The sequence below is a fragment of the Clytia hemisphaerica genome, unplaced genomic scaffold (genome assembly GCF_902728285.1).
Source record: "Clytia hemisphaerica strain Z4C2 unplaced genomic scaffold, Clytia hemisphaerica genome assembly, whole genome shotgun sequence".
Classification (NCBI taxonomy): domain Eukaryota; kingdom Metazoa; phylum Cnidaria; class Hydrozoa; order Leptothecata; family Clytiidae; genus Clytia; species Clytia hemisphaerica.
Genome location: NW_027103504.1, coordinates 61,644 through 205,822, shown reverse-complemented (window position 1 = coordinate 205,822; position 144,179 = coordinate 61,644). Strand labels below are relative to the sequence as shown.

General features: G+C 35.9%; 8 protein-coding genes and 3 long non-coding RNA genes across 11 annotated transcripts in view; 8 read left to right on the top strand and 3 right to left on the bottom strand.

The window, feature by feature from the left end:
* The first annotated feature begins 14,524 nt into the window (after positions 1 to 14,524).
* On the top strand, positions 14,525 to 16,771 carry LOC136798843 (uncharacterized). Its single transcript, XM_067055516.1, has 2 exons — positions 14,525 to 14,869; positions 16,283 to 16,771. The coding sequence occupies exons 1-2, from the start codon at positions 14,525 to 14,527 to the stop codon at positions 16,769 to 16,771; spliced, it is 834 nt and encodes a 277-aa protein (XP_066911617.1).
* Positions 16,772 to 82,822: 66,051 nt separating this feature from the next.
* On the top strand, positions 82,823 to 84,070 carry LOC136798842 (ATP-dependent DNA helicase pif1-like). Its single transcript, XM_067055515.1, has 3 exons — positions 82,823 to 83,132; positions 83,336 to 83,646; positions 84,032 to 84,070. The coding sequence occupies exons 1-3, from the start codon at positions 82,823 to 82,825 to the stop codon at positions 84,068 to 84,070; spliced, it is 660 nt and encodes a 219-aa protein (XP_066911616.1).
* A 94-nt stretch (positions 84,071 to 84,164) lies between these two features.
* Positions 84,165 to 84,734, top strand: LOC136798833 (uncharacterized). Its single transcript, XR_010845439.1, has 2 exons — positions 84,165 to 84,448; positions 84,649 to 84,734. It is a non-coding gene; the product is annotated as an uncharacterized lncRNA (long non-coding RNA).
* A 2,373-nt stretch (positions 84,735 to 87,107) lies between these two features.
* LOC136798832 (uncharacterized) lies at positions 87,108 to 88,128 on the top strand. Its single transcript, XR_010845438.1, has 2 exons — positions 87,108 to 87,842; positions 88,043 to 88,128. It is a non-coding gene; the product is annotated as an uncharacterized lncRNA (long non-coding RNA).
* An 8,353-nt stretch (positions 88,129 to 96,481) lies between these two features.
* LOC136798849 (uncharacterized) lies at positions 96,482 to 102,525 on the bottom strand. The gene is made up of 2 exons (XM_067055519.1): positions 96,669 to 102,525; positions 96,482 to 96,539 (listed from the first exon to the last, which is right to left on the bottom strand). Exon 1 carries the CDS (start codon positions 102,500 to 102,502, stop codon positions 97,529 to 97,531), a length of 4,974 nt encoding a protein of 1,657 aa, XP_066911620.1. The 5' UTR covers positions 102,503 to 102,525; the 3' UTR covers positions 96,482 to 96,539; positions 96,669 to 97,528.
* Positions 102,526 to 102,732: 207 nt separating this feature from the next.
* On the bottom strand, positions 102,733 to 104,722 carry LOC136798841 (uncharacterized). Its single transcript, XM_067055514.1, has 3 exons — positions 104,312 to 104,722; positions 102,854 to 104,183; positions 102,733 to 102,738 (listed from the first exon to the last, which is right to left on the bottom strand). The coding sequence occupies exons 2-3, from the start codon at positions 104,084 to 104,086 to the stop codon at positions 102,733 to 102,735; spliced, it is 1,239 nt and encodes a 412-aa protein (XP_066911615.1). The 5' UTR covers positions 104,087 to 104,183; positions 104,312 to 104,722.
* A 6,839-nt stretch (positions 104,723 to 111,561) lies between these two features.
* Positions 111,562 to 114,061, bottom strand: LOC136798847 (uncharacterized). The gene is made up of 3 exons (XR_010845441.1): positions 113,662 to 114,061; positions 112,633 to 112,735; positions 111,562 to 111,695 (listed from the first exon to the last, which is right to left on the bottom strand). It is a non-coding gene; the product is annotated as an uncharacterized lncRNA (long non-coding RNA).
* An 867-nt stretch (positions 114,062 to 114,928) lies between these two features.
* Positions 114,929 to 115,312, top strand: LOC136798840 (uncharacterized). The gene has a single exon (XM_067055512.1). It carries the CDS (start codon positions 114,929 to 114,931, stop codon positions 115,310 to 115,312), a length of 384 nt encoding a protein of 127 aa, XP_066911613.1.
* Positions 115,313 to 115,332: 20 nt separating this feature from the next.
* On the top strand, positions 115,333 to 115,896 carry LOC136798839 (uncharacterized). The gene has a single exon (XM_067055511.1). It carries the CDS (start codon positions 115,333 to 115,335, stop codon positions 115,894 to 115,896), a length of 564 nt encoding a protein of 187 aa, XP_066911612.1.
* A 4,128-nt stretch (positions 115,897 to 120,024) lies between these two features.
* LOC136798838 (protein SON-like) lies at positions 120,025 to 131,288 on the top strand. The gene is made up of 4 exons (XM_067055510.1): positions 120,025 to 120,086; positions 129,477 to 129,797; positions 129,897 to 130,035; positions 131,253 to 131,288. The coding sequence occupies exons 1-4, from the start codon at positions 120,025 to 120,027 to the stop codon at positions 131,286 to 131,288; spliced, it is 558 nt and encodes a 185-aa protein (XP_066911611.1).
* Positions 131,289 to 142,071: 10,783 nt separating this feature from the next.
* Positions 142,072 to 144,179, top strand: part of LOC136798836 (uncharacterized) — a 2,961-nt gene continuing 853 nt past the window's right edge. The window contains exons 1-2 of the mRNA XM_067055509.1: positions 142,072 to 142,591; positions 142,861 to 144,059. Coding sequence (XP_066911610.1) covers positions 142,072 to 142,591; positions 142,861 to 144,059 — 1,719 coding nt within the window. The remainder of the gene's footprint in view (positions 142,592 to 142,860; positions 144,060 to 144,179) is intronic.

Here is a 144,179-nt window from a genome sequence, read left to right as displayed (position 1 = left end):
CGTTATATGGAGTCTTTTTTTAATTTCGCCTAGCGAAAGTATAACGATCACCTTCCGTGGTTCCTGGCTCGTGGTTTGGAAGATTTTTTTGAGAAAGCGAAAGTACATGTGGACAGACTCGTTAAAATATCGTAGCCTAAAATATACGGCAATTTTCTAAATTAGTGTAACCGCGGGCGTGTATTTGTGGCAAACTCTTGCGGGGATAACAAATATCGAATCAACAGGTCAAATCAATCAGCAACGATTATTAGCTCCACAGTTTGTAGGGTACAATCTCTCCATGTAGCTTAAGCTTTATATAACTTACACTTTTCGGCCATCTTTTTATTATCAGTTTTGGCTGGGTGTCCTTTTGGCTGCTGGCTTCTTGGCTGTTTTGATGTTGTTTTTTTGGATGGAGGCTTATATTTCAGATTTGAAAATTTATTTCTACAGTCAAATGTTTAGATGTATATGATGTTTGCACCAAGAAAATATTATGTCTTATAAATATGTGCATGAAATAAATATAGATTTAGATTTTTGGTTTGTGTTGTTTTCTTGGTTCTTGTGCTGGATATACTCCTACACAGTGTTTGTAGTTTGAATTTTCAATTGCAAGGTTAATCAAAGATTCTATCCTTTTATAAAGCAAACAAAATAGCGCACAAGGTATGTTTTATTATTGTTTTGTTAGCAAAGCAAGCTTTTTTGTGTCTACCAGACTAGGTATATATTATTCGTGAACAGGTTTGTTGTTGAACTGTATCGACTGACTAAAATTTGAAAAAGTTAAGTAATCGAACTTCAATTAAATACACCTTTCCCGTAATTCAGATTTTGCCTGAAAACACGTGTGCTCCACCGTTGTGTGGAAAATAAAGTGGATGTAAACAAACACGTTTGCTTTTAAAAGAAATTTTAAGGGTATTATTGATTAAAGTATCATAAATTGTAAAAACATACTGCAGTTTGCAAAAATTATATGCGATAGAAGTTGTGAAAAGGGTAAAAAAACTTTAAGTAAATGCAAGCAAAATCAAGGAGTTAAGGAAAAAATCCGGAAAACCAGAATTATGGGAAAGGTATATATATTCTCACATTTTTTGTGATGATCGCAGTTCGCTCAATTTTAGTAGAACTCATATGTCGTACTGGCTAATATTGTTGATTGTATAACTAATAATCGTACCCAGTATGGATTCCGTGAAAATTTACGCCGAAGAACATTCTAAGTTATAGCTTACGCCAACAAAAATCTAAAATCATATATGGGCGAGTAATTTGACGCTGAAGGCGTTACGATTCTTAGCACGGAAGGTGGAGTTGAGTGGAGAGGGCGCAAAAGTAAAAAATGAGGCAGCGAAAGCGTCTAGAAGCAAGTAAAATGTTTTTGTAATTTTTAATTCTCACGCCAGCCAATTATTTTGTACACTGACTGTTACTTTCTTAGTTATCCACAGCACGCCAGAGGTCTTCGATGTGTACGCTGAATATCTTCGGCGTCAGTTACACGGAATCCATACTGGGCCTTGACAACCCTTGGAAATTTCTGGGCTGATCCGGCGGTGACATACCGTCAAAGAGTTATACATTGCACTTCATACTTTTCAGTCACTTTATTTCCTTTGTTTTACTCACAAAATTCCGGTCATCAGATTGAATCTCATGTTTACAGATTGAAACATGCGATCAATTACAATCTAAACATAACAAAAATTTGTTTTCGTTTTTAAAATGTACATACATATCGCTATTCAGTAAAATACACAGTGCAAAGTATGGCAGAGTTAGTGCAATGTATCACTCTTCGACGGTAGGTTGGATCATGTTCTGGGAGATTTGGGGGTATCCTGAAAATGTTCAGGGAACAAAATCCGGAAGTATTCTTTGGCTTCAGGATTTCCAGGGGTAAAGAGAGGTTCATTTTCTCACCCCCCCCCCAAAATCAGATTGTTCAATTTTAAGACAACCATGGTCTCTGAGACTCTACTGTGTGATAAACAAGGCGACTTTACTTTTTTAACAACATGTTCGGGCCATTGCCGCAGGTCATACCAGGTGAAGACAAATCAATCAAAGTTAATCAAACCATTGAAATTCGATTGAAGAATGCAATTCAACATCAATATAATTTTTATATTATTTCATTGTTATTTCGATATTTCAATTGAATTTTAACATTTTTCTTGTGTGCGAGATATTTAAAAACCTTGGCTACATTTGAAATAATTCTTGAAATTTAATTCAAAAAATTCTTGTTCGTAGAGCTTTTTCATGGCCTAAGTAAATGCACCAAATTTGAAGAAAAAATTATAATAAAAAGGCATTTTTCTATGACTATACTGATTCAAATTACAAATATGTAATCATGTATTGGTCACAGTCTATACAGTCAAGTTTGATGGTTTTCCTGGCGTGTTTTCAATCACTTTTCTTGGTTTTATTGCAAATATCTTATCTTAGATTGGGCTCTTCCAGAAAAAAATTCGTTTATGCGGGGGGGGGGTGGAGGATGAATTGTCCAGGGGGTATTGAAAGAAATGTCCAGGGGCAATTTTTTGGGGTCCACCCGGATGATGTTTGTCCAGGGGTATAACCCGTGTCCACGGGGTCAAAAATTTCCAGGGGTAAATCATGAAAAAATAATATATCCTCCACCCCCCCCCCATGAAAGATTTTTTTCTGGAAGAGCCCATTATCTTAAATTTTAGAGAATATTATCAGCAATATCTTACCGAAATTTTCGACTTTTAGTCGTCTTGTTTAACTCTAAATAACCAAGTGGCGTAATGCGCGTTATCGAGGTGAATTAGAGATAATTACTATCATTGTAGCTAGCTCTATAACCTCTTCCGATCTCGAACAGTCGATTTTGGCCTATGTACAGAGATGACGAGTATCGTCGCGATTTTACTTACATAGTATATTGTCGGTAGAGCTGTTTGTTGCAAGTTTCTTCAACAGAGATTATACTATAACCCATTCGACTACCCATCGATTGTGCAAAATCTCTTTCGATCTTACTGCGGGTGTCATTTTTACTGTAAATAGCCGCATATCCGGTAACAGGAGCGGAAGTCCAATGCTCCGGGAAATCATCAATTGATCCAGAAATCATTCTCCTGTTGGTAAAAAAATCCAAAACGGAAGTGCTTTTCTTTGATTTAAACCAAAGGGGGGGGCTTGTGAATACGATAATTTGTTAAGACATCTATTTTTCAGTCTGGATTTTTCTCGTCTTATGTGCTTGCAATTCAAATGTTTAATTTGAAAAGAATGTTCGTATATTTTAGAAACTTTCCCACGCAGAGGCATTAGAAACTAAGTGGAGGTATTATCAGAATCACTCACAAAAGGCAAAGGATATACAAACAAAAAGAAAAACGGCGCCTGAACCAAACCGTTTAATACGGTCTAGCCTATGAAAGTTTTTTTTGACTTACTCTTTTTTGACAAATGGAGCTGGCCTCCTTCGAACCTCTCTTTTAGTACTTGTTGCCAAGTTCTTTTGGTTCATGGTTATGAATCTTAAACTGTATTGAAACTGGACCGTACTGAAACCCATTTTGCTTTCAGAATTGTTGTTTTTGTATTTGTCATAGTTTGTTTCAATCAGTTCCGAAGTAGCCTATAATATTAAGAAAAACGAAAGAAAAATAAAGTACTATCTTTGTTTTCTTTGTATTGAATTCAAGAAGTTAAGAAGGTGCTCCCATCTAGAGAGTTAAAGAACTAAAAATCCGAAGAAGGGTTTTCTACCTACTTTGGTGATTCTTTTTGACTAATTAAGGAGAAAATAATATCCTTAAATGAGGGATGAGTTGCAGTTTTTACAAGATGCTTAACTGATTGGTTATTATTAAACAATTTAGGGATGACGCGTTCTTTAGAAAAAGTTATAAAATCGTTTGTCTCAACATTTAACAACCAACAGAGTCATCAAAGAACTTGTAAAAACTCCAACTTGACCCTTAAATGAACCTACCATTCCTGGCTCATTATACTCGTGCCATGCTTGATCAAACCAATACCATTTCCATGTGGTTGCCATAGGTTCATTAGTGCTTTTAGAACGTACTGACGATGGTATGGATATTCGCCTGAATGTTGCCTTCAAGCTCTTGTATCTTGATTGAGTGAGGTCAACAAAATTGATACGATAATGGGATGAAATGCTAAATAAATAAATAAATAAATTATTTTTAAAATCTTTATCACTATTAAAAGAATGCAGATTCATAGCCAGACAAATTTAAGTTTAATTTCATATGTTGTCAACCTGTAACTTAAAGTTTGTTGGCCAAAATTAATTTTGTTTTAATAATTCAATTTCCCTTTTTTCCCCTTTTCATGAGTTATATTGGTAGGTTAGTGTTCTGTCCATCTTAGAGGTCGAACTAGTCAAAGGGTTATATGAAAAATTATTTTAGTTGAAAAGAGCTGTCACGCTAATGTCTACCAACTTAATTTATAAAGCTACATGTTTATTTGAAACAATCAATAAAATTTGCGAGGAAAAAAGGAGAAAATTTAGAAGAATAAGATGTGCACACAATTCAGCAGATTTAACGTCTCGATAGTTCTCCTCGATTGTCTCTGCAATATCTTTAGGACATACACTGACTTCTCTTTCCCCTTGAACTTGATAATACCAACAGTATGGAAGGTGGTAGGGTGGATGTATGGCTCCGCAATTTTCACCGTTGGTGCACAAATTTTTCAGGTAGAAGCCACAAATGTTATCACTCTTTGAAGGTGTTGAAAGAGACAAAGCATCTACAAAAATGTAGGGGTAGAAGCCAGAAGAAGGTTTAAATCTTTAATAAAGAATACCCAGGAATACCTCGTATACGTTTTGAAAAAATGCTCAAAAAAATCATAGATGCTATGATTGAAATTGACAAAACATAACCCTAAAATCCCAAACAAATCCCAGAAATCTCAAAACAAAGTCACAAATTTCTAAACGCAATTTGAGAAATAGGTCCCTAGCAAAAAAAAATTTTCGAAGAGATTTACCCAAGTTCTCGCTTTGAGGAAATATTTATTGGGATAGAATAATTCCATTATTGGACAAAGGTATGGGAAATCCTGAAGATTTGTTTTATAAGAAAGTAACCCGTAAGACTTTTGACAAACCTATGTTAGGTGTAGATGATATTTTGCACTGTGACGACACCACAAAGTAACCACGTTTTTCTTCACATTCAAAATATTTCTTCCCTTGCAAAACCCCATTACAACCTACATCAAGTGGCTCTTCCTGAATAAAAAAACTATGTGTATCATCAAACATCACCTTTTTTCGAAAAATAGTCATAAAATCCTACTAAAGTCCTGTAAAACTTGTGATTCTTAACATGTTTATAACTTCTTAATGTAAAATATTTCAAAAAGTGAATGGTGTTGCAATTACACTCTTTTCTATCAATGAGCACAATGTAATATCCATATGCTTGTGACCCACTGGTCACCCCAGTGGAAACATAGAGGTTACCATCTCTAGGGAACTGGGGAACACAGACAGTATGTAATATCAAATTAGATCATAACAAGAAGGTGACTTACAAGCTCAACACCAGCCATTGTGTTGTCCATTTCTTTAATAAAGCCACACCACCGAACAAGACCATGATATTGTTTAGAATGGATTGTCACCTCAACTGGGTATTGACTTTCAAACTGACAGTAGTAGTAACTATGGGACGGAATATCATCAAGCAAAAATCAACCGAATGACAAAGCCATAGTTACACGACTTGACTCAACACACATAGAAACAAAACTGTCACATTACATTACGAATACTATTACAATTTGTACAACCATGAACATATAAACGACTGGACATCCATCTCCTTTGTCTTTTTGAAGATGACACTGCTAGCTTCGTTGCCGCCTCGTTAAAAGCATAAAATGAAACAATAGATTTTGATGATACCACTTGGGAATACCTTGCTAACAACGTCAAAAGTTCGACAAAAGTCTCTGTTGTTCTACTCTTCTCAAGTCTTTTATCTATATCATAACAAAGATAATAGAGGCAAAATCATCGTCAGCTTGTGATAAGTCCGACTAATATTTCTAAAATTTGACTTAAAAGTGTCCAATAATTTTAGAGAGTGTCACATTCTAATTTTGATATTCTTATGACACAGACTCTCAACTTTGGCAAGCTATTTCTTTCAAGTCATAAAAAAAATTATTTGAGTGACAAAAGGGATTCAAAAGTATACACGCAGTTGAAATTCTGCATTTCAGAGTTGAAAAATGTTGACAAAATATATTGCGAACTTGTGAAAAAATTTGAAAATAATTTCTTTGTGCATTAGGAGTAATGTTCAAGCTCTATCAATCCTTTTACCTAAATAATTCAAAGAAATAAAATTATGACGGAATATTGTCGGATTTTTCATACCAATTTTGAAATACAGGCGGCAACGAAGCTCGCTTCAAAGAGCCAATAAAAGATAGATGTCCAGTCGTTTATGTTCATGGTACAACGCTGTCCAGAGTAGCTAGACCCCTCTGTACACTATGTTATACATTGTTAAACTAACCTCAATCCATCATTGAACTCCTTTTGTTGCTCCTGTTGTTGTTCAAGGTACTCATAATAGTTAGGCTAAAAATTGAAATTGACTTGTTACAAGCTGAAAAAAGAACAACTGTTTCTTTCACAAAGCAATGAGCTCTTAAAAAAGTAATAGATATCATATATTTTATTTCTTACTTTTTACTTTCTATGAGGTAACATAGAACCTGGTAGGACCAAATCTCAGTATTAAAGAAGAAACGAAGACAGATCTTACTTCGGGATTTTCACAATATTTAAGAATCTTGTTTTGTACTTGGATGGGAACATCAGTAATATTGATTCCAGAATTAATGAAGTTACTGCATAGTTCATGAAAAATGTTGCTGCTGTCTTTCTGGTTGTTAAATTCAACAACCATCATATTGGGGCACCTAAGGCCCATATTGGAGGCCTGAAGCTTTAATAGTGCTTCATCTTGAAAATTGTCAACTATGTAAAGGTCTTGAAACCGTCCCAAAACTTCCTTTGAAACATACTTCATCAGTGGTCCAAGCGGTTGAAATTTCAGCTAAAATATAATAATCTCTATTAATAAATCATCACACAAGTACAGATTGTCAAAAAAAATTTGGGTGTTTGAAAACCCCCTGAAATCGAACACAGTCTCAGATCAAGGAGGTGACATCCTCAGATTTTAATATAGATAATTTCTTATTGTAATAAACTAACAACGTCAAAGAAGACTTGTGTTTCAAGCAATTTCCATGTTTTATGGAAATTTTTAATTCCTTAGTAAAGTTTGAGCATTAGCAATCTTGAATCAACAATTTTAGAGAATTGCCAATTGAAATGGAAATTTATTTTAACTGTTTAAATAAAAGTAATGTTCTCTGTTTTCTTGATTTAGAATTTTTGGGTAGGTTAAATTTTTCAAATGTTTTATCATAACTTTTGATTAGCTGAAATAATTCTAAAAATGCTTTGTATACCAAAATTTAAATACAATGAAAATGAATCGATTAAAAATTCCCATTCTATATAGCCCATAAATATCTGGAAAGATTTGTATTTATTTTAGCGCACCAGTACATTGTATGGTTAATGGATGCTTGGGTTAAAATTGAAAATGACTGACATTTTAAAACGTTGGCCATAAAATAACTCCATTAAACCCCCTGCTCTCTGGAATGTTATTAAAAATCAATTCAATTCAGGGGGCATGCAGTTACTATACGACACTATGACACTTACTACGGTGGTGGTCTAAATTTTTACATTTTAATAAACAGTTACTACAGATACGTAGTAACTGCAGAAGAAAAGGGGTGATGTCTGTTGAACTTTTGTGTAGTAACTGCAATATAGTGTAGTAACTGCCAAAAAATATTAATTTGGGAAAATTTTAACCAAAATTATATACTAACCTTTCTTCTGTCTAATAGTTTTAAGATTTCCTCCATTGGGATATCAAGAGTTATTTCTGCAATAAATTTATTTAAATCTAAAAATATCATATGCACAATATTTTATACATGTGTCATCAGAAGCCATTTAAAATACAAATGGTTTGGACTGTTCCTAGTAGTTTACAAGGATTAAGGTCCTTTTATTTAGTTTCTTGGGGGTCCGGAATCCCCCCCCCCAAAAAAAAAGAAAAGCAGACCCCCTAAATGAATTTATGATGAAACCCCATCACTCGTGCCCTGGTCCAAAAAATCAAAATTTTGAAAAAATGAATTGAAAAAAAAGACCCAGATATTCACCCAAGGATCAAGTGTGCAAAATTCCAGCCAAATCGGACCATTTTTAAAGTCTCTAGCCTGCCCCAAAGTCTTAGCCTCGTTTTGGAAATAAAACTCATGACCACGCCCTTAAAAAGGAAAATTTTGAAAAAATGAAAAAAATATCCCCAGGGATTCACCCAAGGATCAAGTGTGCAAAATTCCAGCCAAATCGGACCATTTTTAAAGTCTCCAGCCTGCCCCAAAGTTTTAGCCTCGTTTTGGGACTAAAACTCGTGACCACGCCCTTAAAAATGAAAATTTTGAAATCAACATAAAAGGGGTTGCGGAACGACCGTTCCGTTTTCGCAAAGCGAAGAAATTTCGACACTTTCTTTTTTATTAGAATTTTATAAGAACAATACGAGGCTCAAAAATTAAATACACCGGGTTTTGAGCAATTCAAAAACAATTTCAGGCTCAAAGTGCAAAAATGGACAGCCAAACCTTCAAAATTACTGGTTCTTATAAAAAGTAGTGCAAGTGACAAAAAAGAACACACATGTTTCTTGTGCAATGGCTGAATGACCAACAACAAAGATATTACATTAGGCTTTAGGCTGGTAGTTTATCTGAATAAATTGAAAGACTTTTATCCCATCTTTTTGTGAGTTTTTGAAACAATTACTTAGCTCTCTATAAAACTTTTACAAAGACAAATTTATCAACAATTCAAAAATTATATTATACATTTCCCTTCAAAATTTAAAAGAAAATAGTGCGTAGTTTGAAAGATGATCTTGAGCTTTTCAGCCATTAGAACCTAGTATACAATCTCTCAAAATGTGCTACCTCTTTATGATATCATTCACTTCAAATGTAGTATCAATTTTCAGAAAAGGAATCAGCAGCCTAGCAATAATTTCCAGTAACTTATCAAGACTAGTGAGATTTTTTGCGTGATGAAATTTCGTTTTTTTGTGAGTCTATTTTTGCGATATTGTGTGTTCGGGGGGGGGGGGCACTGGGTTTGCGGACTGACGGTATGTGCGGGCCAAAAATTGGCTTTTAAAATTGCACCCTTACAGTGCAGCAAAAATCAGTGAAAATCATACCCTTAGAGTGCATTTTCCCCAAAATTTTCGATCCCTTTCGTGCAAAAAAATTGTCAAAATTCTAGCATTTTTGGTCAAAATATTTAGGTTTTTCAAGAATTTTCTGAAATTTTCTGAAATTTCTACCCTTACAGTGCATCTCTAGTTTTTCCGACCCTTACAGTGCATTTTAAACATGTTGGAAAAGGTACCCTTAGGACCCGCACATACCCGTCGGTCCTTTTGCCCAGCTGCCCCCCCCCCCGGGTCCCAATGTTTCATTTATAAAATCAATTCAAACCAGTCCAAACTAATTTTTTCAAGAACCTTGCCTTGCAGAATAAAATTCAAAAACTTCTATAATTCATATAAGTATATTAAAGTAATGCCAGGTTACTATTTATTAGGTGGTAATAATAACAAGCGTTATCTACAATCTCACGTCAAAGAGTTTATGAAAATATAAGTTGTTTCGCCAGTAAAAAACACTTTTTGGTGAAAGATATCTTGTTTGAAAATATATTCGAGCTAGCATCAAAATTATAACATATAGGTACTTTTATCATTTAAGTTGTCTTTTGGGCTAACGTCATCAATCAGGCTTTTGTTATCACTTTATCGTACAAATATAAATCGGCATTATTCTAATTGATGATGATCAAGCTCCAATGTTAAACAAAAATCTCTCGAGAGTCAGCAAGCGATAATGGAATCAACAATCAATCAAGCCAAATCAAAATGATATTATCGAATAAATATTGAAGAAATCTTCAATGCCGAAAATAGCAACTAGTAATTATCATTTTGATTCTGCTTTCCAGTACAGTCTTCTCTTTTGTCTCGTAAACATTGCACGGAATAACATGGAACTGGCACAATTTATATATTCAGCAGGACCATTTTATTATCCTCCATCAATCACAATCTGTTCATACCGTCATAATACTATGTATATTTTGGTTTTATGCTGCTTCTTTGTTGTGCACGTTCACCCATCAAAACTCTGAAACACTGCTGATTCAGCCAGTCGGCCGATTGGTAGTTAAAAGTCACCCATCACATCAATCAAGTTCCTTCACCTGAACCCTGAAGACAGAAGAGATGAAAATAATTATAGTTAGAGTAAAATGAAATAAACACACGACCCATATGAATAAAAATAAGCCTGTGGAAAGAAAACATGGCCATATGATATCCATGAAACACATGATGGCCGAGAAAAAAACATTTTCTTTTGTTAGATGAAATCCAATTTAATACAAAAAAGTCAACACAAAGAAAAAGTACTAATGTAACATTCCAAAGGTAGTTGAAACTATAAAGGTGAAAAAAATGAAGATTTACCTTTCAATGGGCCATAATCAGTCCACAAGTTAATACATGCACCTCAAAAACCGAAGAGATTCGTTGGTTTTCAGGGCCATCTTTGTTGTTTTGAAAATGAAACGCAGAAAAAAAGACTGGACCCAGACATCTGGAAGAAACGGGAAAAAAGCAAAGGAGATAAAGTTTTGGTACTATTACTATAACAATAGCGTTCAGTTTGAGGTCGTTGTTGTTATTTTCTGCCCGCGCAGTTTGATTATTAGCCCGAGAGTGTCATTTGGGCCCGACGCGAAGCGGAGGGCGCAAATAGCACTAGAGGGCTAATAATCAAACTGCAAGGGCAGAATTAATGATCGAGGAATTGTCGCCCTCATTAACCACATACTTTCCAAATTTCTAATCAACAAAAAATATATATATCAATTCAATAAACCGAAATTTTATCGATGCTCTACTAATTGCTTGACCACTTTCCAAATTTTCAAATCATCAAAATATTCAACAAAATTTGAAAGTTTATTCTTTTCAAATTTTAGACAACTTTTTTTAACAACTCAGCATTTTTTCAAATCGCGCGGATCATTTTGGTTGCGCCGATTTGGCCACTCAAAAGGACGCGCGTCTTTCAAGTTCGTATCTATGGAGCTTATTTTCAATACTGACCTGCTGTTTTAACGCATCTCTAGTTCGACCTTTTTTGTAGGGAATTTCCATTTAACTCACTTTCTGTACGGGAATTTCCCTTTTACTCACTTTCTGTATGTTCGTGCGCGTGCGCGTGTCCTTTTACTCACTTTCTGTATGTTCGTTCGCGTGCGCGTGTCCTTTTACTCACTTTCTGTATGTTCGTTTGCGTGCGCGTGTCCTTTTACTCACTTTCTGTATGTTCGTTCGCGTGCGCGTGTGCGTGATTGCGCCAGAATCCCCCATTATAGATCTCTTAGAGAAAGGATGCTACACTCCCTATTCGGGCGCTTCGCGCCCTCAAAACGGTCGTTCCGCAAAAATGAAAAAAATATCCCCAGGGATTCACCCAAGGATCAAGTGTGCAAAATTTCAGCCAAATCTGACCATTTTTTAAGTCTCCAACCTGCCCCAAAGTTTTTGTGACAGACACAGACAGACAGACAGAAAGTTGGCAAACGATATCATACTCCAGGATGCAAGTGAAATTTTTCAACCCAGACAGACATTCTCAGATTCTAGCTCAACTGAATTTGAGAATAAATTGAACGTATATAATTGAAGTAATCAAAACGCAATTATTTGATTGTGTTCAATTGATTTGGCGCTCAATTGACACCGCCTGATGGCGTAACAAGCAAAAAAATTTCCTTTTTCTTCTGTATTGTTAAATTTTCCACCCAGGACATTTTTATTCCAACCAGTGAAAAACCAGTGAAACTTGGTTAAATTTAACTTCAACCCTTGCCGAGTATAAGCTGGATTTTATGGAAAAAATTATCGATTGTGAGGTGGGGAGGGCCTGGGTTAGCAAGAAGAGATCCCCAAAGGAAGGATAGAGAAGGGAATTTAGCCACAAATGTCGGTCTTAGGGACCAAAATTTTATCGAGATAGAGATTTGGCAACTATCTACAAGTTGGAGAGAATAAAGAATAATATAGTGAAAAATATTTACCATTCCTGGTGGTATACCCTCAAAAATCTGCTTCATCTCCATGCCGCAAACAAAGGTCAACTAAGATTCAACACGTGCCGACTCGTTTCACTCGTTTCCGGGCCGTCCGTAAAGGCTGTTCTCCGCTTGCGCCCCGTTTCCGTATCGTTTCCACCCGTTTCCATATTGTTTCCGTGTCGTTTCCACCCGTTTCCGTGTCGTTTCCACCCGTTTCCACCCGTTTCTCTGACGTTTCACCTTTTAGTTACTACGCTATATAGATGAGGGTAAGAAATGAATTTTCTTGTTATTGTTCAATTATCATCCTCATTTCTAAAATTATTTCAATCAGGAATGCCTTTTCAACGCCCAAATCATTTATATCAGAACGGTATGAATCATTTCATCTACCGATTTTTTTGGAGACTCGCTTTTAGAGACTTTCTCATTACCCGTAAACATTTACCTTTAAATACACTTTTCATATGATGACTGGCTGCTCTTTGCAGAGGACACCTGGTTCCGTATTGAGCGGTCTAGGAGTCGTCTCATTAGAACCGTCTACGCGATGGTTTATACTGCGACCAGCTTGCGAGACACTGACACACAGTTTTTGGATCGAGTGCGTTAAGTCCAGCGTGAACCACTAGGGAACAAGGCCAGCGCACTCTCACCTCATCCACGATGGATTGTGGAATCGATACCTAGCACAGTCACCGACAGGCTTCTTGAGTTTCTGTCTACCCAATTCCCCTAACATGGCATGGGTTGGACTGGGCGAAGGTACATTCACTTGCCAAGTGAATCACAGCACCGAGCGGGAATCGAACCCCGACCTCCTGGACGGCAGTCAAGATTGATAACCACTACACTACTTTTCATATAGATTCCCAAGTACACACAAATTTGGAAGGTCGTGACGATCTTGATGAAAATCTAGTCTGCTACCCAGCACTTGTGGACCCGATTAAAAAAAAAGTCATTGGTGCTATTTGGAAAGATGAGAAATTTTATATCGATCTATCTGTAAAGATATATGTCAAGAAACAACAACGTGTTAATGCAAACAAACTGAAAAAGCTTTCAAAGCAGTAAGTTTCGCACCATCCATTCATTCCTATACTGTAATGCTGGGTGTAAAACCTAAGAAAGGTGGAATTTTGCCCTTATTTGTTAAAGAAACTTGAATACTCTTTACAAAACGATTCACAAAGTTCTTGTGTCCTTGCGAAAAAATAGTTTAACCCTAGAATGCACGAAAGTTCCTGTCGTAAATTTCTTGCATTTTGGGCTCTTGAAAGTTTCTGTTCGTTAAGGTTTATTTGTACATTAAGACAAAATACATTTTATATATTCTTTAGGCAAATTGAAGGCAAGATTAGAACGCGATTGAAAAGTATTGATGACGAATCGCTAATAAAAGAATTGGATCTGATTGTCAAAACAAAAGCAATCAAAGATGAATATATTGCCTTGCATGAGGAGGTTTTCCAAGAAGAAGAAGAAATATGATCTTTCGAAGTTGTTTCTGTTATATTTTACCTAACGATATTGCTGTATATAATTTATTCTTATTCAAAATTTATGCTTATCAACATAAAAGGGGTTGCGGAACGAGCGTTCTGTTTTCGCAAAGCGAAGAAATTCTAAAATGTACAAGAAATCAACGACTCCATTATTAATACAGAATTTAAAAAATAAACTAATAAGACCTTTACATTTTACCTAGAATTTATTACCAGTGAGTCATAATAATAATGTAAAAGAAGAGGATGTTGGAAAATTTTAAAGACAGATAAAAAAAGTCATTTGTACTCGATTTTGTAATACTTTTGTGGTGGCTTCAAAAAAATCTTCCTGGAAAAAGTATAAAGATATCTGCTCAATACAACTTTTCACAAGGTAAAATAACAAAATAAAACTGTAAAGAGTAACATCGTAGCATGGACATGGGCTTAGACTTGTAAACAAGTCTGTTATTTACCGCGCGCAACAAAATTTAGGAGTCGGGTACTGGCTAGGTATAATCGGAAATCACACGGGAATTAGCACGCGAGAGAGAAGGAAAATAACAGACTTGAAGACTCTTGTCAAGCTAATTTTTTCCAAGCAAAAACTCTAAGCTTCGATCCACAGATTTCTGTTGATCGGCCCGACACAAAGTCGCAAGCAGATTATTTTAGTGAAAAATCTCCGGGGGTCATCAGAGTTTCGAATCGAATTTTGACTTCAAAAGCAAAAATGGATACCTTGGAGAGGCTGTTTGGATTATTGAAATTCCACAGGTATCAAGAGGAAGCATTGAAGGCAATTCATAGCAAAAGAGATGTCCTCATCTGTCAGCCTACAGGCAGTGGCAAAAGTTTGGTGTTTCAATCTCATCCATTTTATTTTCACTGCTCAAAAATTGATGCGACACTTCCTCAACATTCATCACTGGCAGAACTAGCAAAGGAAATGAAATTTTTTGTCATTGTGATCAGTCCCCTCAATTCTTTGATGGAAGATCAAGTGAACTCTTTAAATGCCAAAGGTGTGGAAGCTATTGCACTGGACCAATGTTCGAAAGATTCTACGATCCTTGAGGTTTGTCATTATCCCTTGCACCTTGGCCTTGGCTCTGACCTTGACTGATGATATTGTCCTATGTTCATTTATCTGTTTATTGTACTTTGAACTTGTTCAACTTGTAGGACAAGGGATTAGCAGGTAGCCCAGAAACCTTGCAAAATGAAAATCTGTTTTTTTTACGTCACAGCTACTAAGAACCAATCCCATACCTTAATCGATCAAAACATTAGCTCATTGATGGAAAATGTGTATAAGTTTCTGTTCATGCATTTCTGACCCTCCTCTAAAAAGTTGAGTAAATGGCTCTTGATGCCAATGGTGTAATGAAAAGATTGATAAGCCAGGCACAGGCTGAAAGAAATGGGAGGAAGGAAGCATACAGATGATAGATGGTTTATTTAAAAAGGTAAATGCTTTTTTTTAAAGGGATCCATTCATACCCAGACGATCTCAATCGAACGGAATCAACGATCGAACCAGTCGAACCAAATCGAACGCAATCGAATCTCAATCGAATATTATCGCAATTTTCAGATTCTATTAATATTCGATAGCGTTCGATCGTCGATTCATTGACCCCCGGATTGATCATCGCATAGTTTCTACGGGAAATCGAAAGTAATTCATTCGGCTTGTGATGTTTGAGAGCTTGGATGTTGGGACGCTGCAAGAATAAAGCAAATCGAACGCAATCGACCGATTGAAATTCGATTTTCGAACGCAATCGAATCTCAATCGAACGTCAAAATTCTGGGTAATATTAGATTGGTTCGATTGTTGTTCGACTGGTTCGATCGTCGATTCTGTTCGATTGAGATCGTCTGGTCATACTTGAAGTCAACACTTTTCATTTTCCATATATGATATCGAAGATGGTGAAACCAGAACTTTTATATAAAAAAAAAGTGTTGGAGACTTAATTTGTTCCTCTAAAAACTTGGAGATTTCGTGTGAAAGCTATGTGAAAGCTATGTGATTTTTATTTTTGAGGAAATTGTTAAAAACTTCCTAAAAACTTGTAGAAAATGTTTAAATACCTCCCCCCCTCCATAAAATTCTGAACTTTCTTGTAACTATGACAAAGGCTATAGTGATATCTATGAAAGGTAAAATTTTGGGTACAGTATTCCCAGTACTTATCCCTGTACAGGGAGGTTAGTCTTTATACAAAAATTTTCACTTTAAAATTGTTGTGATTTTAAGGTGGCAGAAAAACACTGAGAGCTGGAGATTTGGTTCAAAGCTGTGAGCCTCATAAGAAGATTAGATTTAATTAGATAAAAAAATGAACAAGAGATTACTCGTAAAGATTTTGTGAGCTGATTCCTGATTTTTTACGTCTTTAAATGTTTCACTTTTATCTCAATTCAAATTGTTTTGACTTATTGTCAAAAACTGATAGTTTGATGAAGCTATGACCAAATTCAGTTTAATAAGAAAGGTAAAGGACATGAGGAACAGTTCCAGCACACCACTCAAGTATTGGAGAATGTGGACGAGAAGGCATTGGAAGAGAAAGATTTTGATGTTGCAAAAAACTTCCTGACTGAAGGTAAGAAACTTTTAGAAGAAAGATTGCAACACTTACAAATCGCTGACAGGGAGGGCTGGCTAGTGCCTAAACATTATAAAAGGAATATTTTGGTTTCATCTGGAGACATTCAGGAAAAGCATTTAAAGGACACTCGTAAAACTGCTGAGCAAATAAAGGCCAAAATGGAACAAGAAAACAAGCCTAAAGACAGTAAATACAGAAGGATGGATGAAATAACTTGTTACAACTTGTTACATTTGTTAACTTTTTGTCCTTTTGTTCAAAAACAAAACCCCAATATTCCTTCCACTAAAAGTAGCTCTTCATCGTCTTCATCAAAAAGATCATCTACTTCAACATCAAAAAGTCGAACTGGGAAATAATTTAATTTCATGAATGAATAAATGTATTGAAAGTTGGACAGTTTCTAGAACTACGTGTTCGTTAATTTTCTGGAAAAAACTGCGTTATATTTGATAAAGATACAGTTTGTTTTTCTCATTAATGTGTTTTCAAACACTTTTTCATAGAGCGAATTTGTTTTGCAATTTTTGCTTTGTCATTTAATTCAGAGTTCTGGGAGTTCAAAATCATTCCGTATCAAAACAAAACCCGAAATCACAAAAATCGTTTTTTCTGATGCCAGTAAAACTGGTTATGGAGGATATACAGTTGAAGAATCGGGAAAAATTATCGCAAAGGGAAGCTTCAACGATCTCCACGGGAATAAGGCGGGTTCGTGGAGGTCAAAATTCTTGCAACGTTACAAATCATTTTCAGAAGCTCGTTTTGGGCTCAAACGAAGCGTATAACTAATTAGAATAAGATTCAGTCTAGGCAGATGTTTTTTCATTTTGAAATTTTGTGTAATTCGCAAAAATCCTCAATTTTGCGCTATTTTGATGACGTCATAAAAATTTAAAGTCAAATAACTTTTGATAGAATCATCAAAATAATTTCAAACTTTCACCAGAGATGCATTTCAATGAAAATTTCCAAAAAATCTTCAAAAATTTTCAAAATCTTGATGACGTCAGCATTTTTTAAGGATTTTAGTTTTTTGCCTAAAAAGTGATGACGTCATCAAATTTCCTAAATTTTTTTATTTAATTCTGAAAACATTAATAATATGCATCTTTGGTCAACATTTGAAATTATTTTGATAATTGTATCAAAAGTTATTGGGATTTTAATTTTTATGACGTCATCAAAATAGCGCAAAATTGAGGATTTTTGCGAATTACGCAAAATTTCAAAATGAAAAAACATCTGCCTAGACTGAATCCTATTCTACTTAATCATACGCTTCGTTTGAGCCCAAAATGAGCTTCTGAAAATGATTTGTAACGTTGCAAGCATTTTGACCCCGCCTTAATCCCCTGGAGATTTAGAAAGTAAAACTAGTTCTACCTTTCGAGAATTAACAATGTTTTGGAGTCTCTAACAGAATTCGTTAAAAATGAAACTATAGAATGGTTCACAGCTAATTAAAACTCTTGCAGAATCATCAAATCTGGTAGCGCAAAACAACATCTTCAAAACTTAGCGATCGAGGTATTCAACTTTTGTGTCATAATTAATACAACTATTTTTCCTACTTGGATCCCTAGGGACGAAAACTGTGTTTCAGATAGGATCTCGAAATCCGTCGATACAGACAATTGGTCTATAGACATGGGAAGTTTTAACTATATTCTAAGTCAATTCGGAGTTATTGCAGTGGATAGGTTTGCAGATAACCTCAATGCAAAAGTGCAGCGATTCAATTCAAGAGAATTTTGTCCCAGATCATCCATAGTTAAAGCTTTTTCTTATCACTGGGGAAACAATGAAATTAATTGACTTTGTCCACCAGTACATTTGATTGGAAGAACTATCTCTCATTTAAAAAACTGCCAAGGAAAAGGCATTCTTTTTGTACCTTTATGGCCGTCTGCATACTATTGGCCATTGCTCACTTCAAATGGGAAAGAATTTAAACGTTTTGCACGACGCTTTTTAGTTTTAGATCCTTTTGTCATAAACTATTCCAAAGTTAATTGTACTTTGATTGGTTTCCAAATTTTTATTCTCTTGCACTGTATATTCATTTTACAATATAACATTCTTAAGAAAACTAGTATGCTCTTGCATTCAAAATGCTGTTTTTATATCCTTTTTGATGCTTGCAATTTCAAGTGATCATGTCATTGTTGTATATGAGATCAAATGCATGAAACTATTGTCTAGATGACTATGTATCAATGAACTGAAAAACGTTTTATTTTATTTTTTTTTCACGCAAAAAGTAACTAACAATAACTATTTGACGACGACACAAGCTGTGGTTTCAATGCATTGTTGCAATATCAAATTATGGTATCAATGCTTTGTTGCAATATCAATTATGGTATCAATGCTTTGTTGCAATACCAATTATGGTATCAATGCTTTGTTGCAATACCAATCACGGTATCAATGCTTTGTTGCAATACCAACTATGCTATCGATGTTTTTGTTGCAATTTGAATTATGGTATCGATGCTCTGTTGCAATATCAATTATGGTATCGATGCTTTGTTGCAATATCGATTATGGTATCAATGCTTTGTTGCAATACCACATTATCTTCAGGTATAAGAGTTATTTTTAAAACTTTTTTCATCCTTATTTTCTTAAGGCATCCCCGAAGAACCCTCACTAGTGGAAAGGATTGAAGGCATCAAAGACGAAAGACTTAGGAAAAGGTAACTACCCTTCCAGAACTTCTCGATGCTGCCTACGCAAAATCGACCCTCAACAAGTATAAGTCTGGTTGGAAAAAGTGGAAACAGTGGGCCGGAAATTTCAGCGAAATATCCGACCTCCCCGCTGACCCCTTTTTTGTCCCTATCTATCTCAACGACCTGACATCAAACAACGCAACAGAGGGAACTTTAAAGGCAGCAATCCTAAGGATCAGATGGGGCCATCAATCATCTGGTTTTTACTCTCCCACAGAAAGTCCTTTAGTCGAACTGGCATTCGAGGGTGGCAAACGACTAGTTTAGTCCAAAGATGGAAATCCAAAAAGAATGCGTAAAGAGCCTCTCACAACAGACTTAATCAAAGCCATTATTGATAAGTTTATTTCGACAGAAAATCTTTCAGACATGAGATTCATTCTGATCACTATTCTTGGCTTTTCAGGATTTTTTCGTATCAGCGAAATGCTGCAGATAAAAATCCAACACATTACTTTTTGCCAATCAGGGGTGAAAATCCTTTTACTAAAGTCAAAAACAGACCAAATTAGAGAGGGGAATACCGTATTCATCAGTGCGATCAAAGGTTCTTATTGCCCTATTTATTGGCTACAGAAATATATCAATCTTGCTAAATTATCCCGACCAAACGATTATCTGTTCTGCCGACTCTTTAAGTGTAAGATTGGTCATTCGGCCCATGGAAACCTACCAATTTCATACACCACAGCCAGAGACTCATTGAAGGGCCACTTAACCGGTATTGTTGAAGACAAGGCTAAGTATGGCTTGCATTCTCTCGGCTCTGGGGATGCAACCGAAGCAGCTAACAACGATGTGTCAGATAGAATGATCTCAAAACATGGTCACTGGTCGTCTAATACTAGTCGTGATACGTACATTAAAGAGAAACCACTGAACAGATTTAAATTTTCAAGACAATTAGGAATTTGAAAATGATGTTTAAAATTTCCGCTGCTTGTCTTTTCTTCCTCGTGTTCACTGCAAGATCTATCCAATAAACTATGCCTTATGCGTCTATTATTGTTTGGGATTTGAGAAGAGAAAATAGCTGAGAAGTTAGCCTGGGAATCCAGTTGTTTATAACGTTTTTGTTGAAAGCGGGAAATTTTTATGTCGGGATATGGTTAAAATAAACGACTGGGCTAAGGTGGTTTCCGTAGCTTACGGGAGTTCCAGCAGGGCCCGCAGATTTCTGCAGGGTGAGAAAACATGAGAAATTTGTAAACTGTAGCGTGGAAGGGGGTTCGTCCGATAAAAATTTGCCGCCAATGTTAGGAAAATTTACATTTCAATCAACATCGTAAACAAAACTTCAAGATGGATGAAGTATGGAGAAAAGTTGCAGATATTTTTAAAAGAAAAGGTATAAAGGACTACCAGAAAGAAGTTTTTCAAAAATTTGTTGAAAGGAAAAGATTGCTTTGTTGGTCAACCAACTGGAAGTGGGAAAAGTCTTCTTTTTCAAGCTTGGACTTTCCTCAAAAGTCTTGCTGATGATCTTAACACTGTAAACAATCAAATCAAAGACCTTGTTATAATAGTGGCACCAATAACATCCCTCATAGAAAATCACTGGAAGATGATTGGAAGATGGAAGATGGAAGGATTATTGTCTTACAGGAGATCCTGTAAAATACTTTTACCATGAAGTTGTAATCTTGTATTTTAAAGTTTCCCTGGGAATGAGGAAGTTTTACATCCTGAAGGTAATTTATAGTACTTAAGTAAGTCTGGGACTTTCATCACATCAGTGCAGCCAGCGTAAGCTAGACAACGCCTTGTCTGCTCTTCCCGAAGTAAAGTTTTTTATTTCGAGCTGCACCGCCGTCTCCACTGTTTTAGATAAAGCAGATGATTTCATTTTCAGTGTTGCGTACTTCTTAGTGGCGCACAAGTAAACCAGTTTGACGGAGAGCAAGATTTATGATCTCGTCTACAATGTCGAAAAACGTGTGCAACATACAAAGCACCCCATCAAAACAAGAAGCACTAAAAAGATGGGGGAATCAGATGTGCTTTTCGCAAAAATTAAACGAGTGGTAAAGGTATAAAAATTCAGCTTTGTTTGAGTTCATTGTTTTAATGCTAGTACAAATTACATCCACTTAACTTTGATATTGTTTCTGATGGAGAAATAGTTAAGCCAACCGTTAATACTCCTCCATTGCTTTAGGACTACAACTCACAACTTGTCAAGGCCTAAGTTCCGAAAGGACAATTGGATTATAAAATTCGAGAGGCATCACCGCATCTTCAGGAGCAAGGATTTCGTCACCAAAACGTATCATTGCTGGGTGAAACCCAAAAATCTTTCGTTCCTGAAAAGAAACTTCCCAGGGCCAAATCATTGACCGAGTAAGACGAGTGATGATGAAACTGAACCATCGTATCCATAATGGCGCCATTTTTGAAAAGGAGCCAAACGGTTTCCTTTCGATTGTTATTTACTAGACCAAACTTTAGAAATTAATTGCTCTTTTTGATTCTGATGTTCAAATTGAATTAAAAGCTCTAAATTCTACGGAAAAATAAAACTTGGATTTTGAGGCTTACAAGGCAAATCAACGCAGCGTTTTCCCTTCAGGAACACAGTGTACAACTAACTTTTTTTTTTTTTGGATTTGATTTGGATTTGGATTTTTGACATGGATTCATGTATAAAACACCAAATTTGGTCATGTAGTTCCGTTGTTACGGGATTTTTAGGTTTGTTTAGGTTAGGTGTGGTTTATGAGGACACCATCACAATACCTGCAATCTCCATAACTTTTTATAGGAAGATTTTCAAGGCATGTTTTATACCTCAATTTTCATCAGCATTTCATGCTCTTCCGCTGAAACCACCAGATTTTGAATATGTTCAAAAAAAATCCCCCAGCCACCTGATGACGTCATCTGGCAGGTGGCCAGCTAGGAAAATTTGTTGTTACTGTTTAAAATTAACTTTTAGACCCTCTAAGGGTCATCTGTGCCAAATTTCATGCTTTTATCACCATCTTAAGTATTTTTGTGCTAACAAACCTCACTATCTGTTCCAATCGAAAATTTGGCGAAAAGATTGACCTATACAAAAAGAGAAGATCAGGTCACACATGGAGGCAGAATTTTTTAAGGTTTCAAATTTGTGGATTTATTAAATCGTCTTCGACTTAATTTCTTTAAGTCACCTAGATTTCAAATTTGAGAGTGTTATAATATTTGGAATCGGTTTAACGGTTACTTCTGAAATAAAACGCACTGTTTACTTTTTCTACTAGGTGTTATCATCCATCGAGATGGACTACGATTACATTGAAGTTAATAGTGGTTGGTTCTTCAAACTCTCGACAAAGGTTTTCGTACAGGTGCCATTCCATGAAGAAGAGTTTGGGAAAATCGACCCGAGGTGTTATAAAAACTTTGATGCTGACGCTGAGTGGGACGATGGCTACTTTGCAACGTCTGTGGAAAAAAGTTTTCCAGTACTGAGGGAGCGTGTCAACTTTCTGAACAAGTTTTACCAGTGCCTATTGTGCTTCCAGTTCCCACACAAAGTACCAAAAATCGTAACAAGTGGTAAGAATATGTTTACTATTGGAGCGTTGTGAGTTGTGCCAGCTTTCTAACTTTCTGAGGATAAACAGGTATTTTTGATTCTGGGAAAATATTCGAGAGGGGATGATATAATTTGGCCTGTTTTGTTTATTCATAGTGTTTCGACTACAGTTGTCAGAATTTTTTTTCTTCTTACTTTTCTCCAGGTAGCAATAACTCCGGAAAAACATCACGGGCCAACATTCTTCTTGGGCTTATCCCACACAATAACGTTGCGATACTTAGCAAAGAAAAAACTTTTGGTTTGGTGATGATAAGCAAACGAACAGAACTTTTGTTCATTGACGAGTGGGTCTATGAAACAATGGCTCCTGACCAGGTTAGTGTAAATTCTTTCCATTGACTGAATGAATACTAACTATTCCATATCTTATCTTGCAGCTTATTTCTGTTTAATTTTTTATATTAGATATGCTGAGGAGACCAAACTATCTAGCAAAATCTGTCATTGTATGATAACCATTATGAAATTTATTTATCTTTACCTTATTTTACAGGTCAAATCTATTCTACAAGGTGGTTACTTCAGCCAAGCGGTGAAAAACAAAAAGCAAAGAAGAACAAAAATGAATGGCTATGCTAAAATTTGACTCAATTGACGAGGGTGCCGTGGACTGTCGTGTGCAAGAATTTAAAACACGAAAACTGGAAACAAAGGACATGACGGCACCAGCATGGATGCTGGAACACTCTTTTGAGTGTTTGATGTGGCTGGTGGCTTTTAAACATGCTAGTAATCCATAGAGATCTGATAAAATCTGAAGAACATTTTTACGAGCGACCCCATGACGTCAGTGCGGGCGTTAGACTAGATCGACATGACAGATGAAAAAGCAAGGCAATTAAGTGTGCACCGGGTCTACGGACGAGGAAGATGGTAAAATTGAAACAGGTAAACTTTCTGCTTTCAGACGTATGGACTGTAGAAATGCTCGTTACCTTTTTTTTTAATGTTGACCAAATTAAGAGGAAAAGGGAGTCAAAAGTAAGGATATAGGTTTAATACTATCAGATCTAAAAACTTTTTCAAATTATCTTCTTCTCTCTTTTAAGGCTACCATGTTCAAACGTTCAGTCTATTGGGGACTTATTTTTGTCTCAAAGATATAAGTTTGAAATGTTTATCCCCTTTGATGTAGGTAATATTAAAAACTTAATTGAGAGTACCAGAAGAACTCTTGTTGGGAATTTTAGAAAATTTCCAAGAACAGTCTGGCCCTGGTATAGTACTGCTCCCCAGATTTAAGAACTGCCCGTAGCAATGGCTTAAAGGGACCCTCCGGCCTTTTTTAAAGTTCCTCTCATATGTTCCACTGCTAACATAAAAACATCTACGAAAACGTTTCTCTTTTCCCTCAAAAGCTTCACATAAGGAGATTATGAGCACTTTTTGTTTAACAAATAGGGAAAGAAAAATCAATAGTCGGCATCTTATTTTAAAACGTAATTTTTAACCGGATGCCGAAAGTAATGGGTTGTGACGTAGATTGTTGTCACATAAGAAGTTGAAAAGCTTATTTTACAGTGAATTCCAGTGAATTGGACCATAGTATAAGAAAGCCGCGGCTGGAATGAGTACAGCTGAATTTCTGTTGTTCTATCTATGTCGTAAGAACGAATTTTTTATGGTTCAGTGACAATTTCCATTGTCAATTTAATTTGACTTTTAACAAACTCCCTCGTTAGACGTAATTTTGCTCATAAACGCAAATCTCTTGATAATTCACGCATTCATAACATCAAATTAAAAGAAAAGACTCTTGGTTTAAAAGTTCTAGAACGTCAGAATGTCAGTGCTTTAAGAACTTGAAGAAAATTGAGTGCCTCGAAATGCCTTCCTGATTATTCTGAAAAATTATTACTGGTATTAGTAAATAAATATTCAAGCTGCATTATGTGAAAATTCCATTCGACAAACAACAGTATTGAGGTGACAGCAAGCATTCAAAGTTTAACATTTGAAAATTAGTTCTTGTAATAAAATGTGTGTTATTTGGTCCTGAATTTATAAAAAATTATTTGGAATTTATAAAAATATACTTCAAATAAGGTAATAAGAGAGGAAAGCGAAAATAATTTGAGACTTGAAAAGTAATTGTACTTCAATTGAATATTATGAACACTTTTAAGGTTAAGGATTTTGTTACCTTCGACTTAGTTCTTATAAACCACGGAGACACAGATAGAACATCCATTTACGACAAAAACAATAGCATCGTCATTCCAGCCGCGGCTTTCTTATACTATTATTGGGCTGAGATTACCAATAACGTTTTAATTTTTATTTGATGTTTTTTTTTCTTCCTTCAAAAAATGAAAAACCTTGTTTCTGAAGCTTTCATATAACTTCATCATTTCATTTTCATGGGTGTTTTGCGATAAAAATCACGGGAAATACGAGAACGGTTGCAATATATTTTGCCTTTGAATATAGTTCGAGAATGATACGACAAGCTGGCAGATTGGGCTCCAATGATAGTAAATCATTTTTATTGGGCGGTACAAAATTGCAACGAAAACGGAGAAGAGCTGAGAGAGCGGTTTAACAGCGTGATTGTTCACATTGTTGACAGATACGAACTAGGAAACCACTACACAAGTTGTCCACCCCATGACAAATCACATCAGTATGATTGGCTAAAGGTAGGATCTAAACCACACGAAGCCTTGAAGAAGATTATTTTTAACGTGGAATTCCAAAAAGGTCTTCGCAAGCTCAACTTAAACGTCTATACAACAGACTTGGAGGTTTTCCATGCACTGAAGATAAGGTACCTGCCCAAATCTATTTTTTACGAGCAGGATAAAATGCAATGTGGTATGATGCTTGCTGCCTTAGACCACAACCTTAATATCAATAGCGAACAGAAGCAAACGCTCAAAGAGGGAAAGTTAGTAGGGCGATTTAAGATTGCCTATCACAAATACTCCCACCGGTTTGTGGTAAAGCAGGTCAAGAAGGAGAAATCATACGACTTCCTTCGAGACATTGCTGTTCGATGCTACCACACAGTCGCAGATGTAAATAGGAAGTTCATGACAAAGAGAAAGCGGTTTTACGTTACACCTGCTGAAAGGCCTGCTAGAGAAGAAACTATCGAACGCTCTACAAAGTTTTCCAGAATGGCAGTGAAAGATAATCAATAGATTTCATTTTGGTTTTTTTTATTTCATGAATATTTGTCTAATATTATTCAGTTTTTTTATTCATCGAGTTCTTTTTCCTCTTCGACTAATCGCCATGATGACATACGGCTCTCTGTGGTAGCGACCGCTGCCTTGAATCCCACGTATACACCATCAGGAGCGGGAAATCGCTTCCTTATAGTTCTTAGCACACAAGCTGGTAATCTTCTACGGACATTTTTTTTCCTTTGCTATGAGCCCACCAAGTGAAATGTTTATACGTGGCATATCAATAATTTCTGGTAGTAGCTTTGTCACGTGGAGGCAGGTAATCAGTGAATAAATCATGTAAACTAACCAAACCCATGTACAGATAAGATTCATCAAGAATAAATTTAGTGAAATCAGGATGTTGAGTTGCGCATTTATTTCTCTCCATAGCGTAATATGAATCGGTTTTCCTAATTATCTTGTGGTAGCAAATTCATCCTCCTCAAAGAAACCATAGGCCGTCATAACACTACATCTATCACATTTACGCCAATCATTTCTTTCAGATCTCCCAATTATTTCTGACTGATCTTGTTGATTTGTTCTGTTTTCTGGTGTAGTCAATGATGTACTAGTGGTAGCCGTTTTATCCCCGCTTCGCGTTGGCTGGAACTGTAAACCCATTATTTTCCTACCTTACATTTTCCTTGGATAATATTTTTGACAAGGAAAAGTTTTAACCGTTCACAGAAGGGAGAAGAATTGAAAGAGAGATAACTTATCACTAGACAAAAAAGAGGAAAAACTTGAAAAATCTGAAGCTTTCTCTTCTGTTAAACAAATTATAAAAGAAGAGAGGGCAACAAGTGACGTCACATACGCACCATTTCTTTTCAGCTGTTTGGAAGGGAAGGTCGAAGAGATATTCTTTTTATGAAGCTTCGACTGTTTTAAAATTTCATTTATGGCTCTATAAGAGATTTTTACGTTTTATGAAATAGATTTTCCTTCTCATATTCATAAAACGAAAATTCAAAGCCAAACTTGAAAAATGACCGGAGGATCCCTTTAAATGTTTTTTTGTGTGAGTGAAACCCCCGGAGATGGTAATTGCTTTTATCACGCCATTGTAGAACAACTTAACGATCGTACATATTTTGGTGATGTGTCAGCCTTAAGGTTACAGTATCCAAACCATTATATCTTACGCCAGGCAATCGTCAATTTTGTGCGGGATCAAAGTCGTATGAGGAGTCTCCATATATTGTGGGATATAGAACTTTCTTTGAACAGGGGGCAATTGGTATTGACAGGGCTGAAGGACTTTCTTGGGGGCAGTTTTTAAACCAGCAGTTGCGTGATACTGTGTACACTACAGAGGTCTTTATCAATGCTGCAGCGATATTGCTTGGTAAAAATATATGCATGAATTAAAAGTTGTGAGTTGTTTCCAAGATTGCCGGTCAGCTCTTACTTATCATTGTTACCTGGTGATGGGTGGATTTTAGCCAATTTTAACCAGCAAGAAACTGTTGACTTTTCAATTAAAATGTAGAGATCACAAGAAAACGAGAGTACAAAGGTATAAATCAATTGAAGGAAAATCTTCCCAAAAAGAAAAAGAAAGTATTAAAACCTCCTGTACAAAAGCAAGTGTCAACCCTGAAAAAGAAATACAGGCAAAATATACTCTGTACAGTTTGAAATATATTGAGCCTTCTGTTGATGAGTCTGTTTTAGACAGGCAAAAAAGAAGGGAGAGTCTCAGGCGTAAGATAAGAAAAGCAGAAAAAAGGAAAAATTCAGAAGAAGAACTTGAATTATTATGTGCTCGTAATGGTATTGAATACATTGCACCTTCCACTGTCCGAGAACAAAGAAATCGTAGAGCTAAAATGAATCGTTTGTTGAGAAAGGAGAACAAGGATGATATAGTGTGCAAGGGGGGTCCAGGTCTCACCAAAAATAAGAGGGCCCATCATAAACTAAAACCCCACCAGATAATTAAAGGATTCACATTTATCTCCCAGACCTAATGTTCCAACTTCAAATTCATCTGCTCATAATGCTGCTGAAGACAGGCCTGGCAGTAATAGCAGTTGTTTACATACAAATCCTAGGGTAGTTGAAGCAGCAAGCATTTCTGAGAAAGGGGAGTTAAAACACAATATTGATCGATGTAAGATTTGTAATGAAGTTAGACCTGTTTTTCATGAAACTGTTCATGTTGAGCCTAAATTGAACTAGCCTGGGTATCCAGACTCAAATTTTAGAAGAAAAAAAAGTCTTATCTCAACATGAAAAGATTCTAAAATTTTAGAGTCTGGTGCAACTAAAAAAGTCTGATACAGTTTTGAATGACATAGTCTGTGAGTGAACCCTTGTTGATAGAATCTTAAAACTTTGGAAACCCAGGCAGACACGCATTATTACTTACCATAAAACCTCTTTTACAAACTCAAAAGCCTTTCAAAGCTAATTCAAACTACATCCAAACGTCAGCCATATTCATAAAGGCTCTTTTCCATCAGCCATTTTGTTTAGAAATGAACCTGTGTTTTCATTTTCATTTGTTTATCTTTTTTTGCAATGTCAGCTTTTTCCATAAATTATGCGCGCGCATCGAAAAATATCGAAAAGTCTGCGAAAATTTTACTCAGTGACTGGGCGCTTACTGACCAGTAAACCAGAGACAAAATTATAAAAAACTAGACGGTGAAATAGTTTACGGTCTGGATATCCAGGCTAAAATTGAACAACAATGTTGTTTTCCCAAGCTTCATGATCAGTAGGGGAGGATGGTAAGTGCACTAGATGTCACCAAGAAGAAAAAAATAATCGTAAAAGAAAAAACCCAACTGCTGCCCCCAAATTTTCTGGTATTTTTTCCATGTACGGGAATGATGATAGTAGTAGTCATGGAGATGGGCTTAAGAAATGGATTTAAGAAATTCCCCCATATCTGAAAAGTCTGAGTATTCTTGAAACGGCCATGATTTCAAAAATCAACATAGTAACTAATATTACCATCCTTAAATACGGCATGCTGAAAGAACGTGGCCATTTTATTGCAATTTCACATAATATGAAAATTGCAAAGACTTTGCCAAGCCTCCCCAAGAAGTGGAAATTAAATTGGTTCGAAAGAAAGGCGAGAATGGGGAAGTTTTGAAAGACTTTATTGTTAAACAGGCTTCGAAAGGACTCGTCTTTGGTTTTCCACATGGTGGAATGTGTACTGCCTTTCCTAATTCTTAAGTTTATGATGGACAAGATCATATTAGCACCTTTAAAAGGCAGGTTTTTTCTATGGCTTCCCAACCCTTTTTATTTTGATGTTATAATTGACTGTGTAAGATTAGAGAATTTGCTTAATGATGGTTGAAAAATTTGTCCAGGTGTTCCAAATCTTGAATACAAGACAAAGGCTCCCAACTTGAATAAGAATTTCTCTGAAGGTCAACTAGGATCCTCAGATTTGGAAAATACACATTCAGGTGTTGTCTCACCACTTGAATCTGATAATGTTGATAAGAATCTTGAGAAACTTCTACAGAAAATTTTTGACGATGAAGAGACTGTACAAGATCTTGTACGCCTTCAAAGAGTTGAGGTGGCAGAGATAACAAGTGAAAAACGTGAACTTGTGCCTGAAAGGAAAACATGTGGTCTTTTTTGCAATGGCTTTTCCAACAATATATATCTATGGTTCAGCAGACATCGCCATTCCTCAACTAACGACCCCTGATTATCAAGAGTGGGTGTACATATCTATCACTGTGGTGACAACCGTATAAGCTCCCATCCAACACTTCTATTTTTACTTTTAAATCTTGGCCTAAGGGAAAGGGCTTTAAACCAAGGTTAAATTATTGTTGCACAACAACTTCATGACGCACATCTTTCTGTTGAAGAATTACGTGAAAATTTAGAGAATAATGATACTTCTGTACCAAGAAAATTGATAAGTGCTGGTGCTAAGTTTGCTAATAGTGATCCATATTGGAGAGACTGGAAAATTGAACTTGACAACCTTGCTTTGTTTAGAAAGATTGGATATGGGGACCTTCCAGCCTACTTTGATACAAACTCTATGGCTGAATACCACTGGGATCCCCTTAAGCAATTGCTTGCTAAGTATGAATCTGTTGTTAAAGGAGTACCCGTCGAGACTGTCCTTGAGTGCATTAATAATGATTTTTCATACCATCGTAAATAAGTTTTGTCGAATCTCCATATTGTCACCAAATACTTTGAGAGAAGGACCCTTAATTATTACAAAACTGTCGGGAAAGAACTATTTCAAACATCTGACATGTGGATCAGATATGAGTTTGCAAAATGTCGTGTTTTTAGTGAATCGCACGCAAAGAAAATAGAAAATATAATAGCTCTGATTACCGATGATGGAAAAGGTAATGTAAACTATAATTATAATTATAATCCTTTGTCAGAAAAACTCTCTGATCACTCAAGCCAAGAATCCATGAGAGATTTTCATATTGCTTTGGCAAATAAGGTGGGCTTACATAAGTGTAATAATACTGGCTTAAATGTGAAGTCTGATGGTGCTAAAACAAAATATTGTCGTTTCCATTTTGGTAAGTTTGATTTGGAAAATAGAACTTCAGAAGGAAAAGAAACTCATCCTTTCCATTCACTAATAACACCAGGACATTCACTAATAACACCAGGAGAACATCCACGTTTTGAAGGCAACAGAGATCATTCTTTTCTCATATCTCATGTCAAAACACAACTGTTAACATGGTTAGCCAACTCAGACACGCAAGCCATCATTGATCGAGACTTACTGGCTCTGTTGAGATACATCACTCAGTATGCCTGCAAGGGTGTCAAATCTACAGACGATTTCATTCGTCCATATAAACATTTATGAGATGTTAATAGTGATGTTCCATCTGTAGGAAGTATTGCCCAAGAACTAATTTTGAAAATTATTGGATTGATTGCAGCAGCTGCCAGCAGCTGCTGTTGATTTTCTGAATTGTGGGGGTCGTTTGTTTCATTGCACTCAACAGTTCAGGAGAATTGGTCTTAGTGGTTTTCGTGCAATAAATTCAGATGGGGATGCAACAAAAGAAACTTTTGATAAAGGGAGTTTATACTTGTTTATATTTTTGTTTTTTATCTTCACATTTTATTTTGTAAGTGCCTAATTTTTTCCACTTTGATAAGGTAACTTTTATTGAACTTTCAGCTATTTATGAAAGAAAGATATAAATAGAAAAAGGTATAATTTTGTAATTTTGAAAGAAATTTCTTCATTACATCCTTTACAGTATTTATTTTATTTCTTCTTACCAGATCCTCTATATGTTTAGAGGCCAAATTAGCATAAGGGCAAATCACATCATAATAAAACACTATTCTTTCTTCGTGATTCTTCTTATTTCTTAAATTGATGGATATTTATCAGTTTTTCTGTCCTATCATATTTTATAAATACGTGCTTAAGGTTGAAAATAATATTCAAAAAGTACGTCGTCGTCGAGGGGGGATGAGCAGACAATTTTAAAACTAATTGTAGCCTATATCTTTCTTTTTTTTAATTCAGGCTTTTTTGGATAATAACATACTTATAATTAAATACCTTATCAACAAACATATTTTGTAAGAAAAAAAGGCTCAATTATATTTTCTTTCCCAAACACCTGGTGAAAGAATTTTTCTCTTGTCCTAAATTGTAAATAAAATAGTAATGCAAGAAAAATACAATCAAATTGGTTACATAGTGTAAATAGAGGGAAAATAAAAATTAAAGGAGATCTAACGGCAAAAATTTCTTTATCCTTATTTTTTGACAGAGTACAGGCCTAATTAAATAAAAAAACATTGCAAAAAGAACGAGTGCAAAATCTTTCATATTGATTGAATTATCATTGTTTAAAATATCTCTTTATTTGAAAGTAAGAGGGTTTCGTGACGTCAGCACTGAACTTTCATTTCGATAGAGAAACTGTTTGTAGATAAAAATTATGGAAAGAAGATGTTTTATAGCAAAATATAATTTTGATGTACGTAGAATCATGAACATATAAACGACTGGATATCCATCTCCTTTTTCTTTTTGTAGAAAGATCTGCTAGCTTCGTTGCCGCCTCGTGAAAAGCATAAAATGAAAAAATAGATTTTGATGATATACCACTTGGGAATACCTTACTAACAACGTCAAAACTTCGACAAAAGTCTCTGCTGTTCTACTCTTCTCAAGTCTTTTATCTATATCATAACAAAGATAACCGAGGCAAAATCATCGTCAGCTTGTCAAAACTCCGAGTATTATTTCTAAATTTTGACTTAAAAGTGTCTAATAATTTCAGAGAGTGTCACATTCTAATTTCGATATTCTTATTACACAGGCTCTCAACTTTGGCAAGCTATTTTTTTCAAGTCATAAAAAAAATTATTGGAGTGACAAAAGGGATTCAAGAGTATACACGCAGTTGAAATTCTGCATTTCAGAGTTGAAAATGTTGATAAAATAAATTACAAACTTGTAAAAAAATTCGAAAATAATTTTTCTGTACATTAGGAGTAATGTTTAAGCTCTATCAATCTTTTTACCTAAATAATTCAAAGAAATAAAATTATGACGGAATATTGTCGGATTTTTCATACCAATTTTGAAATACAGGCAGCAACGAAGCTCGCTTCAAAGAGATAATAAAAGATAGATGTCCAGTCGTTTATATGTTCATGGTAGAATGTAGAAGTAGTAGAATGGTTAAAAATGTCTGAGAAATCATTTTCTTCACTTGAAGATTCACTCGACGATATTTTGCTCTGAATTTAGAAGTCTAAAAGAATGTGCTAAATGATTTTATCAAGAAATTTTTCTTTATAAAACTCACTAAAAGTTTAGAGAAAAAGAGAGAAAATCTTGTTTAACAAACAAGTTGTTCAGCAATGACGTCACACGGTTAAATCTTTAAAGGGGTATAATTTCCTATTGAGTTAAATTTTTTTAACATAATATAGCTCATTTTAATCCCCACAATATAAAGTTTCCATAATATCCAAAAAAAATGTAGCAAAATTTTTGCCGTTAGATCTCCTTAAAATTAAAATCTTTACACTTTTCAGTTAACTCTAAAACAAACTGTTCATTAAACTCTATTTCTTCAAGAACATGTCCATGAGCAATATAAAGAAAAAGTAACACTTTTTGAACTTCAAAATTCCCATTTGAAATTGACATTGTGTATAATAACTGCGGGACTTTCTTAGTCTACGTCCATTGTCAGTTTTTATCATGTAAGGTAAACTGGCCCTTTCATCAGTCGGTGATAAATGACTTATTGAATATGGGCATTTAATCTCCACACAGATTTTTTCACAGCAACAATCGCAAAAAAAACACCATCAGGACTCGCTCCAATGTAGGGTTTTTCTTTATCCAAAAATAATCCACATTCTACAAGCTTTGCCCCCTTGTGTTTGGTCTTCATCTAAAACTCTAAAAATTTTGATGCAGCTAAAGGTTCTATATTTCGACCATATTTCAAGGCTGGGATGTTGGGGTTGACAAACGAAAATCCAGCAACCTTTTTGGTCAAATGTGAGATAAAGTTTTCTGGGTCCTATCTTCTTGTCACAAACAAAGAAAGAGAGAAGCTATTTGTTGTTCTTGGTGTTGAAACTTCATTGACAATGTTAACGTAGATAAGATATATCTTAACTAAATCCCTCTATTAACTTAAGAGTTAGGATTTATAGTATAATGTTACATGAACTTTACTTCTCTCTAGTCAGGTTCCAACTGGCCATGTTTGGCAGGGCAGGCATGACAAAAGTCCAGCCAACATGGTCCCAAAGAAGGAGTGCACTGGGGGCAAGCGGAGATCCAGACTAGTCGAAATGTCCTTCAGGTCCAACGTGGACCCTTCACAAGTCACCCTCGTCCATCATTGGCCTTCATCTGAGGTCCTTAGACTCATACTTCTTAGTCCCCGGAGGTCCTTGGGAAGTACTTGTCGTCACCTAGCATCCTCGTCCAACATTGCTCCTATTGGCGAATGGAGTACCCAATGCCCATTGAATGATCGAATGCGAGGAAGATTGCACGTGACGAATGTCGACGTAATGATGGATACGACTACGTCGGTGACGATTTCACGTGATGTCGACCAATTGCGGATTGATCCCCTGGGGGATCACTAATCTACCCCAGCGCCGTAGAAAAATGTGAGAAATACCAAACGTCAGCTTGAATAATCTCCAATTGGTGAGATGGTGAATACGTATACGTCGGCGAAGGTTGCACATGAAGGATGTCGACGTACTGATGAACACAAATACGTCAGTGAAGATTGCACGTGAAGGATGTCGACGTAATGATGTCAACGTAATGATGTTTTCATGGATGGAGTGAACCGCATGACCCGTATCTTCAGTCCCGTCATTCAGGTCCAGCGTGGACCCTTCACAAGACACCCTCTACCAACAATTGCAGCTTAGGTCCTTAGACCAGTACCCCTAGGAAGTACCAGTCGTCACCCTTAGCACCCTCATCCAACAATGCTCCTGTGGTCATATTCTGGTTCCTCCGGTGGTGAAGGATGGTGTCTTCCTTGGTTATCTTATCTTGAAGTCAATGATGGCTTGGTTGGATTGTGGTGGAGCTAGGTTTATGCTGAGGAGTCGAGCACCCAAGTGATGAACCAATACGTTGTTGAGCCGAGGTCGAGAAAAGATGAGCTGGGATAAGTGTCGTTACCACGTGATGTTTGAAGTATGATGATTCTCAGCAGAATGTTGACAATATCGCCACATGAAACGAAAAACAAGAAAGGATGATTAGTAGTCAGAAAATCTCCCCAAGCAACCGGCGAGAATTGGGAGTCAGCAGAGGTTCTTGACCATACGTACGCTAGGTATATCTGCCTTTTCAGCATTAGCCAGATTCTAATCACCATCCACCCTCCCTGTCCTAGTAGTTTCATGTGCCTAAGGGGTCTTAGAAGGTAGGATTGAATTTTGAGTCATAGGTAAGACGATGCGGCGCTCGCCCGTTTCTCTTTGGCCTTGTCCACTCCACCTCCTCCTCTTCTTCAGAAGTCTCCACTGGAACATCTTCAATTTCATTTGGGGTGGATACTTCTTGCAATGTTCTGTCATTCAGATCACCCTGTTCATCTATGTGTGGTTTGGTTTGGTTCTGCTCAGATGTTGTCTGTCTTTGTTGCCAATAGATACCACGTATATTGTCATCGTCTGATGAGGAGTCTTCTTCTACTCCAGTAATTGTTGGAAGAGATTTTGGGTACTTTCTGGATTTCACTTTTCTTCTCTTGTAGTGGTGCTAAGTCGCATTTCATCAAGAGGTTTCGGTGTAGTTTTCTTTCTTTTCCAGATTGGTTTTTCACGGCAAATACTGGGCAATTAGTACTTTCTTTGATAACTGTGTAGATGTTTTCTTCCCAAAACGATTCAAGCTTTCCTGTACCTTTTGGTCGAGTGTTCTTTACCAACACATTGTCACCTACCACAATCTTTGAGCCACAGTTGAATTCACGTCCTTGGTCATGATGAATTTTCTCTGGAAACCTGAAGGTCAAAATGCAATTCTTGAAGATAACATCTGCTACTGCTACTGCTGATTTGTTTCTTGTTTCATATGCTTGTGAGAATCGGGTGAAATGGTCTGTAATTACCAACACATACTCATAATTTCCTTTACATTTATCCTGATGGAGAAAGTCAATGCAGACCAACTCAAAAGGCGATGTTGTTTCAATTGGTTTCAAAGGCGCAATTGGTGACTTGTACGGTTTCTTATCAATTAAACAGCGACATTTGTATACATCCCCGGCCAATAGAATCAAGTCCTGGCCAATTCATAAACTTTTGCGACCCCTAGATGACCCATATTCACATGCAATTGATTGTAGATTAACTGGTGATAGCATGATGGAAGCATCATCTTGCTTCTGCATTAATTTTAGTTCTTCTTTACTTATGCGTTTACATGGTGTATTTTCGATAAACAATTCATTGACTGTCAGCAACAGATTTGCATTTTCAAGTGAAGTTTCGTTGAGTGCCTTCAATTCATTCCCATGAATCTCTTCTGTAAACTCCTCAAACTCTAGGTGTCTGGATAGATAGTCACAATCGATGCTGATTTTTCCTGGTCGGTATTTGATTGTAAAGTTAAAGCGGGTCAGATTATTCAACCACCTCATTCCTGTTGGTTTCAATTTTGCAGTTGATTGAATGTAACAAAGCGGGTTATTATCTGTATATACCAAAAATGGCTTGCTATAATACAGATAATCATCAAATATGTCACAAAGTGCCCATTTAAGTGCTAATTAAATTAAATGCATAATTTTTGATTGAGCCTCTGTACCATCCCAGATACCCTAAAAGTTTTCTCAGCTATCCTACTGTCAAAGGATCTTGTTCCAACTTTTCAATTGCCTCTGTAGTTATTGGGTCATCTTTGTATCCATCCTTTGAAATGATTTTCCCTAGATATTTGAGGGATTCTTTAAAGAATTTGCATTTCTTCGGATTTATCGTTATTCAACTTTCTCGGCTCTTCTGTAGAATTCCTCGCAGATTTTGGAGTGTATCTTCAAAAGTTTTACCATACGTCAATATGTTGCCCAAGTAGGTTTCACAAATTTCTCCAATTTCCTCTGCAAAGATTTCGTTGACCTTTCTTTTAAATTTCGCTGATGCATTCTTTAGGCTCATTGGGATCCTCAACCATTCATATAACCCATATGGGGTTACAAATGCAGTGAAAGGCCTTGATGCTTCGTCCATTTCTCCTTGGTGATACGCTTTCGTTAGATCTAACGTGGTAAACCATTGCATTCCACCAAGGCGGTAAAGGATGTCTTGTACTCTGGGAATTGGCGTACTATCCGGCAACGTTTTTCGGTTCAGTTCTCTGTAATCAACACACATTCGCAGCGAACCATCTGGTTCCCTAGCGCATACAATTGGGCTACTGTCCACAAAGGACTTAACTTCTCCATACAATCCCCTTGGAAAACGTCTGTAAGGCTGCGAGACAGGTGTTGGGTCAGCCAGATCAATGGTAAATTTGAAATCCTTTATAGTTCCCAAATCAAAACTGCTCTTTGAAAACACATCACAGTATTCTTTTAGCACCTCTCGCACTGCCTCTTCCTGTTCTCCGGGTAAATGTGTCAGATCCACGTTATCAATGTTTACCGATTCGTCTTCAACTTTGATGTTTTCCGATTTAACTGGTACGATTGATTCTATTGCAGTGACATGTCCAATGGGCTCTTCCAGAAAAAAATTGTACATGGGGGATGGAGGATATATTGTCCGGGGGGTAGCAAAAAATCATCAAAATTTACCTTGTCCGGGGGCTAATTTGCTCTGTCCGGGGGTAATTTGGGGTGTCCGGGGGGTCAGCAGATGCTTGTCCGGGGGTGAAACCTATTATCCAGGGGGCCAAAAGTCACCCTGTCCGGGGGGTAAATCACTAAAAATTGTTATATCCTCCACCCCCCATGTACAATTTTTTTCTCGAAGAGCCCAATACAACTTCCCCAAACAATGTAATTTCACGTAAGCCACGGTTCCAGAATGGAATGTGTTTGGTTAATTTTCGGTTGCTGTAAAATGATATTTTTGGCATGTCCAAATCCAGTTCAGATAGAATTTCAAATAAACTTTGTTCCATATCTGAGGTATCGGTTCTAAACGATATAAATCCTACTGATCCAGGTTCTAGTGTCGTTGTATTTTCAACCCAGAAAAAAACTTTTAAAACTTCCAGATAAGTGTGCTTTGTTTACAAGCATGTTGAGTGGAAAAGCCAATGTTGACCAAGTGATCGACTTTGTACTTCATATCATTTACAACCGTCCATTACGCGAGAAGAAGCCTGGAGATTCGAAATACGCGATGTTATATTCGTTAAAACAGGAAAGCAAACCAAATTTGCACCTACACAATCCTTACCTCGTGACTATGATTCTCTTAATCAGAAAATCATGAGGGCTAATTTTGTTGCTTATGGTTGGAGTAATAGCTTATACGGCGAATTTGATCAACCCGACCCACTGTTATATGGATGGAAATATCAGAATGAATCACTGATACCTGTGTGGTATGAAGGGAACCCTTTGCCAGGTAATGAGGAAATTTAATAAATAAGATACGTTGATGATAACCAAGATGAATTTAAGCTCCCAAGTCTTCGGAGCCAGAAGTCTAACGAAAGTGACTCAGAGAGTGACTCTGATGGCGACGTGGTATCATCAGAAGATGAAATTGATTATTAATAAAATCCAAAAAATATATTATATAGCATTGTTAATTGTCATAAATCTGAAAAAAAAGTTGAAAAGGCGGGATTTTTCTCGAAATAATTTATATAATCTCTGAAAGGGCCTTGGCACATTTATGAAATATGAAGCTAGTAGGAAGCTATGTATATGAATATTTCAATCAGTTTTATGTAAAATATACTTTTTAGTACAGCACTTAAAAAGTTTTAACATAAAGAAAACAGTCTGGGGTCTTTCTATAACAAAAACAAACATAAAACAAAACAAAACAAACCTAAATTGACGTCATCATTAAAACTCATATGCAGCATGACTGGGGCATTTCTAGACATAAGTTTATATCTCAAATTTACTTGTCGTTTAATTATCTTTCGAATGAGCCTAAAATCGTTTAATTCCGAGCACTATCGATTTAGGCTAAATTGTACATTAGTCTGACGTCATCATTAAAACTCATCTGCAGCATGACTGGGAAATTTTCAGACCCAAGTTTATATCTCAAATTTACTTGTTTTTCAATTATTTTTCGAATATGCCCAAGATCGTCGATTCTCGAGCACTTTCGTTTTAGGCTAAATTGTACACTTTAGGACCAAAAAGTAATCCCAAAAATGAGCTATTTGGGGTAAAATTTTGAAAAAATCGGTCAATGACTTGAGAATATACTAAGGTTGAACCGTCGAAAACCGAAAAAACAGAGGTTGGAGTGTTTTTCCGGGCGGACCATGGCTATGTGACTGATTATAGCTCTTAATCTATGAACAAAACTCAATCGTAAAATACTTATTTTCCTTTCTTATCTAGAATGGCCATGTTCAAGTCAATCTAAAGTCCCACGTGTTTAACTGGCAGACAAAAAGAAACAAAAATCTCAGAACAGAAGCCAGGAAGAACCAGCACCAACCCCACTACCTCAAACGGGTCCACAGACAGGCCCTCAAGAAGAAGGTTGGTATCCTTTACATAAGTACATGTTTTCTTTTTTAGAATATAGCTTTATAAGATTGTTCGAGTCTAAGATTTGGAATTTGTTTCCAAAAGAACTCACACATCTTCTTTAACCCTTTAACACCGCTGTCGTTCCAAGATTTGACCCCAGGCACCGCTGTTGTTTTTTAAAAAATCGCGTTTTACGTAAACCGGTTAACGACAGCGAAAAAAAGTGCAAAATATTGACCGATCAGAATTTCTTTTTCCTGAGTCAATTTAGTGAAAAACAAATAAAAACTTTGATGTGATGAAGGATGAAAAGATTCTGCACTAAAACAGCCAAAATCCTTGAAGAAATCTGAAATCCTTACCTCTAACTTTCATGACGGCCAGTTTACAGCCTCCTCCATTTTGAAACTGAACGTTTTTCAAATGTTTATTTTGATCGCGCACTATTTCCTAACCCTTTAAGGCCTTTAAGGCTTTATTTTCCGGAAGGGAAATTGAACGCTCTTTTTAAATATCCTAACCATTTGACTCACAACAACAGAAAACTAAATACCATTGCTTAAATCAACCCTACATCTTAAAACGCCCGTTTCCTTAAGGAAGAGTGGGTTATTCTAAACGAACGGGTATATAAAAAGATTTAAGACAAAATATCACCTTCCCTAAGCAAACTCAGGCTAAAACTTTATTTTTCGCACAACGGTGGAGCCCATTCGTTTTCTTGGAAAATATAAGAAATGAATAAGGAAAGGTTGAATTTGCCATTTATACGTTCATATTAATCTCTGAATAGATCCTCCGCTTCACTCACGGGACGCTGTGCAGTAAACCCCAGTTCAACAAGCGTTAGCAGGGTTTGTTAGATGTACCATCCGCAAGAGAATGCCCATATTCTCAGTAATGGTTATCTGGCACCCGATATAGAAATTGTCTCTTTATATCACGCAAAATTCTCGACTTTAGTCGTCTTGTTATTATTTGGATACAATGTCTCATGATATAATACTTTTCTTTTGTTTAGGTTTTGTCAAAATGGCTAAGACTAAAAAATCGACTTAAAGAAGTCGATGCAGAAAAGGATAAAAGGTATAATAAGCTCATGGCAAAATGTGAAAGGCTGTCCAGAAAGTATGAAAAGGTATTCCTTTAAAAACTCTTTTGAGTCCAAAGACAGAAGACACTGTTACATGACAAACAACTTACTGAAACATTATCAGACAGAGCACACTGTTATGTTGGGATATAACTCACAGCCAGTACAATCAATTGATACCAGTGATACCATAGTTATCATGCTTTTGTATTGTTTTGCATTTTGTAATATTTATCTAGCTAAAATGATAAGATGGATGTATTATGTTTTCCCTGCCTTGCTGACTCATCTATAGTGTCTTGATGAATGTAGCATTTTGGAATCAGCAAGGCCCCTCTGGTTTCAGTTTTGCCTTGTTCGCCCAGCTGGACTGTCATGCTCCTTTTGCTCCAGGCCCCTTTTGGCTATAAAGCCTTTGCGTGTAGGCAGTTCCAGTTGGGCTAGAGTCATGGCTACCTGACTAGCAAAAGACAGCGATACTTACTGTTGAAAACCTAAATAAGCATTGTATCAGGCCTGGATTTAGGATATTGATAGAATTCACCACTGGAACAAAAAGCATTCGTGGACACATGAACGGTCAGTCATTCGTCACGAACGGTCAATCCGAACGCTTTCTAGATTTCGACTCATTCGCGACGAACGCTTTAACAGGGAGGCGTTTGTCACAAATGATTTATGATTTTTGACGAATGCCTAAGCATTCACGACGAACGCTTTGCTTTTAAACGAAAGTTTCAGCGTTCATGAAGAACGCTTTGCCTCTAAAAATGAATTTCTAAGCGTTATGACGAATGTGTGTGCATTTTCACGAACGCTTTTCAAATAGGGTGACGCAAATAAAATAAAAACCTTTCGTGAAGAATGACAGAAAAAGGTAGACTATGTTATTAAAGTGTTCGTTATGCTTACGAAGTAAATTCGAAAATGTCATTGAATATAAAATCCAGTAATGAAAATAATTATCATGTGAAAACTTTATGCAAAAATGCCATACAAAATAACGACTTAGCCAAACCAAGACGTGATATATCAAATACTGTGTGCCATTTAAAATTTTGATGACAATAATCTTATTACTGACTTTAAGCACAAATGTATGTATATTTCAATTTTTCCGACTGACACTTGAAAAAAGCGACCAAATTCTGTTGTTCCAAGGAAAAAAGTCCATGGGGATGGTTTTGGATTGCAATTTTTAAACATTGAATTTCGAGTGGGGATGAAATTAAAGTCGTTCTCCCAGTGGGGCTGAAATTCTAGGATATTTTCACACCGGGTCTGTGACACAGGGGCGTGTTGGATTTTCCTCAAATAATGGAGCGTATCGAAAAGTAGAACGTCAAATTAGTGAGCAACAACTGTAGATAATTGAAAAAGGGCCCTCTCGGTGGATGCTTTCCAACATTATTATTTACTAAAGTTTACTTGTATAGTTAAATCTCAGTTCAATCCATAAGTCTTTACTTTAGATCTGGCACTAAAAAGGGAAGCAAGTATACCTCCCCCGATACCACCTTGATCAGAAGAGGCTTTTTTATAATATGCATTTGCTTTCTTTTTCAGTGAAGATTTATGAAATAAATAATAGAACTTTCTAAATTCGAGGCAGTCATTACGAGTATAAATTTTTGGTATCAAAAAGAACTTGTTGGGTCCATCGAAAGTATAGATTTTAAGTAAGTACTGAAACATTATAGAAATTACCAGTTCCCACTCCGCATATTTCGATTTTATTAATCTATACTTACTATATAGTATACTATAGAATATGCAATGAATTTGTTTTTTACATTTGTAAAGGTCTAAATCGTTAATTAAAAAAGTTACGGTAGCTCAAAGATATTGTTCAAAATTACCTTAAATGTGGGTTAATTTATGCCCTTTTCGTTTGACATGGTTAGTGAATTTCAAAAGGCAAATCGAGTGACAATTTTCAAATCAAGATAGACACTTAACCACAGCAGTATTTAAGCTTAACCATTATTTCAAAAACAAAATGGAGTATACGACATACGAGTTCGAATCTTGGAAAAGATTTCTTAAAATTAGATTTTCATAAATAAGCGCTGACTTTAATAAGTCCAATACTGGTATCTACTTATAAATAAAGTTTTAAAGAAAGAAATGTTTCCCTTTTATACATGTCTAAGTACTTTGCCTTTATTTAGTGGAAAATGACTTTTATAGGCTCAAACTCCTTTCCTCTTGGAGATTGAAATGTTACAAATCGAAGGTTTCTCTATTTAGCAACATGTTGGGGAGAAATGACCATTATCAGATGTGAATTTATTTACGGTTTCGTAAAAAATCAAATCAGGAAAAGGTAAGGGGCGTTCTTTTTAGATCGGGTGGTTTTTCGTATTCGGGAATTTTATCGTTCTGTTAATTATAGCTTTTCGGACTTTATTTCTGCATGGTCAAAAAAATGGTAGATTTCAAGGAGTGCATCACACGTCGTTCAAATCTGTTCAAGTCGTATTCTAGAAAGGAGGATGTTTAAAAGGAAAAGAAAACTTCAAAATGCATCAGAGACTACCACGAGAAGAACAAGAGGCAGAAACGATCTAATCTCGGTAGAATACCAGGAACTCGACAATATATTAAGACAAGACACACTTTAATTAACCTAGCCTCAGTCTTATTCTTGCATAAAATACATTTTGCCTTTGCAGCGGTTTTACTTTTTTGTTTCTTAGCCTGCAGGTCCACATCAGTTTTTACTGCCAATATATATAGAATTGTATATAGAACCTGACCTGTGTTGACAAATAAATTAAAAATAATAATAATAATAATAATAATAATAATAATAATAATAATAATAATACTGAGGATGAAAATGCTTTTATCCCAATACAGATACAAAGGGATGTTCAGGGACAACAACAAGGAAATCCACAACACCAAGGTAACCCACAGCCACAAATTAACCCACAGTCACAAGGTAACCCTCAGCCACAAGTTAACCCACAGCCACAAGGTAACCCACAGCCCCAAGGGGCAGTTCAACAGCAGGCCAATAACCAGTTCGATCATATGGCTTTTCATAATGATTTGTTGACTCTCTTGGAAGACAAATTTGATAAGGCAGACGAGAGAAGGGAAAGGGACTATTCTTTTCTAAAATCCCAAATAAAAAGCATTAGAAACAAACATGTGTCTTATGAATTTAAAACTTTATCAAATAAACTACAATACAATTTCGTGCAAGAGTTATATGAGTTAAATAACGAAGCCAAGGTTCTGTTTGAGGCAGGTTCTAGAAAACGGTCTAATCTGTTCTCGACAAAATGGAGGAGCCGTTGGTCAAACGGCAGAAGATTGTCAAATAGCAGGTCGAGATGCCATCAATGAATATTTGCCTAACGATTTGGCGGATAACTCGGATGACGATACCAGGCTCCGAAGAGCAGAAGGTAGAGCCATGACAAAAAGAAAACAAAAATCGGTTTTCTTCAACCAGCCACCAGCCAAAGGTTTATGCCAACTCAGCAAAATCCAAGCCAAAGTTTACCTTTTCCGCATCTCCAAAATCCGATCCAAGGTTTGCCTTTGATACCTCAACAGGTCGTACAGCAGCGTTTGCTACAACATCAATTGGTCACACCTTTTCAACGGCCTTTTCTATATCAAGGAGCCGCAGGAGTCGGCCCACAAAACCTCCACTTCCACAACGGTAACCAGAGTCAACCGGTCAGGTATCCAGTCCCACTCAACGCGTGTTTCGTCTGTGGTGAAGTCGGACATTGGAAGCACCAGTGCCCTAAAAATTCCGGAGGTGGATAAGGGTAAGATTAATTTTACTTTATTTGACAATAAGCCAAGGGTAAAAGGGAACCTTAGAAGACATGCACAATTTTGGAGAGAGGTTTTAGAGGCTAGCCCACATATCTTGGAGACGATAGAACATGGGTACAAAATACCATTTCGATATAACCCACCCCCTTTTGAATTTAAAAATAATAAATCAGCATTTCAGGACAAGGATTTTGTAGAGCAAGCTTTGGAAGAGTTGCTAAGGGAAGGAAGAATTTTTGAGGTCAAGAAACCATTTGCAACAAATCCTTTATCTGTATCAGAAGATCCAAGTGGTAAGAAAAGGTTGATTTTAGATGTTAGCTATTTAAATCAATTTTTATGGAAGGAGAAGATTGAGTTCGACGATTGGAAAGTTTTCGAAGATTTCATTGATTCGGATGCAGAAGCATATCTTTTCAAATTCGACTTAAAGTGCGGTTACCATCATGTGGATATTCATAAGGACCACCAAAAGTTTTTGGGATTTTCTTGGGATTTTGGCGGATCACAGAAGAGATATTTCTTGCATTCGGTATTGCCTTTTGGGTTAAGCTCAGGGCCACCTATTTTCACCAAAATCGTAAGGGTACTTATCAAGTATTGGCGTGCTCAAGGGATTAGAATAGCATGTTTTTTAGACGACGGTTTATCAATAGAATATTCGAGAGAGAAAGCAACAGAAAATTCGAATTTTGTATCTGGCTCTTTAGAAAAATCTGGTTTTATAGCTAACAATCAAAAATCGTAATGGGAACCTGTAAGTGAGATTCAATGGTTGGGTATACAGATCGATTTCAAAAACAAAACTTACTCTATTTCCGAAAAGCGCATCCAATCTTTATTGACTTCACTTGAAAATATTTTTCAGCATCCAACACGCGTTACAGCAAGAGAGTTATCTCGTGTAGCAGGCAAAATAGTTTCAATGAAATTTGTCTTAGGAAATGTCATTCGTTTAAAAACACGTTTAATTTATAAACTAATCGAATCTAGAGTGTCTTGGGATAAGAGAATGAATTTAACATTTTTTCATGACGTCCTTAGGGAGTTGTTGTTTTGGAAAATAAATTTACGTGTTTTAAATAAAAGAGCCATTAAAAAATATGAAGTTCCAGAGTTAAAAGTCTTTTCAGATGCCAGTTCCACAGGGATTGGAGCAGTTTTGAATAATTTGGTTTGTTACAGAAATTTACAAAAGGAAGAGAGAGGAGAAAATTCCACGTATAGGGAGTTATTGGCTATAAAATATTCCATGGAATCGTTTGATCAGTTTTTAGAGAATAAAACGGTTTTGTGGCACACAGATAACATTGGCAAAGCATTGATCGTCAGGATTGGCTGTAACAAAGATTTATTACAAGGGTTGGCCAATGACATATTTATGATTTGTAAGAAAAAGGACATAAAATTTACAGTCACTTGGATCGCTAGAAAACACAATAAGAGAGCGTAAAACAATAGACTATGATGACTGGTTTATTAGAAAGGAATTTGTGAGAACAATAGAGGAGAAATGGGGCAAGATTACTATATATTTATTTGCAGATAGTTTCAACAAGAAATATGATCGGTTTTGTTCAAAATATTTTTGTCCTGCAAATTTTAGAGCGGATGCTTTTTCCTTCGATTGGACAGGAGAATTTTGTCTCATTGTGCCAAAACAATTAAACATTTTTTAGTTTCTAAAGGAAGAACAAGAGGTATTTTGATCGTGCCCTATTGGCCTCCCGCGGTGTTTTGGCCATATTTGATAAAAAGTGAAGGGGTCTTTAAGGGTTTCGTGAGAGAAAAACGGTTTTATGATGACTCTAGGACTTCCGTATCACAATGGGAATATAAAAGGTCCATATTAGGAGACAAAAATTTAATCATTCCGTTTTACGTTTTTCTAATCGATAGTTATTTTATTTAGATTTGGTTTCAAGCAAAATCATACAAAGTTTTCACGTTAATGATCCGGAATTACAATCGTTAGTTAATCTGGTACCAGGGGTATTGAACTGTTCCAGGGCTAACAACACAATTAAAAAATATGAATGTTATTTTAAACAATGGGTTAGTTAGTAGCCTATTACAGTAGACATGTTAAGAAGGATGGTAAAAAGTTTTGTCAACATCGAGGACTGGCCTCAAAGGCTTGAGATTGACTACAGTATTACTTGTTTCTTTTGCTGGATTTTTGAGATTTTCCGAATGTGTGAATCTGCGAAGATCAGATATAAAATTTTTTAATACACATGCTGCTTTGTTTATTGAAAAGAGGAAAACCGACGTTTATAGGTTTGGACATTGGTTATACTTGGCGAGGTTAAAATCGAATTTATGCCCTGTGAATGTATTGGAGGGATATTGCAGAAAGATAAAAGAACCTGCTAACTCTGACAATTTTATTTTTAGAGCTTTTACATCGTCACAGAGATTAAGAACAGCCAACAAAGCAATATCGTACTCTTCAATCCGGGACGATTTTAAAACAGTCTTGGAAGTGCTTGGGTTTAAAAAGTCACTTTTTGGTCTACAAAGTTTGAGATCTGGAGGCGTTTCGGCAGAAGCTGCCAACCTCGGGATTCAAGATAGATTGTTGAAGAAGCATGGTCGATGGAAATCGGAAAGTATCAAAAACAAATATATTACGGAGAATTTAGGTAACTTATTGTTTGTGTCTAGGAATTTAGGATTATGATATATTTATTAAAGTCATTTATAAGACGGTCCTCTCTCACTGGTCAAACGAAAGAACGAATTTTGTCTCATGCTCTTAGTCCACAGGATTTGGTACGGCTCCTACTACCAGAATACATAAAACTGTCTCGAAATTGAAATTTTTGGTGTCAGCTTATACTTTCCGTTTTCGGTTTTCGTGTTCTTCATTTTCTGAGTTTTTAGCTGTTGAATAGAGTGTCTGCAGCATTTTCGGAGAATTAGGAAATAAATCAATTTATTTTCGGTTCGTAGATAAGAAAATAAGTGAATATTTACGGTTTCGTAGAAAATCAAATCAGGAAAAGGTAAGGGGCGTTCTCTTTAGAACGGGCGGTTTTTCGTATTCGGGAATTTCATCGTTCTCTAAATTATAGATTTTCTGACTTTCTGCGTGGTCATAAAAATGACAGATTTCAAGGAGTGGATCACACGTCGTTCAAATCTGTTCAAGTCGTATTCTAGAAACTTTTCCCCCTAAAAGTTTTTTAATTTTTTATGGTAGATACTATTTATTGCACAAAATAAAAAAAATTGAATTTTCAAAAGATAGATTGTTGTTACCATATTAGTTATACAAATAGAATTTATGAGTTGTGAATCATCATTGCTAATAATAAGACATTTCGTTGCAAAATTGAATAGAATATTCATGAACGCCAATTGTGTTCGAATACGTACTGAAGCATTAGACGTTTTCTAAAACGTGTTCTGTAAGTTGATATCAATGCAAGTTCGTATGTTCCTTTTTCGACTTCGAGTGTTTAAGTATTTGTTTCATTTTCGGGTTTTATACGATTTTCAAGTACATTGGCTGGATCGAGTTTTATACGGGTCAAGTTTTACGTTTACTCGGTTTCCAAGCGATTCAAGTTGTTATTGTTTTGGGTTTCATACTTTTCAAGTTTTTTGTACGTTTACCATTCGCATATACGTTTTTTAAGGACCGTTTCTAGGGGTGACGTTAAACGTTTTCAAGTTTTATGGGTTTGTTCATTATATTTCTAGGTCTCGGACTGCAACCCTCTACGGTTTTTATCTCTAGCAGCCCAGTTTTCAGAGACAGTCAGGGCACCCAAATTGGTGAACGGGGCTAGAGAGTTTTTAATCCAAAAGGGTCAAAGAACGAGATTAGCACTACCATCGTGTTTAAGCGTTTTTTAAAGGAAGATGCTTACAGTTGGGGAGGTGTTTAGGATTAGGGTTAAGATTAGGGTTAGGACTAAGATAAATATTTACGATTAATTTTTACTTAGTTAGGATATTAAATTATTTTTGATACGACTCAGGATTTGGTACGGCTTCTACTACCAGAATACATAAAACTGTCTCGAAATCGAGATTTTTGGTGTCAGCTTATTCTTTCCGTTTTCGGTTTTCGGTTTTCGTGTTCTTCATTTCTGAGTTTTTAGCTGTTGAATAGAGTGCAGCATTTTCGGAGAATTAGGAAATAAATCAATTTATTTTCGGTTCGTAGATAAGAAAATAAGATGCTTGATTATCATTTTTGGACCTACCCAGAGGTCCTATAAATTAACTGATGTTCGTCCGTTCGTTAGTTACCAACTTTTCTCGAGATTGGCTCATTAGTTTTTTCAGATTTTTGGCACAAAGATGCAAAATGGTAATGGCCAAAATGTGACGGAGCCCGATGTTCGAAAAAAATTCATTTCCAGCCGAAAATGCCGGAAATATGCCAGAAAAACCGGTTTTCTGGTATTTTCTCAAGATTTCATCATTAGTTTTTTCTGATTTTTTGCACAAAGATGCGTATTAGCAATGCCCAAAACTTGGCAGAGTCCGAATTTTGAGAAAAAATCTTTTCCGGTCGAAAATGCCGGAAATATGCCGGAAATCGCCGTTTTTGCAGATTTTCATCGGACTTTTTTCGTTATATTTCGTTTTTTTTTTCACACAAAAACATTATTAATAGCAATGCCCACCATGAAGCATGGTTCAATCGTCAATAAAACTGAGTTTTGAAGCCGGAACTTTCTAAAAATTGGCGGAGCAGCCCATTTTCGCCGGAAAACGGTATTTCTTGAATTTCTCGAGCTGTACTTTATATTTTTTTATGAAATTTTGCACATTGATGTAAAATGACAATACCTATAAATAGACGGAGCCCAATTTTCGAAAAAAAATTTTTCCGGCCGAAAATACCGGAAATATGCCGGAAAAACGGGTTTTTTGGCATTTTCTCGAGATTTTATCATTATTTTTTCTGATTTTTTGCTCAAATATGCGTATTAACAATAATCAAAACATGGCCGAGTTCGATTTTTGAGAAAAAAAATTTTCCGGTTGAAAATGCCGGAAATCGCCGCTTTTGCAGATTTTCATTGGATTTTTTCCTATTATTTCTATGTTTTTCACACAAAAACATTATTGATAACAATGTTCACCATCAAGCATGATTCAACTGTCAATAAAACTGATTTTTGCGACCAGAACTTTCTATTTATTTATTCCCTGCAACCCTTCCCTCTCCCCCCATCAACAATCAATGACGAATTTATTGCGTTGATGCATTTTCGCTAAACGCTATATTTTCTGACTGATTTTTTTCATTTTTCTCCTCGCATTGCTTTCTAAACTTCATCACCAGGTAGGTCCAATCAGCATCTAGCTTGTTTATTTGAATTTGATACATTTGGAAGTATCGTTTCAAGTGACTGTACAGACGACAAGGATGTTGAAGCGAAAATTAGAAAGTCCAGTAATGCGTTTGGTGCACTCAGAAAGTCTGTCTTTGGGGCCAAAAATGTCAGAGATAAAATCGAGGGTAAAATTTATGAGCATTCTTCCCATTCTTCTTTACGGGTCAGAAAGCTGGTGTCTTTCTGTGTAAACCGATTTCGCACCTGGAAAGAGCACATAAGTACAGAGGATTTGCTTCGCAGAGTTGATCTCAAACGAGTTGATTCTTATGTTGTCAAACAACAACTGCGTTGGATTGGTTATGTCCTTAGAATGCCTTGGGAAAGACTCCCTCGTAAGATGTTAACCTGTTGGGTTTGCTCTAAAAGACCTAGAGGATGCCCTAAATTCACTTTTGGAAGGTCATTGAAGAAATCCTTGCGGTTTGCTAATATTAACGTTGATGGTTTTAGGTTCCCAAAAGTTGATTGTATCTCTTACTTTTGACATAATTGCTTCTTTCCACTCATTCAAGTTTGACTTTTTAATACCAGATTTTGCTTCAATACAATCATCCAGGCTTCGAAGAATCTCTTCCAAGGCTCTATCAAAATTTATAGTTCTAGGTTCTCTATAGTTGGGACCCTTGGCTAAAAGCTTTCTGAGTCTGTCATTCTCGACAACACGCAAATCCCCAGTGATAACATGTTTATGAAACTTATCAGAAAATGGAGAGTTACAACAATCAAATGGCTGAATCAAGGGAAAAAGAACATCATCATCAATGAAAATGGAATCAACAGTCTCTTTATAATTCAAGATTCTATTTCTTATTGTGTTACCTAATTTATATGTCACAACTGGTCTATTTTCTTCATCGCAGATTTTGTTTTGTAAAAGAGATACGATAGCAGGGTGCTTTAGAATAGAAGGAAGATGTATAATTTAAATTGCTTTATTGTGGAAAAAAACACTACAGATATGAAAATTTTTTCCAGTAGATGATAATGCCGGAAATAGCCGTTTTCGCAAATCTTGCTATTTGATGACCATTTGTTTATGTGTTTCAGTCCCTCTGCGTTTCTTATTTTATTTCTTTTTCCATTTCCATTCTACATTTATTATTAGGTAGGTCTATTTTGCATTCTGCTTGTTTTAATTAAATGAAATATCATTTCGATTTTTCAGCAATGAACTTTCACCAGCGGACAGGCTTACAGTGGTACAATCAACACTGTTGTGCACGGAAATAAACTGACACAGTTTGGAACTTCGATTGAAGTGAATACGATTGTTCAAACTGAAAATTAAAAATAATGACAAAACTAAGTGAGGAAATATTGAACGAAAAATATACAAGAAAATTGAACAGAAATTGACTTAAATCTTGAGAAAATCGATAAAAAACGACCTTAAAGGTATCGTGAAAATCGCACAAGAAATATCATGAAAATATAGCAAAAATGAAATCTAACTGAAATTTATCAAAGATTAATCTAAGACCAGACGCCTGAGCCAAATGGGCTGATGAGCAGAAAAACACAGAGAGGCAAAGGCAGAAAACAACATACCAGGTAGCCAGTATGTTGAAACTGTGAAAGACTGTGCACAAAAGTTGAAAGTTGATAGAATTTGATTTGTGAAAGTTTAGACCAAAACTGTCTAAGTATGAAACTCCATATTGACGCAACCACACACAAAGCTTCTCATAGCTTGATTAATGATTCATGAAAATCGAGAGAAAAATACGCGTACTTGAACAAAAATTGAAAATACTAGATAATTGCCTAAGTGTGAATAAACTAATTATATGACAAAAATGATACAAAAGAACTTAAATTGACTGCGTAAAATTAATTGTCCAGAGACATTGAATAAAGAAATGACGTGAGACCAAAACAAAAGACTGAAATGAAAGACACAAAAGACACTGACATGAAGGGACGCACAAGACACGGAGTGAAATTAAATTTTTGTCCATTTTTCTAAGTAAATTAAAATCGCATGGTTTGACATGCACAACATTCCCCCACCATGGGCCAAAAATTTAATCATAGTTGACCAAGATGACAATTTTCTCCCAGGTAGTTAAGTTCTGAGCTTGAACTAGTCAGGGTCATAAAATGAATTAATCACAACGAGACTGCTATTTGACGATTTCGTTTATAGACGTTTGATCTATGACGGATGACGTTAAGAAGTAGCAACAGATGAGTTGGAATTTTTCCAGTGTTGATTTCATGAGGCTGGATAAGTGTGAATCGTGTAAACAACTGAAGTCCATTTGGAATGGATACAATACTGATAAGTTGGTTGAAAGACGATTGATGATTGGTATCCAGATTGCAGATTGAGATAGACTGACTGTTGAATTCGTGAGTTTGAATGCTTTCGAGATACTTGACCTTCTTTGGATGAAAGAACCAATGACATGATTAAGGTTTGACGTGATTTCGTTGGACGTTGCTGGCGATGATGATAAAGACTTGACAATTTGATCGTTTGGTATTATTTGATTTGATTCGTTGAAATTTGGGATCTGTGACATAACTGATGCTTTTATACTATTTTTCTCGTTTTGATTTGATGACTCATTGATGTTAAGTTTGTGAGGGAATTGGATCGACTTTGATTGCGATATCCATGTGATTGGATGAATCTGTAATGGGTGACTGAGTTGATTTGATCGATCGAGTCTTCGACGGAATTTCGATAGGCGAGTCGATTGGATGTTCTTTTTGATCGTTGATGTTGATTGATTGGTTCGATTGATCCTCTTTACTTCGAGGGAAGTATTTCAAAGATGTTGGGTGGTCTGCATTGAACCCGAGTAAAGGAGTTTTGATTGGATGGATCGTATTATGATAAACTGATGTGAAGTTTGAAGATACATTGAAACAACGGAAGGAAGGGTGTGGACCAGCGATTACTCCTCTTCCACCACTTGAACTAGTAAATAGTGATTCGAGTATTGTCAGTCCTGATGGCATTTGATAAACGTGTTTTGGGAAGTACTTCAGATGTTTGACGCCAATCATCATATGAACGTCACCACCAATTGAGCGCGGAAGTTTCGGTAATGGTTTGAGTCCACCAGCCTTTGAATACGATTCGTCGATGTCTTTGTGAGCTTCGATGAGTGAAAAAGTTGGAAATGTTGATGTGATTTTTGGGATGCAGGGTCCGGTAAATGAAACCATTTCTCCATTGCTCAGTGGAAGTTTGACGATATAACGACCAAGTGTTGATTTTGTAATACTGTTTCCAACACCACCAAGAATGACTGGTTTTGACGACGCTTTGATTGCATTTGATCCAAGTAGCTTGATTGCTTTTTGGCTGACAACAAAGTCACTACAACCATTATCAAAGAAAATGAGGAGCTTGTTTTGATTGATTTGAATTTCTTGGAGCATGTAGATACCTCTGTCTCCATCTTTGTCAACGGTTTGGAACGATTCAGTGTGAAATGATAAACTGATGTTTTTCGTAAAGCTTGGAAGATCTGGATTTCTGAAGAACCTTTCCTTGAATTTCTCGAGCAACTCGACATTGGCAGGCTCCTCCTTGTGCTCCTCACAAACCAAGACGTGTTTTCGGACTGAATACTTTTGATGTGATTCGTCGGGACAAACGAAGTCGTGTTGGCATTTACCATCCTTGTGTTTTCCAGATGCACTGGCTGCACCTGGAAACAAACATTGAAAGCAGTACCCTTTGATTTCAAAAGGGAGAGGCGACTTGCAGGTGTCATTTCTGCAAACAGTTGACAAGTGTAATATTGAATTAATCTCGTCTGGCCTGGGCCTGATGTGGCAACATGATGATCTACTCCAGCAGGTGTTTCACACAAAGCACATAGAGGATTTGAGGTATCAGAGACATAAGAATTAGGATGTCCGTACCTCGTATCCTTGGTGTTCTTTGATGAATCCTTTGGTTTGTTGTTGTCGTTTGATTTTGATGAGTCGTCTCGAAGGATAAGTTTTTGTTCAGCTATTCGACGTTCTTTCGTAAGGAATGTTACCATTTTCGTCCAAGTTTCTCTGGGTGTGAAGTCATCTTCATAGATTTCTGAAAGGAATCGCGTCGTTCTGCCATCACCAAGAAGATTTTGAATGTGAGTGAGGGTGTCTCCATAATAAAGGTGTTCCTCGATATCATGTTTTTTAGCTAGAGCTGCCATTTCTTGCATCATGCTGATGAGATTGCTGATATCAGATACGAGTTTCTCTGGATTTTTCTTTGAAATTTCAAGTGATTTGAGTTGATTGATCTTTTTCTTGAGCATCATCCTAGTGTCACCGAACGCTTGTTCGAGGCGTTTCCAAATTTCGTCAATCGACTCAAGGTTTTTGACCATGGTGTATGCTGGATCAGCAAGGTAATTATTGACTAACAGATCTGGTAGATAGCTCTTAGGAGTTGATGTTAGATGAACTTTTTCGAAATCAGAACGAAAGGTATAATAGTCTGATTTGGAATCATATCCAGTGAATTTGTCAAGATGAATGTTCAGTTTATTACGTTTGAATTCTGAGTGTACGTCTAGTTCACGATTACTTATTTCAATGCTCAAGTTGTTCATAAAAGTTTGTCGTAAAATGTCTAATTTGAAATATCTCTCACCAAGTTGTTTGATTGTGGTTTTGATCAGTGCATTAGTGGTAGATGTTTGGAGGCATTCCTTGTAGGAATCTGAAATCTTGTTAAACTTTGTTTCGTTTGACGGTATCTCTTTTCGCCAATTCAGGAGGTCGATTGATGCTGAATCAGCAGGGATCCTTTTAAACTTCAGTTCCAGTTCTTCGATGGCTCCTTTGGCCCATTGCATATTGAATTCCAGTGTTTGTTCTTTGTGCGCGATGAACTCGTCGACTCGTTTCTTTTCCTTGGTGACAGTGATCTTGGAGTTGTATTCCTTCGAGTCCTGTATGTACTTGGTGATTTGATCCAGGCCTGTCTTGATTGTAAGTTGGAGATCGTCCGATAAGGCTTCTCCCGATAACACGATTCTGCGTGATTTGGTACGGATTGATTTCCGCATTAATTCGAATTTCGCCAGTAACGATCTGAGGTCCTCTGGTTGTACGTTTTCGAACTAATGTTCGTTGATGAGATCTGGAATCTCGTCACACATTACTTCGATGGCAATGCGTTCTTCATTTACTGAGGTGTTGTGCGGTTGAAGATGAGGAGTATCCATTTCGTCTTCGGATGAACTCAGCTCCTTGTAGTTGACACGTTTTGTCTGCCTGAGCAGCATGCGTTGATATTGATTTGAATGAACAGGTGAATGATTCAGCTCTGCATGAATGTTGACGGTGATGAATTTTCGTTAGCGTATTGTTTGTTTGAATGATGAAACGACTTTTGTTTGAATGTTGACGGTCGTGGATGTACTGTCTGTTTGAATGTTGTGCACGGAAATAAACTGACACAGTTTGGAACTTCGATTGAAGTGAATACGATTGTTCAAACTGAAAATTAAAAATAATGACAAAACTAAGTGAGGAAATATTGAACGAAAAATATACAAGAAAATTGAACAGAAATTGACTTAAATCTTGAGAAAATCGATAAAAAACGACCTTAAAGGTATCGTGAAAATCGCACAAGAAATATCATGAAAATATAGCAAAAATGAAATCTAACTGAAATTTATCAAAGATAATCTAAGACCAGACGCCTGAGCCAAATGGGCTGATGAGCAGAAAAACACAGAGAGGCAAAGGCAGAAAACAACATACCAGGTAGCCAGTATGTTGAAACTGTGAAAGACTGTGCACAAAAGTTGAAAGTTGATAGAATTTGATTTGTGAAAGTTTAGACCAAAACTGTCTAAGTATGAAACTCCATATTGACGCAACCACACACAAAGCTTCTCATAGCTTGATTAATGATTCATGAAAATCGAGAGAAAAATACGCGTACTTGAACAAAAATTGAAAATACTAGATAATTGCCTAAGTGTGAATAAACTAATTATATGACAAAAATGATACAAAAGAACTTAAATTGACTGCGTAAAATTAATTGTCCAGAGACATTGAATAAAGAAATGACGTGAGACCAAAACAAAAGACTGAAATGAAAGACACAAAAGACACTGACATGAAGGGACGCACAAGACACGGAGTGAAATTAAATTTTTGTCCATTTTTCTAAGTAAATTAAAATCGCATGGTTTGACATGCACAACAAACACACGCTCATCAAGTTGGTGCGGAACTGTGAGTCTTTTGCCTTTTCGTCTTTTGAACGAATGCCTTTTCATATTTTGAACAAAATGTCATATCTCTATTGTTCAATTCGCACCAAAACTGGGCAACAACCAGCGTAAATAATACAATGTGTCAATTAGTTCCTTTGTTCAGCTCAAAGAAACTTTTATTTCATTTTTTTAATTAAAATAAATATCATATCATTTGATTTTTCAGCAATGAACTCTCACCAGCGGACGGGCTTACAGCAGTACAATCAACACACGCTCATCAAGTTGCTGCTGAACTGTGAGTGTTTTGCTTTTGCATCTTTTGAACGAAATGCCTTTTCATATTTTGAACGAAATGTCATATCTCTATTGTTCAATTCGCACCAAAACTGGGCAACAACCAGCGTAAATAATACAATGTGTCATTTTGTTGAGCTCAAATGAGCTTTTATTTCATTTTTTTAATTGAATGAAATGTCATTTCGATTTTTCAGCAATGAACTTTGACCAGTGGATGGGCTTACCGCAGTACAATCAACACACGCTCATCAAGTTGGTGCTGAACTGTGAGTCTTGTGCTTTTTGGTCTTTTGAACGAAATGCCTTTTCATATTTTGAACGAAATGTTATATCTCTATTGTTGAATTCGCACCAAAACTGGGCAACAACCAGCGTAAATAATACAATGTGTCATTTTGTTGAGTTCAAATGAACTTTTACCTTAAGGGAAGAAATTTTTGCGGGAAGAAATTTTTGCGGAATTTAATTTCGCGGTTCACAGCTCAAAATTCGGAAGTTTCGCGGGAATTTCATTTCGCGGTTGAGGGAATTTTCTCTTCATAATATGGCCTATTTTGCCCTAAAAATACCAATATTCGGGTAACTTTTTTAAATCCTGAAAATATTCGTGTTTCACGGAATTTAATTTCGCGGATTTGCCGAAAAACCGCGAAATTAAATTCCGCGAAAATTTGTCCCGTGAAAATTTCTTCCCTTAAGGTATTTCACTTTTTCAATTGAACGAAATGTCATTTCATGTCATTTCACATTTTGAACGAAATATCATTCGATTTTTCAGCAATGAACTTTCACCAGTGGACAGGCTTACAGCGGTACAATCAACACACGCTCATCAAGTTGGTGCTGAACTGTGAGTCTTTTGCTTTTTCGTCTTTTGAACGAAATTCCTTTTTGTATTTTGAACGAAATGTCATATCTCTATTCTTCAATTCACACCAAAACTGGGCGACAACCAGCGTAAATAATACAATGTGTCATTTTCTTAAGCTCAAATGAACTTTTATTTCATATTTTTAATTAATTCTTAATATATCAAGTCGGCAATGAACAAAATCTTTTGCCGCCATCTTTGATTTGCCAAACTAAATCCAGTGAAATATGCGCGCGCATGCGTTAACCTTAAAAGCAGACCTTATTTTCGGCCCTCGGGGGTATCGACCCTACTGCGTCGCTGAATTTCGACTTGAAAATTTCAAAAAATTATTCCGACTCGTCCGACTCGGAGTTTATGTTTTGAAGGTGAGTCGGTCGGGCGACACAAACAGAACATATTATTGCAATGGTCGCCTTAATCAAACATTGTATTTTGAAGAATTTGTGAGTTATTCGATTAAAGTTCGACCACCGAAACTAAGTCGAACATTGATCGTACAACAAAGTTTGATTTAAGGTTGACAAAGTTTGATCAAAAATACCGTTCAATAGACTTTTTTGACATTCCATCCTGACATTCCATAATTGTATGCAAAAATACCGTCAACTTGTATAAGTTTCCCTTTCCTGCATTAAAGATTCCTCTGCCACTTTACTATTGAAATTAAAAGACAAAGACTTCGGGTAGTAGAAAAACATGTTTCAGAAAGTTAGTCTGTCTTATCGCTGCTTATTGGTAAAACACAAGATTTTGCATACCTTTAGAAATAAACCTTTTCAAATCCCCTGCTGGCTATCCCGTAAAAATGGTGGAAAAAGTTCCGGAACAGGGGCAAGAATCTTAACAGAACAGGAAACTTCTACAAGTTGACGGTAGAGGAACGAAAAAACCGTGGTGGGATTTGGTTAGAAAATATGCAAAAACATGCAATTTTACACAAAGACAACGAAGCATCTTATAAAAAGATATTAGTGCCAAAATACTTTTCATTCATGAACCTTTGCTTCATTCGTTTGCTCCCTTTTTCATTCGGTTGCCTGTTCCTTTGTTCCTTCGTTCACTCGTTCGTTAGTTCGTTCACTCGTCTGTTCGCTTGTTCGTTTGGCTAACTTTCATCATTAGGTAGGTCCGATCAGCATCAGCTTGTTAAATCTTTATTTGTTCTTTGTGCACTTGCTTTTACTTATTTTCTCTTTTTTCCCTTTTAAAATACAGAAACTAAAAGTAAAAAACTAGAGAACAAGAGATGGATGACTACTTGGCATTGGGCATGATATTCCTCTTGGCATTAGGGTGTTGCATAGCAACATTGTGCTTTGCGAGAAAGTGAGTATCAACTATCTTTGTTGACAAAGGTCTGAGCTTTATTTGCTAGTAGTATAGTTTAAGTTTAAAACGAAAAATAGTTGGTTATCTCTTTAAGATGGATCCCAACTGGTTGAGACTTGCATTTGCCATGATTGGTCTAAGTTTGTATTTTTGGTCACATGAAATTACTCAATGGAAAAAAGTTTTTTTTAAAGAAAATTATATATATGATTAATTAGATAATTAGGGCGATTTAATGAGCCCCACTCTAAAGTAAATGATGACCAAAATATTGCATTAGTTAGCGCAAGCTACAACCTGGCCTGGGTAAAATAAAGTAAAAAAAACATTTTCCATGTTCTCTATAAATTTCAAGTGACCATTTGGACCATTTTTACTGAGTTATGCAAATTTAAGCAGAAAGTTATTAAAATGGTCAAACTCCGAAAAAATTGAAATTTACCTTACCAGACCTAACAGCCTCAATTTTCAAGCTACGGTATAGGGAACATTGTATGATTATGAAAAAACAATTGTCGAAAATTTCATGTTAAAAGATGACTTTGTTGGAAAGTTCTTTTACTGCAGAGTTTGAAAAAAATCAACTGAGAAATTGGTGTTTGAAGTTTTTTACTTACAGTTTACAATCCAATGAGAGTATGGCCCAAACACAACATTTGAAGATCAGCAAGAAAAATGTATTTCAAGAGGAAAGACCTGATAAGCTACAAAAAAATGTGATTTGCATAATGCCACTTTTTACCTCCTTTAAAAAATGAATCAGAAAGACAAAAGAGGAAACGTAAAAAAAACTATGCAAATTGAAATTACAACAAAAAAACTTTGCACTGAAAAAAAGAATTGATTTTGAAAAAGTTGCTGTAAGAAAAAAAACTGACGTCAAAAAGTATGAGAATCGTAATGCTAAAGAACATGTCGAGCTTGATAATATCTTGGCCAGTACATTTAAAACAAAAATCACTTCATTTGAAAATTAAAAAAAAAATGATTTGTCAAAATCAAATGAACCTATTATAACTGAAAAAGCAAAAAGCAAAAATTACGTATCTAACATAGACTTTTCTTTACTACCAACAAAAAAGTATAGAACAGCAAAAAACTAAAAATAACATTGTACAGAGAGATATTGAGATGTCAGAACCAACAGAATCCCAAAATGCTAACCCTTTAGTTGAACATCATCATGGAGATCTTCATATCCATGAAAATCATTTAGTAAAAGAGGGTATAACAAAGTTCATCGAAGGGGAAGATTTGCATACTGTTGCAACTTGCATTACTTGTCATGAAGTTAGACCAATTTTCTTTTCTCATGTACCTAAAAAAAAAATGATGAGACTTGGAAGGTTAGGGATCAAAGATGTGTTAGGTGCTACAATGAACTCAACAAAAAAGTTAAAGGCAATCTTAATCAAGCACTCCTTTTTTCTGGAACTTTTTCCCAAGCTACAGAAGGTATTAATTTACACAATAACCAAAATTTTCTTTCTGTACCACCATTTTTAAGAGGGTTAACTTTTATTATGCACGGAGCGAGCGTAAGCGAGCGGAGTGCGACTCTTTTGGCAAACGCATACGCGTAAGCAAAATTTACAAAGTTTCAATGATATGCGGGCCCTATAAATGGAAATTCAGTTTTTTTCACAATTTTTTTCGTCTAGCCGCTATTCCGCCGTGTTTAGCCTCTGGAATGTTTCAACTTTGAAAATTTCGTGAAAATTAGCTTTTTTTGAGATGAAGTCGTTGCAGTGTCAATCTTTCGCAAATTTAAAAACCCGCACATTCCCTTGGAAAAAATTAACGTTTTTTGGTTTTTTGGGACCCTTGGGGCATAAGGTACCCGTTGACCGTAAAAATTTCAAAATTCGCGAATTGACCGTTGACAACATTAGGGGTAAAGGGACCCAATGACGTCACGGGTTTGGGAAAAACTTCAAAATGCAATATCTCGAGTTTGAAGAGGAGTTGGGAGGTCGTTGACCCCTCAATCTATCGGGAATTTTATGGGGAATGAGATGGGAGGGTTTATACGGCTAGAGTAGGACTTTCAAATTTGGCTGAATTTTCAGTCATCAAAACAAAAAAATTCGATAACTCGAGATTGGAAAGGAGTTTGGAAATGGCTAACCCCTCTTTGGATCGAAAATTTTATCGAGAATGCAACGAGGGATAAGAGTTATGAGGCTTTAGGACGACTTTAGATAAAAATAGACTAACATTTGGGTAAGTGGTGTGAGTTAATCAAAACAAAACAGCCGAAAAGAACTGAACTCTCGGATTGTCGGAATAAATAATGGGAAAACGTGAAAAAACTATTTTTTGATGAGCTCTTATTCTATTCTTTCCAAAAAGTCAGTGAAATTAAATCTGATGAAATATAAAGAAATTATTACAAAACTAGTCGACACACACGTGATACGACCCAAAGCAAATAAATTCAGCTTTTGGCACTTTCGTTCGTGAAAACCAAACAGTTTTTTTTATCAATGCATGCATAAAAACTTGAAATTCTTTAATACTTTGTCAAGAATATTTTCCATAACAAAACAAGGGAATTTCAATGTCTTTGATTAAACCAGGTAACAAGGGATTTTTGTAAAAGGTCTCTCGTCGTGTCTCTCCCAATCCTCTACAAAACTGTGTCTTTGACTTTTGGCATCATTTCTTCAACAATCAACACTTCTTACTTCAAAAATTCGACACGTTTACAGCTTGACGATAGTTGAAAGTTGAGAAGTTTCTCAATTAGTTTTTGTATCAAAAATATTGTTTCAACCCAGCAGCCATGGCTATTTATACCAGCAGTATGCATATTTTCTCTCTCTAAACCAAGGGCCTCCATCCAAACAAAAGTATCGAAAAGTGTTATCAATCTGATAGATAAATGCAATGATGAAGAGTTTCTTCTCAATCGAAAATATACAATATACATCTTCTTTTTCTGTAAATAATTTATATTATTGCCGACCCAAAAAAATATGAGCGTTTTGATTGGTCGAGAGCATCGAGATATTTGCGATATTTCATATTTCTCTAGTCTGGAAATATGACCGCGTTGACTTTTGGGGGACTGGGTAAGCGGCGGGAGAAAAATCAAAACAAAACCACCGAAAAGAACTGAGTTTCGGAGAAACTGACTTGGGAGTCAAAGGGAAAACGCAACAAAAATATTTTCAGATTAACTTTTACTTTGGAGTTCTTCCATAAAAGACACTATAAAATCAAATCTGATGAACTAAGAAATTATAAAACTACTTGAGACCACCCAAATATTTTCAGCTTTTGGTATAAAATTCGTCCGTGTGTGATAACCAAACAGTTTTTTATCAATGCATACAAAAAAACTTGAGATTCTTGAATGTTTGCCAATAAGATTTCTCATAACATAGCAAGGGAACTGAAATGTCTTGTATTAAACCAAGTAACGAGTGATTTTTATAAAAGTTCTCTCCTAATTCTCGTTCTCGACGAGGTACGTCCTTGAATTTTCAACTCAACAATCATTACATCTCCCTTATAAAATTCGAAACATTTAAAGCTTGACAATAATCAAGAAAGTATCCAAATTGTTTTGCTCTTGAAAAAATGTTGTTCTTTAACCATTACATACATTTCCATCATGGAACTCCTTTCATCCTCTGCTGCTATTCTTTTCCATGCATCGAAACAAAAACATAGGAAAAGACTGAATGTTATCAATCTGATTAATCCAATGATGAAGGGTTTCTTCTCTATCGAAACAATACTGTACACCATCTGCATTTTGAATTATTAATCTAGAAACTTTCAAATACATCTCTGAAAAATCTGCAATTCTCTTCAACACAAAATTTCTGGATCGAAAATGATCGAAAATGCTTCTCTGTTTTGTTTTTTGTGTGAATATTTTCGGCGGGAACATATCGAATGTTTTATTGTTCGAATCTAACGTTCGAATTAGATTTTCGAATAAAAACATTCGAAACTACACAGAAGAAAGAAGCAAGGCGGAAGTAAGTTTTAAACCAAAAACAAAAATAAATTTATATCAGGACAATTTTTTTGAGTCGACAATAAATTAGTTATCACATGACTTCTCGTGCAATACTCGATATTGCACTCGTTCCGAGATTTTACCGATATTTTTCCTCGCCTAAAGGCTCGGAAAAATATTACGGAAAAATCTCGGAACTCGTAAAATATTTCTCGTATTGCACTCGAAGTCATGCGATAACTAGTACATAATTTCACATCTCTGAAAAAGCTCCTGCATTTATTTTGATGTGCATCTAGCAAGATTTTCGAACAAAAACATTCGAAATCATAGAGAAGACACCCGGAATTCCCGAGTTATTTTTTTTCGAGTTAAAAAAACGAGTTATCCCGAGTGATGACGTTATTTTTGGAATATAGAGACGTCATTTCATTTCAAATTTCATAACCTCCAGTGGCGTCACTAGGGTGTCGCTCCTGAAGACTCAGCGACACCCTTTTTTGACAAACAAAAGTTTTTGAAAGACAAGAAATAAAAAGCGCTGGTAAGAGGACGACGCGCGGCGACTAACGCTCGTACGGACACGCGCGGCGTGCGGCTTTTTTAGAAAATCACGTCGCCTTCAATGGGCGGTTTTCAATTGGCGGCGATGTTTTAAATTGGCGGAGATATTTAGATTTTGATAAATTTACGGCACCGAATCAAAATTCAGTATTGCGATTCCTTAGCTTAGTAGAGCTCGGTAGAAATGAAGACAGCTCCGGGACCGTAAAATAAGAAATTTTTCTTCACTTTGGCCTTCATCGTCTGCACAAAAATAATGACACGGCTACCGACTTTAATATTTATTGTTATCCTCTTTGTTAAATTGTTAGCAGAACAAAAGAGGTCTCGCCGGTGACCGTAAATTATAATTATTTTATCAGAAAACGAGTAGAAGGGAAGGGGACAAGATCTTTCTTCGATTATATTATGATATGAGACTATTACCATGAGAGAGCCGAGAGATATATTTGGAATACTGTATCAGAAAAAGTTTTCAAGACCTGATCCCGACCTGATAGTGCTTCTCTTGTTTTTGGGAAGAATTGTACTGATGAAGAAAAAAGAATGCTTTTCGTCGTAAAGACAGCAAAAGTTGCTTGTTTCCAGAATGGCAAATTATAAAGTAAAGATTTGTGATTGAACATTGACTATCGTATGTGGCAATATATAAGAGAGAGTACTTGTACAGATCCTATGCTGTAGTTCTGTATTCTGATTGGATTGCATGACATGATATTGTATTATACTGTAATGGATAGATGATAGACAGTTCTTGGTTTTGACTGGTTGTGGTTTCTTGTTGTTTTATGAATTTGAGACTTTATGCTCGATTTTACAGACAATGACATATTTCGTTTTCGAAGAACATAAAATTGTCGGCGCTTATTTTCAGTGACAGCTATACGAGATCAAGACTCAAGAAAATGTTTTTTTTTGGGGGGGGATTGATTACATTGTTTTGTATACGGTATTTTAGCCTGCTAGTCTAAAGTAATTTTTATTGCGGAACGACCGTTTTGAGGGCGCGAAGCGCCCGAATAGGGAGTGTAGCATCCTTTCTCTAGATCTGCGCGTGGCGTAAAAAAATCTGTATATGTACGAAAATTTCTGAAAATGAGCCGGTGGGATGGCGAAATATCGACTTTGCTTCGTGTTGGATGGGGTTAAAATTAGTTTAGCACTATTTGAAGTATTTGTTTCATAAATTACTTATTTTAATAGAATATAATCTATGTTTTGAGTATTATAATTTAAGATCTTTTATGAAAATTGCAACTTTTGTACAAATAATAGTAATAGTTCCAAAATTTTATCTTCTTTGCTTTTTTCCCGCTTCTTCCAGATGTCTGGGCCCAGTCTTTTTTTCTGCGTTTCATTTTCAAAACAACAAAGTTGGCCCTGAAAAACAACGAATCTCTTCGGTTTTTGAGGTGCATGCATTATAAACTTTTGGACTGATTATGGCCCATTGAAAGGTAAATCTTCATTTTTTTTCACCTTTATAGTTTCAACTACCTTTGGAATGTTACATTAGTACTTTTTCGACTTTTTTGTATTAAATTGGATTTCATCTCACAAAACAAAATGTTTTTTTCTCGGCCATATGTATTATATGTTTCATGGATATCATATGGCCATGTTTTCTTTCCACAGGCTTATTTTTATTCATATGGGTCGTGTGTTTATTTCATTTTACTCTAACTATAATTATTTTCATCTCTTCTGTCTTCCTTCAGGGTTCAGTCAGGTGAAGGAGCTTGATTGATTGATGTGATGGGTGACTTAAGTACTTTTAACTACCGATCGGCCGACTGGCTGAATCAGCAGTGTTTCAGAATTTTGGTGGGTGAACGTGCACAACAAAGAAGCAGCATAAAACCAAAATATACATAGCATTTATGACTGTATGAACAGATTGTGATTGATGGAGAATAATAAAATGGTCCTGCTGAATATAAATTGTGCCAGTTCCATGTTATTCCGTGCAATGTTTACGAGACAAAAGAGAAGACTGTACTGGAAAGCAGAATCAAAATGATAATTACTAGTTGCTATTTTCGCCATTGAAGATTTCTTTAATATTTATTCGATAATGGAATCATTTTGATTTGGCTTGATTGATTGTTGATTCCATTATCGCTTGCTGACTCTCGAGAGATTTTTGTTTAACATTGGAGCTTGATCATCATCAATTAGAATATTTAAATGCCGATTTATATTTGTAAGATAATAAAGTGATAACAAAAGCATGATTGATGACTTTAGCCCAAAAGACAACTTAAATGATAAAAGTACCTATATGTTACTTTTGATGCTAGCTCGAATATATTTTCAAACAAGATATCTTTCACAAAAAAGTGTTTTTTACTGGCGAATCAACTTATATTTTCATAAACTCTTTGACGTGAGATAATGAGATTGTAGATAACACTTGTTATTATTACCGCCTAATAAATAGTAATGGCATTACTTTAATATACTTTATATGAATTATAGAAATTTTTGAATTTTATTCTGCAAGGCAAGGTTCTTGAAAAAATTAGTTCGGGCTGGTTTGGATTGATTTTATAAATGAAACATTGGAAACATCTTTTTGCCGAACACACAATATCGCAAAAATAGACTCACAAATAGACAAAATTTCCTCACGCAAAAAATCTCACTAGTCTTGATAAGTTACTGGAAATTATTGCTAGGCTGCTGATTCCTTTTCCGAAAATTGATACTACATTTGAAGTGAATGATATCATAAAGAGGTAGCACATTTTGAGAGATTGTATACTTAGGTTCTAATGGCTGAAAAGCTCAAGATCATCGTTCAAACTACGCACTATTTTCTTTTAAATTTTGAAGGGAAATGTATAATATAATTTTTGAATTGTTGATAAATTTGTCTTTGTAAAAGTTTTATAGAGAGCTAAGTAATTGTTTCAAAAACTCACAAAAAGATGGGATAAAAGTATTTCAATTTATTCAGATAAACTACCAGCCTAAAGCCTAATGTAATATCTTTGTTGTTGGTCATTCAGCCATTGCACAAGAAACATGTGTGTTCTTTTTTGTCACTTGCACTAATTTTTATAAGAACCAGTAAATTTTTTTAAAGGTTTGGCTGTTCTTTTTTGCACTTTGAGCCTGAAATTGTTTTTGAATTGCTCAAAACCCGGCGTATTCAATTTTTGAGCCTCGTATTGTTCTTATAAAATTCTTATAAAAAAGAAAGAGTTGAGTTGGAAAACATTATCAATAAAAGTTTGACTTATATAAATAATTTGTTAGTGTCGAAATTTCTTCGCTTTGCGAAAACGGAAGGGTCGTTCCGCAACCCCTTTTATGTTGATTTATTTTGTTGAAGGTTATTTTTATGATGAGCTTTGTAAAAATCATACAAAATACTTTTATGTCAAATCACAAAATTATCACTCAAGAAACGAATTTTTCTCTTGTTGACTTTTCTATATAACACGAACATAACATAACTTTTTGAAAAAAATGAACAAATTTTTCCTTCACTCTCCATCGGCACACTTTACAAAAGAATTTCATTTTATATTTTACAAAAGGAGCGCATAAACTGTAAGACGGAGAGTTTGTTTATCCGGGAATTTCCCTAGGACAAAGGGAATTTCCCAAAGGGCAATATCATTCTTTTAGAAACCACAAGCTATTATTACGAAAGAGACACTCACTCTTTGAATATTTTGGATCCAATGTGTGGCTCTGCCACCCATTCAACAAATGGTAAACTCGTCTAATGGTGAGTTGCCGGTTAACCACGTGCAACGTGGCCTGTGTTTGGGGTTCACAGGTACTGGGATCTGCAGCCCATAACGTCCCCTGGTTGTTTGGAAGTATTTGGGCGTTATATTTTAACACCGCCCTAATGAAATTAACAACCGCCCTCTAACCGCCCATTTGAAAATTGAAACTTGCGACACCCCTTGAAAATCCTGGCTACGCCACTGACCTCGGTTTATTTTACTTCCTTTAACTGTCTGAGTTATTTTTCATTTTTTAACTTTGGAATTATTGGTTCCTTTATTTTAACTGTCCGAGTTATTTTTCATTTTAAAACTCGTGAATGTTTGCTTCCTTCAGCTTTCCGAGTTATTTTTGATTTTGTAATTCGGGAAATGGTGCTTCCTTTAACCATTTGAGTTATTTTTTCTGTTTTAACTCGGGAATTTTTGCTTCCTTTAACTTTTTGTAAATAGATTTACGTTACACTAATTAATTGGCTAATATAGACTCGCCTCGTAAAATATTTCTCGTAATTGCACTCAAAGTCATGCGATAACTATTACTTATTAAGTCTTCGTTGGATTTGGTAATCATCGATAGAATCTATCGGAACAATTAGAAGTCAATTTCAGTAAAGTTAAAAGTTTATTTCCATTTCGGTGACGTCATTTAGGGCCAAAAAAATGACGTCATCATCACCATGGCTTGGCAGCAAGGTTTTAGGTGCCCCCTAAGAATTCAGGTGCCCCCTAAGATTTAGGTAACCCCTGGTTGCCAAATATTTTAGGTGACCCTTAAGTCAATGACACGTCAAATATTTTCAAAAATCCTTTTCAAACAGTTAAACAAATACAACAGTTAGTTTAGCTTATTGCTAAGAAATAGATAAGATCTGGTAAGATAAGAAATATAGATAAACTAGGTATTGAAGGTTCATGCCAGATTATCAAGGTTTTGTAAGTCGGGGTGCAAATCCCTTGCCAGACAGATTTTTTATCAAAGTAAATGCAACAGGATTAAAGAATTTTTACAGATAATTAGAAACCAAATTTTTACCAAACTATGGTCTGGTAGGCTGCTTATAATTCCTTGAGCTTAAAATGCAAAAAATGCAAAAAACTTCTTTCAACAAAATATTAATAAATAAAATTAAAAAACCTCTGTTCACGTATAATGAACTCTGTTTCAAGTCAAATATAAATAAAAGTATACTTTCAGAAAAATAATATATTAAGTTTTCAAAAGAATAAACCTATGTTTTCAACACAATATTTACAGTTAAAAAACCAATGTACATATGCTATGAACTATCTATGAAAATATAAAGATATGCCTTCTTTCATCAGATATATCTAAACCAAAATACTTCGAGCAGCCTCGCTGAGAACTTTGTAAAATGTAGTTCTGAAAAGCACACCTTTTCTCACATATTAATCCAGTAAAATTAAACTCTTCATTAGGTACGAAATAGATACAATCAAAATAGTCTTTAAAGTCAACCCTGCAAGCAACTCGAAAAGAGAACTATTTAAAAATAAAAACAAATCTAACAACAAAGTTATCATAAACTCAAATCAAACATCTATTGTATTTTTCTTGTAAAAAGTTTTCTACCAATGGTAACATTACTTTTGTATGGTTTTTCTAGCGTGTGATATGAATTGGTCATCATCTTCGTCAACTTTCATAACTGCCAAAAGAAAGAAATGTTCAATTGTATCTTCAGCCATTGAATTCCTATCTTTGTAACATATCTTGGCCAATTGAGAGAAGCTCCGTTCAACAGGACCGGTCCCAGGCGATATGCTGAGCAAAAGGATTATGAGGTCAGCCAAGTTTGGGTATTCGATGGCGTGCTCTTCAACTATCTTTGTCCAGAATCTGATTGATTCTGGTTTGATTTGGTTTTGTATCTTTAATTTGTAGCCAAACTTTTACCTTGATATCTAATAGTGATATTAAAATCGTCCAAGTCACCTTTGAATTTTGCATCCGAGATTTCATGTTTGGATTCTCTGCCATAGACATTAAACAAATTTTTGATGTGCTTGAGACGTGTAGCTTTATCTATTTTTCTGCTAAAATCGAACGCCGAAACAAACTCAACGATTGTGGATTCTTGTTTTTGATCATCGGCATTGTCGATCAGGTTTCTTTTGACTTCATCTTTCATGGAAGCAGCTTCCTTCTTGATTGTTGCAACCTTATCTTTATTACCGCGACTCGGTCTATGTGAGGTATTCAACATGATGCTGTGTTTATCTGAGGAGTGAAAAAGGACAAAAAGTACAAAGTACAATTGAAAATAAAAAAAGAAATGTTTTTTTATCCTGAATGAAGGTGTATCAGAAAGTCTCACAAGATAGTTTGGGGAATAATGAAACAAAAACAAAATAAGACAATTAACACATACCTCCGTTTTGGTCTGTTTTATCATAGTACACATTGAGAGTCTCCTTTTCTTCGCGTATACCAGAGACAAAATGATCCAGTAGAGGGGTCTCAATATGCTCCATATTCTCAACAAAAGCTTCGTTTTGGCCATAAACTTCCATAATAATTGCTTCATCTCCATCAAGTTTACGTAAATATTTCCCAATGAACGGTTTTTCCAAGTCGGCCATTAAGTGGAGTAAGATCATGGAGGTTGGTGACAAAAAATAAGCTGCTTCCTCCTTCTTGATATTTGCTGTAGTCAAGAGATCACATATAGGAAAAAGTATTGCAACAGCACGGCTATTTGATGTTAAAAGGTTGCCCATTCTCGTGGGGCACCAGGTCATGGCTTTCATTGGTTTCATTTCCATGATCTCCAGTGCCTCATTTAGAGAACTGCAGCTTTTCCTACTATTCTTGAAATGTTTCAAAACGGGTTTAAACCCAGAAGCAAAGGTTACAACAGCATCCATCTGCATCGTTTTGGATGCAGCCATTCGTTTGATGCATCCTAATGCAGCGTGGCCGGAACATCTTGTGGTGGGTGATACATGGCCAAGTTTCTCTGTGAGGATTTTGCCTGCCTTTGGGTTAACACTGGCCCCATCTGCGACCAAAGCTGTTGGCCAATCCTGGAAATCGAGCTCAATTTCCTTTTCGTCAAAATCAATTTTGGTTAGTTTGGTACACCTGAAGATAGCTGGGATGTCTGCAGGTGGCAACTCTTCCGGAAAGTTCCGGTTAAACTTCTGAATGAATTCAGCCTGTGCGTCTACAAATGATATGTTTCTAAAATAAAAAGTTATAATGGTACTTACTGTTCACGTACTTATGAAATTATAAAAGATTTAATCCAAAACAAAGAAAATATCAATGCAAAGAATTATCTTAGGTTATAATTGCTTTTAAAATCAATTACCATGGAAGAATAATAATATGGTGAGATATAACTAATCTAAAACATAAACAAACCTGAATTTTAGGACTTCATGAATTATGTTCAACATTTGCCCAACTAATTTAATTGAATCCATTGAGCCTCCAAGTATTTTGTCGAGTGACCAAGCCAAATTCTTGATGTCGATGTCCACATCAACCGTACGAATGAAAACACCATTAAACTCTTGGGTAAACTTTTGTATGCCATCAGTCATAATGCTATAGTATTGACCATTGGTATCTTTGATTGAATGATAAGGTGCCTTGTCAACTTTCGTTGGTTTTCAAGTGTTTTGTATGCAACACACAACTGCTTTTGAGCACGTGGTATGTTTTTAGAGTTGAGTAGCACTCTCACAGGCGGACGAAACTTCTTGCCATCAATCTCGATGTCAGCAAGCTTGGCTTTGTGATATTTACGTACATATTTCAAGGATGTTTCATAAAGCTCCACAGTTGCTACGTTCGACAAGGTTTCCCTTGCTCCTGTCATAATGATTGCAATACAATGATCTTGAGCAAGATGTTGATCATCATTCACTGGAGCCTGGAAGTATTGTAATAAAAGGCAAGAAGTTAAATGTAAGGTTTTCATACAAGATAGATTAATTATGCCAATAATTTGTCAAATGGATGGTATTTCATGCGTAAAAAAATACTCAAAAGATCTTTTCTTTAAAAAAGAATATCACATACTTGGTATAATGAGACAGTAGGGTCTAGCAATGATGCAATATCCAAGCAATTCCAAGCACCAGACTTAAGGGTCACGTTTGTTTTCTTCCCGGTCTTGTCCTTTCCAAAAACCATTACCAGCTGATAACTTCAAATAAAAGAGTACGAAAGAGATTCCGAATAGTGAATTCATTATCATAATCTTGATCAGAAAATTGACAACGAATTGATGTTTGATAAAATATCTATATTTTGAGCATAACTTCACTTATCTTTCAGGATTGTAAAATGTAAAATTACAAAGTTGCTACTTATGTGAAAAATTGGAAAAAAAAAAAAAAAGCGCTTATTGAAGGCTATTAAAATTGTAAAATGGTTAACAGACAAGGTCGTAATAAAAAGTAGTTAAAAAAGGTATAATTCTCTAGAGGCTTTTAGGCCGTTGTTTAAATTAGGTTTCAGTCTTTTGATATGTAAAGCTTCTTTGTATAGAAGTGATGACCAATTGTCCTTTCCAAGTTTAGTGCATTGTTTGAAGTTTTAGGAATGAAAGTGTTCTTCTTTGCTGGGACAACAATTTCAGCCCCACCATTTGCTGCTCTCTTCAAAGTAGAGGCTGAGGATTGAGTCAGCAACAACAGGTTTGCGGCGCTTATTCCAGTGCTCTGCTGGTCGGAGAATGAATTTGCGGCTGTTAGGCCCAGCATGGATATCGGGTGCATTCGGTAATAAGGTGCCACACACGGCGATGTCATCCGACTTTGATGGGTCTTTTTCCATCAATAGATCCCATCTAGCTAGAATGTCCTCGATCTTCGGGTTAGCAGGTAGTTCAGCTTTATAGTGTGCTACAAGTTAGAAGAAAGGAAAGTTTTTAGAGAAGTGATTAAAACAATGATATTCTGTCTAAAATTGAGTGCCTATCAATACCAACCAGATCAGATTTGTGTAACTTATGGATTATGCATGTTAAAAAAGTAATATCATCTCTATCTCATAGAAACGCAAACTATTAGTTGAGACAGAAAGAAAATTAAAGCAAAAAGATCATACTTTCAAACTCTGGAATCCTTTCAGTCACACATTTTTCACAAAACAATAAATAGAATTCATCGAATCCTTGGTTTCCAGTGTTTGAACAGGACACTTCAATATCATTGACATCAAAATGTTCATCCAGAAGACCAAATTCTTCTTTGACTTCTGTTGGGATGGCTTGTTTATGTTTGACTTGTTTATCTTCCAGAATTTTTGACATGTACTTGACCATCCCCCAAGGTATGACCAACTTGCGTACGAACTCTTTTGTCTGGTATCTCCATAGCTGGTGAACCAGAGTGTATTCGACTTTGATCGTTCGAATCTTTCGCCATTTGCCAGAAGGTTGGTTTTTCTGAAGAGATTTTATTCTCTTGGCTGTCTGTTCTCCTCTAACTCCGTCAAAGCCATTAGTCGGGGCTCGTTTGCCAGAAGAAGCCATTACGCATTAGTTTCTTTATTTTTATTATTTCATGAATTGAGTATTTATTTCTTAGAAAAAGAAGATAATATATATTTAGCTTTGTACCATTTTATGTTTTATGTAGCACTCTCAGGAATTGATGTTGAAAAAAAAATTTCATGCGTACTGTTTATTACACAAATCTTTAGAAAACAATATGAACAAATGCACAAATTTTAGGAATTCCTCGAGTGACTTAGGGCAAGTCTCAAAAACCTAACAGTTTACCCTAAGTTTTCGCTACCAATAGCAGCCAGATTCAGAGATCCACTTAGGGCTCTAAAGTACCTCTATACCTTAAGGTTTCAGGGCCCAGTTGTTACGTAATTAAATATTAACCTAAAAATTAATTATTAAAAGAAATTGTAATCATGACGTCATAATTTGATCGAATTTGGTGACGTCATAAATCGTATAATCGCTATAATATAAACAATACGTGTCAAATCTTTCCCAAATTTGAACCAAAGATGCATCTAACTGAAATGTAACTTTTTGAAAAAAAAATTTTGGAAAAATTTGATGACGTCTGCAAAAAATAGCATTTTTCGACTTTTTGCATTTTTTGCTGACGTCATCAAAATCTTCAAAAAAAATTTCATTGAAAAGTTCGACACCATTAAGATGCGTCTTTGGTCCAAATTTGACAAAGATTTGACATGTACTTATAGAGTTAGAGCTAATTTACGATTTATGACGTCATAGTTTGACGACGTCACAATTCACACTTTCTTTAATAATTCATTTTTAGGTTAATATTTAATTACGTAACACCGGGTCCTGAAACTTTAAGGTATAGGTCATCTAAAAATCCATAAGTGAATCCTTGAGAATGGATGCTATTGGTCGCGGATTCGGGATTTGTGATTTTTAAAAATCTAGACACGCCCTAACTCACCCCAGTCATTATATGCACCACTGCAATGACTTCACAAAATTATGCAACTTTTCTGTTTTGTTCCACCCAATACGTGACTTTTTCTATTGTTTAAGTGACGTATTGCGCGGAAAATAAAAGTTCTCAGAAGACTCTCCAGTGGTGCATATCATGAATAGCTCAGCGCACACACAGTTTTCTCAGAAACACATTTTTTTAGACAGAAGACATTCCATAGTGAAATTTATGATGAAAGAAAAACAAGTTCAGAAAAAAAATCACTAAACATTGACTCTAGCCCCCAGGTCCATCTGAAAAAAATTAGGTGACCCCTAACATGGTTAGCCCCCCCCCTATCCACAGGCAAAAATCAGGTGCCAATCGCTGCCCGACCTTTTAGCCCCCCCCCCTGAGGCCAGGGGGGTTCCAGCCATGATCACAAGATTCGCAGTATTTTGAGTTTTGATCCGTTTTAAGTTTTAATTAAAAAAAGAGTATAGTATGATATTCTTTTGAGCAGCGGATTGATAGCATCCACCTCTATTACATAACTAGTGGGCACTATAGAATCCCTTTCGCTTTGCGAACACGAAACTCGTTCTCCGTGCGTAACCCCTTTTACGATTGATTGAAACTTTACTAATTAGAAAAGTATCAGTTGCCATTTATGTTCACTGTTTGAAATATGGCATGTTAGCCTCAAAAGGCCATGCCGTTGCTATTCCCTCAAATTTAAAGATTTTCACCAAATTACCTCAATTACCCTCTGAAATAGGCATTCTTTTGATCAAGAGTGGTAATGATAGCTCACAAGCCTACATGGCTTCAAGACAGAGAATACAAGAGGCACTTAACGGTTTAATCTTTGGTTATCCAATATTTGGTTTAGATAATCCTCAACCTGGTTATACCCAATATCAGGGTAGAGATCATATATCTGGTAGAATTTTAAAGGGAAAATATTTTTTGTATGAGCCTAATTCGTATTATTTTGATGTTAATATTGACAATGACCGTCTCCTAAATATTCCTGAGCATCATGGAATTATTGAAGGTCTTCCTATTGTTTCTAAGGGTAATAGTGCTACAGAAAACTCTGAGGAAGACAGAGGCCCAGCCCCTGGCCAGTTTGAAAAACTTGCTGTAGATGAAGAATTGACAACTTCTTCTGGATTTGCAGCCCAACTTAAAAATTCTGATGCTGATGAGAACATTAAAAATGCATTACGTTCATTCCTTGGGGAGAATACTAATATTGAAGAATTGTTTGCAGGAGGTGGTGTAGCAGATGTTGGGAAACTATATGAAAACAATAGAAGAGATAAACCTATTCCAGAACTCTCGACAGAAGAATTTTTTACCATGTGCTATCCCCATATATTTATTAATGGGTCATGTGATTATACCATCAAGGCTGCACGGAATTTGAAATTTGAGGAATGGATAGAGCATATCTATTATTGTAAAGATAACAGAGCGCCTGTACACAGATTCCTAAAATTTCATCTTATGAATATTAATTTGCGTCAAAAGGCTTTAAATCAATGAAGTTTTTGTGTTAATCAACAAATAAATGAAAAACATCTAACAAGGGATGAATTACTATATCTATGGGGGCTAACCTTGTTGACACAGCCCCATATTGGCGAGAGAGAAAACATGAGTTGGATTCTCTTTGTTTCTTTATGTTAAAAGAAAACAATGTTTATCCGACTTACTTTGATACCAATAGTTGTGCAGAGCACCATTGGGTGCCTCTACACAATCTTTTGATCAAATACCTTTCCCAAATAAATGGAGAACCAGAAAATGATATGAGAGCTAAATTCAATAGTGATTCTAGGTTCCGCCACCAAGCCATTTTGCAGAATCAACATATTATTACAACATATTTTGATGTGAGACATAACAATTATAAAGAAACAGTGTTAAAGGAGTTGTTCCAATATGATGAGTGTTGAAGTAGATATGAATTTGCTAAATCACGTGGACAAATTCATTCACACTCCTTATATTTCCCTAACTCGCACTATAATATTGCCAAAGCAATATTAGCACAAGATGAAAATGATCCATGAGTTAATATTGCTAAGGATCTAGAAAGATGGTTGCAAACAAATGAATTGAATGAAGAAAATGTCTTCTCACCTCAATTTGTTTCTATGCATCCAGCTGGAGGTCAGGAAAAAAACTTTGATGATAAACCATCAGAATGGATTCCAAACAAAGAAAATTGGCCTCAACCTCATGGAACGTTATCTAACATTGACAAAGATATATTAAAAAAATGCCTGCTATGTCAAGGAAACCAAGAGGAACTTAAATCTTTTCATATCAATGTAGTTAACAAGGTTTTGTTACATTCATGTAGTTCATATTGTCTCAGACGTAAAACTATTACCACCAAAGAAAAAAATCCAAATGGTCAACCGATTGAGGAAGTCATTAGATATTGTAGACATCATTTTGGTAAGTTTGATGAGGAAATTAAAACATCCATGGGAAAAGAAACAAATCCTTTCACTCCTAGACTAACTAAAGGTGAAATACAAAGATATGAAGGGAGAAATGATCATCCTCGGATGGTTCAGCACATATTGCTTAGATCATTATCTTGGCTTGCCCAATGTGATACCCAAACCCTTGTAACAGATGATTTGTTAGCCTTGATAAAGTACATTACAGGATACTGTTGTAAAGGTAATTCTAGTACCGAGGAGCTCCTTGGTATCTACAAACAAATTCTCAACAAAGCAGACCCAACAATATCACTACAGTCAGTAGCTCAAAGGTTGATTTTGAAAACAGTTGGGAATGTTGATACCCCATCGTCAGCTGCTAACTTCATAAATGTTAAAGGTAAATTATATAATTGTAGTCGGAGATTTAAGAGAATTGGACTGAGTGGATTTAGACTATTTGACCCAAAGGCCAAAAATGATGAGGTCACTAAACAGAACACCTTAGACAAATTTCTTAGTGATACCAGAAGAGAACAAAATCCTAACATTAGTTTGTTTGACTGGGCAAAAAAGTGTGATTGTCCCAAAAGAACATCGTGTGGAATAGACCATGTTCCTGTGTTTACAGGCTGTCAACGCTTTTGGATTTGGCCAACAGGTGAAGTCTTTTCAAGAGAGCTTTTGATGACATTTCATCCTGGTACTTGGAGAAATGTTGAAGATCTGAAAAATGGCTTTGAAACATACACCGAATCCTTTGCTCATTTCTTAGATACAGATTATTGTCCAGAGTCTGTTAGAATGATGTTGCAGTTTGCTAAAACTACGCTTTAACTCTTTAACTCTCATATTGAATTGAAATGCCAAAATGCGGGAAATAAAATCAGCGCACTTAGACGCACCCGCCCCTTTCTTCCTCTGAAAACGGCAAAGGCTTTATGCCACGCCTATATATTCTCAAACTTTAACTATTGTCCACTAATCTGGATGAATTTTCTAAAACACAACAATAAGCAAATTCAGAAAATTCAACGTAGAGCATTGGCTGTAGTTCATCAAGATCACGAATCTAGTTTATCTCAATTATTGATTATATCTAAAACAGTATATTTTCACATCAAATTCATTCTTAAAATCCTTGAAGAAATCTATAAAACTTTGAAAAAACAAAATCCCTCATTTCTAGCAAGACTTTTTACTATGAAAACTTCTGGCTTCAATCTAAGACGAGGAGAACAGCTTATGCTACCTCCAGTAAACACTGTCAAGTTCGGTTTGCAATCTTCGAGTTTTGTCGGCTCTTTAATCTGGGATCGTCTCCCAAAGGATTTGAAAAGCTCTGCAACATTTAATACTTTTAGGGGAAAGCTAAAAATGCTTCCAGAGAGTTTTTGTACTTTTCCATTATGTAAATTGTGGTAAATAGCTATTTTTATGAAAGTTGGACTTTATCACTGAACGGCCAAGGCTGTAACTATTTAGGTCACTAGGTCAGGGTTTAGCCTAGAAATCTAAGCTAGTTTGATTCAGTCACTTGGATAAATCTGATGGTTAAGTTGTGACTGAATAACTAGCTTAGGGACAGTAAACTCGGTAGCTTATCAACTGACAACAACAACAATTCAAATTTCGCGGCGAGGGATAACGTAAACTCACATAATTTGCATAATTATTCGTCGTTGACTTAATAAATCACACCAAACACAGAACATAATATCAAAACATTCTTTAGAATTTTTTTATTTTGTCTTTTTTTCTATCTTCTGATTGGCTCTTATTGCCCCCGCAGGAGCGCAGGGACGAGGAGGCACTCATAGTTTCACGCATAGATATTGGACTGGAATCTCGAAATTTTGTTGTTTGTGTTTTGTCGCGCAAGCATCCCCGTAGTTAGTCTCTTCCGTAAATGTTCGGTTTTTTTCCGGGACGGCAGTTGCTAGCCTAAAAACTTTCTCTTTTTTATAGCAGGCGCCGCGGGCATTTTACTCAGCTTTCGACAGTACGTTCTATTCCGCTTGTAAAGTTTTGCCCGATTGGTCAACATGCAGGAAATGGAATGGAGAAGTTTCTGGAAGTTCTTTTTAATTCAAGTTCTCTCCTCCTGCAGTCAAAACGCATTTACTTTTGACTTTGGGATTAAACAAGATATATACATATACCAATCAGTGAATTTGCTGACAGTCAAATTGCAATCTGTCTCCTGTCTTAGACATTCAGATTGATTCATTTTTCGACCCAAACAGTTTGTCCCGGACGTTCAAACTGCCACAGTTCTGAGAGGAAACTCAGGACTGGGATAAACACTGTCAAACCCAGTTTGAGTAGCACCCTCAAGCTGATTGAAAGTAAATCAAAGAGTAAAGGAATTACAGTAACTTAATTCATAATTTGTTTGAAACAAGGTCACTACTGATTGCAATAAAAAGGGAAAAAGACTTGGTATTAATAGGCTGAAAGGGGCTTAAATTGTGTTCCATGAAAATTTGAAGTAGAATTTGAAGTAGCACTTGAAAATCTATTCGAATTGAAAACTTTTTACGGTCATGGAACAGGAGGATTTATTAATTGATTTAGATACAGCATTGAGTGTTGCGCATTTTCAAAATTCATGTAGAACAACTAGGGGTCGTACATATTCTTGCGCTGTTGATTGTTTTCTTGAAATAAGTTATCGCCTGCTTCTTCCTGAAATTAAAGCAAAATTCTCATTTGACGAATTAAGTGAATTCTTTTATTTGCTTATTATAAGTGGTTCGATGGAAATTCCAATTGAAAATGATATCACCAACGTCAAAAGTAATGCGTTTAGACTGCTGGATGAAATTCGAGAACCAATATGGTCAAAAATTATTGAAAATTGTGGTACGTATGCTAGAAGAAATAGTGATGCACAGTTTACAGAGCTTTTTTCAGATAACCTTTTCATGACATTATCAGAAGGAGAGAAAAGATTTTTTGAAACGAGATTTGACGTTCGAGGAATTTGCCCTGTTTGTGATAACGAGAGACATAGTAAGACAGGAATAATTGTTGCACTTCTTACAGACTTGTTATATCCAGAGATTACTATTGACCCAAACAACTGGCCAGATTGTGTGAATAGAGCTCTCGATCCAAGTACAGAAGTTTATTGTAATACTTGTTCTGTAAATATTCCTGCCCAGCATCAATCTGTTGACCTTCCATGTTATTTGTTGATAGAATTTAGTTCTACAATTCACAACAGTTGTACATTTTTTGATCAAATTACCGTGAAAGGAGATACTTATAGATTACAAGCCGTTGTTAGAAATCTAGGTTTTCACTTTGCATGCGGTGTATTTATCGAGAACAAATGGATTTACATTGATGATTTGAACCCTGAAAAATTAATTTTTGAAAATCTTAATGCAATGTTTTCAGAAATGGATAAAGGATGGTTTTTTGCTTTTTATAAAAAAACTGATGAGGAAACAGACTTTGTGGTGCATGATGCAACTGCTAATGTCACAGCAAATTTTAATCCAGAAGAAGTCATCTTTAAGAAAAATATTCAGACTGATGAAATCAAGAAAGAATATCCAAATCGAAAGAGAAAATTTGTCAACTATGAAGGACTTTGTAATAGTAATAGTAATAATAAAAAAGTAAAGCTTGATGATTTATTCAAAAAAATTGACAAAAGGATACACATTGATCCTTCAAAACAAAACCAGAAGCCAAAAATTGGACATGAAAATAGAAAGGCAAAGTATGACCCTTTGAAACGTAAAGAGCGACATCAAAATTCTTATGACCCTCACAAACAAAAAGCAGAGTACAATCTCATAAAACGTAAAGCAAAATACGATCCCATAAAACGTAAAGCAGAATACGACCCCGCAAAATATAAAGCAGAATACGACCCCACAAAACGTAAAGAACAGCATCAAAAATCATACAACCCTGAAAAACGAAAGGCAAAATATGACTCTCAGAAGCTGAAAGAAAAACATTGTTCTAAAAAACAAGATAAAGGATTAAATTCCCAAGAAACCGAAATTGATCACAACATGAGTAAAAACATGAAAGATTTTCAGAAATCTATAAAGTTTTCAATTGTTCAATGTCAAACATGTTTTGAATCCTGGCCAATAAAAATTACATCAAAAGTAAACTCAGTCAATGATTACATTTGTACACGTTGCAAAAGAGACAAAGGTACTCCCAAAAAATTCAGTTCTGAGAATAATATGAAACCAAGTCAAGTACCAGAAGCACTGAAAGGTCTCACGCAAATCGAAGAAATGCTTATTGCTAGAGCTTTTCCTGTAATGCAAGTGTATACCCGACCAAGAGGAGGTCAGAGAGCTTATAAAGGTCACGTTTTAAATTTGCCTCATAATGTTCAAAAAATTGCAGATGTCCTACCACGAGAGCCCAGCGACATTCCTATAATGATTTTTAAAATAAATGGGAAAAATAATACGTCAAAAGAACTTGTCGTTAGACGCGAAAAGATTTTACAGGCGTTATTATGGCTGACAGGAAAAAATGAACAAGGTGAACCTAATAATTTTCTATATAGTGAAATCAATATAGATATGGAAAGGCTACAAAAGCTGCCTGAAAATGGATTTGTTGACTTACCAGACTTGCACGTACAAATGAATGAGAAAAATGATATTGAGAGCGGCGAAGAAAATGAAAGTGACAACGAAAATGAAGATGTCAGTGAAAATGAAGAATTACCAGATTTAGGTCCAGTTAATGATGATAACGATGAACGTGTTTTTGATGAAAACACTGAAATGAAAAGTTTCTTACCATCTAAACTAAAGAAAGCAAAGGAAGCTGACTTAACAAAAAGTGAAATTTTGAATACAAAAACTGAAGTTGATATAGGAAGTACTCCACTTAGTGAATTCAATACACCCTACTTAGCAAGTCTTGCATTTCCAACATTGTTTCCAGACACAAAAGGTGACCCAACTAATCCTGCAATCATAAGGGAAATAGCAAAAAGTGAAACAGAGAGTTTTGCTGAAAAATTGAAACATTTAATCAAATTTGCCGAAATTGATGACAAAGGAAAATGGTTTTATAGATTTGCATCTCATCCAAGATTTTCCTTTTGGGGCTTCAATATGCTGTATAGAAAAAGATTGATTAGTCAAGGAAATTTTTTTATCAAGCAAAATCCAGGTGAAGCTAATTTGAGCATTGAAGATTTACAAGATCTTGTTAGGGATAATGATCACTACGTAGTAATGAAAAAACTACAAAGATACTCGAAGAATGTAACAGGTACGAATGCCTATTGGTGTGATGTCAAGGAAAAATTAAAAGCCACGATAACACAAATGGGCACGCCAACTATATTTTGGACATTGAGTATGGCTGATTTTCACTGGCCAGACATTCATGATTTATTTTCTTCAAATGACGAATCTGAATCTGCTGATTTTAGACAAAACATTGTTGATAATCCTCATATAGTAGATTGGCTCTTCACTGAACGAGTAAAAAGTTTTGTAAAACATTGGTTATATGAATCTTTAAATGCAGAATGGCATTGGTATAGGTTTGAATTTGCTGTTATGCGTGGTTCTATACATTGTCACGGTTTAGCAAAATTGAAAGATGATCCGGGAATATGTGAGTTGACTGAGAAGGCTCTGCAAGGTTTTTTGGCTCAACAAACTTTATCAAATCAAACAGAGATTGACCTTGAAAATAATACTCTTTTAAATCTTGCTGTAATCGAGGGAAACAATGCTGAAAGGCAAATCTGTGATTATGTAGATTCTTTAATGACAGCTATGAATCCAATTGAAGGACCTGTTGATGAATGGGAAAAGCCAAATGTTCATCCATGCAAAAAAAGACTTGAGGATATACCTGAAGAGGATTTAGAACAAGATTACATAGATCTAGCAAATAGCGTGCAACGGCATACAAAATGTAGTTCAGCCTATTGTTTAAGAACTAAGAATGACAAACAGGAATGTCGTTTTAAATTTCCTTTTGAATGCTGCGAGAAAACACATTTAACCTTTGAAAAAGTAAAATTGAAGAGAGGCAGTGAAAAGTATGTTCCAAACATTGTTCTGAAAAGAAATGATTCTAGAATGAATAGACATCAACAGCTTCAATTACAATCATGGAGGGCTAATTGCGATATACAAATTATCCTTGACCACAATGCTTGCTTGAATTATATTGCCAAGTATGCATCAAAAGCAGAAAAGATATCTGATGTCGCAAAAGAAGCATTTACATCTGTCATTGGTAATCTTTCAGGAAAGGAAACTTCTGGTAATATTTTTCGAAAACTGATTATCAAATCTGTCGGTGAAAGAGACTTTAGTGCTCAAGAAGTAATGCATCAAATTATGTCTTTGAAACTACATTGCTCTTCATTTGATGTTGTAAGTTGCTCTCTTGAGGGATCAAGACAAATGAAAATTGACAATGATGGCGTTGAAACCAAAACCTCTTTCTTAGATGATTATGCTTCCAGATATGTTTATGAAGACAATGAGATTAGGCAAAGTAACCTCATAGATTTTGTTTCGAACTGGAAAATAGGTGCTAAAGACAAAAAGATTCAAAAGAGGAAAAAGGCAGTTGTTGTTCGTACTTTTCCAAATTATAGTCCAAACCCAAAGAGTGACAGTTATCCTTTATTTTGTAAATTCCAATTGATCAAGTACAAACCATGGAATGATTCTGTAGACAGTCTCTGGGAAGGTTACAAGCAACAAATGAGACATATTGCCAGAAATGGAAAGAATTCATTAACAGCTCTTTAGGAAGAGAATTAGTTCCAATTGGAGAATGGCATTACATCAATGCAAACAATTTGAATATCAGGTCGAAGATGAGGAAAATATAGAGGAAGAAAGTGAAAATATTTTTTTACGTGAAGATTGGATGGATATAGCTGACCTGAATTCCATGCCCAATAATGTTTCTTCAGAAAATCAAGAGTATTGGACTGATTCTTTTGATTCTTATACTCAAGAGCAAATTAATGCAATGCCCTTTTGGATTGAAGAAAAGAAAAAGACTTTTGAAAACGAAAATCTCATAGATTATAGTCAATATCAGGTAGAAAACTTAAATGAAGAACAGCTCCAAGCTTACAATATTGTACATAACATGCCCAAAATACCAATGCAGACTCTTTACAAATGATAATTACTGGGATTGCAGGGAGTGGAAAGTCATATTTAATCAATTGCATTAAAAAACTCCTTGGCAAAAAGTGTTTATTGACATCTTATTTTGGTATTGCTGCCTTTAATATTAATGGAAGAACATTGCACAGCACTCTCAAATTGCCAATTCGAAGCAAGTTAAAGCATGAACTCAAAGGAAAGTCACTTGACAATTTACAAACTGACCTTAAAGACATAGAGTATATTATTATTGATGAATTCTCTGTAGTAGGCCAAAGATTGCTAGGCTGGATAGATAGTCGCTGTCGTCAAGCAACAGGAAAATTAGAAACTTTGTTTGGTGGAATATCTATTATATTAGTAGGAGATGTTGCACAGTTACCACCAGTCATGGATGATGTATTGTACCATTCTTTTCCAAAAAATGAAATTGCAGTTGCAGGTTATCTGGCCTATTGTTGTTTCAGAACTGTCGTAAAACTTAAAGCAAATATGAGATCTGCTGGTGAGGATGAGTCACAAAAGAAATTTAGAAAAGCTTTGAAAAATTTGAGAAATGGAAAATCAACAATGGAAGACTGGAATTTTTTCTTGACCAGACAACCTGAAAAAAACCCTGTTGACTATAATAAATACATCAGGCTATCCTTTGCAAATGAAGTTGTCAGAGAACATAATGGGAAAATGTTGGATTCTTTACAATCACCCATTGCAGTCATTAAAGCAAAAAATACTCCACCAAGTGCATCAAAATCATCCTCAGAAGAATTTGGTTTAGCAAATGAAGTTTTCCTTGCCAAAGGTGCCAAAGTAATGCTTACAAGAAACTTGTGGTCAGATGTGGGACTTTGTAACGGAAGTTTAGGCATTGTCAAAGACATAATATTCCAAAGAAACCACTTGCCACCTGCGCTTCCTATAGCTGTTATAGTAAAATTTGATAGATATACAGGGCCAAGTTTTTTGATGACGAAGATAATTGTGTTCCAATTGTGCCTATTATAGAAACTTCATCTGAAGATAACGTACAGAAAGAAAGAATGCAAATACCTTTGAAACTTGCATGGTCGATAACTATTCATAAATCTCAAGGTCTTACATTGGATAAAGTTGTAGTGGATTTGGGAAAGAAAGAAAGCATGGATGGTTTAACTTATGTTGCATTATCACGTGTGAAAAAGCTAAATGACATGGTAATTGAATCATTTCCATTCGAAAGAATCAATAAATTGAGTGACGGTAAAAGATTCAAATTTAGAGTACGCGAGAAGAGAAGCAGACTAGAAGAATTAGCAGCACGAAACAAGCCTTTAGAAGTAATTAGATGGAATAATTTAGTATATGTCATGTCAAAATCATTGCACGGGGGGGGGGTCAGGGCAGGAAGGGTATTTTGCAAAAAGCAATATTTTCTTTCTTTTCTCTTTATTTTCTCTTCCTTTGAAATACATTCTTATCCAACGAGTGAAATTATTTAGTACTTTTATCATGAAAAAATTGATGAATTTAGATAAGAAAGATTTCAAAACTGGTCCAACTACAGGGTGTCCTATAAAAAATTCCCCAGAACAATAGATGAAAACATTCTTTTGTTAAGAGGAATTTTTCATGGGATACTCTGTACTTTAAATATCTTGATCATGAGTAGAAGCCTTGCCTAGACTTTTAAATCCTACATTTTTATATTATTTTTTTTTTTAGTTGTTTTATCCTAACTATAGAATATTATATGTTTTGTAATACATGATTTTTTTATATCTTTATAATAAATTTGAAGGATATTATATTTTTATACAGAATTATTGAAATTACGTATTATTTATGACTTGTACAAATTTTATTTGATTGATTGAATTTACATTTATTACTTCCAAGTTCCAAGTTGATTACAATAATGTGAATGTGAATTGATGTTTAATCTTTACCACAGAACAATAATGAACAATGATAAAAATGATAATAGTAGAACAATGAATGAATATGGACAAAAGTGATTATTTTTGGTGGTTGAATTGGCAACAAAATTCCGCTGTAACGAAAATTATTCGACAATCGTCATTCAGCATACTCCACTCCCAACAACAATGCTTAAAAATCCTGTATTATGGAACTTTGACAGTAAGTACAAATAATTTTAATTTTCATTATGTACTTTTATAGGACTTGGTTTTATTAATCTTTTATGTTTAACCTGTGTTCTTGTTGATACTTACCAGTCACTATTTGGGAAATTAAGAAAATTGAGAACTATTTTGAGGAAATTTTAGTACACTCACCATATTATCATCTAATTTCATGTTTTTTATTTTCCATTTAAGCTTATCTTATGAAAGAGGATTCATTTACTTTGACAACGCAATATTGCCTCGTTACTGCTACGATTACCACGTTACGTCATGATTTTCCATCCTTCTACACGATATTGCTGTGTTACAACTGCAAGATAACTGGCATATCAATTTTGTCCATGAGATCCCTTGTCATGGCGTTGGAAAAAGTCCTGGATACGCTATTTCCTGTTAATTCCTGGTTTCTGCTCATCAATATTGCCTCGTTACTGCTACTATTACCACGTTACGTCATATCATTTTCCATCCTTTACACGGCGCTGTTACAGCTTCTAGATTACTGGTAAATCCTTTTAATGTAAACAATTATGGATCACGATATCCTTTGTTAAACCTTGGAAAAACTCTTAAGTACGTTGCTACCTGTCAATTTTTGGTTCCTGCTCGTTATGTTTCTGGCTCATAGCATTTCTTACTTATGCTGTTGGTTCTACTATGGGTCATTTATATTACAAATCGATGGAATATAGTGCATGTCTTTTGAGTGTTTTGTATCTGTAATTGACTCTACCAGGACACTTTTGCTAATGAATATTTTAAGATTCGTATTTTATTATTTGTAAAAGTAATTTACGTTTTTAGAAAAAATATATTTCATTTATGTTAGCTTTATTATCGTTGATATCTCAAAGAAAATGCTTTTGAGAAGAATCATTCGAATTATTCCTATAATCATTTCCAAACTTTCGCTATAAAGCATTAAAAAGCCTTAATAAGCATTAATTAGTCTTTATAAATGCTTATAAATAGGCATCTGTAGCGGGTGGCAGTTAGTGAAAGCTATGGCTAGTTTTAATGGATATAGCTGACCTGAATTCCATGCCCAATAATGTTTCTTCAGAAAATCAAGAGTATTGGACTGATTCTTTTGATTCTTATACTCAAGAGCAAATTAATGCAATGCCCTTTTGGATTGAAGAAAAGAAAAAGACTTTTGAAAACGAAAATCTCATAGATTATAGTCAATATCAGGTAGAAAACTTGAATGAAGAACAGCTCCAAGCTTACAATATTGTACATAACCATGCCCAAAATACCAATGCAGACTCTTTACAAATGATAATTACTGGGATTGCAGGGAGTGGAAAGTCATATTTAATCAATTGCATTAAAAAACTCCTTGACAAAAAGTGTTTATTGACATCTTATTTTGGTATTGCTGCCTTTAATATTAATGAAGAACATTGCACAGCACTCTCAACTGCCAATTCGAAGCAAGTTAAAGCATGAACTCAAAGGAAAGTCACTTGACAATTTACAAACTGACCTTAAAGACATAGAGTATATTATTATTGATGAATCTCTGTAGTAGGCCAAAGATTGCTAGGCTGGATAGATAGTCGCTGTCGTCAAGCAACAGGAAAATTAGAAACTTTGTTTGGTGGAATATCTATTATATTAGTAGGAGATGTTGCACAGTTACCACCAGTCATGGATGATGTATTGTACCATTCTTTTCCAAAAAATGAAATTGCAGTTGCAGGTTATCTGGCCTATTGTTGTTTCAGAACTGTCGTAAAACTTAAAGCAAATATGAGATCTGCTGGTGAGGATGATCACAAAAGAAATTTAAAAGCTTTGAAAAATTTGAGAAATGGAAAATCAACATGGAAGACTGGAATTTTTCTTGACCAGACACCTGAAAAAAACCCTGTTGACTATAATAAATACATCAGGCTATCCTTTGCAAATGAATTGTCAGAGAACATAATGGGAAAATGTTGGATTCTTTACAATCACCCATTGCAGTCATTAAAGCAAAAAATACTCCACCAAGTGCATCAAAGTCATCCTCAGAAGAATTGGGTTTAGCAAATGAAGTTTTCTTGCCAAAGGTGCCAAAGTATGCTTACAAGAAACTTGTGGTCAGATGTGGGGACTTTGTAACGGAAGTTTAGGCATTGTCAAAGACATAATATTCCAAAGAAACCACTTGCCACCGCGCTTCCTATAGCTGTTATAGTAAAATTTGATAGATATACAGGGCCAAGTTTTTTTGATGACGAAGATAATTGTGTTCCAATTGTGCCTATTATAGAAACTTCATCTGAAGATAACGTACAGAAGAAAGAATGCAAATACCTTTGAAACTTGCATGGTCGATAACTATTCATAAATCTCAAGGTCTTACATTGGATAAAGTTGTAGTGGATTTGGGAAAGAAAGAAAGCATGGATGGTTTAACTTATGTTGCATTATCACGTGTGAAAAAGCTAAATGACATGGTAATTGAATCATTTCCATTCGAAAGAATCAATAAATTGAGTGACGGTAAAAGATTCAAATTTAGAGTACGCGAAGAAAGCAGACTAGAAGAATTAGCAGCACGAAACAAGCCTTAGAAGTATTAGATGGAATAATTTAGTATATGTCATGTCAAATCATTGCACGGGGGGGGCTCAGGGCAAAAAGGGTATTTGCAAAAAGCAATATTTTCTTTTCTTTTCTCCTTTATTTTCTCTTCCTTTGAAATACATTCTTATCCAACGAGTGAAATTATTTAGTACTTTTTATCATGAAAAAATTGATGAATTTAAGATAAGAAAGATTTCAAAACTGGTCCAACTACAGAATGTACTATAAAAAATTCCCCAGAACAATAGATGAAAACATTCTTTTGTTTTAAGAGGAATTTTTCATGGGATACTCTGTACTTTAAATATCTTGATCATGAGTAGAAGCCTTGCCTAGACTTTTCAAATCCTTACATTATTTTTTTTATATTTTATTTTTTATTTTTTTAGTTGTTTATCCTAACTTATAGAATATTATATTGTTTTGTAATACATGAATTTTTTTATATCTTTATAATAAATTTGAAGGATATTATATTTTTATACAGAATTATTGAAATTACGTATTATTTATGACTTTGTACAAATTTTATTTGATTGATTGAATTTACATTTATTACTTCCAAGTTCTAAGTTGATTACAATAATGTGAATGTGAATTGATGTTTAATCTTTATCACAGAACAATAATGAACAATGATAAAAATGATAATAGTAGAACAATGAATGAATATGGACAAAAGTGATTATTTTTGGTGATTGAATTGGCAACAAAATTCCGCTGTAACGAAAATTATTCGACAATCGTCATTCAGCATACTCCACTCCCAACAACAATGCTTAAAAATCCTGTATTATGGAACTTTGACAGTAAGTACAAATAATTTTAATTTTCATTATGTACTTTTATAGGACTTGGTTTTATTAATCTTTTATGTTTAACCTGTGTTCTTGTTGATACTTACCAGGCACTATTTGGGAAATTAAGAAAATTGAGAACTATTTTAAGGAAATTTTAGTACACTCACCATATTATCATCTAATTTCATGTTTTTTATTTTCCATCTAAGCTTATCTTATGAAAGAGGATTCATTTACTTTGACAACGCAATATTGCCTCGTTACTGCTACGATTACCACGTTACGTCATGATTTTCCATACTTCTACACGATATTGCTGTGTTACAACTGCAAGATAACTGGCATATCAATTTTGTCCATGAGATCCCTTGTCATGGCGTTTGGAAAAAGTCCTGGATACCTATTTCCTGTTAATTCCTGTTTCTGCTCATCAATATTGCCTCGTTACTGCTACTATTACCACGTTACGTCATATCATTTTCCATCCTTTACACGGCGCTGTTACAGCTTCTAGATTACTGGTAAATCCTTTTAATGTAAACAATTATGGATCACGATATCCTTTGTTAAACCTTGGAAAAACTCTTAAGTACGTTGCTACCTGTCAATTTTTGGTTCCTGCTCGTTATGTTTCTGGCTCATAGCATTTCTTACTTATGCTGTTTGGTTCTACTATGGGTCATTTATATTACAAATCGATTGGAATTTAGTTGCATATCTTTTGAGTGTTTTGGTATCTGTAATTGACTCTACCTGGACACTTTTGCTAATGAATATTTTAAGATTCGTATTTTATTATTCGTAAAAGTAATTCACGTTTTTAGAAAAAAATATATTTCATTTATGTTAGCTTTATTATCGTTGATATCTCAAAGAAAATGCTTTTGAGAAGAATCATTCGAATTATTCCTATAATCATTTCCAAACTTTCGCTATAAATCATTAAAAGGCTTTAATAAGCATTAATTAGGCTTTATAAATGCTTATAAATAGGCATCTGTAGCGGGTGGCAGTTAGTGAAAGCTATGGCTAGTTGTAAGATTAGATAAACAAACTCTCCGTCTTACAGTTTATGTGCTCCTTTTGTAAAATATAAAATGAAATTCTATTGTAAAGTGTGCCGATGGAGAGTGAAGGAAAAATTTGTTCATTTTTTTCAAAAAGTTATGTTCGTGTTTTATGGAAAAGTCAACAAGAGACAAATTCGTTTCTTGAGTGATAATTTTGTGATTTGACATAAAAGTATTTTGTATGATTTTAACAAAGCTCATCATAAAAATAACCTTCAACAAAATAAATAAAAATTACTTTAGACTAGCAGGCTGCTAAAATACCGTATACAAAACAATGTAATCAATCCCCCCCAAAAAAAACATTTTCTTGAGTCTTGAATTCGTATAGCTGTCACTGACAATAAGCACCGACAATTTTATGTTCTTCGAAAATGAAAGATGTCACTGTCTGTAAAATCGAGCATAAAGTCTCAAATTCATAAAACAACAAGAAACCACAACCAGTCAAAAACCAAGAACTGTCTATCATATATCCAGTATAATACAATATCATGTCATTCAATCCAATCAGAATACAGAACTACAGCATAGGATCTGTACAATTACTCTCTCTTGTATATTGCCACATACGATAGTCAATGTTCAATCACAAATCCTTACTTTATTATTTGCCATTCTGGAAACAAGCAACTTTTGCTGTCTTTACGACGAATAGCATTCCGTAAATATAAACAATCTTTAAAGCGCCGAAAACGCTACATTGCCATAAGCCGTGTGTCCTAGCCTTGTGAATACGGGCTTAGTTAACTAGGCTAGTCAGGGTTCCCAAACGTTGTCATTTTCATAATTTTCATAATATTTGTCAAATACTAAAAAAATTCATAATTTTTCATATCTTGAATTTATTGTTTCAGAAAACTAACTCTAATGAAATTATGGAGTGTATTGAGCATAATATCTATGATTATATTTAGATTAGTGTTAAGTTATTTTAGTTATTACTATGAGCGTCATTTATTCCTTAAAAATACTATCTAAATGTTTACACTATTTGGTAGTGAAATTTTCCATTCAACAATAAAGTCATTGAATATGCTCAATATTTGAGCACACTGAAAAGGAATGACTGAATGTCATTGAATGCTATTGCTAATCTCGCTATAAAGATAACTGATATACTGGGTACCAAGGCAAATCATTTATTTCAAGTGTCTCCAGAGAAGTCGTCCACTGAAATCATGGACATGATAAGACATCAATGGAGAATGTACCAGCGAGAAGAAATTCCTCAATCAATGTACTTGATCACAGACGAAGCTGAAGCTGAAAAAAAGCTAATAGAATCTGAATGCAAGCAAACCAGCTATTGGGAACATGCATTGAGATATTGTGAAATCTTTCCATCTACAAAATCATCAAACGAGAAACACATAAGGGTGGGCGAGTACTGGAATGCTTGGAAAGATCAAAAATGAAGTCCGTAGTATCAAGTACCAACAACTGTTTTCATTAGCCAAAAAAGTCCTCTCCATCAGTCATGGGAATGTTGTGCCAGAACGAGGTTTCTCTATAAACAAAAATATTTGCTATCGATTCGCGGATCAAACCTCAAAGAAGACACCATTGTTGCATTACGCCAGGTGAAAGACGAACTTTGTGCTGTTGGTGGGTTTCAGGGTTTTCAGTAAGTTTTTAGGAAGGTAGGAGACTGAAGGTCAGAGGTTGGCTACTATTTTAGTGATGCAGCTATGTGAGAGTCACCTGAGGGCCTACCATGGTTGGGCCCCGGGGGGCCACTCGATTTCGAAACGTCGATATGTGCCGCGCAAAATCTGTTTTTCAAAATCGTACCCTTACAGTGCGTTGTTACTAAAAGTGGTAACACATGGTAACAGGGGGTAACACTAGGGTAACAGGGGGTAACACATGGGTAACAGGGGTAACACTAGGGTAACAGGGGTAACACATGGTAACAGTTTGAAAATGGTGGCTCTGAGGGGTCGGAAATTTGAAAATTGACTTAACCAATGTTGTTGGTGAATACAATGGTAGAATGAATGATGCTGGTCAATGCAATGATGGAATCGATGTTGCTGGTGAATGCAATGATGGTGTTACTGGTGAATGCAATGATGGAATCAATGGTGCTGGTGAATGTAATGCTGGAATCAATGGTGCTGGTGAATTCAATGTTGGAATCAATGGTGCAGGTGACTGAAATGATGGAATCGATGTTGCTGGTGAATGCAATGATGGTGTTACTGGTGAATGCAATGATGGAATCAATGGTGCTGGTGAATGCAATGGTGGAATCAATGGTGCAGGTGACTGAAATGATGGAATCGACGTTGCTGGTGAATGCAATGATGGTGTTACTGGTGAATGCAATGATGGAATCAATGTTGCTGGTGAATTCAATGGTGGAATCAATGGTGTAGGTGACTGAAATGATGGATTGATACACTAGTATACTCAGGGCTTACTTCATACTGTTTGTACATAAAATTTATTGTTAAAGTTCTATTTCAATGATCTTATAGATTATTTAAGTCATCAAAAAAATCAAATAAAAATTTCCAGTAACATCGATTCCATCATTTCAGTCACCTGCACCATTGATTCCACCATTGCATTCACCAGCACCATTGATTCCATCATTGCATTCACCAGTAACACCATCATTGCATTCACCAGTAACATCGATTCCATCTTTCAGTCACCTGCACCATTGATTCCAACATTGAATTCACCAGCACCATTGATTCCAGCATTACATTCACCAGCACCATTGATTCCATCATTGCATTCACCAGTAACACCATCATTGCATTCACCAGTAACATCAATTCCATCATTTCAGTCACCTGCACCATTGATTCCACCATTGCATTCACCAGCACCATTGATTCCATCATTGCATTCACCAGTAACACCATCATTGCATTCACCAGCAACATCGATTCCATCATTTCAGTCACCTGCACCATTGATTCCAACATTGAATTCACCAGCACCATTGATTCCAGCATTACATTCACCAGCAACACCATCATTGCATTGACCAGCATCATTCATTCTATCATTGTATTCACCAACAACATTGGTTAAGTCAATTTTCAAATTTCCGACCCCTCAGAGCCACCATTTTCAAACTGTTACCATGTGTTACCCCTGTTACCCTAGTGTTACCCCTGTTACCCATGTGTTACCCCCTGTTACCCTAGTGTTACCCCCTGTTACCATGTGTTACCACTTTTAGTAACAACGCTTACAGTGCAGTTCAATATGGCTGAAAAGGTACCCTTTCAGTGCATTTTCTCTTGATTTACCCAACCCTTATAGTGCACTATATTTCTCAGTTCTAAATCTGCGTGAAAGAAGAAGCTTGGGAAATTTTCTGTTTCAAAGAAAAACTGAGAAAATTATTCTTGTCAGCTGTAATCATCAGACAATAGAAACATTTTCAAACAAACAAGAAGTAAAAACCTTTCTTTTTAACAATTATTTTGAATTTGTTTTAAAATTCGACCCTTGCAGTAAAATCTCACAGAAACACACCCTTACGATGCATTTTGGGATGCTGAAAAACCCCACCCTTAAGCGCGGCAAATGACGTAGGCCAGATCATATGAGTGACCCCCCGGGGGTTGGACCAGAAGGGCACAAAAATTTAGAAAAATCAGGCAGTTTTAAGTACTGAAAAAGCCTTTTTTAGCAATAAAACTATAGGAAAATCTAAGCAAAAAATGATACTTTATAGGTAAAAGTGTAACATTAAAAAATTGGAAGATCCACATATACTTCAAAAGTCTTCTTCTCTAAATCAGCATGCAAAAAAATCATCAGATTATGAGGAGAGAAATGAAAAAGTTTCCTCCTGCTTAGAATTAAATGGCACTCTTTTTCATAAGCATATTATATTATATAGTGAAGATATGTAATATCTGTCATTTTAGAAAAAGAAAAGTATTGATATATAATAATTCAAACTGATAAAAACGAAAAAAGTTTAGAATATTTTTGTTAATTAAGTATATTTACGATTTTTTTGGTATTTTAAATGTTTTAATCATTCCGAAACAGAGGGTAATTTAGCAAAAAGTTTTTAAGGGAATTTGAATTGTGGTATGTGAAAGAAGAACCTAATCCAAATAAAGATAGAAGAAAAGTAATAGTGAAGAAACAATGAATTGCAAAAAAAGTTATTTGATAAACACACTTCCGTACAATTATTTACACAAGTTCATCAAAATATATATAAAATGGGGACAAATACATCAAAAAACATACAAATATACAATACAATATATATAGTCAAGGAGTATCTAAATAAAAAAAAATTTTTGGACTTGTCACTGTTTCTTTTTTACTAATTTACTAATTTTCATTTATTTTTAATCGATAGAGTCGTTTTATATTTCAATGTGTTGTATCTTTTTCTCTCCCCAGTATATTTGTGGAAAAAACTCTTGTCTAATGCTCATTCCGACATTTTAAATTTTCCGGGGGTTTTGCTGTTTGGGATTGTTTAGGTCAGGGTTGCAAGTAACGGCTTGTCACTGTGCCGGGTGCATACTCGGCGCCCTGAGCCCCGCAGGGTTGCTAGTAACGGCTCGAATTTCAGTCAGGTTAAAAAAGGGGCAATTTTACCCATATTATAATAACATTACCCCGTCTTTTTATTCATTCAATAAGTATTTCCAAATTTTGTGTTCTGCTGTGCGAGTGTGGCTCAACGGATAGCGCGCTGGGTTTCTGATCAGAAACTCTTTCATTTGGTGGGTTCGAATCCCGGTCGGGTCGATATTTCAAGGTCAGTTAAAACACTTTAAAACAGTCAGAAAACATAGTAAATAAGTCAGAAAGGTCACCAGGGGGTCAGAAAAGAGCCTCAGAGAAGATAGGCAGAAATAAAAAGTCGATGTCGGAACGAGCAATAGACAACAGTTCTTTCCTATATTTGTAGTTTGTGTCTAAGTTTGTTGAGTTTGTCTCATCTCCTAATTTGTTTCCAATGCGTACGGCCACTCGGTTACGGGGTTCCGAACCGGGCTCTCGGTCAACCTTTCAACTTCTTCTCTTTCTTTCGGCTGTACTTCACTGTATGGTCAGAGATTTTAAACTTTTTTGTTTACAATTTGTTTTCTTTTAATCCCTTTTCTCTGTTTTTATGTACGAAATAGTGTCTGATCAACACTATTTCTTCTTTGGTAAAGATGACGGGTGGCTCGCGGGCGCCAGAGAGTGCTTACTCTTGGTACCACACCTGACTCTAGGCTTTTGTCTTCATCTTGCCATTTTCTTTTTCTTTGTATAGTTGTTTGTTTGAATGTTTCGTCTGTTTTGTATCATATTTGTTGGTATTGTCGGTCGAGCAATTGGGGTGTGATGGTGTTGAGGGTAGTGTTTTGATCCATGAGAGATTTTCAAACCTTTCTTAGATATAAAACCTTCAACTACTTAAAATGGAAACAATAAAGACAATACTCACAAAACAAGAAGACAATATAAATACAACAAAAATCTAGAATGAACATTCACAGAAAATCAATCAGGTTGGAATTGAAAAGGAAAATATGATGACATAGAAATCCACCAATGCAAAACTAGTGATCTAAAGTGACTACAAGGAAGAAAGCGACTCAATATGAGTTAAGATGGAAAGAAGTAACTCAATATGAGTCAAAAAAAATTTTCAAGAAAACACAATATCTCAGTTTTCGACCTACACAGGATTTCGGCCTTTTACGAAAATATCCTCCTATATGATGGAAATAGGGTTGTGTAGGTAGGCCAAGCAGTGTTAATTAGACACCGACACAGATAAAAAGACGTAGATACTAAACACCGAAACGGGTGGGAAACTAGTGGAAACGAATGCAAACGGGTGGAAACGAGTGGTGAAACGAGTGGAAACGAGTGGCGAAACGGGTGGAAACGAATGAAAAACAACTGGAAACACATGAAAACGAGTGCTAGGGGTTCATATCAAACTAATCACATTTTTTTCAAATGCCTCTTAAAACATTGTTAAAAACAGAACGCTGCTTTGATAACAGAATAGAAGCGATTTTCTTTTTGGTAGTAAGTACAAGCAGCTTTTCATTTGAAACCAATTCCAGTATTTTAGATACTTTTGTGTTTTGATGTTATATGTTTTTTATGGTTGGATTTTTTATGACAAAGAAACATGATTGTTGCTGCAAAGCATATAATCTTGATATTATCTTAGGATGTGAATGATCACTGCAAAGTCTTTTTAATATAAGGGAAGATTTTTTCCTAATAAGACCTGTCTGTGTTGCTCGCTTCCAATTTTTAAGTGTACATAAACCTTCCTTTTCTGGGCGTCCTTTTGTGTATCTGGACCATTACATTGTAAAGCCCTCCAATCGATCTGGTCTAATTTTCGCACCAAAATGAAAATTAACACCTGGAGAGTTTGTAAAAGGAAGATTTTAGCTTTTTGCATTCCAAACTATAGACTGGAGTCGTTTATAATGCGTGTAATACTAATAATACCAATACTAATAATGATACGGGATTTAGTTTGTATAAACGACTGGAAGAATCCGGTGTTCCAGCCTTATAGATACAGGGGCTAGCTACGCAGAAACTTGCGTAGCGAGAAAACAATTTATCAAGCAACAACAAACTCTCAAAACGAAATCAACTCAAATGAAAAACTTTCAATACACAAATCCACACATATTTTTTTTCTCAAGAATTATTTTGAGCAGGAAAAAATTATAATTGCAATATTGACACTTTTCTTTTGTTTGGAGTTAGTGCACAGAGGTTTCTAGACGACTAAAATTGTTCCATTCATTACTTTTTGCTTTATTTCTACTATGTATGAATTAGTCCTAGACTATCCAAACTATAACACTACACTACAGTGTTTGCGATATAGGAGACATAATTTACCTCCAGCGAGAGCGACCAATCTTGGCTTGTTTACGTTGTTTGTCAGGAATGACGAGTCTTGTAAGCAGTAAGTTTTTTAATATATTTTAGATCACATTTTTTATCCTAATCGAAATAAAGCTTTTCTCTAATTGGAATTCGTTTGGGAAAAAACACACAACAATTTGTGTGCCATAATATAGCATTTACTACCAGAGTTTTTTGGCAATGGTTTGTTTCAATTTGAGTTAACTATTGAGGCAATAGGCAAGGTGAAGCGTGACGCTGCAGATCAAATCTGTGTTTTGACTGGACTCGCCAAACTTTATGATTATAAAGGTACAGTCTGTTTAATGCAACAATACTCTTTTTAAAAAATCCCATGAGTGTGCTGTTATATTGCTTTTCACTTTACATAAAATTGTCTCTTTAAACTCTTTGCTGTTCATTATTTGTTCGCGTAATTTAATTTCGTGAAAGAGCAATGCAAAACGATTTTGCGAAAAGGCCGAAAATTCGCGAAAACGTAGTATATTTTGTTCAAATTTCGACCCTCTCCTGTACAAAAAAAGGTGGTAAAAAAGATGGAATTTTCAATTTTGTTTTAAGGGGACTGAATAAAATTAGTTTTAACGATTTTTAGTGGGAAAGCAATATTGGTTTTCGGTGAGCAAAAAGTAACGAAAATTTGTTTATCCAAACATCATTTTTATACTTCTTAATACAATATATGTAAACGATTCACGTTTGAAGTTTTGACTCAGCATATATTCATTCGATATGCAGGCTAAAAATAAGTACAAAAGTTTTGCTTAGAAAATTGTTTGACAAGGCCTAAAAATTTGCTTACAAGACATCAAGAAACCTAGGCTAAAGTCCAATAACAAAGCTAAGTCTAGATGAAAAATATACTTACTAAAAACACTTTGGCGTGACAGTGGTAAAAACTTCACCTCAATGTAACAAAATTCTTTCCAAACAAGAAATTGCTTTTAGTTTCGAGCACGAAAATCTCTTCTTAAAATATGTCAAAATTCTCTTCTCTCCTCTCTCTACAGTACAAGAGTTTGAACACAAAAAAGACACGAAAGGCAACACTGTCAAACGCCTTCAAAATGCTACGTCATAATTGCCTAATTATAATATAAAAGGCTAGAATAAATTCTACAATAGAAAAACAGTATCAAAAGTCTCAAGGGACTACGCGAAACACTAATGAGTTGAGACGCTACGCTGGAGAACAAATTAGAGAGCTAATTATTAATTAGTACCGACATCGGTATCAAGACAAAACCAAATTGACCAACATCAAAACCAAAACATAAGGTGCAACCATATGCACCGACATCTGGCTCCCCTCAAGATATCTAATCATATCTTGAAATTCAATGTTCATAAGGCTCCCTCGATGGGGAATCGATACCATAAGCGTTTCAAGTTCTAATTATTGATTACCAAAAATTCAACATTTATTGCCATCACCATAACAAGTATAAATCAATCATTATCAATCTGGTAAGCATGTTGTCGTAATTAGCAAATCATCCAAGTAAACGAATCGAAAAAATAACATTTCACATAGAATGACTTCAATTCATTCTTTTGACGACGAAATATAGAATGACTTCAATTCATTCTTTCAACACGATATATAATAGAATGACTTCAATTCATTCATTCAACAACATAATATAGAACGACTTCAATTCATTCTTTCAATAACATATAATACACTACACGTATTCGTAGACGCTGTTTCGATAGCTCAGTCATCGCTCAATCGACGAGAGAAACCAACTTCGTAATCGGACGGACGAATTCACCAGATGAAGTCTTCAATTTGCAGCTTCGAACGTTGCCATCGTCGCTTCGATTGACATCAATAACTCGTCCAAGTTTCCAGTCGTTTCGATGACTGCTCTCATCGTTGATGATGACGACGTCGTCGACTTTGATGTTTCTTTGTAGTTGATTCCATTTTGATCTGGATTGTAGGGTTGAGAGATATTCCTTCCTCCAGCGGGTCCAAAACTCGTTGGCAATGTGTTGAACTCTTCTCCAGTGCTTCCTGATTTGTCGTTCCCAGACGCCACCCATGTGGCTGGCCTTTGGTGGATTCTTCTTCCAATGTAGCCATTCTCCTCCATTGCCTTGAAGGAAATCGTTGATTCGTTCGTGATCGAGTTCATGGATGGCTTTCTTCATCTCATTGTCAGCACCGACGAAATTGGTGCCATTGTCTGACCTCAGTGATCGAATGTTGCCTCGTCTGGCGATGACACGTCTCAGCATCAGAATGAACGCGTCAGTATTCATGGATGTTGTACTCTCCAGATGGACAGCTCTTGAAGACATGCAGGTGAACAAACCGACGTAGTTCTTCACAGTTGCCCTTCGCACTTTGATTGCAAAGGGTCCAAACATGTCGACTGCAGCGTAGGTGAATGGAGGTTCTGGTTCCAGTCTGTCTTCTGGTAGGTCTGCCATCTTTTGTTGCATTTGTTTTCCTCTGAATCGACGACAGAGGACACAGCTTGTGATGAAACTTCTGGTTAACGAGCTGATTCCGATGATCCAATAGCCAGAGGTTCTTACTTCGTTGATTGTCAAACCTCTACCGCTGTGCGCTGCTTTGATGTGGCACCAACGCAGTATCATCTTTGAAAGTGGATGAGCTTTGGGGAGAATGATTGGATGCTTCAATTCGATCTGAAGACTTGATTTCTTCAGACGACCACCGACACGTATGATTCCTTCGTCATCTTTGAAAGGTTGAAGTTGTAGTAGTGAATCTCCTTTTGGTCGTTTCGAAATAGATTCAAGATCGAACGTGAGACCTTGAACAGCTTTGATGACCTTTTTGCCGGCTGTCTCCAACTCCTTTGTTGAAAACAATGCTCTTTTTGGTTCCTTGTTCCTCCATCTGAACATGAGGGCAATAACACGTTTGACCTTCATCCAGTCGTTGGTTCTATTTAACAGCTCTTCGACGGCATTGACAGTTGTAGTTTTTGTTGTGAAGACCTTCTTCAGCTTCTTGACTTCAGGGTCATTATGAGGAATGTCAAACTTCTTTGTTGAGGGGAGGAGGGTTAGCTTCTCTCTCAGGAATGATGGGCCATTGAGCCACTTGCAATCAGTTGTCAATTTATTTGGCATCAATCCTCGAGATCCAATGTCACTAGGATTGTCATCTGATGAGACGTGATCCCATTGTTCATCTTTGGTTGCATCACGTATGATCTGGACTCTGTTTGCTACAAACAAGTGAAACGCCTTCTTGGTGTTGGCGATGTATGCAAGCACTATCTCACTGTCTGTCCAATAGTAGATACCTCTAGGAATCACCTCAAGTTCTTTGTCCAACAGGCTGCTTACTTTTACCGAGGTTACAGCTGCTGTCAGCTCTAGTCGTGGTACTGAAACTTGTTTCAATGGACTGACTCGTGACTTGCCCATGAGAAAACTGACATTGACTTCTCCTCTTTCATTCTCAAGACGAAGATAGCTGCACTGACCATATCCCAGTGTCGAAGCATCAGAGAAATGATGAATTGTGACATCAGTGACTTCTCCAAACGAGATTGGCTTGAAGCAACGATTGATCTCTACCGATTGCAGTGAAGGTAATTGATGTCTCCACTTTTCCCAAGGTGTCCGTACTTCTGGAGGCACTTGATCATCCCACCCAAGCTTCTCCTTGGTCAACATTTGCAGAAGCTTCTTCATTGGTAGCATCACTGGAGCTGCAAAACCGAGTGGGTCGTAAATAGATGAAATAGTGGAGAGTATTCCACGTCTCGTCAATGGCTTATCTTTCAACACTATTCTAAAATTGAAGACATCATTTTCGATACACCAAGAGACGCCAAGTACGCGTTCGACAGGTAATGAAGCAGTTGATGAATCGAAGTCTTTTATTCCCTTCATCCTCTTTCCTTCAGGGAGGGAATCTATCACATCACGAGAGTTGGATCCAAGTTGAGTCAGGTTGAAGCCTCCTTCAATGCACAAACTTTGAGCATCTTTGATCAACTTCACCGCACGATTGGCTGTTCCTGTTGCTTTGAGCATATCGTCTACGTAGAAATTCTTCTTCAGTATGTCTGATACCTCATCGTCATACTTGGTACCATAATCGTCAGCTGTTTTGCGTAGAGCAAAATTTGCAACGCTTGGAGAAGATGTTGCTCCGAATAGATGAACTGTCATTCTGCATTCGACAAGCTCTTTAGTAAAGTCACCATCTGGCCACCACAGAAACCTCAAGAAGTTTTGATGCTTTTCCTCGACGTTGACCTGGTAAAACATCTTCTCGATATCGCCCACTATCACGATATCGTCTTGTCTGAAACGTGTAAGAACGCCAACGAGTTGGTTTGTCAAGTCCGGTCCTTGTAATAAAGTGTCATTTAAAGAGACACCCCTGTATCTTGAACTGCAATCAAAGACGACTCTAAGCTTGTCAGGTTTACGCGGATGGTAAACGCCATGATGTGGTATGTACCATACGTCGCCATCATCGGGCTTGTCTTCAGAGGAGTCGATGTACACTGCATGTCCATGCTCGAACAACTTGGACATCGAAATCAAGTAGTCATTCCTCATCCTTTCCTCCTTCATGAGCTTCCTTTTCAAATAACTTGCTCTTGAAGCTGCTATATGACGATTGTTGAACAACTGTGATTCCTCTCTGAAAGGTAATGGCATGACATACTTTCCGTCAACAAATTTGCACTGATCATGCATCATGTCAATGAATGCCTTCTCATCTTGCGAGTAATCACGATCGAATTCTGAGGTTGATTGTTCGTTGAAGTCATGTTCGTACATTGTCTGAAGCATCTCGTGTAGCGAGCTGTCTTTCAATCTTTCTTCATATCGGTAGTAATGACATGATGGACAAGTCATCTCGTCGGGTTTGGAATGGACTAGATGGCTTGAATGTGACAATGACTTGGATTCACTTAATGGTCCGACAACACACCATCCAAGCCTTGACTGGAATGCATAAGGTCCTTCACCACGACTTGGTATGACTTTCAAGGGTTCTAATGCCTTCGCGCAATTGGAACCGATCAACAAACCAACCTTGAAATCCTTTAGTGATTTTGGTAAGTGGCATAAGATTGAAGACAAGTGACTCCACTTCTTGACATTATTGTATGTTGGAACGTCTTCTATGTCAACTGGAAATTCTCTTTGGGTATACAAACGTGGAAGTTCGATGAAGCTATCGCTTGTTGTAGAAGAGACGCAAAGATTTTCGATTAGCTGGCACTTGTTGAGCTTCTTACCATGCAAAGTCTTCACAGTAAGAGATGTGTGAATTCCTGAAGAACCAAATGATCTTCCAATCTCGTCACTGATGAAAGATCCGTTACTTCCTGGATCAAGCAAAGCGTACGTGTGGACAACTTTGTTTTGATTGACATGACGCAGTTTCACAGGCACGACACAAAGACCAACATTTGTAGAAGACGACGAACATGCGTAGCTGATGAAGTTACTCAACACTTCACCAGAATCGTCAGGTGGCTTCTCAGGTTCCTTTGGAGAATCTCTGGATTTGTCATGAAGTAATGTTGGATGTTTTCCTTTACACGTCGAGCAGGTTTTTGGCTTTTTACACGAATTTCTTCGATGACCTTTCGCGAAGCATGAAAAGCATAGTTCCTTTCGATACAAGAAGGTTCGACGTTTATCAACAGGTAATTCTTTGAACTTTTTGCATGACTCTAGTTTGTGTGATTCGTTACACTTTGGACAAGGTGTGCTGACTTGGATTCCGATGCTTGATCTTCCTCCTCTTTGAATTTTGAAATCAGATCCTTTCTTCTCCGATCCTTGAGACAGAGCACCAAACGAAAACATTGGATCATTAGCAAGTGTTGTTTCGATTTCAACATATTGAATCAAGTCTCGTAGCTTTGGTTCCTTTCCAGAACGACGAATTTTCAACGCCTCTCTGTTCCATTTGTTCTGCATAAAGGAAGGCATCTTCCGAAGGACTGTTTGGATCAATTCAGGACTGTCATAATTCCTGTTTTGGTAACATTTCATGTTGAATTCGAACTTCACAAGAAAAGCGTAGAAATGACGAAACGCCTCTGCATCATTTGATTTCAGTCTGGTCCAATTTTTCAACTCCTTCAGATAATGACTGGTAACCTTGTGTGGATCACCGTAGTGCTTCTTCAACAATTCCTTTGCATGGAAATATCCATCGTTGGAAGATGAGAGATGAACACATCCTTTAACCAACTCTTTCGCTTCTCCAGTTAGACAGTCCATCAGACGAAGCAAACGACTTCCAGGGTCCGAAATTTTCATTTCCACAGATTCGACGAATGTGGCGAGAAAATATTCAAATTCAAGTGGGTCACCACTGAATGTATCTAACTTAACGCTTGGGGCCTGCAGATACCCAAACATTTCGGATAACATTCTTTCTGGACGAATTTGACTTGATGTAGCTACTGTTGAGTCACAATCAGAGTTGATGGAAGGAACATTTTGAACGAGAACATTCTGGAGTGGAACAGTATCATTTGGAATGTCGTGAGCTGGAACATCTTGAACTTGGACGTATTGAACTGGATGGTTCTGGACTTGGAAATTCTGGATTGGCCTTTGAACGCTCTGAATTGGCATGTTTTGTACTGAAGATGGAACATTCTGAATTTGGACTGTTTGGCTTGGCAAGGTTTGGCCTGGATCGATAAAGCCCGATTGAACTTGACTTGACATAATGCGATCAGAAACAGCTTGGCCATGAATGGTTTGGCTTGGAACAGCTTGGTTTGGAACAGCTTGGTTTGGAACAGCTTGGCTTGCCACGGTTGGACCTGGAACAACTCGGCCTTGAATGGTTGGGCCTGGAACGACTCGGCCTTGAATAGTTGGGCCTGGAACGACTCGGCCTTGAATGGTTGGGCCTGGAACGACTCGGCTGGAGATGAATGGTCGAGCATTAGAGCTCAGAACTGATGGAATTGGACGATTGGAAGGCACAATACTGGTATTTGGTTTGTATTGAGCTGAACGATTATCTGAAACCGGAACTGAGGGATTGAGTTCTGGAACTGTGTAAACCGGTACATATCGAGTGGTGTGTCCGGACGTGGACGTGAAAGAATTGAGAGAAACGTGTTGAAGGACGTTTCCGGGTACGACTTCCGCATTTTGACCGGAATACGGAACTGACGTGGTTTCTGACTGCTCTGGTATCGACTGAGCATACGATACAGTGGAATTCACGATTGCAGAGATCGTACATGTTGGCGTGGAATGTGCACCGACAAGAGGAAGAACCTCACTCAATGGAACTAAGAGATTGGTCTGAGTATTGATTGGTATAGGTGTATCGAGTAGATGAGTTTGAGAAACTGTGTTGGACACAAAGTATGGATGCCCCGTGGTGCATGGAACATTAGCTGATTCACTGAAAGCAATCTGATCTGGATAGGAAGAGACAGATTGCTGAAGATTTGTCATGGCAACGGATTGACGTTTGTCAGAGTTCTGGTCTTCGAGTGATGCTACGTACTCTGCTACATAGTCTCCTTCCACTTTATCATCCAAAACTATCGACTTTCGTCCAAAACTTCCGTTCTCCGATAAAACCAGCAACTTTGCCTCTGCCATTGCGATCTGGTACTCATTCTCAAGTTGCAATCCTTGAATTTCTGCATCTCTGATCAACTGTTTTGCTTTCATTTCTGATTCCTCTCTCAATCTGTTAGCTTTCAACTCAGCGTCCATCTTGACTTGGTCGACATTCTTGGTTTCCTTCAGGAATTTGGCTTTCAGCTTCAATTCTGCTATTCTGGCTCTCTCTAATATTGCCTTCTCCTTCACAGATCCATTTGAGCTTGCCGATCCCTTCTTGGAACTTCTAGACGACTTTGAAGATCCGGACTTTGATTCAGAACTTCTGTGAGTTGACTTTTCTTCATCTTTCTGAACTTGACTTTCTGTCCTTTTCATCTCTGCCTTTGTTTGATGGAAATTGGTCTTTAATTGACATATTCTTTCGTCTATACTGTGTGCTAACCGATCCTCCTCCCCGCGTCTTTCCTCTTCATCTGGTCTGAATAACCCCTGACATTCTTCATGTACAGCTACGAAGCTACGATATTGCCTGTCTAATTCTTCAAAGGCCTTCTCGATGTCTTGTGATTCAGCATGAGGCTCATTTAACGCGGGCTCTAACATTTCGTGGATTATACGGTCAATTTCAATAACGATTAGGTTTTTATGCTCAAGTCTCGACTCAAGAGTGTACAAGCGATAGTGCTCCGTCATCTTGAACCACCCACTACGCAGATGCATACCATGGGATTAACATATGGGAGGTGCACTAGTGTTTTTACTGTAAACGATTCACGTTTGAAGTTTTCACTCAGCATATATTCATTCGATATGCAGGCTAAAAATAAGTACAAAAGTTTTGCTTAGAAAATTGTTTGACAAGGCCTAAAAATTTGCTTACAAGACATCAAGAAACTAGGCTAAAGTCCAATAACAAAGCTAAGTCTAGATGAAAAATATACTTACTAAAAACACTTTGGCGTGACAGTGGTAAAAACTTCACCTCAATGTAACAAAATTCTTTCCAAACAAGAAATTGCTTTTAGTTTCGAGCACGAAAATCTCTTCTTAAAATATGTCAAAATTCTCTTCTCTCCTCTCTCTACAGTACAAGAGTTTGAACACAAAAAAGACACGAAAGGCAACACTGTCAAACGCCTTCAAAATGCTACGTCATAATTGCCTAATTATAATATAAAAGGCTAGAATAAATTCTACAATAGAAAAACAGTATCAAAAGTCTCAAGGGACTACGCGAAACACTAATGAGTTGAGACGCTACGCTGGAGAACAAATTAGAGAGCTAATTATTAATTAGTACCGACATCGGTATCAAGACAAAACCAAATTGACCAACATCAAAACCAAAACATAAGGTGCAACCATATGCACCGACAATATATTTTCGCCAAAACGTAAAGGTCCATCAAGTATATGGCACCAATCACCATTAGAACCTGAATAGAACGCGAATGCCAAATTATCTTTACCCCCCTAGCACTCGTTTCCACTCGTTTTCATGTGTTTCCAGTTGTTTTTCATTTGTTTCCACCCGTTTCGCCACTCGTTTCCAATCGTTTCACCACTCGTTTCCACCCGTTTGCATTCGCGTCCACTAGTTTCCCACCCGTTTCGGTGTTTAGTATCTACGATAGAAAGATGTAAAAAGATGTGTTTAGTGAAAGTATGAAACGCACGCAAATATAAAATAAACTAAAACTTAAAATCCACGGAACCAGCCGAAGAAACTAAAATAACAATGAGAAAAGAAGTATTATACAGGGTGTCCCTAATTAAAGTATCGAGTTTGAACATGCGGTTGAGTAGAAAAGTTTGTGTGTGTGTTATGGCTAAAATATAAGAACGTTCTCCATCACACATGCTTATTACAAAAGGTAGTTACAACGTATAAATTAATCGTAATGACAAAGAAAAAAGAGGGAGAGCTTAAAATACAATTTTGTGAACCCGCACATAAAACATTATACTAATAGTTGTGTTTCGACTCGATACTTTAATTAGGGACACCCTGTATATATATATGGTGAAGATCAGAGATCTGACCTCAAGGAGAGAAAGTGTTGAAAATACGAAATAAAATAAAGATGAAACATAAAAAGGCACTAATATTTTTATAATTATACGTTTTTTTCCATTTTTTTGAATTTTTCTAAATATATAAATCAAACCAATCAAACATCCTGTCAAGAAATGAGAATTTTATGCGAAAAAGAACCAACAAACCAATAGACATAAAGTTTAAAAAGCCAAGCAGAAAAACACAAACACCAAAACCCACTCAAAAACCCAACCAATGCAATCTGGAGTCCCTGACTTGCGACAGGTGCAGCGGCTTTAAACATGTTTTATGGACGTCCAACACTCAGCCTCCCCCAGATTGCATAACCCTGAACCGACCCGCAGTCCAAACAAACTAACAAACATAGAAAAATAAACAAAAACTCCCACACAAATACAAAGAAACAAAAAAGGGTAAACAACAGACAAGAACAAGAACAAGACAAACGACAAAAAACACAAATTTTTTAAAAAGTAGGCCCAGAACCCGGTTCGACACCTAAAGTCCGTGCAGCCGTCTGTACGGGAAAGAACGAAAAAGAAATGACTGAGAAAACTAACATACAATACATAATAAAAAAAAAAAAAAAAAAAAAAAAAAAAAAAAAAAAAATGTTTCAATTTTTCAAAAATGCAGTTGCGCTAAAAAACCATTTAAAGATTCTCCGAATTTCATAAAAGTCTCTGGAAATCTATCAAAACACTTTACTATTTGTTTTCGCAAGAAAGATCTTTCAGCTCCCTGATTGAGCATGCGCTTGAAAAGTTCTGAAATTCTGGGCAGAACATCTTCAAAAAGAAGAGTGCATCTAGCAATGCGTAGGACCTCAGAATATATAGAGCTGTAAAAGATGATTGATGGTAAATTACTATCTTTATGTGGCATTCTCACAATGAAAAAGGGAAAGGCGTCTCTCTTGTCAAACAATTTGTAGCGAAAGATGTTATTTTCAATGCTTATATCTAAATCCAAAAACGTTGCATGTGTTCCATGATGTTCAACTTTCAACTGTAGCTCTTCCGGATATATATCATTATAACATGAGAAAAAATCATCTCTATCATTAATAGCGCAAAGGTCATCAATAAATCTACCAACTGAATGAAAATTGTATGCTCTAGGAGAACTAGTAGATATCAAATTTTGTACATATTTAGATTCGTAATAATAAAGAAAAAGGTTAGCCCAAAATGGAGCTGGATCTATTCCCATCGGGATACCGATGTTTTGTCTGAGTATATGATTACCAACTTTGAAATAGCAATTCTTGATTAAAAATTCAACACACTCTGATAAGGAAATGTTGGTAAAAAATCTGTTATCTTTTCCTTTTGCTGTCCAATAGACTGAATTTGCAGAAAATCCAAGTTTATTGCGACATGCCCCATCAAAAACGAAATTAATGATATCTGTCAAAGTTTTTACAAGTAATTCATGAGGAAGAGTGTAGCAAAATCGAAGGTAGAAATTCTTTGTGCTTTTTTCTTAGCATTTATCCGATTTAGATGTTCAATAACCGGTGAAGAATTTTGAACCACCCAAAATTTGCTAAACCCAGAAAAGAATCTTGATTTTCTGTGAAAACTTTCAACATGTTTGTAGAGAACTTTAAAAACATTTGAAACAACTGCGGTCAACGGTTTGGTGCTACAAGTTTTAGAGGCTACAATAAATCTGAAACCAATAGGATTTTTATGCATTTTTGGCATCCAATACATGATGGGAAGAGTTTTCATTTTTTCTATCAATCCTAAACCAAAGCGCTTACACATTTCCTCATTTGTATTGATGATGGTATTGAAGTCTATGTCACTAGGCAAGTATGTATTATTGCCTGAAACCTCAGCAATGAGTTTGGCGACATAGAACTTCTTACAAATAAAGGCAAAGTTTTTGGAAGCTTTATCTATCGTCACTATGACGTATTTACGATGGAAGGATTCAAGATATTGCTGTACATTTTGATCTTTAAGCACAGAACTAGTTTTGAAAACTTTAGTTTTAGGTTTCCAAATGTTGATTGTATCTCTTACTTTTGACATAATTGCTTCTTTCCACTCATTCAAGGTTGACTTTTTAATACCAGATTTTGCTTCAATGTTAGTTATACAATCATCCTAGCTGGGAGACCCGGCTACAATGTCCGTGTGGTTTTGAGGTATAGCATTTAGTTCGAGCAGAAAATATCAGAGTTTTGACATAGTAGCCGGGAATTATTGAAGATGTAAGAATCAGCGCAAAATTTGATTGGCTAATATTTTATTGTTATGATTTGATAAACAAAAGTATGACGTCAAACAGCTCTATTGTTTCAAGAAGTGGCGCGAGCTTTTAAATTGTTTTGAAAAGATAACGGTTTTTTCTTTTGTGATTTGAAGTGATTTGAATTGAGTCAATAATTCCATACTCTGTATTTCAGTGAAGTTGTTGGGATTTTGACAGGATAGAAATATTTTTGTAACAGAGTATGGTCTCCAGACTACAATCATCCAGGCTTCGAAGAATCTCTTCCAAGGCTCTATCAAAATTTATAATTCTAGGTTCTCTATAGTTGGGACCCTTGGCTAAAAGTTTTCTGAGTTTGTCATTCTCAACAACACGCAAATCACCAGTGATAACATGTTTATGAAACTTATCAGAAAATGGAGAGTTACAACAATCACATGGGTCTGAGTCAAGGGAAAAAGAAACATCATCATCAATGAAAATGGAATCAACAGTCTCTTTATAATTCAAGATTTTATTTCTTATTGTGTTACCTAATTTATATGTCACAACTGGTCTATTTTCTTCATCGCAGATTTTGTTTGGTAAAAGAGATACGATAGCGGGGTGCTTTAGAATAGAAGGAAGATGTATAATTTCAATTGCTTTATTATGGAAAAAACACTACAGATATGTTTAGGCGCACGCTTTGATTTTTTCTTACTTTCAACAGGAATAAAGAGAAGAGTTTCGATAATGTCAAGAACATAAAGATAGTATTGTTCAGACGGAGAACTGAGTATAACCAAAGGACTATGCGAAAGGATGCTAAAGGCAATCTTCTTCAAAGTTGACTTTTTCAATCTATTTAAAGTGACACGCAATTGATAGAAAGCATTGCTCTTGTCATTCGAAATGATGTTGTCAAAGGAATGAAAGAAATTTTCATGTGAAGTAACGATGTCATGATTATTTCTGTTATTCCGGCTATGAAAAGTACGTGGTACAGTTCTAGCTATTTTTGAAAATAATTTACCAACTGGAAGGTCTTTGTCATGTCCTCTGGCCCTTTCATTTAGACCATAGGGATAAATAGTTCGCAATTCTTTCATCCAAAAATCTTCTCTATCTACTCGCGCTTTTCTTGCAATAGGACAAACTTTTTTACCGACATATCCGTTTCCATCAAACAATTCAATAACTTGAATAGAAAAAGAAGCATCAGGACATGCTTCTTTGAAATGTTTGATCATGTGTTCGCATCCAGTTTTTGCTGTTCTATGGATATTCATTCTACTACTTAGCTTTATGGTTGTTTCGCCCACATATTGGACATTGCAATTCAAACAGGAGAGATATATTTTTTCATGTCTGAGGAATTAGCATTAGCATCGGAGTTATTCATTTTCCACTTTCCTTTTTAGTCAGGCAGCTGAGGTCACATAAAAAACTGCAGTAGCTACAAAGTTTGCGAACAAACTTTAAACAGTTGTTTTCAATAGATATGACCTTTCTGAACACAAAATCATCAACCGGACAGTTTGAAAATAATTACCGGACGCGTCCGAAAATATTTTCGTATTTGATGACGTCACAAGCAAAATGAAAATTTTCATGAAAAAAAGCATAGACATATTATATACCAATCGACGCGTTTTTTTATTAAGATTAAGAAAAAGGTCAGTAACTATGTCTGAAAATTTGATAATAAAAAGTTACAAGCTTCCGAAATTTTGATGACGTCATATTTACACTTTCTTTAGGATCGATTTTCTCGAGTTAGGTTGAGAAATCATATATATCCACTTAAAAGTCTTCTATATCGATTTTTGAGAGCTTTCGAATGGCGGTCTTAGATTTCAATTTTGATAAGTTTGAATTTTTGATTTTTTTTTCGTCTCGGACAGGTAAAATTTACGTTACGGACATAAAGGAAAAGCGTTCTAACTTTTTATAGCAAAATTTTCAGATAAGATTACTGACCATTTTCTTAATCTACGTTAAAAAACGGTTCGATCGGTATATAATATGTCTATGTTGGTTCTCAAAATTTTTTCAGTTAGCCTATGGGCACGCATGACGTCATCAGGTACTAAAATATTGCCGGACACGTCCGGTAAGTAATTTCAACAACTCCGGTTGATGGTTTCTAGATATTTAGGTTGTATATTTTCAGTTAAAAGTGGTTTAGGATTGTTCGCACCCCGTCCAATTTTTTTGTGACCTCAGCTGCCTGTCTATTTCCCCGTGCGGTCGTCCCGTCGCGGCACGCCGAACCGGGTTCTTGTCCAACTTCTAATTCTGTATTTTTTCTATTTTTGTGTGAGAGGTTATTTTCTACAAATGTTTTTTCAACTGTAGTGTATGGGGGATTGTTATTACAGTGTTCTGCCCTTTTGTTGTAGTGTCTGTTTTTTGTTTGTTATTTCTGTTATGTTTTCTGAAGGCGACTGAGTGGAAAAGATGAGGAAAGTCACCATGCCAGTCACAAGTCTGGGACTTCGGGTTGTGTTTTGTGTTTATATGTTTTTTGATGTGTTTGCTTTTGTATTTGTCCCCATTTTATATGTATTTTGATGAACTTGTGTAAATAATCGTACGGAAGTGTTTTTATCAAATAAGTTTTTTGTAATTCATTGTTAGGGGTGACAGTCAAAATTTCAAATTGGTTTTGGCTCTGAAAGCCCTTTCCATTAGCACGAATCACTCTCAATTCTTGGAAAACAGAAGCAAGTTGTTTTTGGTTATTTTTGTCCGAAAAGAATACTGCAATTTTAGAACCCAAAAAATTCAGCTTTGATTCAGTATTTAACTTTCCTTGACAGTCGAGTACTGAGCGATCTTTTCAAGTCATCTCTATACAAAAAAGAAAAGCAAAAAGACCTATCGAATGAGAACATCATAATGTTCCACCGCAGAGTAACTTGTGTTTTGAATCTATCAAAGCAATTAAAACACTAGAAATCTTCAAATCCCACGATATCCAAACTCGAGAACACGCAAGCAAATTGATTTTGCAACGGTATAAATTGAAACTTGAAAATGTTATTAACACTTAGTTAATTGGCATAATTAGTGAGATTAGATATAATTTGATCATTTTTCCGATTTCATTTTTAGGGCCTGTCTTCTTTGGAATCAAGATGGAGCAAGAAACGAAGACTTTTTATAAGAACAAAAAAACTCATCAAGCATTTGCTTTGCGTTTGTTTTTTTTTACCAAAGCTGTGAAGATCACATGTCAGAAGGATAAGCGAGCAATAGAAGAACATAATAATCTGCACAACACCTCGTATCATAGAACCCGGTGGGGACCTACAGCGGGAAATTTCTATTGCCAAATATCTTAACGGGGAAGAAAATTTGGGGTTTTAAATGGTGGGGGAAAAATTGCGACGGCGTGTACTTTTGTTAACTTTTCGAAATTTTCATCATTTCCCCCCAAATTTTTCAAGTTTATCCCCTTTGGAAAGTTCTATCGGCTATCTCAGCCCCTCAGAATGACTTAATTACTCAATATGGAGTTTTTCTCTCCCCAATTCATAAACGGATGATATACATTGTCCCGGGACATTTACTAACACGCATAGACGTACGTACATTTTCTATATTTTATATATAATAGAACACCCCTTTCTCAGTGACCCAGTGAAGTTTTGAAACCCACCGGGTCTTAATATAGGATCTCCAAAGCTCATTAAGTGATAACCTTTAACTTCTTCTAGTAGGGAAAAATTGACTTTCAACTAATATTCAAGAATTCTTAAAAAAACCGGGGTTTGAAAAAAATTGACCGGGGTAAGACGGTAAGACCATAAATAAGATCTTTGATTTGGGTTCTATGCAATTTCTTTCACCGGGTAATTCATCATTGAGTGGAGCTGACCGGGCACTGATATAGGGGTGTAATAAAAGAATTTATATATCCGTGGATACAATCGGGTGCATAGTTCTTCGCGCTTCGATGGTGAACAAACGATTTTTCTGTCGTGTTTTAGTCAAGTTGACAATTAAGAGTCATGTCTACTTGAGAACGATCTCGATTATCGGTTCACCCAGTGGTCCCTATAAAAGGCAACGAATGAATTAAAAAAAATTGTCATGAAACTAATTTTGCGGTATATTCAGGGCTTCATTAGATTATTGAGCTTATCTTTATATAGAAGTCAACGACCTTAAATAGGGGTGTATCAGTGGCGGCCTGGCAGGGGGTGCAGGGTGTGCAGTGCACCAGCCAGAAAGACCTGAGAGGGGCGCCAAAAAAGCTTTTCAAGGGGGCGCCAAATTTCTTTTTGATGTTTGGTTGGGCGATTTAGCGCCCTTTGACACGTTTTTAGCGCCTTCTATAAGTGCAATGTAAATTTTTATTCTACGAATTTTTTCAAAACTACTATCAACAATGAATTGCGAAAAGTCAAAGCAAGAGAAGTGTTGTGTATCCACCAGGGGTTAAAGAGGATGCTCAGCCCCAAAATAAGAGATTGATCGAAACTGCTCGCCGTGGTTTTTGTGGTCTTACAGTATGCGGACTAACTTTCTCCTTTTTAGAATATCTTTTAAGCTGTTTGACCTTTCTTACACCAAATTTTTTTTGCCTGCGGCGCCACAATTACAAAAAACCCTTATTCCTGCCAACTTTCGAATTTCAGCCATTGATCATAAATGAAGAGTAAAGTAAGACCAGGAAATAACAAGGAAATAGATATCCAGTTATCATTACCACCACCTTCGTATAAATAAGAGATTGTTAACTCAGAGATTCCGGGCGTTACTTTCAACCAGTCACTGCTCTTACAGTTTAACATTTTCACTTAATGGTGGAGGGCGCAATTAAGGACAAAAATACCAGGGGCGCCAATTTCATAATTTGCACCACCAAGAAAATTAAGCCAGGCCGCTACTGGGGTGTATGACAAAATCATTTTACTAGAAGAAAAGATACATATTAAAATGGTATAAAGGATGACGATAAAACCAGGTGAAACATTCGAGAACGAAATACCTTTTCCTAATTAATGTTGTATGTGCAGTATGACGATGCGTTGACTTCTCGATCCGGGATACTTGATAGCTGTACCATTATTCGGCAAGTCCATTTGGAATATCTAGAAAGAAAAAAGCAATATATTCAAATTATTTTAATCTTCAACTGGCAAACATCAGCGTTTCAAAACCTTTCTAACATTTCTAAATGTCCATCATGTGGCGTTAGAAGATCTTTACAGTCCCCAAACCGGTGAAATTCTGTACTCAAATACCTTACATATCTGCCGCTTTAGGTGGATGAAACTTCGCGTGGAGTAATTGAAAATGGCATCGACCTCTAACGTTAGAGGTCGATGAAAATGGTAAATTCGTAATTTTCATGAGTTTTGGCCCTTTTCGCAAAACTTAGTTCTTGCTATAAATTGAAAATCCGTTAAAACTAAAGAAATTTGGTGAAATCTAGTGAAAAAGAGGCTGCTTCGCAGCGAATTTTTTAAAATTCTCAATTCTCTAAAAATAAGTACATGCGAAAATTAATCGACTTAGGGTAATAATAGCGGTATTCTAAGTCGCGTCATTAAGACAAAAGTGACGAGAAAGTAAAAAATCCCACTCGCACAAGACAGAGATGTAATGTGTATTCCGACAAGGACATGTTGTGAGACAGGGATATAGGAAAGCAACAAAAAACATCACTCGCACACTCGCATGAGACAGGGATGTAATATGGTATATTTCCTTTGTTGTGAGACAGGGAGGTGCGAGAGGCGGGAGAGCTAAAATACCACTCGCGTGATACAGGGATAATACGTACCTGATAAAATAATATTTCTTCCCACTATTTTACCGAGCTTTCTACGTTGCCTTAATATACATTAATGCTTGTGAGAAAGCATAAAAAAGCAAGCTTTTATCCCCTATTGATCGTGATATAAAGAGGGCCTTAGATAATATCCTTGAACTCATTCGGATGTCAATGACCTTCTTAAAGTAACTCTCACAGCAATCTGCAAAGACGTCCTAATAGACGTAATAAAAAACTTACCATTGTTGAAAGAATAACTTTTCGTAATCACTTGGGAATATAATTACTACTTGCATCGTGTTTACGTCATATTTCTCATCTCTTCACTTTTTCTACCGTGTAGGAGTGCCAAACGTGAGATTTCTATAAGGAAATTTGAAAAACTTCACCGCAGAAATATTTTCAATATTTTGCTCAATTTTTCGACTGCAAGTTGTGGGGTAGCAGAAATATATATCAATGTGTTCCTTATAAGAGCCGCTAAACGAATATCGTATTTTTGTTTTCACCACGACGTGTTATTGAACGTTTTAAGTACTTTTTGTTTTAAGCCTTTGATCTTTCTTTTTTTTCTTTTGTTTAGCGTGGCGCTAAATGATGTGATTACTCATTTTTTTGTCGTTTAAAATATGACAGTGTTCTCGACTGCTTGAAGAATGAGATACAAGAATGGAAACAATTTGTATTTATGTTTTTTGTTTTTATTCCAGATTTAGCAACAAAAAGTCAATCAAAATCAATCATGGTAAAATCACTGAAAAAATTGCTAATCGTTCTAAGTTGATTATTTAATAATCCAACAATTAAATTTAAGCCGTCAATGTTCGGCTGTTGTTGCTGTTGCCCAACAACATTAATGTTATTGTAGGGGTGGTGGTGGTGTTGAACACGTCCACCAGGCCCTCATCCTCGACCTCGGTTATGCTGAGGGACGACGGCGGCTGGTTGGACATGTTGTTGAGGGACGACGACCGCTGGTTGAACATGTTGAGGGACGACAGCGGCTGGTTGAACATGTTGTTGAGGGATGACGGCGGCTGGTTGAACATGTTGTTGAGGGACCACCACTGGTTCTGGCTGATCTCCAACTACTGGTTCTGGCTAATCTCCAACTACTGGTTCCGGCTGATCTCCAACTACTGGTTCTGGCTGATCTCCAACTACTGGTTCTGGCTTATCTTCAACTACTGGTTCTGGCTGATCATCATCATGAGGGAGAAAGTGGTCAGGCAATTTGAGGAACCTGAGGAGGACGAAGAACTCATGGAGATCATCACAGCCCATATCGAAATCAGAGTTGACGAATCAACAAATGTCATCAGTTGGGAAAGATTTTCCAGTTGGACCAAGCCATGTACATGAGATCAACCACCACTGTGGAAGAAATGCCACTCTTGCCCTTGTGCGAGAGAAGTATTGGATGTTGAAAGGAAAGAGCAAGGTCAGGAAAGTGCTAAATCAATGCTTTGTTTGCAGGAGGGAGACGATCAAAACCAAACATCCTATGATGGCAGACCTTCCAAAGGAGAGACTTTCAGTTGGATCACACGCTTTTGAGAATGTTGGAGTCGACTACTTTGGACCAATCAATGTAAAACAAGGACGTAGAACTCGCAGAACTGCAGGCACCGCTAAAAGGTATGGTGCTCTCTTCACGTGTATGACTACACGAGCTTTACACCTCGAACTAGCTGGAGACCTATCAACTGACAGCTTCATCTTAGCACTCCGACGTTTTCGAGCCAGGAGAGGAAATCCAAAAACCATCAGGAGTGATAACGGAACCAACTTTGTGGGAGCTGAAAGAGAGATACGAGAAGCTCTTGCAAAATGGGACCAGAAACGAATCCAAGATGAGCTTTCACAGTATGATATTTTGTGTGGAAGTTAAATCCACCTGTAGCTCCATGGATGGGTGGAGCTATGGAATCCATGGTTAAGCTCACAAAGAAATCATTACGATCAGTAATCAAAGACAGAATCTTCACTGAGGAAGCACTTCACACGTTCCTCCTTGAAGTTGAATCAACTATCAATTCGCGACCACTCACACCACTGAGTGACGACATCAACGATTTTGAAGCTCTCACCCCTAACCACTTTCTATTAGGAAGAGCTTCACCCAATCTTCCAATCATTTATAACCCTCAACAAAACAACCTGAAGAGCAAGTGGAAGCAGGTCCAATCAACACTTGACGAATTTTGGAAGAGATGGGCAAAGGAGTACCTACCTACAATCAACGAACGAGCTAAATGGCGCCATCCAATACGGAACACTAAAGAAGGGGATTTAGTTGTCATCAGCGAAAAGGACATCCCAAGATACAAATGGCCATTGGCACGCGTTGTTAGTGTCATCACATCAGATGATGGCATCACAAGGATTGCAAAAGTCAAGACGTCCGACGGTTCGATATACACTAGGCCAACCGGTAGCCTAGGCTTGTTGGAAGACGGAACCTCATCCAATTGACGATTGCCCTGTCATCGAGTTAAGCAAAAACATATGCTTATTACGTTGCGTTAATAAATATCACCAATGGTACACATTACGTTGCTAAGGTACTATCAACAGAAGTTCGTCCCTGAACTTGAAGTCATCAATTGTACACCTTACGTTGCTAAGGTACTATCCAACAGAAGCTCGTCCCTGAACTTGAAGTCATCAATTGTACACCTTACGTTGCTAAGGTACTATCAACAGAAGTTCGTCCCTGAACTTGAAGTCATCAATTGTACACCTTACGTTGCTAAGGTATTATCATATCAACAGAAGTTCGTTCCTGAACTTGAAGTCATCAATGGTCCACCTTGCGTTGCTAAGGTACTATCAACAGAAGTTCGTCCCTGAACTTGAAGTCGTCAATTGTGCACCTTACGTTGCTAAGGTACTATCCACAAAGGTTCGCCCTTGAACTTGAAGTCATCAATGAAACGCCTTGCTTTGCTAGGGCATTATCATCAGAAGTTCGCCCCTGAACTTTGAAGTTACCATCAATGAAACAAGGCCCTGTACCAATTGTTCGCCTTGTTCCTACAAAAGTGCTATCACCAGAAGTTCATTGAACGTGACGCAATCATCAGTCGTTCGCCTGGAACCAGGCATTATCATCAGAAGTTTGTCTTGAACTTGAGGGAATCATCAGTTGTCACCCTACATCAAATCATCAACTGTTTCGACGGTCATCTTCACAGTTCGCCACGAAATTTTGGTACGACTACCACCGTGTTGTACATAATGAGCTGAATAGTCCGATTGATGGACTGAATGAACTCTTGGTTCTTCCCCTTTTTGGGTGGGAGTGTTTTGGATAATGTGCTTATAACTGATTTGTTCTGGTTTTGACGTATGAGCTCGATAATGACAAGATGATAATTATCTTTAATTACCTTTTATCACGTTTTTCTATAAAGTATCATTTTTTCTACGCCTTTTTCACGCACTCAAATCAGATCAGAATTACTTTTACAAGAGACGTGAGTGAGATTTTCATTCTCGAGATGTGAGCAAAATACTTTTACTTTCATGAGATCTGAATTCATTACAGAGTTGATTTTACTTTTACTTGGAGTCACGAACATTTGGGGATAGTATTTGGACAATATTTTGTAAGTAATTTCATGTACATATCGTTCTTTCATATGGTGATATTTTTCCCTAGTTTATAAATACTCAAGTCAGATTAAGACATATTTTCAGGAAGCGATTTCTTTACTTGTACATTATTTTACCTAGTCGACATTTTTCTTTCATAGGCCTATGTACATATTTTTAGTTTTTGAACTTTGTGTTTTTAGCTTGAACAACAATCAACAAGATTCCCACGTTCCAAGATTTTTGACTCAACTATCCCTAACAGGCTATCTTCGGCAAAACCCACCAAATTTTCTTCCAATAAGGTACACGTTTTTTTATAAGCATGGGGGTAATTATTTCCAGCCTCAAAATGTGGAATACACCTTTCCCGTAATTCAAATCTTGCCCGTTATAGAAGTATTCTCCACCGCTGTGTTAAAAGGGGGGCGTACGGGGTTTCTGATCTCCGAAATTCCGAGCATTTTTGACCTGATTTCCGATATTCCGCAAAAATATTTCACTAATTCCGATACCGAATTTTTTTCTGTAGATAATTTTCACTTAAAGAAAAACTTGAATAAAAAAAGGAAGAAACTGTGGGAAAAGAATATTTTTGCCTCATACAGTACAACTATTACACCCCGCGGACACCGCACGCTGCAAAGAGGTGGTACGACACAGAGACCAGAGGACACAAATTTCAGCTTAACCCCCTATCTCAAAAAAGGAAGTTTGTAAAAGATAATGCGAGCGAAGCGAGCGCGAAAAATTTCCTTGACTTTTGCTTTAAAATCCACCCTTTTTCCCTAAAAAAAGTGTTGAGAAGAGTAGTTTTCCCTGACTTAGAATGGAAAGAGAATATTCTTTCCTGACCAAAAACGTCAAATTTTTCGTGTTGTAGTAAAATAATTATTTCAAAAATAATCCGGCCAGCTTTACAATAGTCAAAGTGTGTTGACTTTTTGAAAAATAAAAAATAGAGATTCAAAGATTGACTGAAAACCATCAAATTCAAGGCATTCTGGAAAAAAAGCTCCCTGACTTTTCCCTGACTTTTGAGAAATTTTACGAAAATTCCCTGACTTTCCCAGGTTTTCCCTGACTTTTTCAAAAAACAACCCATTTTCCAGGTTTTCCCTAAACCACTGGGAACGCTGTTATAGAACTGGATTTTCATCGTTCCGAATGATAGGTGATGATTTGACTCTCAGTAAAATATTAACGCCTTATTATAAAAACGTTGACCTTCTCACAAAGCCCTCGAGGCATCGTGCCATTCATCGTACCAGCTTTGGTCCGTTTTGAAAAAGCTTCAATTTTTCACTGCTTACAAAAGGTCCGCGAATGAAATAAGATTGTGTTGTGGAGCAATCTATACCTATACCCATCATATGTGCGCGCGAACGCCGCTAGGATCTAGCGTGCGCTTGTGCTTGACGTCATTGATTCAGAAAGCGTCTTTTGTGGATAGAAATTAGCGATGTTAAGTCCCAAATTGGTAAAATCACGACCATGAAAATTAAACAAGCTAGTGAGTTTCAACCAATCAAATTTCGTATTTTTTCTTCCGTCATCGTGATTATCCTGGTATGCTTAACCTCAGTATTATATCTGAAGCACACAATCGGATACCGAAAAACCGAAACTAAAGCTCTTCAGACCGAATTTCCGCAGTAAAAAAAGTCATTTTTCCGAAACCGAAGTCTTTTTGGATTCCGAAATACCGAAGTGTTTTGACGTGATTACCGAAATTCCGCACAAAAACAAGCCCATTTCCGCAATACCGAAATCTCGTACGCCCCCCACTTAAAAATTTACGGGAGGTAATCAAACCTGTTTTTGCCTGTGTTTGCTTTGGCTCTTTGGGAAATGCGTTTTTGGCTTCTATTTTTCAATGCCCATATCTTTTTGGAAATAAATTTGGAGGATGACATTCTATCATACATAGCAGAAACATATAAAAGTTTGAGGAAATTCTGTATGATGGAAGTCGAGAAAAGTCCACCTATCCTTCAAAAATGGGTTTGTTTACCTCCCGTGCAAGAAACAGTGGAGAGCGAAAAGGAGCAGAAAAGCCGGAACAAATCCGGAATTCCAGGAAAGGTGTATTGAGTTAATTCTTTCACGACTTTTGAACCATTTTTAAGGTTTTTACGTTCGAAAATAGGGTTGAGAAAGTATGGCATAGGAATATTTTTTAATCATATATAGCAAAAAGGATAAAATCTTTTTTAGATATCAAAAAATAAAAACTCGCTGATAAAACAGATGTTTTAAAAAATAATGCAGATGAGGGAAACTTCAAGCTGTCTAGTACAAGAACTTGATTTGTATACTTAAAAAAAAATGAAATTTGTCAACAAGGTCAGACAATCGTAACTGTCAAGATATCCAAACAAACATACAATACCAATGGATGGCATGAAAGCTAAATTGATACTGAAGAAGATTAAAACAGGAAATTTGTCAACAAGGTCAAAGCATCTACATGGAGACACATACAATACTCTGCTCAAAATAATCCAAGGATTTAAAAAAACATATAAACAAATACAAATACATATACAAAACAAAAAATAAGATGCTAATACAACAAAAGAAATTTGTTTGTCATCAAATATAATTGGATTTGATCATTACCTACACGTTTTTTTTTTTTTAAGAAACTAGTTTTACCAAGCAGCCTCAATGTTTCTTAAGAAATCGGCCTTTTGAGCCTTAAATGTTTCTAACATGTTTCTAAACTTTTTGACATAATCAGCCTATTTTTCATGCAAAGATTGGAAGGTTCTAAAAAACCCGTTTTAAAAATGTTATTTTCTCATTCTCAGCCTCAGCATGTTTCTTAGATGTTTCTTAGTTTTTAGGCATTCTGAGCCTCATGTTTCTTAAAAGTGTGTTTCTTAAAAAAAAAAAGACGTGTATTCCCATTGGCAACATATTTACCTTTACATCAAGTTTAATTGTAGATGCATTTGTATTATTTGTAAGATTGACGAAAACTTGACTTTCTTTGCTGCAATCATGACAGTTGCATCACAGGATGGACAAAGAGGACTTGGTGCAAGAAAAGACATGGTTGCAGGGTAAGCACTTTGTTGTATGTGTCAATCACGCAGTGACAATAGTCACATAATCATAATGATGTGATACAGTCCAATGTTCCTCAGGGCTCTTGTAATTCTCCAGATCTTCAATCCTTTTGAATGCTGTAATACTTGTGTATGCTAGTTCAGGTTCATTATTCCAAATGCCACGCCTCATGTTCATCAGTATGTAAGAGTCACCATCATTAATAAGGGATACATCCTCCCTCCAGAAAACAATGTTGATTTGGTCAGTATCATCGCAGATAATTCCTTTTCTCATAGGGACATTCGCACCCTCGACATCCACAGTGTCAATATCCTGCAATTTCAAGACACCTGTGATGTTTATATGTTCATTTAATTGTGTTTCATTTATTGCAGTAAAAATTTTGTGATTGTGATTGGCATTTTGTAGTTTGGCTTGAAACCAAGCAATTCTTGTTTGATAATCGAATTTTCCATAATGTTGGAAAAAGGCACAGGTTTTGCACTTTTATCCGAGGAACCTGCAGAGTACCTCGTTTCTCTTTATAGATAATAATGATAAAATCCTGAGGATTTCCTCATGTCAAAAATGTAGTGCTAACAGCCTCTGAAATTTTGTTCCACCACCGCCTGCGGGATCGCGGATTTCCTCATGTCAAAAATGTAATAATAACAGCCTCTGAAATCTTGTTCCGTCGCCGTCTGCGGAATCGCGGATATCCTCGTTTCAGAAATGTAATGATAACAGCCTCTGAAATCTTGATATTATTTCAAATTTGAATTTGTGCAAAAATTATTTGAATCAGAAGGTTGATTTGTTGTTGATTTTATAAACTCTTAATACGAAATTGCAAAAATTTATTATCTTTCATTACCCGTGCTCCAGATTAAAGATTTAATACAACTTAAGTTATATTTCCAAGTAATCTTTTAATGTTTTTTCATAATAAGATATATTGATCAAAGCTATTTTTATAAATCATAAATCACAAACATTCAATAGATAAAGAAACCCTACAAAACCAACGTACAACCGAAAGTTTAAACTTTCAGAATGCATACAACTAAACTGGAAAAGAATAGAAAAAAGGAAACCTAAAAAACACCAAGATTCTTAAAAAGTTTAATTAGAAGGTTTCATTTCAAAATAAACCATTGTTCAATTGACATATTTAATTTATCATAAACATATCTATAAATCAATATTTAATAGTCTATATTTCTTTCTGAGGTTCTCCTTATCAGGACATGTTTCATCATGCAACGAATAACGTTTGAACGATTTCGATTGAGGGGACACTCTTCCAAATCACTACATTCCTCAAAGCGATCACTATTACGATATTCTAGGATCTCTAACTGGTAATTATCATACAGCTTAGATGCCTCTTCATCCAATGTATAGGTATTTATCTTACCGAAGTTATAATTGTAGATGTGCTTTTATCATCTGCACCTTGAGAAATCTTAAATTTTTGTAAAATGAACACCGAGATATTGCCGAACAATCATTTGCAAGGATAAATCCATTTAAATATATTACGACAAAAATGTCTTACGCAAAACGACTAATGTTTTTGAAATTTATAGACGATAATTCTAATGAATTTAGGGTTATGACAAACAAAACATGATTCAAGCTGGTTTTGGATTTTATAATTTCCGCTTAATTAAAATATAAATTTTTTATTATTGTTAATAGATTTAAATTTTTGATAGTAATTTTTTAATTTAAATTTGATTATTTTAAGTTTGTCAAATGAGTATATTGAAATTGTCAATCAACATAAAAGTACCGTGGCTGATTTAGACAAGTGTGTTTGTGTTCTGTTTAAAACGTCCGGCGCGTGTCTTAAACGCCCGGCGCGTGTCTTAAACGTCCGGCGCGTGTCTTAAACGTCCGGCCGAGAGTTTAAAACTACTGGCCGGATGTCTAAACTCTCGCCCGGTAATTTGAATTCTCGGTCGGTAGTTTAAAAATCTGCCAGGAAAGTTTGTCATGTAGCATATTTACGTAGGACGGCCAACTTACGTACTATAGTATCCTCAGAGCATATAATAGATGGGTTATGCAGGTTATGTATGTTATGTCGTTTTCTTTGATTACTCCTTGGTATAAAATGATTCTCGTACATTATTGTGTATATCGAAATTATATATATTGGATGAGGGTTGAGAAAAAAATACCATTATATGCTAGAAATTTCCAACATGTTTTGGCCAGGGCCGTTTTCAAGGTATCGAATTGTATTTTATCGAATCTGGATGATAGGAATCGTGTAATGTTTGCTTGATCTCAAACCACAACAAAGTCCTTCTAATTTTATGTAGAATGATTAAAAAACTCCTGAAAATATTGTGTCTGTTCTTCACATCGTACTTCCTCGCCTCAACGAATATTTACTGACCACAATCACCCAATATTCGATGTTCCTTGTAAAAGCGTTACTCAAATTGTTAAACAACGACAACCTGGCAAAAAATCATTGTTCGGCAACAATGCCCGCTGAATGTAAAATTTAACGTTGACATTTCCAATAAAATTATAAAGTCTAAACGTTAAAATATTTTGAAATCCAAATGTTGTTTTAAATCTGACTTAACTGTTGTTTGATTTGGCTTGATCAAGCCATAAAAATAGATTTCGCTGAGATCAATTGATGTAATAGGAACGGTTACTCCAATCAAATTATCACAAAAATGTACCGTGAAGTTTGAATGCCACAAGGTAAACAACCATCAGACCATTCCGACCATTTATCAAAAATTTCATTCAGCAGTTGACATCCACCACATAAGCTGGAGGATAGGACAGATCTCACCTCTCTAAGAGGAAGTAGTAAAAAAACCTAGAATGATACTCGAGTAAAATTTCCATTCAGTGTGAACAGTAGCAATGTCATTTAACAGATGCCTCCAGTAGATCCTTTCAGCGGGATCCTGCCTTGACAAAAATCGCCATCTTTGTTTATGTTTCGCAAGTGTGCAAAAGTGAAAGTAGCACCAACGACACAAAAACAGACATCTCGCACTTGATTGGATATTCAAACTCGATATATTTTAGATACACTTTTACTTTTCTTTTTAAATATGTATGATTTTTGAAAAAAATGACAAAAACAGAACCAAAAATTTACGAGGTAAATGCTTCTTTTCTTTGGCTAAACAGGTGCCATTTTTCAATACAGAGCAAAGTCGACATTTATCGTCGGAGGTAGCAGTTTTGGAAACATGTTTTCGAACATATACAAATTTACGCCCCGCGTACGCAGATCTTGCCAAAGGATGCTACACTCCCTATTGACGGTCGTTCCACAAATAATTAGTTGAAGGAATTTTATGAACTCGAATTTCCTTAGTTTGAGTTTGAATTTAAATATCTGAAGAATGGAGGTATTTTAGAATTGCAAGTTATCATTAGAGTACCTATTTAATTTAAAATTCATGAATTATAAAGTTTGTTAACCCTACCTCGACTGCGCTTTTTTGGAGCATAATATGCCGGTGACAACAAATCATCCCGTAATCTGTCCAGGATATCCGGCAGATGATGATTTTAAGAGACGTTAGAATTAAGGATATCCGCCGGACTTGCGCGATTCTGCAGGCGGCGGCAGAAGATGGTTTTAATAGACGTTAGAATTTAAGGATGTCCGCCAGACTTCCGCGATTCCGCAGGCGGCGACAGAAGGTGATTTTAATAGACGTTAGAATTTAAGGATATCAGCCGGACCTCCGCTATTCCGCAGGTGGCGGATGATTTAAGTACCTATGTATCTATTCCGTAAAAATGGAATGATGGTATCATTCAAGGATATGTTAATATCCACCGGATCCTACGGAGAGGAATGAAAAATATGTGCCCTAATGTAATTTTGACGGTTCCATTGTCATATATTCCAGCTTTGGTTATGTGGAGAAAAACAAACCACACATTTCACCTGGTTGTCTTGTGTCTCCACATTAAGATTGAAAAATGGCTTTGCTAGTTTGTTCTGCTTCATTGGTGGAAGGTTTGATACATATCCTTTGAGTTCAATTTCTAAAAAGAAAATGAAAACAAGTCAAGAGACAACAACACGAGCACGAGGGAAAGTACATAGACTGAAAAGTATAATCAATGTCGAAGCATATCAAAATAATATAGAGACAAAAATATGTTTTAATGTATTTTCTTTATTTTGTCAGGTCAATAAAAACTGAACTAAGTAATAGATACACTAATATATGCGGATATAAAATGGTTTCTTGTGTTTTTATAGGAAAGGGGGTACTGTAACAGAAGTATGTGTATTGTGAGAGGGCTAAGGTGTAACGACCCATGACATGGCCTGAACATTTTCGGGCCTCTGTATTAATACTTTTTGAAAAACGGCCTAAACATGGCAGGCGCAAGCCCAAACTTGTTCAGGCCAATTTAGTCATATTTTTTGTCCGAACTGGCCTGAACATGTTTGGACCATGTTGTGGGCCGTTATATGTATGAGGGGGAGAAAATGTCTTCTTCACAACATTAAAAAAGAACGACAAATTTCATAAAAAACGACAATTCTTGCAATCCCAAACCAAGACCTTGGTTAGAGACTTCCGCCACTTCGTATTCAATGTTGTTTGTTTATCATGAGAAATAACTTCATGTTGTTTGAAATTATGCATACGTTTGAAATTTGGTTTGAAAATAAAACAATAGATGCGAACTAGACATTTCCTCTATATGTTATGTGTTTTCTTTACTCTTGGGTTCCAAATAAACAGCCCCCTGCTTGTTGATTTTCTCAAAAATATTCCAACCCTTTGGACCTTGTTTATTAAATTTTGAAGAATATTTTCAGCTTCGAAACCAGTATTATGGATTCAGCAAAAATTGCCGAAGCGGAGTTGCTGGGCCTGGGAGTGGACAACGACTAGAATAATTTTGTACGCTGACTCCAGAACTCTGTCATCTTTCGCGCCAGTACGCCAGCACCACAGGGAATTTTTTCGGCGGTTGAAACCTAACTTTAGCAGTCAAAGCCAAACCTAGCAGCCAAAACCCATTTAAGCTGTCAAAACCCATGTTTTAAATGGAAGGGTTTTTTTAGCGGTGATGGTCCAAAATTCTGGAGAAAATACAGGTACTTTTTTCCAAAATGTGTCGGAAATTCCACTCTTTTTTGCGTTGTAAGTTTATATATTTATCACCTTGGAATGAACTTTAGTTAAAACTTTTGCCCTCGGAAATCCTGTGTCGTCTACCCCCTGTCACAAACAAATTCTGCAATGGCCCCAAGTTTCCAACCCCTGGCAAATGTTTAGTAAAATTTTGAACATTTTATATCCAATGGGGGGGGGAGCGTACGGAAGTAATAATAATAATATTAACAATAATAACATATATTTTAAGTGGCATGCTTTGAACAGCTTTAAGACAGCTGAGGAATTGTTTCCACGAAGGGCCACTATGGATACCAAATACCGACCGTTAAAAAAAATACCGAATTTATCGATTTCAACCTAATGTCCGAATACCGTATGCTGACCTATTTCTTCAAGAAATACAGAACACTGATAAAAGAAATTGGCCTATTACTGTACCGACCGACCAGTACATCCCCCACAACCTACCCCCTATTTATTTTATTACAGACCTAATGCAGAAAATATGATATATATGACGTTGTTACTAAAAGTGGTAACGGTAGGTAACGATAGGTAACGATAGGTAACGACAAGTAACGGTAAGTAACGACAGGTAACGATGAAGTAACGGTCAGTAACGATGAAGTAACGCAAGTAACGAGGGGTAACGAAAAAGTAACGAAGTAACGATGGGGAAAAAGCTGAAAATGGTGGCCCTGAGGTGTCGAACTATCAAAATTTGTAAATTTATTCGCCAGAGCTAATACTTCCGGTGATTTTTAAGAACCTAACGACTCTAGTTAGTCTATTCAAGAATTATGGAAATCTGATGATTGTACAGCAGGATCTGATCGTTCTGGTGAATATGACTGTGGAGATAATAAATCCAATCATTTTTATTGTAAATTGGTGTTTGTGAATTAACTGAAAGATTTGACGGCTTTGGTGAATCAATGCAGTGATGAAATAAATGGTGCTGGTCAATGTAATGATGGAATCAATGGTGTTGGTCAATACAATGCTGGAATCAACAGTGCTGGTCAATGCAATGATGGAATCAATGGTGCTGGTCAATGCAATGATGGAATCAATGGTGTTGGCCAATGCAATGATGGAATCGATGGTGCTGGTCAATGCAATGATGGAATCAATGGTGCTCGTCAATGCAATGATGGAAACAATGGTGCTGGTCAATGCAATAAGGGAATCAATGGTGCTGGTCAATGCAATGATGGAAACCGTGGTGCTGGTCAATGCAATGATGGAATCAATGGTGCTGGTCAATGCAATGATGGAATCAATGGTGCTGGTCAATGCAATGATGGAATCAATGGTGCTGGTCAATACAATGATGGAATCAATGGTTCTGGTGAATTCATTGGTGGAATGTGTACTGGTGGATGCAATGATGCACTCACCAATGGTACTGTTGAGCAGGTGAATGCAAGTTAGGGATTGTGCATTTTTTGTAAGCATCATCTTTATAAGAAATCCATCGATAATTTTCGAATCAAGGGGTATTGACTTTCGGCGATGGGTTCTTAAAAAGCAAGTTAGGGATTGTGCAAAATGTGAGCATTTTTGTTTTTCTTATGAGCATCGTCTTTATAAGAATACAATCCATAACTTTTAATTCAAAGGGTATTGACTTTTGGCGATTGGTTCATTCAAAGGAACTTGAGGTTTGTGCAAAATGTGAGCGTATGTATTTTTCTCATAAGCATCATCTTTATAAGAATACAATCCATAACTTTTAATTCAAGGAGTATTGACTTTTGGCGATTGGTTCTTTCAAATCAAGTTAGGGATTGTGCAAAATGTGAGCATTTTTATTTTTCTCATAAGCATCATCTTTATAAGAATACAATCTATAACTTTTAATTCAAGGGGTATTGACTTTTGGCGATTGGTTCTTTCAAATCAAGTTAGGGATTGTGCAAAATGTGAGCATATGTATTTTTCTCATAAGCATCATCTTTATAAGAATACAATCCATAACTTTTAAATTAAGGGGTATTGACTTTCGGCGATTGGTTCTTTCAAAGCAAGTTGAGGATTGTGCAAAATGTGAGCATATTTATTTATAAGCATCATCTTTATAAGAATACAATCCATAAATTTTGATTCAGGGGGTATTGTTTTTCGGCGATTGGTTCATTCAAAGCAAGTTGAGGATTGTGCAAAAGGTAAGCATATTTATTTTTCTTATAAGCATCATCTTCATAAGAATTCAATTTTTGTATCACCTTTCACCTTTTTTTCTCAGTACGCTTTCATTCAAGCATTCAAAAGACAAAAGACATCAACTTTCTCCTCCGTTTGGCAAATTTTGCTTTATTTGGAGTGTATTTACAAACTTACACAAATCTCTTTCTTTGATTACTCAACACGATGTAAAATAAAAAGATACAGCTGCTACCTCGTGTTAAAAGGTGTGAAAGTACGTTTCTTTGGGAAAACATTTTACATAAAGATGAGATTTTCCTTTCTAAATAGGATTGTTTACAAATTGTAAGCATATTTTGTATCATACTGCACGTGGAGCTCTACAATCGTGTATATTACAATAGTCAAGAAAGTTACTTAACACTAAGGGTAGACTTCTTCTTTTGACCTAGCCTATTATTTTTTCTGCATGCTTTTCCCCATGAATCATGATTTTCTCACGGGGGTAGCGAACACCAAATTACCGACGCATTTTTCTTGAATTATCATCACTTTTTTATATAAGAACCAGTAAATTTTCGTGATTTCACGACATGATTTTCAGGCTCGAATGTTTTTAAATCTCAAAATGTCCTTAATTTCCTTAGTTTATTCACTTATTTTCTTAAAAGTTAAAAGAGCCGTTTTTGAAATCTGACATTTTTAATTAAAAAAACATTTTTTAACTCGAAGGAACGAAGAAAAGAGCAAACACTGGCATTTTTTGGTTGACTTTCAATGAATTTATGAACATTAAGAGAAGAAGTACTTTTTATTTTAAAACGCATCTTATCCTCAATGTAATATTGTATTGTTAAATTGATTTGCAGAATGGAATGTTGAAATTTTGCACAATGTCAATTGCACAAGAATCAATTAAGAAACGAGCAATCAGTGAATGGCAATCGAATTGTTACGAGCTTAGTCATAAGCTGATTAAATTATTTCAATTTGGAAAAAAAACGAGATGGAAAAAAATTAAAATTAAAATGCTATTCTTATGTGAAATCGTTGACTTTCTTTTAATCAACCAATCACCAAAATTCAAAACCTTCGAAGTTTATGGATTGTAATCTTATGAAGATGATATAAAAATAAATATACTCACATTTTGCACAATCCCTAACTTGCTTTGAATGAACCAATCGCCAAAAATCAATACCCCTTGAATTAAAGGTTATGGATTGTATTCTTATAAAGATGATGCTTATGAGAAAAATACATACGTTCACATTTTGCACAATCCCTAACTTGCTTTGAATGAACCAATCGCCGAAAGTCAATACCCCTTGAATTAAAAGTTACGGATTGTATTCTTATAAAGATGATGCTTATAAGAAAAATAAATATGCTCACATTTTGCACAAACCCCAAGTTGCTTTGAATGAACCAATCGCCGAAAGTCAATACCCCTTGAATCGAAAATTATCGATGGATTTCTTATAAAGATGATGCTTACAAAAAATGCACAATCCCTAACTTGCATTCACCTGCACAACAGTACCATTGGTGAGTGCAGCATTGCATCCACCAGTACACCACCATCGATTCCATCATTGCATTGACCAACACCATTGATTCCATCATTGCATTGACCAGCACCGTTGATTCCATCATTTCATTTACCAGCACCATTGATTCTATCATTGCATTGACAAGCACCGTTGATTCCATCATTGTATTGACCAGCACCATTGATTCCATCATTGCATTGACCGGCACCATTGATATCATCATTGCATTGACGAGCACCATTGATTCCATCATTGTATTGACAAGCACCATTTATTCCATCACTGCATTGACCAGCACCATTGATTCCATCATTGCATTGACCAGCACCGTTGATTCCATCATTGCATTGATCAGCATCGTTGATTCAATCATTGCATTGACCAGCACCGTTGATTCCATCATTGCATTGACCAGCACCGTTGATTCCATCATTGCATTGACCAGCACAATTGATTCCATCATTGTATTGACCAGCACCATTGATTCCATCATTGCATTGACCAGCACCGTTGATTCCATCATTGCATTGACCAGCACAATTGATTCCATCATTGTATTGACCAGCACCATTGATTCCATCATTGTATTGACAAGCACCGTTTATTCCATCACTGCATTGACCAGCACCATTGATTCCATCATTACATTGACCAGCACCATTGATTCCATCATTGCATTGGCCAGCACCATTGATTCCATCATTGTATTGACAAGCACCGTTTATTCCATCACTGCATTGACCAGCACCATTGATTCCATCATTGCATTGACCAGCACCATTGATTCCATCATTGTATTGACCAGCACCATTGATTCCATCGTTGCATTGACCGGCACCATTGATTCCATCATTGCATTGACCAGCACCATTGATTCCATCATTGCGTTGACCAACACCATTGATTCCATCATTGCATTGACCGGCACCATTGATTCCATCATTGCATTGACCGGCACCATTGATTCCATCATTGCATTGACCAGCACCATTGATTCCATCATTGCATTGATCAGCATCGTTGATTCAATCATTGCATTGACCAGCATCGTTGATTCAATCTTTGCATTGACCAGCACCGTTGATTCCATCATTGCATTGACCAGCACAATTTATTCCATCATTGTATTGACCAGCACCATTGATTCCATCATTGCATTGACCAGCACCATAGATTCCATCATTGTATTGACCAGCACCATTGATTCCATCATTGTATTGACCAGCACCATCGATTCCATCATTGCATTGACCAGCTACAAATTTTGATAATTCGACACATCAGGGCCACCATTTTCTGCTTTTCCCCCATCGTTACTTCGTTACTTTTTCGTTACCCCTCGTTACTTGCGTTACTTCATCGTTACCGACCGTTACTTCATCGTTACCTGTCGTTACCTACCGTTACTTGTCGTTACCCATCGTTACCCATCGTTACCTATCGTTACCTACCGTTACCACTTTTAGTAACAACGTATATATGATGAATAAGCTTGTTTACTTCTCAAGATATTGAATGAAACTCAAAGCCGAAAGTGGACAATTTTGCCTTGGGGGATTAGTACTAGCAATTTTAAACACTTTTTAGGCTTGCATATCAAGCACTTGATGGTCTAACAAACCACTAGAACTACACTAGAACATACAATTTTAAGGATGAATTTAGCCAATTTACCAATTATGTGCAACAGCAATGTCCCATTTAATAGATTAGACTTAACCTTAAGTTGAGGTGTGTCTTTTTGTGGTGTGGCAACGCCACCAACACGCTTAAATCACTTTGCTGTAAATCCAATTTTAAACAAATTTACTTGCTCGCTCAAAAAGCTCGACGTCTGTTGACTTTGCTCCACGACGGTGAAAACACCAAAATACCGCCGCCCCCTAGGCAGATTAGTTCACCTCTTTCTTCCTATAAAAACATTCAAGTCGTTGTTACTGTTAAAAAGTGTGTAGGTCATTTTTTATGTTTAAATTCGAAAAAGTTATGAGAAGGGTTTTAAAAAAGCAATTTAATCTCAAACGTTGTAGAGATTTCTTTTTTTTATTTGATCGCTTTTCTAAGCCAGCTTCAATATCCAAAGGTCTTTTAGTGCATTCGGCTACAGCTTAACTGGCGTGTGACGCCGGGTACCGGCTAGTTATTTGTATTGCATTAAATGTAAAGTAGTAAGTTACAAAGGTCATTAAAGTATACTAGCCGGTGCCCGGCGTCGCACGCCGGTTTAGCTGTTTGCTGAACGCATTTAAAGTCCTTTGGATGTTGGGAAGGTGGCTTAAACACGATGAAATCAAAATTAAAGGGAAGAATTCTCTTCAAAGTTTGACTCTTTGATGTTTAGGAAAACTTTGATGTCAAGATAAGCGGAGTGAAATAATAGACACGAGATTCGTTGAAAAAGGCAGCCCGGGTGGGGTACTTAGGCAAGAGAAGGGTATGGGTATGTGCCTGCCTTAAGGGTGCCTTTTTTTAAACATGGCAGTTTGAAAAATCGGAAAATCAAACTTCAGTCCCACTAAGAATCGGAAAAATAGGAAAATTTCAACTTTTTGTCCCCAGAAAGATAGAGATTTGGTCAAATTAGTCCCAGAAAGTGAATTAAAATTCACACAATTTCCCTTGTTTCTTCTCTTTATTCTGCTAAGGGTCCGAAGGGCAGGGCCGAAAGTCAGCTCGCAACCATAGTCCCCCCGGAAGGCAGCTAGGACACGCAGACAAAAAAGTGTGATAGCGCAATTTTATGTTACTTTTATAAAATAACTTCGTCATAACTTTTCAAATTCAACAATGACGTAGATTTACAACAAAATAATTATCGACATAGATGTTTATAGGTCCCTTTTTACGAAGAAAGAACTCTAGTTTTTACTGCCTTTTGAATATATTTTTAATGTTGCTGTTGTTCTAACAAACTTGTCTTGTGATTCTTATGTTTTATTTTATATTTGTTCTTTTCTTTAACAGATTCTGTTTAAAAGATTTTTTTTTGTTTTGAAAAGAATTCGAATGTCTCAAATCAAATAAGGTCGTTAATTACATTCGAAAACATAAAACAAAACAAAAGAAAGAAAAAGAAGTCCATCAATATCAATTAAAACAAACTTATCGAACAGCTCAAAGTATTTATAAAACGGCGCGAATCTGATTTAACACATTTGTGGAGCAAAAAGCAAAAGTTATCTTTTAAAAGAACAAAACATTGCTTGCGAAAACGAAAGTGACACACAAAAAACAAACACACATACATATTACAGCTATTAATATATAGATAGATTATATCGTGTTAAACATTTTCTGTCTGACAGATTATGCTGTTTTGTAAAGATTACATGATTTATCACGTCTTTTTAAGGTCCATGCTTTTTTAATTACTTAATGATATAATTAATTTAAAAAATATTTTTCAAAAGGAGTCTGTTGGAGTCTGTCAAGAAGATAAAAACAAAAAGTTATATCTTCAAATTCCAAAAATTATTTTTCCCTATGGTCAGAGCCCTTAAATACAGTGTATTTGCAAGAAGAAGATTTTGAAATAAGCCCAAATTATGACAGTGATAACACCTTAGATCTTTGAAACAATGCACTTCACTTACCACAGGGCCACCAAACTTGTGATTTCCGGTCTTGGGCATTATTTCTTTGGTTGAATTGTTATTATTAATATAACCTGTATTAATAATAAATGGTGAACAATATTTTCAATATGAATTATTTTCAAATCCAAAATAATAAAACATATAACCGAGTTTCATGCACTTATGTCCAATCGCCAGATAACATCAAAAGACATCTGACGATTGTACAAAGTGCATGAAACTCGGATTTATGTTTAGTTTTTTTTTTGCTTAAGATTCGAAAATAATTTCATATTATGACCTGTATTATAAAAGTGATGCAACGTAATTCTTTATTATAGCCCAGAATGAAAGGATTACTATTGTTATTATATTATTATAGGAGTATATTTCGCAGGTCTATTGACCTCTATGAAACAATCTAATTCAAATTTACAGTTCATCAATAACGGTCTTTTTACATATTTTCTTAAAGTAGAGCTTAGCCCGAGGGCTACCTCTCACTTTCCGTACACAGCATTCATCCTTCTCATTCTTCGTTTTCTCTTTAGCTTTTTCATGCCATTCTTTAATGGTTTCACGTTCTTTCTTGGAGAAATCATCTGTTACACTGAAATTATCTTCGTTTAGTTTATGGACTGAGGCCATAATTCTTTTCTTGTCTTCTTCATTGGCCAACGTTACTTTCAATGGCCGCCATCTTTTTGTCTTGAACATATCATCCTTTCGAGCACCGATTCGTTCTGCAGTGACAACATTTATCTTTAATCCCATACGATTTCCTACAACTTCCTCCACGTAATCTTTGTCACCGGCCCGCTGTTCCTCTTTGTTCTCATCTTTATTTTCACCTAAATGATGGACAATGATGTTACATCTAGTTAAGTTCTTCCAGCGATCTTCTTCTCTTTCTTCTTTTTCATTTTTGATAAATTTCTTGATGATAACCTCCTGTTTCTTCACCTCTTCCTTTGTGATATCTGCATATGTTGCTCGTTTTGGTTCTTTAGCGACGTCTTCTTTGTTCATAGCTATAAGTTCCTCCATTTTCTTCTCTAGATTATGCAATCTAGTGTTGAATACAGATTCAAATATTTGCTGACCTCCATCTTGACATTCTGCTTCCGTTATTGTTTGCGTTATTTGGTTACTTCTGACTCTTTGCTTACTTGTTTTGATTTTTTCCAAAAGTATTGGCGTGACTGTAACACATTTTTTACATTCGAAGCGTCGACTTTTGTATTGCAGACAAAGCTGAATTTGGTATGCGGGAAGCTCCGAACAAGCATAATGAACGAATCTCTGGCATTTCCTACATTGTAACATGTCATTATCCTTTATTATTTCATTCGTGAAGCATTTATTGGCGGTACAGGATCCATATTTTTCAGCATTTTCAGTGGATTTTTCATCGATTGTTGCCATTCTTTTTCATTCATTCGCAAGAGCGTGGCCGTACATATTGTATTTGACGTCAATTGTGATGTATATACAAATTCAAGAGGTTCAAGGCTAAAGGCAATTGATAGGGTTAATACGGCAGATACTGAGCGTGTCAGCAGTGAAAAGCTAGAACGTTGAAAACACAGACCTTTTATTCTAATGTTTTTTATTCTATAACATTAAACGATAAGAATCATCAACATCTCTCTGAGTTCAGATTTCAATTCTTGTGTGGACAATCGTTAGTGCGAACAAACGTTTATTGCGGACAATCGAATATTGCGGACAAACGTCGTTTTTAGGGTTTCGGTTTCTGTTCGACAGCAAAAAGCCGAAGACCGGTTTGGTTTCTGTTCTACAGCATAAAACCGAACATTTTCTGTTTTGTTTATATGGTTTCGGTTTCTGTTCAACAGCATAAAACCGAACATTTCATTTTACAATAATTTATTTTACAAAACGCGTTAATCACTTCAGTGTGAAAGCGGAATCATATACTAGAGGGGCCTCGGTCCCGAAGTACATTGGGCCTCGTGTACTTTGTTGTCATGTCTAGTAGAAAAGAGATCCTCCTTCTCCACTAGAAGATACTTCAAGAAACATTAGTGAACTTAAGGATGATTTCACGCGTAGAAAAAAATGAAAGTCCATTTTCTGGAACAAGTATCTACTTCTTCTCCAAAAAAAGTGTTGTGCAGCCTGAATCTGATCCTGTTTTTAATGAAGATGGTATAGAAATGGTAACTGGTTTTGAATCTAGTAGTTCTTCATCTCAACCTTGGTCAAATTCTGTTGTAGGTGGTGGTCCCACATTTGATTCTTCTAATAAAAAGAAAAAACTTAAAATAATTTACATGAATATTCTTTTGAAAAACCTTATGACATCGAAACTACGAACTCTCATATAAATAACTTAAAATTACTTTCTGCTAAAGAAGCTCATACAAAATCCTCTGTATTGATTTGTGAAATAGATATAGCTGACATTGATAAACTCATTGATAACGATAATTGGTCTGAGAAAATAAAAAGTTGCAAATTGATAAAAGATCAAGACTTCTTGACAGTTACTGTGTAAATAAAACTGCCAAAGACTCCAATATCCCACCTATTTCTCTGGAAAAAGTATATGAAAATCTTGAACATCATGGACTTCCAAGGGTTTTTAACCTAAGGAAGGAAGGAAATCTAGTTGTATTTGAAGTTGTCAAAGGTGATATCTGAAGAATTCTCTTTTACTACTAAAATCAATAATCTTATTAGAAAACACCATGTTAGATTATATGATCCTGTAGATAATTATATAACCCAATGCAAGAAATGTTTTAAGTTTGGTCATGTCTTTTGTGCTTGCAAATCCAAAAACCAGTTGTGTAGTTGGCGTGGAAAGGAAAATTGTTCGAGAAATGCTCTGTAAAAACGTGTGTGAACTGTGGAAAAGGTCACTCTGCATAGCTTCAGCCCTCCCCCTTACTTTAGGGGGGGGGGCTAAGAAATATTTTGGCCTGGGGGCTAAAATTACCAAAATATTTGGGGGGACCTAGATTGTTGGGGGGGCCTAGATGGATCTGACTGAGACTTGGGGGCTGTTCAGCTAATCTCAAAAGATCTCTTATCTTACTATTAAATCAAATATAAAAAGCAAAAGATTTGTAAACATAAATATTAATACAAGTAAAATTTAGTTTTCATTTATCAGTACTGTACCCGCATATAATTTTTATTGACTTCTCTCTACGGGGGCGGGAGAACAATGTTATTTTTGTTTTTTTTTATCTTGCTAAGTATAAGGGGACCTAGCACAAGGCAATTTTTTGGGGGGGGAGCTAAATTGTTGGGGGGACCATACTTTGTTGGGGGGAGCTAGAAACCTAGCTGAAGCTTTGCTCTGCATTCTATAAAGGTTGTGAAGTCTATAAAAAACTTTCTGATAAAGCCTCCATTACAAGAAATGATAGACAAAAAAATCAAAAAATCAATACAATCTCTCAATCTGTGTCTGAAGTTAAAAACACCTGCCAGTCTTTTGAAAAATCGTATGCTCAAGTTGTTGAGTTTGAGAAAAAATCTGCCTCTTTGGAATCTAAAGTTGATCATTGTCTCTCTTTTGTTAATAAGGTTGAAAATAATTTATCTGAAATAAACTCAAATCTTTGCAAGATTATAGAAAACAGCGAAAAATTAAACAATAGAATTGGAAATTTGGGGAAATCTCTAATCTTCATCCAAGAATTGAATCTCTAGAATCCTCTGCAAGCTGGATACAGAACTGAACTATACACCCAATGTCTCTAAATCCCCAATGGGCAAAGACTCTCACAATGAGAGTGACGCCCCCCAAACAACTTAAACAACTGAACTAAACGATAAGAAGTGACCTTTTCCAACTTAAAGTCAACTGTCAGTTGCTAGCAAATTGACTTATTTGCTAGCAAATTCAATAACATTACATCATCAACAGCAAATTAGTCAATTTGCTAGCAACTGACGGTTCACTTTGAGCTGGAAAAGGTCACTTCTTATCGTTTAATGTTCTATGTTAAACCAAAGCATTGCAAGTTTTCTGGACTTCAATTTTGTGAACATTAAATGAGTCATATCATTTTGCTGTAATACTGTAATTGGAAAGAAATTTAACTTTATTCTCAAAAGTGGGGGGCGTACGGTATTTCGGTATTGCGGAAATCGACCCTTTTTTCTTCGGAATTTCGGAAGTCAGGCAAAATTCTTTCGGTATTTCGGAATTCTGAAATGGTTTCGGTATCGGAAATCCATGAATTTTTGCTTCGAAATTTCGGTATTGTAAAGTTTTTATCCCCCTTTTTTGGAATTCATACATGAAAAACCAAATATGATGAAAAATTTGGTAAATCGAGGGAAAATACCCCAAAAACGGTATCGGGATTGCAAGTATTCTTTTACGGAATTTCGAAAATTTTGGCAAAATTATTCTGTAGTTCGGAAATCCCAAACCCCGTACACGCCACACTCAAAGAACTTTCAAATCCCTCAAGAACTGAATGTTATCGGAGTTAACTAATAAACTATTTAAGGACGAACTATTTCTATAAAACCCTTTTCTAATTATTTATACCAAAGATTTGATCAACCGTTTTGGTTCCATCGAAAACGAATTTTTTTATCAAATACATAAAATATAAATGTGTATTTAAAAATGTATAAAAGTATAATGTATCGAACAAATTTCATCTAAGACTAAAGAAAGACTTAATCATTACCAATATCAAAGGACAATCTCAATATAAGTTTGGAAAATGAAATTCCATTACACTTATAAATTCAAATGCCATATACCTAATTAAGGTTTGTAAACATTTTTTCATTTTCCTGGGGGATTTAAGCATAGAATAAAAATTTCGTGGCATTTAATTCTGTGAAATTCACGATTGGTGAAAACTGCGAAAATTAACCAAAAAATTAATTTGTTTTAATATTTAAGAACTGAGTTTCCAGAGATGGTAAATTATAAACGCCATCTTTATGGGGCATCTCCACTAATTAAAACGTTTTGTGTGTAGTATTTTTTCGCACAATACAATTCCATGTTAGGTTTTCGGTATTACCCAAGGATATATCCCGTGAACGATTTATTTTTTTCCAAATAGACCCCTTTAATCTTTCGATCTGATACTGCCGACAACAACAACAGAAACAACCAGAAGGAGTCGTTCAATGGATGGGCGGGGTTGGCATAAACCGGAACAATCATTCCAGCCTTTACTTTTTCCTTTGAAAGTTCTAAAATACAAAGAAAATTTTAATTGGCTGTTTGAAGTATAATGAGGGATGTAGCATTTAAGGGAAATAAAAATGTACAAAGTCAAAGGATAAAAATAGCAAAAAAAGATCTAGCCTGGAGACACATGGAATCATCTCTTCTTTAATATACCATGGTGAAATTTCAAGATTTGAATCATGATTTGATTGACAGTTTGTATAATATCACTCAAAATGAAAATTCCTCGTTTTGATGTCCCAAACGGACTCGTTGGTTTCATACATCGTCTTATTCAACATAAGAAAAAGACAACGCATTCTCTTCGCGTTCTCTTGTCTAGCTCGTTTACATTTTTCGACAAACTTTATTGAAAAGACATTTTAATGACCTTTATAACATTTCCCAGCAAACGGAATAATAAAAACCTTAACAAGTACACCCTCAACGATTTTTTTGGGCCGTAGATAGCCAGGAAAATGGTATCTGTTTTGAACCGGAAAGGAAGTTGTTATTTTATATGCACTACAAACATTTTTCCCTCAAAACATTTTGCATAAAGAAAATGATAGAAATATCAAATTTTATCAAAATTCAACGAGGTATACCTTAAACTTGTGATTGTGTAACAGCAGCTTACTCTGGAGACTTTTTGGAGATTTTCGAATCTATAAACATTCGAAAACCTCTCAGAACAACTATATTACTAGTAGCCCTTGTTCTCCATGGCCGGTTCTCTATATTGCTAATTAGAAAGAATAGTGAATTTAGCAAAGGAAGGCATGTAGATAAAAAAGTAATACTAATCAAAATAATATGTAATGAGTAATGTTGTTACCATACACACCTTGGACAGCTTTGACAGAAGGAGGCGAAACTTTACGAGAACCAAATGCCTTTTTCGTATTACGAATATTTGTTCCTGTTGGATTCAAAACGAAGTATTTTCTTAATAAAATAATAAAGTGCTGCGTAACAAAAACCTTAAGTCAAAAGATTTGAAATAAAATGATTCACAGTAAACTGTCAAAGATTAAATCAAAGTTTCACGACACATACCTTTAACTGTTGATTCAGGGGCAACTGGCTTTGGAGCATGTAAATTTTCTGAAACCTGGCAATTGTCGGAAAATGTTGAACCTACAAAAGTTATAAAATATTGTAGAAAAGTTATTTCTTTAGTTTAGACAGAAATTTGTTCCTGTTCCTGTTTAGCGAAAACCTAATTCAAAAAATGCAGAAGGACTTGAATTTATTTTGAATATGAATTATTAGTAACAGATTCTGAAAAAGTTTAAAGGAATACCTTCAACAGTAGCCTGGGTATCCAGACTCAAAATTTCAGAAAACAAAACTCTTACCTCAACATACAAAGTTTCTAAAATTTTAGAGTCTGGTGCAACTAAAAAAGTCTGATACAGTTTTGAATGACACAGTCTGTGAGTAAACCCTTGTTGACAGAATCTCAAAACTTTGGAAACCCAGGCAGACACACATAATTACTTACCATAAAACCTCTTTTACAAACTCAATAAACTTTAAAAACCACTTTAAACTACATCAAAACATCAGCCACATTTGTAAAAGCTCCTTTCCAGCGGCAATTTTGTTTAGAAATGAACCTGTGTTTTCATTTTCATTTGTTTATCTTTTTTTGCAAGGTCAGGCGCGCATCGAAATATATAAAAAACCCAGCGAAAATTCTGCTCAGTGACTGGGCGCGTACTGACCAATTAGATAATTTTCGGAAAATGTTGAACCTACAAGAATTATAAAATGTTTAAAAAAATGATTTTTTAGTTAAAGACAGAAAAAAAGACCTTCATAAAATGTAAAAGGATTTGATGAATTCAAGTTATCATTATTTTAAATTATTGTTAAGTGATGTATCAGATTCTAAAAAAGTATATAAGGATGATGCTATACCTTCAACTACTGGTTGACAAACATTTAAATTTTGCAGGCCAACTGATGCCCCAATTAAGCCTATATATATCCTTATTTTTATTTAAAGTTTTCTCATTTCTGAGCTATATTTTTTTTATTTCATTGACAGTGTAGTTAAAAACTTTGTTTAACTTATTGTGCATAAAAATATTTTATTGTTTTACCTTCAGGAGGGTCTGTATTTCTAGCCTGGTTGTTTTGGTTTCTTTAAGAATTCTAAAATAAATGACAACAAAGGTAAATTAAGCATGGTCTAAAGCGGACTCCCCCATTAAAACGATCACTGATCCTAGAAACAGACTGGCCCCAGGTCAAAATCTCACTAGACTATTTCTTATCAAAAACACCGAAGCATATAATAAGTAGATGTAGGGTAAAACTATTTACGTTTATACGCTGTTTTGAATGTGTCCTTGATGACATCTCCAAACTTACTTGACTCCAGGCTGAGCCCTGTCATAAAGTCGTGCACAAAGCCAAGTGTCGCGTAGCTGTTGACAGCCACCCTTTTTGTCCAACTCAAATGGAGAACTACACAATGATAGTTCTCTTTTTTGTTAAGAATATAGCACTAAAGTAAAAAAGTAAAAACTAGTTATATTTAGAAGTTTAAAAATGAACCTATGAACAATCCAAATATACGTAATGAGTTGGCATTTGGAAATCTTGCGTTCATGAAATCTACATTTTCGTTAAATTTGAAATAGCAAACCTTGAATCACTAAAACACTATTATTCTGTACATAATAAAAAACTTCGCTCATTCATTTTCTGTAATTTTTGACTAAGTCTGGGAAGTTCTGAACGTTTTCACCAACAAAAATCATAAAAAAGAAATAACTTCATGCCTGAATTATGTTTAGCCATGTATGTAATCAAAATTGTAATTTCCACAAACAATGTCAATTTCTTATCAATACCCTGCCCAACGCAATCAAAAATAATGTGAAAACCAACGCAAGTAAGAAAAGCTACGACAGATACTAGATTAGATACAGAAACACAATCTCATTATAGAAAGACTCAACAAACGATTGAAATGAAAAAATTATTAGCCAATCAAATTCTCTTTGTTCTGGCAGTTATCATTCCTTTTACATCCTAAGTAAGTAGCTCATGAAAAACAAAGTAGAATAAAATAAAAAAATCTGAGGGTATACAACATTTTTTGTATAACATTTGCAGCTAGCATACCCTTGTGGGAATGAATTTCAAATTTGAACTTCAACACAGTTGAATGCACGTTTGGAAGAAAAAGCAACATAAAGTAATTGTCCGTGTGTGAGCAACACACTTATCCTCACACTTATTTCTACCATATGTGTATTTTTGTAAAAATCGTAAATCTACCATATGTGCAGCTAGATACGGTAAATGCTCTAACATAAAGACTTATGCGCACGCGTAAGGGTGGTGGATGGCAAAATATGTTGTTTCGTACTTTAATAGTTAGGGTTTGGGTTTGAAATATGTCGTTTTTTGATAGTTAGGGTTAGGGTTAAGTTAAATGTTAAATTGTCTGGAAACGTTACATAGTTAGGATTAAGCTGTACAACTCAATTTAGGGCTAGATTTGCAAACTATAAGTCCTGCAATAAACGGCATAAGACTGACATTGTTTCTCAGCAACATCTTCATAATCATTTTGATCTCCCCGGCCATTCTGGGTTTTCTGATTTTGAATTTACCCTTATCGACCAGGGTAGAAATTTTGAAGATACCCGTGAACGGGAGAGGTTTTGGCAATACAAACTTAAAACACTTCTCCCAAATGGTCTTAATGAATGTGAAGTTGTGACCCAATAAACTCCATTTTATTTTATTTTATGATTACATTTGTATTCAGTATCGAGCGCCTTTCGCTACACTTAACTGTGTTGACCTCCTTAGGGGGCTACCCTTTGGGGGTTGTATTTTAAGACATATTTGCTTATTGTATACACTTTAGGTGATCTAACTTTTTATCCGATGTAATTAGATTTCTGTTTTATTTATTTTCAGACTATTCTCTGAAAAAACCAGAAGGGAGTTCTAGTCGATTTTTTCGTTTTTATACTTCAATCTACGTCTGCGTGCATATTCCCTTGCGGGATTTTCTTTTAATATCTATTTTTTCATTTAGCCTTTTTTTTTTTTTTTTTTTTTTTTTTTTTTTGTATTATTACTGCGGTATTATTATGCAGTCTCATAGGAATATATTTTTTTATTATTGTATCTAGGGAATTTCGATCGAATAGAATTTTTATGATATTTTATTGTACATAGTTATAGCTTTTAAATTGTTTTTATTATATACGTTTTTGTTAAATTTCTAGCTTCCATATAAAAAGGATATCATTTTTTGTTGAGCTATATGCTGATGAAGTCACGAAAGATGACGAAAATTTCTACCTAAGCAGTCGCTTCATTTTTTATGTTTTACAAATTTGCTGCTTCTACATTTTACGTTTTCTATTATTATGCCTCGCTCAACAAATGATATCCGAATCAAAGATAAAGAAGAGGAAGCTGGAATTATTTCTGCATTTCGATCAGCAGTCAAAACATACAACTATTTTTTTCATGTGGTTTTCCTCGAATGCTGTAAGTTTGTTGATGCTACGCCAGTTGGCTTACAAATAAAAAAGAATGCGTTTATTGAATTCGATTCCAATGAAATGTGTGTTTTTTGGAACCAAACCATCGCTAGTACGGAACGGGATCTTTTAGAAACTCTGATAATTGGTATAGTTGATAAAATGATGGGATTTGAAATAACATTCTGGGAAAAGTTATGTGAGATTGAAGAGTCGGTGAAAGATTTTGATGACATACTGGATTGGTGGGTCAAATTGGTACGATTTTTATCAAAAGAAGAAAAGAAACATTGTCAAACGGAAAAGAAGAAATTGAGAAAGTTACTGAAACATGATGAGGATCGGATGGAAATGGCACTGGAAAGGTTTGATGATCATCATTTAAAATGTTTTGATTTCAAAAGTAATCTGGCTGAGCATGGACATACTTTGTCATCTGATATGGATAATTTAATTAATTTAACGGACATCATGAACAATAATTTTGATAACTCTAACTCAGAAAATTTAGAAAATAATGGGGATTTTAGCCATGTTATCTCGCCATTAGGGGTAGCGTCTGAGGTTGGGGAAGAAGAAAATAAGCGTCTTCAAGGGGTTTTTGTTTCTAAGAATGTTTTGAATCTTTCTAAACGTAGACTTTCTTAGGCTGAGATATCTCTTCTTTCAAAGGGTTAAAATTCATTCCTACACCACGTTTCGTTGACAAAGCTGCTCTTAAAAACGATCTTGAGCGCTTTGGGAGGAAGCTTCGGTTGAAGTGGTTTTTTCGAAACGACGAACGTGATTTTGTGCCGGATCAGTTTAAAAAGAAATCGAACCGGTCTAAGAATTTTAACCCAAGGAACCAAGATGCAGCTATTGAGATGTATCTTAGTCGTTTGGAAGAAGAAATTCTTAATCTTAACACTAGAATAAGGGAACACAATATTTCTAAGGAGGAAAGGAAAGCTATTGATTCTCTACGGAATGACACTTCAATTATTATCAAGGGGGCTGACAAGGGTTCGTGTATTGTGGTTTGGGATCGGGAGGATTATCTTAGGGAAGCTGAGTCGCAGTTGGGAGATGAGAGTGTGTATGAGAAGCTCAGTGGGGATGCTAGCCCGCTCATTGAGGTTGTCAAGTCTTGCATTGACTCTATTGATAAAAGAGGTGACATTCCTAGAGATACTTTGGATTATTTTCTGGTTGAAAACCCTAAGATTGGTCGTTTTTATTTATTACCAAAAATCCACAAACGACTTTACAGGGTTCCCGGGAGACCTGTCATTTCAAATTCTTCGTATTATACGGAGAATATTTCGGCATTTCTTGATTTTCATCTAAAGCCTTTAGCTAAACAGGTCAAATCATTTGTAAAAGACACAAATGATTTTTTGAAAAAGCTTTCTTCTCTTCCTAATTTACCATCTGATACCATTTTATGCACTGCAGACGTAGTTGGTCTCTATCCTAGTATCCCCCATGAGGATGGTCTAGAATCGCTGCGCCGTGCTTTTGATAGTAGGGATGAAAAAACAATCTCTACCAGCAGTCTTTTGGAGCTTTCGAAATGTGTTCTAGAAAATAACATCTTTGAACACAACAGTGAGGTTTTTAAACAAAAGCAAGGTACAGCGATTGGTACTAAAATGGCACCAAACTATGCCATTCTCTTCATGAGTGATCTTGAAGAAAAGATTCTTGATTCGGCACCACACAATCTTAAACCTTTAGTCTGGTGGAGATATATCGATGACATCTTCTTTCTCTGGCAGCATGGTGAAGAATCTCTGAAACTTTTCTTCGACCACTTAAATAGCGATGAAACCCATAAGAGTGTTAAATTTACTTTCGAATACTCTAATACATCCATCAATTTTTTGGACGTAAGGGTTTATAGAGCCCCATGAATTCGACTTACGTTGCAACGAACTGGAGATATGGCTGATCAAACGTGGGTATGATCAGAAGTTAGTTAGAACTAAGGTTCTGGATGCGCGTAGACA

Excerpts from the sequence above, each read along its gene's own strand:
- LOC136798838 (XM_067055510.1), top strand. The coding sequence starts at position 120,025 with ATGACAGTTGCATCACAGGATGGACAAAGAGGACTTGGTGCAAGAAAA. Across the intron at positions 129,798-129,896 it reads ACCATTGATTCCATCATTGC|CACCATTGATTCCATCATTG; the intron begins GTTGACCAACAC and ends TGCATTGACCAG. Across the intron at positions 130,036-131,252 it reads GCACAATTTATTCCATCATT|GAAAACTTTGATGTCAAGAT; the intron begins GTATTGACCAGC and ends TTTGATGTTTAG.
- LOC136798839 (XM_067055511.1), top strand. The coding sequence starts at position 115,333 with ATGGGTGGAGCTATGGAATCCATGGTTAAGCTCACAAAGAAATCATTA.
- LOC136798849 (XM_067055519.1), bottom strand. The coding sequence starts at position 102,502 with ATGTCAAGTCAAGTTCAATCGGGCTTTATCGATCCAGGCCAAACCTTG.
- LOC136798842 (XM_067055515.1), top strand. The coding sequence starts at position 82,823 with ATGAGATCTGCTGGTGAGGATGAGTCACAAAAGAAATTTAGAAAAGCT. Across the intron at positions 83,133-83,335 it reads TGAAGTTTTCCTTGCCAAAG|AAACTTCATCTGAAGATAAC; the intron begins GTGCCAAAGTAA and ends TGCCTATTATAG. Across the intron at positions 83,647-84,031 it reads CACGAAACAAGCCTTTAGAA|TTGTTTTATCCTAACTATAG; the intron begins GTAATTAGATGG and ends TTTTTTTTTTAG.
- LOC136798840 (XM_067055512.1), top strand. The coding sequence starts at position 114,929 with ATGGCAGACCTTCCAAAGGAGAGACTTTCAGTTGGATCACACGCTTTT.
- LOC136798843 (XM_067055516.1), top strand. The coding sequence starts at position 14,525 with ATGGATACCTTGGAGAGGCTGTTTGGATTATTGAAATTCCACAGGTAT. Across the intron at positions 14,870-16,282 it reads AAGATTCTACGATCCTTGAG|TTTAATAAGAAAGGTAAAGG; the intron begins GTTTGTCATTAT and ends GACCAAATTCAG.
- LOC136798841 (XM_067055514.1), bottom strand. The coding sequence starts at position 104,086 with ATGCATCTGCGTAGTGGGTGGTTCAAGATGACGGAGCACTATCGCTTG.